We start from the raw sequence: 110530 nt of genomic DNA on the forward strand, positions 1-110530 counted from the left end.
AGAAATCACACCAGCCTGCTTTTTCCAGCTGATTCCACCTCTTCCTCGTACTGCTTACCAAAGCCAAAATCCTCTATGTCGGTTTACCATTAACAACAAAAAAACACCCCTTTAATTCTGATACCTTTGCAGAGTTACAAACTTAAAGTTGACTTTGCTCAAGTGCGCTGCTAGTTATCAGACTAACCGTATCTAGCTAATTAAGGGTAGTTACCCGGTCAGGCTGAAGAGCTAGCGCCCTGCTGTTAGCAGCTAGCTGTGTCTGCCTACCTCGGCTGAGATGCCATGGTGCGCCTCTCTTAACAACCAAAGTTGGTTGTCATGCGTTTCTGACAGTCTTCGCCAAGCTGTTCTTCTCACTTGGTCACATTTTTCTTGTTTTACCGCTGAAGAATTTGCTATTTTAAAGGGCTGTCAGGCGGCAGTATGTAATACAATAGAATACATTAAGGATATGTTCCTCTTGTGCTTGTTTCTATGTACCTAGATACTAGGGTATACTGTTATAGACCCCGGACCATTTATCAGTCCTTAAAGAATGTTTTAATGTATTTATTTTGTTAATTAATATTTTTGGGAATATTTGAATATTCATTTTTATACATGTCTTTATTTAATCACCTATAGTTTAAGTTGTATACCTATTAACAATATCATGGGTGAGTAAGATATACAGTATATCAGTCCAAATGTGTGTTCAAAGTAAAAAAACTTAAATATATTCAAAAGAAACATGACCTTGGTGATCTTTTGCACACACACATACACACAAACGATACTGCACAGTCACAAGTGTGCAGGACTGAAGTTTGAGACTTTTAGTAGTTTGAATGATAACCAGTAGGTGGTAGTAGTTTCCTGTAAATAGAATAGTTGTTCCAAACCTCTTTCCCCTTTCTACCATTGAGTTAAATGATGGCCCCTGATTGAGAAATACATTTTATGGATATTCCATATTTCATTTAATGCGTAGCAGAAAAACAATTGATAAACTGTACAATTAACCAAATATATCTGCAGGAAGATTGTGTAAAACAAGGGATTTAGATACATTTGGAACAGAAAGAGCTGCGATTTTTTTTTAAAAAAAACTATACATTTGTCTGAATGACGTCTACTGTATAAATATATGTTTAACATTTTAACTGATAAGGCATGCCGAATATGGTTATTTTATGACACATTTCGTTGCTTTCCTCCCTAATGCTTGGCGATTTTCCTAGGTTATTCTAACCGCATACCTTTCTAAAGCAGGACAGGGTGTTTGGCAGGGAAGGAGATATATTCAGTTCTTCACTCTGCCCTCAACCTGTTAGACTTACAAAGAAAGTGTATATCATAAATAATAATCCAAACTTAGAAACTAGAACAAAATAACCGACATTTGAATAAAAAGCTCTTTTTTTTTGGTAAATGGATGAACATTACATTACCAGAGCAGCACATTCTCACATAAAAGTACAACAATATAACACTAGTCCAATCTAATTTATTTTCATTTTTGTATACTTACTGATATTCTGTTTTGCAATTTAATGTAATGGTAATTGAGATTTCAAAAGTAGGTTCTTTTTTAGCAAAAATGTACATTTATATCATTGAATGAATCTCAACATTGAAACACAACATCAACTACAAAATAAAAATAAATTGTTTTTAATATTGCCATAAACACTTACAACCATTCACATCTTTTGCATCACTCTGGACCAATGATATCTTTTCAGATCTTCAAAAGTCTCTATTATTGCTTAACAAAGATGGATTCACACATTTAGAGTGATCTACATGCTCTTCTATGGTCAAATGCCATCAAATACCTTCACAACGAAACTAAAAGTTTAAAGTCACATAAATCAAGCTTTAACAATATCATACAAAACGTGTGGGGAGTTGCGTCAAGCGTTGTTTCAACTACAGTACTCAAGCACACAATTTAGATACTTGGACTGTTCATTTAATTATCCTTTTACTTCCACTCAACTACATTTCAGAGGGAAATATTGTACTTATTAGTCCTATAAAATTATTTGACACCTACTAGTTACTAGTTATTTTACAAATAAAGATGTTTGCATACAAAACATAATAAGATCTTATACAGTATATATATGACATCTAAAATATATCTAAAACAATTTACAACAGATTAATTGGAAACAACTTTGTTGGTTGTCTGTCATTTAACACACAAAAAAGCTTGCTTTGCTTTATGCCTTTGTCCAATAGTTGTGAGGTTTGGACTTGTAAAACCAAACGATCAATCAATGAACATAGAAAATAATCATGAGCTTAACCCTTGTGTTGTGTTCGAAAGCTGTTACCGTTCATGGTGTTTGCGGGTCAATTTTGACCCATGATTTACCTCAGAAAAACACTAAAAAATAATGACTATCATCCAATATTGTTTTAACTACATCATAACTAACTTATAATGCATTCATAACCGTACAATCCTGTTGTAATTTTATTTTATGGCCCCAAAACACACCACATATTGCACATGTGCATGTGTGTGTTCAGGTTCAAGTGTATTGTTACAGTGGATGAAGGGGGTGGGGTTGGGGTGTCTAAAGTCAAAGATTAATCTTGATTGGGCCAAATTTGCCCCAGAGTCACCCACAACAATTCTGCTGTCTTCCCAGACCTGAACACCAAATTATACAATTTTTTTTTTTAAGAGACCTTCAGACTTGGCTAAAATTGTCAAAATCTGTTTTGTAGTGTTTATATAGCTGTTGTGGAGGATATCATCTGCAGGTCTCCCTTGAAAAAGAGATCGATGATCTCAATGGGACCACCTTAAATAAAGGTTTGAAATCATGAAGCCTCGTTCCGATAAAAAAACTAGAGCGTAGTTATTATATAATTGTACCTTGATACGGGTCACCGGAGACCCAAACACAACATAAGGGTTCATCCATAATGAAAATAATCAACAGTTGCAGCCTTAAATAAAATTGCTCAAAATCAAAAAATTACTAAAGTGATGGTTACACATTAATGAATGAGATGATAACAATACAATGATATCAAATTGTAATACCGGAAGTACATTTTAGTTACTATACCTACGCACTTTTACTTAAGTAACATGCTCAATGCAGGGCTGATTTGTACAGTATGCATTAGTTATTTTACTTTAGTAAAAGATATGGGTATTTTATCCATCAACTCCTTGGTTGATCTGATTTGGTTTTCTCTCCCAGAAGGTGACCAGAAAAGGAGGACATTTGAGAAAATCAACCGGGGAAACAACCGGGGAATCAACCGGGGAAACAACCTGTATGCAGAAAGAGTTCCCCGTGTTCTCGGTACTGAATTGTGGCGCCACGTCGTATTGGAGGCCACAGTCGTCTGCGATTGTGGTGGGGCTGTTGTGTCTGAGCAGTGTGGTGGCAGAGGGGACAGTGGCTCTCACTTCCAGCATCTCATGTCCAGCTACAGATACATCCACAGGCAACACCACGTAGGCCTGCACAAAGCTTTCTCCAATGTTGCACTTGAGCTGCGTAGACCAACAGTATTCCCCGGGGTCTCCTAGGAAGAGAGACTCATTTATGAAGGGCTATACACATCGGATGTGCCACATAAAACAATCAGACAGCGATGGTCTGACATAAGAAGACCACCTGCACTACTGATATCTGTCTGCACATTTAGTCAAGGACAGTTGAAATTGTAACTGAGAGATGCCTTACCTTCTGTGCAATATGAGAGCCGTATGTTATGGTTGTCCTCAAGTTGAAGTTTCCTATGGTAGGTCATCTGAGTGCACTCGATCAAACAGTTTGATAAGGGTCTCTTGGGCAGCAGTTTCACCAACCCTTCCCTCTCTGAACAATGAGCTGCCCCTTCAGCCAGCAGAAAGGGAGACAGTATGCCAAAAAACACCCACAAAGTGAAATATGTTGACATTCTGTCCAGTATCAATAAAACATCCAATTGCTGGCAATGTTGAGCGATTGGTCCAGATCTTCTTGTCCTATTGTGGGATAGTTGTTGTCCTGGATCAATATATTGCTTGCACAACCTGACAACCATAGGATAAGATTCAACTTCAGCCAGGAAAAAACTTTGCATGCACAGCAGCTATAAACGTTCAAGACTTTCAGAACTGCGCAACATGCTGCTCTTACACTGAAATGAGGAGGGTTTCCTGGAGCGCAGTGCCTATCCTCCAGGTTATTTTCCTCCCTCTAGACTTGAAATGTGAAACACCTAAAGGCTGGACTAAGGAACTGCTTTACCAAAATAGTAATCAAGAGTTATAGTCCATAATAAATGTTTGCAGGAAAAACAGCTGAGAGCAAAACATTTTTGATTTGAATCATCTTTATTCAAAAGTTTGTAAGCAAAAAATCAGGAAATTGGTACAAATGATTAGCATGCTATAGCAGTTTCATTAGCAAAATACAATATTTTGTACGAGATCTAAATACAAGTTATGGTGCTATGTCAATATAATAAGTAATAGTTGAAAAATAAAATAAAGTACATGGTGAGGTAATTTTGTAAAGTCAGCAGTAGACAAAAGCTTAACAAAATGATAAACTGAGAACTATAGCAAGTTACAGGCATATGAGGGAAAACAAGACCTCTGCTGTAAAACATGTATATAAGAGGACATTTATTTAAATCAAACAACATTCTTTGGGTTCATTTATGAAAAAAAAAGGGAAAAACTGCTTTGGGTCAAAACTATGATCTAATGGCATATCTCAAAGAAGGTTATGTCAAGAAAAAATTGTTTGATTTTTTTTTTAATGTCATTTTTATACCTAATTATGATTCATTCCAAAAGTGAATGTTTTTTGGTGGTTGCAATGGGGCATTGTTGCTTTCTGCAAGTTGAAAGGGCTAAAAGAAAGCACCATACAGAAGATGTCCCTACTCAGGAAAAATGTATATGAAATGTGATTGTGAATTGTTGTCATATATATGTATATTATTATTATTTTTATATGCCTTTTGAATTAAATTGCCCAAGAAAGGAGTCGTTCACAGATGGGGGGAAACAACTGGTATGAGTAAGGATTTGGCTCTGTACAGTCTCACATTTTTGTTAGGAACACTCTGTAATAGTTAGCAGCTTTAAATAGTGCTCTTCACCCATGAGATGTATTTAAAGATTAGCTGGCAGTGTTTCGCCTCCAGCTCTCTGCAGCTCTTGGCGCAAGAGAAATAGTTGGGCTTATCTACAGAAATGCATTTTTGATGGGTCTGCAGTATCATTATTATCATCATCATAATAATCATTGGCAGTTAACCTCTAAAATAAAAAAATGATCAGATTTGTGCTGGCACATTCTTGTTTGAAAGGAGAAACAGGAATGCAAAACTGAGAGAGACTTTGCTTTGGTTCCCACACTCGGTGCTGAATACACACTGAAAGGATCTAAGATAAGTCTATAGAGAGAAGATAGGCCTGCATATAATGTATCACTAAGTTTTCTGTATTTTGTGTGTCTGTGTGCACCAGGTGGTTCACATACACAAGACTATAAAACAAACTTTACTTTGTGCCTGGCTGCTGGAGGTTACTAGGCCCACACCCGCAGCTGCTGGCCAGCTGCACGGAGGAGATGACGAGGGTGCTGAACTCATCCACATAGAGAACAGGCACCATTTGGAGGGAGGTGGGCTGACAACATGGCACCTGGAGAGAAAAAAAGAGAGGAGGAGTTAAAGAGGTTATGTTGGATAACACAGTTTGAACAAAAAAGGACGTTAAGAACGTGTGAATATTTATATTCTTGATAGAAATGCAAAAAAGTGGTGCATGCTATGGTGGACGTGTTACACATAAAGTACAGAAATAAAAAAGTGTAGAAAAATTAAATATAAAATAACAAATTACAAATTAGTTTCCAAACAGTTTCATTTAAAAGATGCAGTCTAGATCTTAGTTGTATTTTTTCTTTTGCAAAGTTATTTATAAGATCGCATAAAGATGGTACACAACGTTATGTTTCCTTAGCACGTACACTGCATTCATTTCTGATTGACCAAAGTTTTGGGAGTGTCTCAGCTTGAATTTGGTTCATTTGTATATTTGTGTTGGCAGAGTGAGAGAACAGGCTTATCTATTGGCAGCTGTTTTCCCTCCTGAGCAAACACAGGCAAACTATTTGGTGTTTGTAGCTCCAATGTAACTTAGGCAAAGAGGTGAAAAAAGACGTGTAGGACTGTAGAAGAGGAAGCAAGTACAATAAACAAAGCTATACATTTAACAGTAAAACATAAGGTAATTGGGGTTGGAGGACATTTATTTCACTGTTCTAATATAGAGAATTATACCTGAGTGGTTTGGGATGGTGGACATTGCACAGGGTGCCCTGCGGGGTTGCAGAGTGCACACTTGACGATGGTCAGGCTGGCAGGATGGATAATCCAGTTTTCCCAGCCCAGATCTGAAACACATAATAATGGACATTTTAGTACATGCATTTATATATTTTTGCATGTCAATTTGCATGCATACATGAACACATGCACACATTGGTGCATACCTTTCATGAAGATCTCAGAGGCCATGGAACAGCACTTCAGGTCTGTACTGTTTCCACCATCAGGGGACACGGAGTTGCCAGAGGCCACTGGAACTGTAAGGACAAAAAAACGTTCAATTCAGTTTGAATGTGAAAACCTCTTAAGATTAAATTAAAGCTGTACAAAATGTGGGCTCGACAAAGGTTTCTTCAAAGTGTTTGGGTGTTACATACCACCATTGTCCTTCACTCTGTGAGCAATGGAGCCGAAGGTGGTCCTCCATTTCTCTCCGATACCGTCCAGCCCACCAGCAGGCAGCTGTGGCTCAGCCTGCAAGTTGAGGCCCTCGAGGAGACTCTGTCTGATTGACTGCAATGACCCCCCCGAGCACCTAAACATCATATAAAAGGTTACATTTGCATTAAAAAGGATTACACAGAAAAATTGAAGAAATGCTCTACATGACAACAAATAAGTATTGTGTTAACAATCCAATCAAGACTAAACAAGTGTAGTTGTGAGCAGCTGCACATGCCAGACATGTACTCTCTCAATAACCTCAATAGCTCTGGGACTATTTTCTTAGGCATACACAAATTCCTCTGTGGAAGAGTAATTTATGACACTACTGAAGCTTATTGCAACAGCATGTTACAGCTCTGCAAATTCCTAGAAATAGATCAAAATGATGTATTTTCCCCTGAGAACTACTCAGCACGGACACATCATGGATATGTTATCTGTTAAGCAAGTCTGCAGCACTGAGGCTATTCAAAATATGTATTAACCTCTACGACCTGACAAGGTAAGGGGAGATATAGCAGGTCCACAGTATACGTCACAAGGAATTTGATACACAGATTTGATGCAAAATGAAACACATTCTAACATTTGAGACTGAAAAAATTACTTCAAAATAACACTTTAACACCCCAAGACCTTTTGGAACACTAGTAAGTGGACAACTGTGACTTGGTATCAAAAACGTTCTGCATGAATTCTGATTAGCGATTGGATGGGGAGCATGCTCAGAAGCCTACTTAATGTCTACATATCAATGAAAGCCATATATTCTATGAATGCCCAAGTGTTGTAGTTTGTAGTTGTAATGTTTCAAGAGGCTGTAGTTTCATAAAAAGCTGATTTTGTAAAGCAAGGTCAAGCTTAAAAAACTACAGTGAAATGAGGACTAACATCATAAAGAGTCTCAGATGTATTAAGTCATACCCATTTTATGCAATTCACCTTCATTGGGACCCCAGCATGCAGACATATTCAATTACACCATTTTTAGACTAATATAACACATTCATAATGCATATTTGAGGGTTTCTATAGAACCAACTTTCATTCAGATATCAGTGTATCAAATGAACCCCTCTGAATAGGGGCCTGCAATCTATAATAAAATGGATACACTACACAGCAAACAAAAGCGTAATATTATTTAAGTACCAAAACACTGTAAAAATGTGCTCCTGAAATAAAACATTTACCAATAGCGCTCTTATAAATCAAACATATTGCACTTTAGAGACAGGGAACAGATAGGTTGGTACTGACCTGTGCTGCGAGACAGGAGAGTTCGCAGGGGCAGCAGAAACTTCCTCGGATGGCAGCAAGACAAATGCAAACACCATTGAAGAGCCCAGGAGCATCGTCATGACAGTAAACGTAAAGGACATGGTGTATGGGCCGGATGGTCAATCTTTTGGATCAACTGCTCTCAAATTCGGACTTGCGGCCGACTACGGTTGACTCTGGTTGGAAGAGAAGATAGGAGTGACCAGACAGTGATGCTGCACGAGGTATTGTTTGTCAGGGCCTGGGAACATGGGTTTTTATCTTCCTGTACCAAAGCTTGGCCTTGAGATATTTCACATTGTTGTCTTGTCCCTGTGTGAAAGAGATCAGTTCAGTTATTTCTTCCAGACATGAAATACTGGATGTGATTTCTTAGGGAGGATTTGAAATCAAGAATATGGTTTTGCCTACACAAAGTAAAAGATGCAAAAACATCTTCAAATAGTCAGTGAATAAACGTTCACATATTCCCCAGTGAACATATTCTTTTTTTAAACTTCTTTCAACAAAAAAAGGTTAATTGGGCCTTCTGATGCCACTCATAGTGTATTGTACATGTTTAAACCATATTATTCCACACTACCAGTATCATACATGCTCAACTATCCATCTCTATGAGAGTAAAGAGCAAAACACGAGGCTGAGTTGAGAGGCAAGCAAGGAACGGTAGTTTAAAGTCGTTAAGGCCCCTTTAATCAGAGACTACTAACTCACTGTGGACTAAACTGGGTCACAGCAATATTTGCATGGTGCACCAAAGAACACGGTTTTACTGCTGGAGGGTACAACCAATCATAATAGGCAGTGCCACAGGAATTGTTGGTACAGGCTGATACAAGACATGGCAATACTCTTGCAGTCAGTGTGAAATAACAGGCATAATAACACAAGTATGCCATGTGTTCTTGCACAAGACCTCCTACAGGTCTAAACAACACTGTGAAGATTTGAGCTCTGAAATGATCATCAGGTCTCAACAATGGTGATAAATTGACAATATTTAAAAATAAAGTCTTAGAGGATAACTCCGGGGATATTTCATATATTTCTATATCTATATCAGCTGTTACATCAAATTATTTCTGATGGCCCATAAGGCAGCCATCTTTGTGTCTTGTATCAGAGAGTTTTTATAGGTTTTTAAGGTGTTTTACACAAAATCATTTTTCTTTTTACGTCAATTTAAATAATAAATAATTTGATCCATCTATCTTTCTAACTAGCTATAGATTGTCTAGAATATATATATATATATTATATTATACAGATAAATATATATTTATCGCAAATCTTCAATTTGTTTATGTTTTGTTGTGTAGCTGTTAAGCCTGCTCATAATGTGTTTTATCAAGAGGCAGCAGTTTGGTTTAGTTTTCACTGTGAAGTTGTTTTTTTATGGATTTATGTCATGTTTCTGTTAATACAAACCAAAAACAAATGTATTTTTTTTTTTCATGGGATTTTTTTTTCACTAACAAAAATGTGCAAAATTGTCGGTTGTTCTTATAATAACGCATTGGTCACCTTAGGTCACTGTGGAATATTGCAGTTTTCGACCACCTATACATGAGCGGAGTCCTTGAGTATCAGACGTCTCCCACAATGTCCTTGTTCTACTACAGCAGGGAGTCACACCACCGCAGCTGCTGCTGCTGGCTGTGATCACAGAGAGTCTTTATAAATAGGCCAAGGGCTGCGGAGGAAGCACCATGCAGATGTTCACAAGCACACAACACAGAGGACATTCTTGGGATGAATCTCAACAAAACATTATTAAAAATGTGGCAGGATTTGGTGTAGCGAGATAGAAAGCTACATTACAGGAGATTCATTCTGTGTGAAATATTGATATTAAGATTTAATTTGTGCCCGACAAGACTTGAACATAATGACTGTGGATAGACAGAACACCTGCTGCAACAATTCAATTCAATAGACTCATTGTACAGCACCCAAATGATTAGTTTATGGAATCTCATAATTGGAAGCGGTATTGTTTAATGTCTTGTCCAATAATGTTACATTTACAATCCTTCAACCTTGATTGGTGTGTTCTACTTGTTGTATGACTGCTTCACTTACATGCATAGTGAGGAAAGTAAAAGAAGGACTGTTTCTGTTTTTTATTTTATTTGATAATTTTGTGTCTATATTTGTACGAGTTGTATTGAATATAAAGGGTGCTATGACTAGTACTATGATATATTTAATGTTAAAGTCTATCTATCCAGGCTAGCCAAGGCCAATTAACCACTAATGGAGATACATTGATGTTATTATTCATTAGTCACAGGGAGGACACATGTCTTGCATCAAGGCCAAGATTTAAAAACAGATACTGCCCTTTATCAGAGCCATCATCCGTTTACTCAGCGTACATGACAGCCGTAGTAATGTTTAATCCTAATCCACTTGCATCTTGTTTTGTGTGATCACAGGGCACAGGACACTTGGCTTTGATATTTACAAGACTTGAGCCAATGTGTGTGTTGGTGGACGAGAGTGTGTATCTTCAAGAGGGGAAATCTAACTACAACATTACAGACAGTGGGACCTGTGTTGCTGGGCCTTGGAAATGAATGGAGTGATAACACATGCTACATATCTGCCTTTTCTCTTCTTTAAACAAATATAATTTGGCTGGCTGGTTTGGGGCATACAAAATGGAAAGTTTTATTTCAAGGTCCAGAAGAAGTGAGGGGGATATTGAAAGAAAGGTAACGTGAACAGGTAAGGGTTTTTCGGCCAGTCTGGTGCTTTTTCTTTTATTTCTACTGTTGATTGCTCTATTTAAAAAAGTTTGGGAAACATTACTTAAACTTGAAATGCTGAAGTGTGTATTCCATGCAAACATTTGCCATTATGTTTTAAAACATCAAGTATTTGTGTCTTTTTCCATTTGCTTTACTGTTAACTTGATTGTCCAATTGATTTATTACAAAAATCTGTAGTGAAACAGATGAAACAGGGAAATGTGTTTTGTTGTTTATAAAAGTTTATTATTTCATTATTTCGCAGCTTGCAAAACACAAGGTCAGACATTTCACACTCACACATGAAAGTATATTTTTCTTTGACAGTGAAAACAGCACAGGATCATGGGATGTGGTCTGGGAAAGTCTGAACCACTGCTGACAAAATGTCACAAAGGTGCTGCCTTTATTATTCCAGTGAAATTCCAGAGTCAAATGTACCTTTTTACGCAATAATTTAATGCTATTTTTCATTTTTAGAGTCCATCTCAGTTCCAGGTAAATATATGTTTACTCCATCACATATTTACACAAAAGTCTCAACAAACAATTTTAACTCACTTTTCTACTCAATTTGTATGCACTCTGTGAAGCTGCCACTGGTAAGTCTTGCAGAATGGATCAAACTTAGTATATGAATGTGTTCATAGTGGAAGAGGAAGGTTACCTCAGCATGGTTATGTCCGAGTGCTTCCGTCTTGTCTCCTAATCTGCAGCGATCAGTGCGGCTCTGTTAATCCAGCGCTGGTACCGTCAGCATGTTGCACGGCTGGAGATGAGACGCAGGTGCACGTGGAACATCTTCCAGTCTGTCGAATATGCAGGAGAGCAAGACCAGATCAAGGTGAGCACTGACAGAACTCGTCTTACCCACCAACATTTAGAAGCCTTGTGGATGGCAACATCAGGCTGTCGGTAAGAAATATACATTTTAAATATTGGATGTACTGCCATTACATTTTAAAACAGACATTCATGGACCCAAGAGGATAGTTCTTACCAATGTTGTGATCTCCAGACCTTCCAGCACCACCATGAGGCTGACATTTGTGGTTCAGAGTGAAAAATATATCAATTTGATTGAAAAATAATAATCATTAGAAGATGGATGGCTGAGATATTCCGCATCCATGGTCCATCTGGGATTTATTACAATAACCTTAGTGGCCCCAACATTTTTATCTAAAATGTCATTTTTTCCAGTACTTTGATTTGACAATTTCAAAATAAGACATTTAACAACATGTATTTTTTCTTCCTGCAGCTCTACAATTACTTTGGCTTCTTGATGGACCACTTCACCCCAGCCAGCAGTGAAAGTAAAACAGACCTCAACTCTTCACTGATGCAGAGTAGGTTTCATTAGATTACTGACAGTCAGATAATCTGAGTTTAACCAGTCTACTATCTGCTGAGAAACATAATGTGGGTTTGCCCTTACTTTTTCACTTCCTCTCTACACCTTTACCATAGGAAACCTTATATCCCACATATTTCGTAAGAATGAAATCTGTCTTGACACAGAGTGGGAGAGATATTTTTGCTACAAGAGCATTGAGGTGACAAAAAGCTACACAGGCCCCCATCTGACGTTCCCCGTGACGTTCTGTGGGGTGTCAAAGCTGGTGGAGGCCTTCAAGCACAAAGAAGTAAGTACATGAGTATATCCCCAAAGGTGTTCAATCCAAGGTTTGCTTTTTCTCCTCTGTGCTCGGTTTATACACACTTTCTTTGTTTTCTAGTAGCAGCTTCATGCTCGATATGTTCTGCAGCTTCTTGGAGAGACTTGGAGACTTCTGAGAACTTTCCCCAACATCAGTCACGTCATCGCCTGCCATACAAAGCCCATTACCATATGCGGTACTCAACAGCAGGCCTTTCCTGTATATATTGTTCTCAGATATTTTCTCCCACATTATTTTCTTAACGCTCTTGAGCATGCAGTTACACTGTAACAAATATGAATTAATTATTTATCTCTTTCCCAGGGGATCTACACGGGCACCTTGAAGACCTGTTGTTGATATTCTACAAGGTACTCATTACATTCAATTAATCAAATTGTCAGACAGAGATGTTCATTTCAACACCTTACTCTCTCTAATCATACTAATCCAAAGTGCCTTTAATTGCTCTTGTATAGACCATTCTCGTATAGCAGTGATTCTCAAATGGGGGTACGCGGACCCCTAAGGGTACGTTGGGGTACTGCAGGGGGTACGTGAGATTTAAAAAAAAAAAGTTAATTAAAAAAATACCATGCATGATTACAAAAATAATCTTAGTATAATAAGTTAAATAGAAAACACAATTTTATATAAAATATTCCTAGAACCACCAAGGGGGTCCTCATATAAACATGTCAAATTTGTGTATTGTATTTTATAGTTTTGCATAATATATCATTGTGTTCATTGGTTTGTTAAACAGATATTACTTCAGTTGAAAAACTCCTTTGAAAAATCAATTATGTCGTTATGTTCTTTTTTTTCATGCATAAAATGAAAATATCCTTAGTTTGTTGTAAAGGAGTTAATAAATCAGGGAACATCACTATATTGGAATTATTTGTATAGGCTTTTTTTTCGATCAAAAATGTTCGTGGTCGGTCAGGGGGTACTTGGCTGAGAAAATGTTTCAAAGGGGGTACATTACTGAAAAAAGTTTGAGAAGCAATGTCGTATAGTATAGTTTCTACTCTTGAACTAGTATTAACCTCCTATTTTGATTATTCTTGTTCATATTTTGGTTCTGTATTTCTCTGTACTTATTTCTGGTTTTCTGCTGCATCACCACACATTTTGTTATACTTAATAAAAGGTGTCATCTTATTGTACCCCTTTCAGAACGGTTTGCCGTCCTCTGATAAACCATATGTTTTTAATGGAGACTTTGTGGATCGTGGTAAAAACTCTTTAGAGATCCTTCTCACCCTATTCGGCTTCCTGCTGGTCTACCCCAATGACGTCCATCTGAACAGAGGGAACCATGAGGACCACATTGTTAATCTGAGGTTCGAGGCCAATCACAAAATGCTCACACTGTATATGGTTTCATTCTTATTATATTCAACCTACAGCTGGTGTGTATACTAACCTAGTTGTTTAATGTGTGTTTTCTTCAGATATGGCTTCACTAAAGAAGTTTTGGGAAAATACAGGGTAGGTTTTGTTTGATTTGCATTCAACTCAACGTATTGTCCTATTTTGTTGTACTAAGACTATTTAAAACCCTGGGGGACATGTTGCATCATCATGATGTAGTTTGACTCAGTTAGTCCAATGCCTGCTTGCGTATTAACTCACATAATACCAAATGTCTATTAATCCACAACTGGAAATAGTGAATACACTTTTACTCCTGTTTTAGTCTGCAACTGAATGTGCCCAAATGAATAAAATAATGAGTTCATATTAAGAACTCACTTTATGGCTCGCTTTGTTCTGCAGGTGCATGGCAAGAAGATCCTAAAGCTCCTCCAGATGATTTTCAGCTGGCTACCTTTGGCCACAGTGATTGATAACAAAGTGCTGATTGTTCACGGTGGGATCTCTGACACCACAGACCTTGACAAGATAGCTAGAGTGGACAGACAAAAAGTAAGATGGCTTCAGGGATAATAACATTTGTGTATGTGGGGCAATTTACAGGCAGCAAATGAAGAATTGTTATCATGATCATCATACCAAGGGTCTGTGTATTTTTGAATGTTTGCAGTATGCATCGGCTCTCAGGCCTCCTAAAATGAAAGTCCATGGCTGTATGACTAAGATGAACGAAAACAGGGAAAGAGAGGCCTGTGGTCAGGTGGAAGGCCGGCGTCGAGTGTGTTCTCTGACTTACCACAGCTCGGCCCCGGATCACAGGCACGACCTCCCACGCCGCTCGCTCAACAACACCCCTGTGTGCAGTAAGTTAGACTTGTCGGTGGATGAGAAGCTAAATAGCAGGTGCAGGCTGTCTGGGTTTGATCAGGCCAGATGTGAACTGAAGAAGTCTGACTCATACCTGGAGTCTAAAACAACAGAGACAGATTTGGATGAGTGGAAACAAGTAAGTGGTCTCAGTGGTTGTTAATGTTTTGGCAGATGTTCAACATGTAGTATTGCTCCATAATGCACACATTTTATTATTTCATTTGCTTTTTTACTGATTAATTTGGCTTCCCAGATAGTGGATGTATTGTGGAGTGACCCAATGCCTCAAAATGGATGCATTCCCAATGAGGTGCGAGGCGGAGGCTGCTACTGGGGGCCAGATGTCACTGAGGAGGTGCTGCGAAGAAACAACCTGCAGCTCCTCATCCGCTCCCACGAGTGCAAACAGGACGGATACGAGTTCTGCCACAACCGCAGGGTGAGCACGAAGACACACAAGAAAGAGTTTAAGTTGCAATACTGACGATGGGAACAGGTACTTTTGTATGGAAGCCCATAAAGGACTCTATTAAATGGTAAATGTTGATTTGAATTTATTTAAAACATTACAACTTTCCACGTGTTAAAACATAGTTTTTCCTTTTTCAAAGATGTAATTAGCATTTACTCAAAACACAAATATTTGTAATGTGGTAATTGAACACCAAAATGAGTACGGGGCAACATTTATGTTGAATTATTTACTGAAATACAACATAAATATACGGAAATTAGAGTGGAATTAGATTTTAAAATGATACTTTCATCAAATCCACTTTGTGCTTCCGTACTTTTAGGTTTTGAGTAGCTTTGTTGAGTATGACAGGAGATGAAAAACAGGAAATTAAGAAAAAAGTACAAAATGACGGTTGTGCGGTTGTTTTTCCATTTAATTAAACATTTAATCTGAAAGCAATTAGAAATTAGTGATTAACAAACAGCATATCTCTACACGTTTACTATTCATGTTAAGACTTACGGTATTGACTCTTATGTTGCATTTAGGTGATTACTATATTTTCAGCGTCTAATTACTACGAGGTGGGCAGCAACAGAGGCGCCTTCATCAGAATGGGACCTGACCTGGTCCCCCACTTCATTCAGTATCAGGCCAGCACCACATGCAGAGAGCTCACCCTGAGACAAAGGTACAAAGACAGGGCAGCACAGACATCAGAATGACAGAACTGCATTTTTAATACTTTCCGTCGAGTGATATTACAGCAGTTTCCTCCGGAGGTGGTTGTGATTGCCAAGAAGCCTTAGCAGTATCGCCCTGTACGCAGGGCTGGACTGGCCATCTGGCATACCGGGCATTTTCCCGGTGGGCCGACGTGCCTTTTGGGCCGACACGTCATTTTTTTTGAAGTTCCGGCCCATAAGACGGGTAGATTGGCTTTCTGTTTAAATGTTTTTAGTAATTGACACTGGGCAGGGGCGGATCTACGGGGGGGAAGCTGCCCCCCCCACTGTAGAGCCTTGCCCCCCCAGCTGCCCCCCTAACTTTTGTTTCCCTAAAACTGTACTAAAACAAACCTACACTATTTCCACAAGCTTCTCAAGCAACAAAACAAGCATTACATTAGTTAAAAGTGAATAATTTTAAATATAATTTTAGGCCCGTTAAAAACGCAGCTACGGCCCTGCATTAAACTGCGGAGCGGCGTTCACACAGACCGCGGCTCACACCGCTGCAGAGAGGGAGCGAGCTGTCCCAGCACCTATGGTTCAGCTTCCCCTGGGAGCATTTCCCTTTCCACTAGTTTTGTTTTTACTAAGGACGAGAGCTTGAAACTAAATATTAATAAAACGCTGCAGTTTGAATCGATAGCGTTTAACAGACGGGCGCTGTTTGGGGCGTTACGTTACAAAATACTACGCAGACAGCGTTAGCTGGGAGATCGATCACTTTGCTAAACTACGCGGTAGCCTATTAAATCCACGTAAACTACACATCACAGCAATGAGGCCAGATCAATGAAACCAGGATACATCCTTTACTGTAAAAACTGGATCCAAGCACAGCTGCCTGTGTGCGCTTGATCAATACTTTCTGATGTTATATGATATGCTACATATTAGCTAGGCTACATGGCCCTAACGCGTAAAGTTATACAAGCATTTGTACCAGTGCTTTTCACAAGTAGACTCTTGCAGGCCAGAGTATAGGAGTGATTCAACAACAACACAAAGACATATGAGAAGTGATCAGGACGAACAGAAAGAGGAAAAGGAAAAGAGAGTTCACTGAAGAGACCAGGAGGGTCAGAGCAGGAGGAAGAGGAGGAGATGAAGACACCAGGAGGGTCAGAGCAGGAGGAGGAGATGAAGACATTAGTGAAGAAGAAGAAATGTATGTGAGGAATAAAGATGAAGTGTCAGAAAGAGGGACAGAGGCAGTGATCAGGAGGCAGATGAAACTCCAGCTGGACCACATGGTATGTTCTTATTCTCCTTACATATTCCATCACAGCAGCACAATCTAGCAGCTCTTAGTATTGACAAATATTGATTGAAATGTGTTGCTGCACAGGTCACCTTCAGCTCTCTGAAGAGATGGGTGATGTAATTTGTGTACTTAATTATAAATTGAAATGTTGAGTTTGTCAATCTTAATCTGAAAATACAAAAACTGAAATATAGGTAAGAGAAGAAACTGACACTTTTGTGATGTAATTCCCTCAATGCAAATCACACATGGACTGATCCATTATTTTAATAGGAGGGTAAATGGTATGGTGTGACGGGGTTGAAACAAACTGAGGGACAATATTTTAATTTCATAGATAATTCAAGTATTCTTTCAGAATCTATTTTTGATCAGTTAAAGTTGACAAGCATATGATTATATTAGCAGCAACATTTTGGGATAATTGGCCATTTTGATTGGTTTGATATTAAATTAATATGTAATAATGCTTAGTGAGGACATGCAAATATGTCTGTCTAATACTAAGAAAACCAATTTTTTAAAAACAAAATATATATTTAATTTTACATTGTAATGCAAAAAAACCTGTTCCATTAATTCATTGCTTTAAAATACATTTTGTAGTTTCCTTTCATTTAAAATGGTTGAGGTAAGCTTGGGGGACTCAAAGGGCACCCGATTGTTTGTCTGAACACCTTGTTTCTCTTGTGCATTAAGAACACTTGTGTTAGGGCATGAATTAACAATAAATAGGTTATATACAGTATAAAATACCACGTACTGTCCGCCCTCCCATGCCACCCTGGCATGACCTCTTGCCCCCCCTTTGCCCCCCCATGTAAAATGTTCTAGAACCGCCACTGACACTGGGCCGGCTCAATCAAATCTTTAATCACCTCCCCCTTTGGCCGCTCGGTGTGCATAATTAAATCACGCCCCCAGGAGGTGAGCCGGTGTTGTGCCGTAGATTGAAGCCTTGCCGTAGATTGAAGCCCTGTTCGCGGGGACGCGCAAACGTGACGTCATCGCCTGTATTGATCCCTACATGTTTGTATTGTAATGCCACTCATATTTTTTTTTAATTGTATTTAGGTGACATTGAATGCTTTGAAAGGTGCCCTAAAATAAAGTGTATTATTGGTGTCAATAGGGAAGATCTGCACTGTTCTCTACATTACATGTTCAGAGCAGGTATTTCTCCTGCCGGATTTGGAACCCCCCCTATATCTTTCTCCAGGATATCATTCAAAAGAGAGAAAAAAGCTTTGAAAAGGGTGAAAAAACGGCGAACGCTCAATACAGGCGATGACGTCACCTTTGCGCGTAACAGGTGTCACTGGTGTTATGCCGTAGGTTGAAGCCTTGCCGTGGATTGAAGCCCTGTTCGCGGGGACGCGCAAAGGTGATGTCATCGCCTGTAGCGTTCGCCGTTTTCTAAGCTTTTTTCTCTCTTTTGAGTGATATATCAGATTAAACAGCAAACGGCTGAATAAATAATCTGCATACAATTGCGAGGAGGCTCGTTTTAAGGACACGTTTTTCAGATCTGTCACAATCTTCGTATTGGAATAAACTTACGTTTTTGAGTGTATAGTCCCACTCTGTTATATTCCTCCTTCCTACAGAACAGACAATGACAGGATAATATGTGATTTGTCAGTAGGCCTATAGTCCTATTTCTTAAAACCTTCTCTGTTGTTTAAGTGTCTGATAACCACGAATAGTAAGCAATGATATAACAGTAATTATATCACATATATGATCCTGTCAGACACTGTGTTATTTTCAATCAAGCCTAAAAGATCAATAATACACTTTATTTTAGGGCACCTTTCAAAGCATTCAATGTCACCTTAAAATACAAAAAAAAATTAAATATGAGTGGCATTACAATACAAACATGTGTTGAGTAGGAAACCACAGAGGAAAATTACAAAGGAGCAATTAAAGCGAGTGAAGCCAGTTTGAACACATTATCTTTTAGGCTTGCTTGAAAATACCACAGTGTCTGACATATGTTATATCATTACTGTCATATAATTGCTTACTATTCGTGGTTATCAGACACTTAAACAACAGAGAAGGTTTTAAGAAATAGGACTATACTGACAAATGACATATTATCCTGTCATTGTCTGTTCTGTAGGAAGGAGGAATATAGCAGAGTGGGACTGCACTCAAAAACGGAAGTTTGTTCCAATACGAAGATTGTGACTATCTGAAAAGTGTCCTTAAAACGAGCAAAACTAAAGAGGGGCTTCCAAATCCGGCAGCACCAACACCTGATCTGCCAGATTTTGAAGCCCCTCTTTAGTTTTTCACCTGCAGGGCCCAGAGTAAAATGCTTGTGTGAGCACAAACTAGAGGGGAACAGTAAGCACCAGTGTGATTTTGGTGAAGTTGTGACTATCCTGGTCAAAATTACAGGGGGCGCTTCAAAATCCGGCAGCTCTAACAACGGCACTGCCGGATATGGAAGCCCCTCTTTATTTTTGTACCTGCTGGGCCCAGAGTAAAATGCTTTGGTGAGCATAAACTAGAGGGGAACTTGCAACACCAGTGTGATTATGGTGAAGTTGTGACTGTCCTGGACAAAGTTGTAGGGGGGGGGTGCCATATCTGGCAGGAGAAATACCTGCTCTGCTGAACATGTTATAGAGAACAGTGCAGATCTAAAATAAGGAACATTAATAGTGTGATATAGGCACAGATATAAGATCAATAATACACTTTATTTTAGGGCACCTTTCAAAGCATTCAATGTCACCTTAAAATACAATAAAAAATAAAATATGAGTGGCATTACAATACAAACATGTGTTGAGTAGGAAACCACAGAGGAAAATTACAAAGGAGCAATTAAAGCGAGTGAAGCCAGTTTGAACACATTATCTTTTAGGCTTGCTTGAAAATACCACAGTGTCTGACATATGTTATATCATTACTGTCATATAATTGCTTACTATTCGTGGTTATCAGACACTTAAACAACAGAGAAGGTTTTAAGAAATAGGACTATACTGACAAATGACATATTATCCTGTCATTGTCTGTTCTGTAGGAAGGAGGAATATAGCAGAGTGGGACTGCACTCAAAAACGGAAGTTTGTTCCAATACGAAGATTGTGACTATCTGAAAAGTGTCCTTAAAACGAGCAAAACTAAAGAGGGGCTTCCAAATCCGGCAGCACCAACACCTGATCTGCCGGATTTTGAAGCCCCTCTTTAGTTTTTCACCTGCAGGGCCCAGAGTAAAATGCTTGTGTGAGCACAAACTAGAGGGGAACAGCAAGCACCAGTGTGATTTTGGTGAAGTTGTGACTATCCTGGTCAAAATTACAGGGGGCGCTTCAAAATCCGGCAGCTCTAACAACGGCACTGCCGGATATGGAAGCCCCTCTTTATTTTTGTACCTGCTGGGCCCAGAGTAAAATGCTTTGGTGAGCATAAACTAGAGGGGAACATGCAACACCAGTGTGATTATGGTGAAGTTGTGACTGTCCTGGACAAAGTTGTAGGGGGGGGGTGCCATATCTGGCAGGAGAAATACCTGCTCTGCTGAACATGTTATAGAGAACAGTGCAGATCTAAAATAAGGAACATTAATAGTGTGATATAGGCACAGATATAAGATCAATAATACACTTTATTTTAGGGCACCTTTCAAAGCATTCAATGTCACCTTAAAATACAATAAAAAATAAAATATGAGTGGCATTACAATACAAACATGTGTTGAGTAGGAAACCACAGAGGAAAATTACAAAGGAGCAATTAAAGCGAGTGAAGCCAGTTTGAACACATTATCTTTAAGGCTTGCTTGAAAATAACACAGTGTCTGACATATGTTATATCATTACTGTCATATAATTGCTTACTATTCGTGGTTATCAGACACTTAAACAACAGAGAAGGTTTTAAGAAATAGGACTATACTGACAAATGACATATTATCCTGTCATTGTCTGTTCTGTAGGAAGGAGGAACATAGCAGAGTGGGACTGCACTCAAAAACGGAAGTTTGTTCCAATACGAAGATTGTGACTATCTGAAAAGTGTCCTTAAAACGAGCCTCCTCGCAATTGTATGCAGATTATTTATTCAGCCGTTTGCTGTTTAATATATCATTCAAAAGAGAGAGACAAGCTTATTAAACTAGACGAACGCTCAATACAGGCGATGACGTCACGTTTGCGCGTCCCCGCGAACAGGGCTTCAATCCACGGCAAGGCTTCAATCTACGGCACAACACCGGCCGTTGAAGCCAAACTGCCTTTTTTTTCGAGAAAAAAAAAAGTTCGAGTTAGAAATGGCGAAGGCGAAGGCCAAGCGAAAAGGGGGAGCAGAAAAATTGCGGGCAAGAAAAAAGCAGGCCCTTCGTGCTGATGCTGCCGCTTGTGTCAAAATAACCGACATGTTTAGTACAGGTGCAGGTCCATCTTCTTCTAACCCGTGGCCGATATTGGTGGTGAGGAAGATGAGGGAGAGAGATCAGCGCGAGTGGGGAGAGCGTGGAGAACTCGCGGTATAGCAGAAGCTAAGACAATTAGGAAAAGATTATTATTAAGGTTATGATACTCTGTAGTTCTGGAACCAATTAATATCCCTTTGATGAAGCACTAATAAGACAAATATTATAAGAGAAACATTTGTTAGCCTACAAGCTAGTAAGCTGTCTTTTTTAGGTTTTCCCTGGCAAGTTAAAATATAGCTTAATGGGACTCTGATACGTTGTCTCATTGAAAGTTAACCAACATTCATGAACAATTACTGTCAGCTGGCAGCTTGTTTTGTTTAGTTTATTTACTTATTTGGTTATAAGGGCAACAGTGGTCTTTTGGGACCTGAAAAATGTTTGTATAGTCAGCTTTTTGTGGTAGTTTTGATTGACAATATATAGAATGAATCATATAGAAATAGATAAAAAATTGAGGCACACATGTAGTTTTGACCATTAACTGTGTGGTATTGTTATGTCAATGCCTATTTCTATGGACCTCTATCAGGGAATCCATTCATTCTGTATCATTGTGTTGAGCCAGGTAGCATCCCCAGAGGAGGAGAGTGTCAGCGAGAGTGAGGAGAGCAATGAGCAGGAGGACATAGATTACTTTGCCCGCCCCGAGCCGATCTATGTTACAGATGTTTTTAGAACAGCACCCACAACAACATACCAGAAATCCAGTTGTGCAGAAGGTAAAGATGGCACCAGCAGAAAGTGGCTTACATATTGCAAGGGACGTCATATGTTGTTTTGTTTTGTATGTCTGGCATTTGGGAAGAGGACTGACACTGGCACATTTATAACTGGAATGTCAGATTGGAGGCACGCACACCAGCGTACAGAGGAGCACGAAAAGAGCATTACACATTCAACCTGTGCTGAAGCTTTTTTCTTACGGTGCTCTAAAGCAGACATTGAAAGCATGTTTGCTGGCAGTCAGATGTCTGCTCATAAGGAACAAGTCTGAAAGAGACGTCAGGTTTTGGAGCGTGTGGTGGATGTGGTGAAAGTGCAGGCAGGTGGAGAATGAGGGAGCATATATGCTAGCTGACAACACCGTGGACCACGGTAACTTTTTGGAGCTCATCCTTTTATTAGGAAAGTATGATGTCTGCTTAAAAGAGCATCTGGATGATTGCGTAGAGAAGAGCAAGAAATTGCACCAATCCAGTGGAACAAAAGGTAGAGGGTCTCTCATCACCCTACTCTCCAAAACTACTGTTAACTCCATAATAGAAACTCTAATCAAAGAAAGTATCTTCAGTGATGTCCAGAAGGCCGGAATGTTTTCTGTTCAGCTGGACACAACACAAGACATAACTTCTCAGGATCAGTGTTCAGTAATCTTAAAATATGTCAATGAGACTGTGCAAGAGAGGCTTGTGGCTTTAGTGAAGTGCCATGCATCCACCGGACAATACTTTGTGAACTTTCTCTCAGAGGTCTTACAGCATCTGAAACTGGACAAGGGCATGTGTATAGGTAATGCAACAGATGGAGCATCCAATATGCAAGGCCGGTACAAAGGATTTTCTGCACTGATGACCTCCCAGTCACCCACTCATGTCCATGTGTGGTGCTATGCTCATGTTCTTAATCTTGTCCTGGCTGAAACTACCCAAACTGTCATCGAATGTGGAACACTTTTCAACCTAATCAATGACATATCAGTGTTTATCAGGGAGTCATATCAGAGGGTCAATCTGTGGGAGAAACAAGCCCAAGAAAAGATGCCGTCGACTCATCCTGTACACTGTAAAAAAAAAAAGTTTTTTCACAGAAATGTACTGTATTATTTTACAGACCTTTCTTGTTTTTCTATATTACGTGTAAATACCATAAAAATACAGTAAATTACTTTTATTTAAAATAAATAAAGGTTTTATTCTGTAAATTGGTTTGATGAGAAATTATCGTTTTTTTACACGATAATTCCATTGTTTAATTGTCTTGAATGTTAAATTACATTTAATTCTATGTAAAAACACATAAAATACACATAATTTTACTACATGTAAAATGAAGGCAACTTTCTTTTTTTTGTTGCAGTAAAACCTTAAATTTAATGTAACAAAATGTAAAAAAATCAAAAATAACTGTATTCTGTACTGTTGTAGAATAAAAATAAATCTTATTATAAAACATCTCTAAAATGTTAAATAAATGTATACATCTTCACAAAAAATTTCACATAATTTTACTACATGTAAAATGAAGGCAACTTTCTTTTTTTTGTTGCAGTAAAACCTTAAATTTAATGTAACAAAATGTAAAAAAATCAAAAATAACTGTATTCTGTACTGTTGTAGAATAAAAATAAATCTTATTATAAAACATCTCTAAAATGTTAAATAAATGTATACATCTTCACAAAAAATTTAATATATTGCAGAAATACCCAAAAATGATTTTGTGTAAATAAAGTAGTTTTCATAGTATACTAAAATAGTTAACTGTAAAAAAAAGTGTCAAATAAAAAAAACGTAAAATGTATGTAAAAAGCTACGGCACTTGAAATGGAATCCAGCCATACAACGGCAGACAAGATAAGCAGGATTGGAATGAGTCCACAACACTCCTGATTGGTTGATATAAACGTCATCGAAAAAACCTGCCAATGAGCACTGTCCGCGCCTTTCAATCCAATTTGAAACTTCCACGTCAGTTTGAGCGGCTCTCCTGCGGAGCTGCAGCTGTCTGTCTGCTCACGAGTTTATGGACTAATATCGGGATAGTTTTACATCTACACGTTAAATATGAGCATCGGGACGTCAACAGAGAACAGAAGACTTGAGATCTGGTGAGTCCTGCAACTGTAATGGAGTTAAACATGTATTTAGATAATCCTTAGTTTGTGAATGTTTAATTGTGTATTTAAGGTTACGTTTCTTCTTCTAGTTCAGTGAGTTTTGAGTGATGAGACATATATTTTAAGGGAATCTGTGGAATCTCAGCTTTCATATGATACGTTTGTGCAGATAGCATGAAGTAAAAAAGATCGCTTTTGCCAGTTATGTGCTAAAGTAGCGTTAGCCCCGTTAGCTGTTAGACTTGTGTTTCGTTTAGTTAAAAATGGTTAATATAGTCAGTTAGCTGAGTTTCTTCCCGTTAAGTAGGTAAGCATCATTAATAGGTTGTTACATTTTAAGAAGTCCTGAGATGCTGTTTCCTGCAAGATGTCCCACCGGCGGGACAATCGGGCTATACAGGTTAACAAGGTGGCTGCTAACGTTAGCTTACAGCTTATTGCAGTGCTGCCGCCATCCTCTCGTCTCCAACGCGGGACGATTACACATAAACGTAAAGCAGGGTGTCACAGTGTTGTCGCCAATCTTATTGTAAAGTTTCACAGCTTTTTTACTGCGGAATTCAGTTTGTTAATGTTCAGTAGCCAACAGCTATCATAGCATAAACTGCTAACCACTAACGTTTGGCTAACTTGCTAGTTAGCTCTATATATTACAAGCTAACATGACTAGCTAATGTCACACTGTGTGAACTAAAATAGTTGTTGTATTACTACATCATACATGTTTGGTCCAAATCTCTGCTAAAATTATTATTTTTAACAAAAATTATCATTAAAGTATCTTTATTTTTTTGCATTTGTATCACACTTGGCATAAACTATTTTAGTTAATCAATTAGAACTGGAGAATTAAAATAATGATTTGTGGTAATCAAAAACAATGTATTTAAAGAAACACTAGGAATAACATAGGAAATAATGTTTTACCCATGTTGTGCCTTAGAAGTGTAGTGATACAAACATGATTTTTATTTTAAAAAGTAAGAAAGTTCAAATGAAAATTTGAATTGGTGTTGATCAAAAACAGGTTAATTGAGGAATTCCTGGAGGTAATTTATTGCAAAGATATTTACAATTTAAACTAATTTGGGTCACTTTTGATGCATGTTGGTTGTATGTTGTGTAACAAAGGGTTAACATGACAGCTGTGATGTTCACTCTTTTGACAGAGCACCAGTGGACAGTGAAGACTATGGAACAGAACATGTGATGGCTTTGTGTGGAAAGCTGCTGAAGCCAGCCGGTGACTCCTCATCAGTCTCTCCTGGCAGCACCCAGCTATTCTTCCATCTTGTAGATGAAAAGACTTTGATATGTGAGTAATAACTAACTTGTCTCTAACATAATATTGAATGTGAGTGTTTCTCCTTCTCTGGCCGATTATCGGGGCCGATATTCCGCATTTGACCGATTATCGGTATCGGCCTTTTTTTTTAATCAAATTGCCGATAAAACTTTGGCTCTGATGCGGCCGTTTCTCTGGCTGCAGTCACCACTCTGTGTACACGAGCAATTTCCCGCCCACAGCGCTATCTGATAGGCTACTACTGAAGATTTTCCGGGCGGGAGACAGCCAGAGAGGCGGGACCTTCTCAGATTACAGGCAGGTGCGAAAGAACGCAGACACAGAGTGAAGCAAGCAGCAGCGCTGAGCGGCAGAGCCATACATGTGTTAAACCGAAGTTCAATAAACATCCCAATCCCCTATGCTGAAGTTGCAAAAACACCACGATCTTATGATCCAATTCTATCAGTTTCCCAGTTACAGTCAGTCAGAGTTGGGGGTGCGTGCAGCGTCTCGCAGCGGAGTAACTGTGGTGGGGGGGCGCTGCGAGTGGAGCCTTGCAGTTTTTCAGGTTGATATGTGAAGCTCATTAGCTAGCCAACATGTATCTAGCAAATGTTTAGCAAAATATTAGAAGTGAGGCTACTAGACTAACGTTAGGTCTACGGTCTAAGGTTTAGCATAGGATCAATGCTCTTGGGATGCTCTCAATAATTGTTTTACAATTTTGTGTGTGTGTGTTTTGTGTAACCCTGCTTCAAAGGTCCATCATACAAGATGTAGGGGATCTATTGGCAGCTGCTGATAATAACATCCATCATTATGGTTTACTAATAGTTATCACTTCACTTCCTCCTCCAGCACCTGGACACAGCAGGAACCTACGCCAGGATCCTGTTTGTGGTCTTTAGCTCCGCCTTCAACACCATCATCCCGGCTCTGCTGCAGGACAAGCTCTCCCAGCTGCACGTGCCCGTCTCCACCTGCAGGTGGATCACAGACTTCCTGTCTGACAGGAAGCAGCACGTGAGGCTGGGGAAACACCTCTCTGACTCCCGGACCATCAGCATCGGTTCCCCTCAAGGCTGCATTCTTTCCCCTCTGCTCTTCTCCCTGTACACCAACAGCTGCACCTCCAGTCACCAGTCTGTCAAGCTACTGAAGTTCAGACGACACCACCCTCATCGGACTCATCTCTGGTGGGGACGAGTCTGCCTACAGGTGGGAGATGGACCATCTGGTGACCTGGTGTGGGGAAAACCACCTGGAGCTCAACGCTCTCAAGGCAGTGGAGATGGTTGTGGACTTTAGGAAGAACGCAGCCCCACCCACCCCCATCACTCTGTGTGACTCCCCAGTAACTGCTGTGGAATCTTTCCGCTTCCTGGGCACCATCATCGCCCAGGACCTCAAACGGGAGCAGAATATCTGCTCCCTCACCAAAAAAGCACAGCCGAGGATACTCCATCACCATCTGGTACGCTGCAGCCACAGCCAAGGATAAGGGCAGGCTGCAGCGTGTCATCCGCTCTGCAGAGAAGGTGATCGGCTGTAATCTGCCATCCCTCCACGACCTGCATGCCTCCAGAACCCTGAGGCGGGAAGATAGTGGCCGACCCCTCCCACCCTGGACACAAACTGTTCACCCCCCTCCCCTCTGCGCTCCATCAGGACCAGAACCTTTCTCCATCAGGACCAACACCTCTCTCCATCAGGACCAGAACCTCTCTCCATCAGGACCAGAACCTCTCTCCATCAGGACCAACACCTCTCTCCATCAGGACCAAAACCTCTCTCCATCAGGACCAACACCTCTCTCCATCAGGACCAGAACCTCTCTCCATCAGGACCAAAACCTCTCTCCACCTCAACAAGGCCCGCTCCCCACCACTGACACTTTACCTCAGCCACAACGCAGACTCTATGCATTACATAATGGAGATCACAGGATGGTAAATAATGCAATGTTTAAATATTGCTTACTGCACATATTTTATATTCTATAATTTATTGCATTCTATTTCGATGTAAATTACTGCTTTATTTTATTGCTATCTTACTATATTTGTATTAGTGTTCTTAATATAGTTTGCTATCTGTGTACTTTTTTTTATTTGTATGTATGCACCACGACACCTAGTGAAATTCCTCATACGTGTGAACCTACCTGGCAATAAACCCGTTTCTGATTCTGATCTGTTTGTCCTCTAGGTTGCACTGCCACGTCTACAGTAGCGCAGAATGGACAGAGGAAACATGATTGGGCCTCATGTTTTTTGCAGCCAACATACATTATCCTACAAACTTGGGATAGGAGGGTGAGTGAACAAGTTATCCATTGGTTGGAACCTACATCCCCAATGTTAGACGTACTAAATCCTGCACACTGCTCCTTCAAATGGACAATGTGAACATATGTCGCCATTTTGTAAATCTTGTTATTTTCAGTTGAGAATGTTTCAAAGTAATCTTAAAAAAATTCTACTTACTTTTTGTTTCTACTGTTTATAAGTATGATGTTTAAATATGAAATGCTGTATTCATTAGTTGTACTATAATTCTACAAATAGTTTTATATATAAGTTTTCAGAGTAATTGTTTCCTATGGAACATTTTGTGATGTCATTTTGTTGAGCCTGTTTGATTGGAAAATGTTAGAAAAAAGCTGTAAAATAACAGTATTCTAGCTGTAGAACTTTAGGTTCTGTATTTATGTTGATGTAAGATCATACAAATCTAATAAAAAAAATATGTAAAAAACAGTTTTTCTCATCAGAACTTTATTTAAGGTATTTGAATGTAACATTTTAAGACAATGAATTTTGAAAAGAGAGGAAAGTGTTTTCCTGTAAAATCTTTAAGGACAATTCCTGTATATTAATTGTTTTTGCACTTTATTTCAGTTTTTTTACTTTAATGTTATGGTTTTTGTTTGGCAGCCTGCTGCTGCCAGTCATTTGACCGTTTCTTTACGGGTTTTTTGCCCGTAGAAGTTTTAGTGCTGTACTTTAATTAAAGGTTATTGACTGTAAAAAGAGCAGATACACCTGTAAAATAACAGTGTTTCACTGCTGAACTTTAAGTTCTGTCACTTTATTGAAGGTGTTTGACCGTAATAATTTAGGATAAAACTGTAAAATAACAGTATTTCACTGCTGAACTTTAAGTTCTGTCACTTTATTGAAGGTGTTTGACCGTAATAATTTAGGATAAAACTGTAAAATAATAGTATTTCACTGCTGAACTTTAAGTTCTGTCACTTTATTGAAGGTGTTTGACCGTAATAATTTAGGATAAAACTGTAAAATAACAGTTTTTACATGCTTAACTCTTAAAATTATGTCTGTAATAAACAAGGGAAGATACCTGTAAAATAACAGTGTTTCTCTGTAAAGGAAATTCATTATATTTACTGTGAATTTACGGTTTTTTCCCATTATTGTAATTAGGGTATTTCACTGTAATTTGACGGTAAGTTTTTGGAAGCCCCAGCTGCCAGATTTTTACCGTTTTTTTACAGTTTTTTTTTTTTTTACAGTGTAGACTCATCTGGTCCTATCTCTATTGTGTTGTCATAGAAAGGGAAGGCAGGGCACTATAGGGTCCCCCCCCCCTAAATTCACTAGAAGTCATCATTTAAGGGGTTATTTTTAAAACTTTTCTTCTGGGGGGGTATACCCCCCCAGACATTACATTGCATTTAGCTGAGGCTTTTATCCAAAGCGACTTACAATAAGTCCGTTCCACCAGGAAGACACAACCTTGAAGAAAACAGAATCATATAAGTACATCAGGTTTCATAGAGCCAAACATTTCAAGTGCTACTCAACTGGCTTTAGATAAGCCAGTCCTTTATTAGTATATAAGTGCTTTGTTAGTAATTATATCGCTCGAAGTGGAGTCGAAAGAGATGAGTTTTCAGTCTGGAAGATGTGTAGGCTTTCTGCTGTCCTGATTTCAATGGGGAGCTCATTCCACCATTTTGGAGCCAGGATAGCAAACCCACGTGTTTTTGCTGATGGGAACTTGGGTTGGCCTACCTGCCTGTCAGCCTTCCATCTGTGCACAAACTTATCTCGTGCCCTCATTGGTCATGTGCGCGTTCGTGTGTGTTGGAGGAGTGGCTCTGTAACGGCCCGTCCACACTACAGCGTCTGCAGCGCAGAGTCCTGCACGGGTCTGATTTTCAAGACCCGCACCCGCGACGTGCAATACCGAACCCGCCCCGCTACCCGCACATATTGCCAATTAGTTCCGCAACCCGACCCGACCCGTCGGCACAAGATCCGCAACCCGACCCGAACCCGCATAGCCTATGAGCAGTGAAAACGTGCAATTATTAACACACGCAGTTTCATATTTGTCTCAGAAAGCGTGGGATGTTGGTTATTTCCTCCATCAAAATGACACAAAAAGCCTCCCAGACGTTGGATTTCGCTCTTGAGGAAGTGTTATTGAAAATGCTGTATTCTCCGCTAGAGAGCTTCACCTCAGCCATTTCGAATGTGGCGCGCACAGCAGCAGATTGATGCGCTGCAGAGGTTATGATTATACGCGGTCCCGCGGGGGAGAGGTCTGAGGATTTTAAACATTAAACTAATTTATTATTATTTTAATATATTTATTATGCAATACCCGCGACCCGACCCGCATCATCTTTGTTTTACCCAGAACCGAACCCGGAAAAAAGCGTTTGAAAAAATACCACCCGCGAATCACCTTTTTTGCGGGTCACCCGTCGGGTACCCGCGGGTACCCGACCCGATGCAGGACTCTGCTGCAGCGTCGAGAGCTTCAATCTGCCCATTCACTTTGAATGGGGTGACGTCACGTTGCCGCTTTTTTTCGCCGAACTGAATTGTGGGTAGCAGAGTGGTCTGTCTCCGGCGTCTCAGGCGACAGAAGTTGAACAATGTTCAACTTCTGACACCGGAGACGCCGGAGTAGCCAGCGCCAGCCAATCAAATCCCGTTTCAGAAAATCTGACAGATCAAGCCGTAGCCAATCAAACCGCGTCTAAGCTGGGAGAGATATCCCGCCGTTCATTTCTATATTTCAAAAGAAGATGGAGGAGAAACTAATTATCGCCGTAGCGAATCACCCGGTTTTGTATGACCAGACCCTCTTCACCTACCCGGAAACAAACCGGAGGAACCAGGCATGGAGGGAGGTGGCAGAGACAGTGGGTGAAACTGGTAGGTTTTCGCCTGTTTGGGGAGTTTATATATATATATATATATATATATTGCTCCCATAAAATCCCCGGGGGTTTTTGCTTTGTATGTCGGGGGCGGGAGATTCATGTGATTGGTTGTTGGTCGTGTTGCTTGAATAACATCCCCAAGCTTCAGACACGCCCAGCTCCAAGCTTTTTTTGGAGCTGTAGTGTGGACGCTCCGTAAGGAAGTCTGAAGTTGGTGCATCATGGCATGTGGCTCATTAAAAAATAAGTACAGCTATTATCTCCCTCTTGTATAACTGGTCGGCCCCACCTGCAGCAGGTAAACCAGGGTTGCCAACTCTCACGCATCTAGCGTGTGACACACGCTTTCACTCTCAATCTCACGCTCTCACGCTGCCCAAACTATTCTCACGCCAAAAACAAGATGAACCGGTGATCGTTTTTGGTTGGTTATTTACAATGTTGAATTGACAGCTGCTCAAGCTGTTGATCCGCTCCCTCCCCGCCTCCACCACCATCAGACCCCCCTGCTCGGTCACTGTTCGCTTTGTGAGAGGGTTTGAAGGTCTAATTTCTAATGATTGATAGTTACACATACTTGTTGTATGTATTAGTTTAGTTTTTCCCTGGTACGTAAAAAGGATAATAATAGTGTTTTTTTAAATTATACTGAGTTATTCTTCTCGTCAGGAACCGCTACTATTCGTTTGTTTTATGGATTTGGGCCGGTCTGGGTCTAAATGCCAGGGCCGATTTGCTGTCCCAGTCCAGCCCTGCCTGTACGGGAACAACACAGAACTCCATCTTTCCCTGAAGTCTCTGTAGGACTTGACTCGAGCCATACAGGTAATAATATATAAGGACTCCAATGACCCCAAGGAGGCACAGGCAGGGGTGGAAGTAAAAAGTGGGAGGAAGTGGAGAGCCGACAAAGCTTTTTTGCAAGCAAAGTCTCAGATCCACCACAAAGCAATAGTGGGAACATTGATGCAGGGGAGAGCTGGACTGGGAACCTTCAGAACCCCCCAGTACAACGAGGCCAAGGGAGAAGAGAGGTGCAGGCTGGTACAGGAGGAAGTAAGGGCAGCAGTTGAGGAGGAGCGGACTAGCAGAGCGGTTGGCCTGAGGCAGCAAGGGGCCTGGACGAGGTGGGAGCAGGCCATGGACCGTAAAGTCACATTGACTGATCTTCGACGGGCAGTACCTCAACGAATCAAAGTCCTGGTCCAGGTAGTGTACCATATCTTGTCCAGCCATTCGAACCTCTTCACCTGGGGCAAAGTGGAATACCCGGCATGCCCAGGCAAGGGAATGTTGGAGCCCATCCTGAGCAGCTGCCCAGTGGCTCTTTGCCAGGGCCTTGCTCTATGATCAGGTTGTGAAACCCATCCCAGAGGCCATCGCCAGGGCAAGAGTGTATGATGTCGAAAGAACCGAAACACCCGATAACCCCTGGTTACATCACCGATGATGTGTTCAGGAGCATCAAAAGATGTATTTTTTATTAACATCGCAAAATATTGAGATCGTATGATCACATTATGATCAGTTTATTTCCCAGTGATTCCAAGATTTACTGAAAAAATAATTTTCCTTTTTTTGTCAGTGTTGGGTGGACAGAGAGATCCGCTCTGCAAGCTCTGAGGGAACAACTTTTCATACATAGGTCTGATCTCATCAGTGCCTTCCAGGAGTTTGATCCTAACAACAAAGGCACTGAGCAGCAGTGATAGATCGTTACACTTTTAGGGCAGTTTCTCTTACCACCACTTAAGTCTGATCCATCAAACTCAAAGCAGGAAAATAACCAAATTGCAGGATTATACGTTGGACAAAGGTTAACAACTGGTAAACCTGATTTGGTAGGACTGACATGGAATTTTTGCAGCAGTCTGATATGTACCTGACATAGGGGGGAAAGAGAACATATAAGAGGTTTCTCAATACTCAAATTTCCCCTCCTCGACTCCCCTCCTCGAGACTTGGTGCTGCCCACAGGAGATGCGAGCGGAGGACTGAGGAGGGGAACCGAGGAGAGAGGAGGGGAAGCAGCAGGCGGTTAGAGAAATGAGAACTCCTCTCCTCTGAGCGGTCATTTTAAAGAGACGTCCATTAATGATGACAGGAGGCACAGCAGCCCTCTGTCTGATGGACAGATGTGTTCATGACGACTTATATATTTACTTTTAATTCATTCACAGTGCGGTATAATGAGACAATAACAGGCTACAGATGCGGACATATACACACACATATATTTATATAAATATATACAATTTCAGAATCAAACAAGTATGAGAGCACTCTCATAATAACGTAACACAATCAGAGACTGGATATATCCCCCCCCCCCACCCCTCTCTCTGGTCGCTGAAATTGGGAATTGAAATTACGGGCCAAAAGTTGTACAAGTATTAAAAGTAAGCATAGGACACCAAACCAACTGAGACCCGTCTGTCCGCCACATCTACGCACTGTACAACACACACCTACACACTGTACCACACACACACCTACTGCTCCTAAAGCATAATCAGGCTACAGCCGTTGTGTATTTTATTATGTGAAGCACTAAATGGTCTTAGAAAAATATCGACTCTTTGTTTGTAGATATCTACTAAACTACAGCAAACAAATACAGAAAGTAATGTAGGCCTGTTATACTGAGTGATATATATTTTACACACTGCTCTGCTTTCTGCACGGACCTCACAGCTGTTCTCACTGTAAACATCGCGTTGCGATGAAAGCAGTTACTAATATAATATCCAAGGGATGCATGCAGAGCTGTCATTGGCTGAGATAAGTCCGGCCGTGCGTCACGCCTCCACCGTTCCCGGAAATGCATCCGTGGAGGAGCCGTGGAGGATGCATCAGTTTCTCCTCGGTTAGAGTTCCTCCAGAGAGCATCCTCGACGCTCGATGCTCGGTCCTCGAAGTGCATTTAGAGAAATGAGATGTCCTTCAACATGGCGCGCTGAAATTCATTTCCGGGTCACTACCGGAGGACCGAGGAGTCGAGGAGGGGAAATTTGAGTATTGAGAAACCTCTATAGTGTATGCTAAATAAAATCCCAAAAATAGTGATGATATAAAGACGATATATAATGTAGATTTTGTGAGCATAATAGATTACTACTGTCAAGTCAAAGTAAAGAAACTCATTAAGACTAGCCACATGGCCTATGGCTTGTAAAAAAAAATGCCCTAACACTCAAGAGGAAGCTTATTGTGTTAGTTATTCAAAATGAATTTAACTCTACTGTATATTTCTATCTGTGCCTAAGGGATGATCTCTGTGACACACTGGGCTAGCACCACAGAGAGAGTCCTGAATCTGGGTCTGCCCTGGAGGGTGCTGCGCCCTCAGCTTGTCAGCAGCACCCAGCATGGCATGATGGACTACCAGCAGTGGATAAAGGAGCTTTCAATCACTGAACCCAAATTAGAGGTCAGCCTTTAAAACTTGTATCCGATATATATCCTTCTTTCTCACCGTTTATGTAAGACTGACACACAGATTAGCAATATTCGTTTCTCCCATTTCAGATCTCAGATAACAGTATCCTGGATACGATGTACAAGAACCACTCCAATCTGGAAACCATTTTCCGGATCATAGACACAGATCATTCAGGTCAGTAAACAGCTTCACTTGGATCCCACTGAAAAGATCATTTTTGTTTTCTCTTGCAGCTTTGACTTCATGAAAGTCAAGGATTTGGTATCACTACTCTGGTCCAAACTGAAATATCTCAAGAACTATTGGATGTTCCCAAGAAGATAAAACCCTACTGATTTTGATTGACGCCTGGTTTTCCATCTTGTGTTATCAATCTAGTAGAATACATATATTAATAAATGAGTTTGCATAATCACATTAGCTTTAAGCTCAAATCACCACACCCTCACAGCGTCTTTGTCTTTCTGTCTAAAAGCTGGTCACATTTCACAAATGTCTACAACAGTGGGAAGATAAGTCTTCTGTTTCTAGACTGTAATAAAAGGTCTTTATATAAATCTTAAACACTCTCACTCTTTGTTCATTCTTCATTAAAACACCTTCCAACTTTAAGTTAATCATCAAAATGCAAGGCATGCAATCACACTAGATATCTATATATGCTACACAAGTTTTTCAACTACATCCTCCTTGTGTTTCCTTTCAGGTTTAATCTCTTTCAAGGAGTTTCATCAGACCTGGGAACTCCTGCGCTCTCATCTGAAGACAGAGATTAGTGCCAAGGCTATTGCAGACCTGGCCCAGAGCATCGACTTCAACAAGGACGGGAGCATCGACATCAATGAGTTCCTGGAGGCTTTCAGGCTGGTGGACATATCAGCACATAACTGAGTCTGGACCAGGAGCTGTACCTGCTGCATAGAAAACACCCAGAACCGATTTGGAAAACCTGTGGAAATTCAAATGTTGAGTACTATCTCATCCATTTGACCTCATGAGATCAACCTACATATGTTCTACATCTTAGATGTTATTTTGTGTACCCTTTTTATCTCACAAATTAGAGTATCCTTAGGATTTATGTTTTTAACTGATGGATCAAGCTGGTCAGAGAAAGTTATGAATGAAAGAAACCTACCGATGTTACACATTAAAGTCTGTTTACAGGAGTGATGGAGTGCTAATGCTTTTCTGAAATAGGTTGCATTAAAGACAAGTCTTTGCAATGTCTAATAAATGTCCTTAAGTGATGTCACTTGAGTCAGCGTGAGTTGGACCAGTGTCATTTCGAGGACTCTAATGCATGAGGGGATATCATCTTTGGGTAGCTGGTTAATCAGTTGGAATGTAGGACATTAATCCTATCCACTCAAGCAGGACTTAGATGAGATGTTGGAAAGGGCTCGTCTGCAAGTAAACACAGGTGATGAGATATGTCCCTTATGAGAAGCCAAACAACATTACTATATTTGTCACACAGAGCGATTACTAAAAAAAATAAGTTACCTTTTAGGGCTTTACCGAATAGTTTGAAGCCTCATTCATAATGATGACGTTTAAATTCTAAAACACAATTTTGGTGCATTATTTAATTTTAAACCCAATATTGCTGCACAGTTAAGAGATAAGATTAGGCTACATTAATATTATTCAAAACTATAATTTTTGGATAACATTTCAGTGGTGTCTGCTTAATCTTATGATCCCAACCTTAAAGGAAACAACCTCAAAATGTATTGAATATAGAATATTATAATTTCCAAAAATCAAAACAACTAGTAAATGAAATATTTTCGGTCAAAAACGGTCTGCTCTCCAGCTTGTCATACACAAAGGTTACCCTCAAGATCTTCATTAAAAGAAAGTTGATTTATTGAAAAGACTAACTCATTCAATTTTAGGAATATTTTAAGGGTTATAACGTCACAAAACCTTATGTAAGGCCATCAATGCTTCATTTAAAAAACCTTAACAGAAAATGTAAAAGTGATACAAAGGTGATGTTCGGTACAGCCCGACCTTTATATTAAGTTTGCAAGGAAAGGGATGTAGTGAAGAACTTGTTGACAATTTAACTGACATTTATTACATTCTAACCGCATAAAAAAAGAAATACAAAGTTGTATTTACAATGTATTCAATCACAACACACTCAATCCCACGATTTGTTCACAGGGCAGGCTCAAACTGTCTCATATGCATAATCTGATTAAACATTAGGTAGGCCAGATGTTGTTAGACGATGATGAGTCTTTCCACTCTTTATCAGTTCGGTATAAACCTTCCTTGTTTTGTTGGTACAGATAGTGGGGCCTGATCAAATGCTGATCAAGAGGGTAACTACTACTCCAAATTCAGATCTTCTGTCATGACCTTGTTGCTCCCATGACAAAAAGGATAATATGACTCGTCTTGATGAAAGGCAGGACAGCTTTTTATAGGATTTATTTTGAGTCAGGGCATGTGTATGAGTGTGTTGGCAGGGTAGACTCAGCTCAGGATGCTTCCTCTCATGTGTCCACTGTCACTCAGGCCGTGCTCTATGAGTTTAATGTCCTCCAAGTCATCTTTGATGACACTGATCAAATGACTCAACCCGTCCTGCTGCTGCTTTAAGTGCTGAGAGGGACAGACAAGAAAGAAATGTTACCATTTATGCCCAACAGGAAAAATAAAACACTTTTGCTTTACTTGGGAACTGTGCTTTCAGAGGTCTGGATTCCACAGTTACAGGGCAAAGACGTTAAAACAAGATGCATTTTGTAAACTGCCGACTCACTTGTTTGATTTCCCTGAGGAGGTCTGCATCAACACTGTATCGCTCTTCTGATCTCACAGCTCCAAAGTGATTCTGCATCCTGATCTGAGACATTAATTCATTCAACCGACCCTGGAAGAGAAAACAACACAAATACTGTAAAATCTCCACCAAAGACTTTGTCCCAAGCGTTGGATTGACAAGCCAAAAATACAACTTGATGAAGCTTAAAAGGCAACATGTGTTGTTTATCCCAAGGATGGCCAACAACTCATTACCGCTAATGGTGTCACATTATGCGTTGGCAAAGGCAGTAAAGAGTAATAATGCTCGCTAGCAAACATGGATCGTAAATAATTGGACAGCGTTCTGGGGAAAACCTGGTCTGATTAAGAGAGACGGCATTCATCCTACTTTGGAAGGTGCAAATCTCATTTCGGCAAACATTTCAGGGCTTTGTGGACTTAATCCATGACAAACTGGAGTTGAGACCAGGAGGCGGAGTCGCAGTCTTACACGCTTCTCTGCGCTCTCTCCTAGGCAGTCATCCATAGGAATCCCGAACCCAATAAAATACCCAATATTAGCGGTGTGTGTGTCTGCCCAAGGACAAGTTAAGGTAAAACCTAATAGAGGTGTCATACATAATAACCTAATAAAAGTAAATGTAACAACTACTACAGTGCAACAAAACAGGAAGATTAAATGTGGTCTCTTAAACATAAGATCTCTAGCATCTAAAGCAATATTGGTAAATGATTTAATATCAGATTATAATATTGATATATGATGTCTCACTGAAACTTGGTTGAGACATGAAGAATATGTCAGCATAAATGAGGCCACTCCATCCAGCCATATCGATACTCATATTGCCCGAGGCACGGGCCGAGGAGGTGGAGTTGCAGCAATCTTTGACTCAAGTTTACTTATCAATACTAAACCAAAATTAAATTATACCTCCTTTGAAAGTCTCGTTTTTAGTCTTACGCATCCGACCTGGAAAACTTTGCAGCCAATCTTATTTGTTACAGTGTACCGTGCACCAGGTCCTTATTCAGAATTCTTATCTGAATTCTCTGAGTTTTTATCAACTTTGGTACTTAAAACAGATAAAGTAATTATCGTAGGTGACTTTAATATTCATGTTGACGATGATAAAAATAGCCTTACTGTTGTATTTAACTCTATATTAGATTCTGTTGGTTTTTGTCAGAGTGTAAATAAACCAACCCACTGCTATAATCACACTCTCGACCTTGTTCTGACTTATGGTATTGAAATTGAGCAACTATTAGTCGAACCGCATAATCCTGCTTTATCCGACCATTTCTTAGTAACTTTTGAAGTACTGTTACGAGACTACAAAGCATTAGTCAAAAGCTCCTGCAGCAGAAACCTATCTGTTAGTGCTATAGCCACATTTAAGGAAGAGATTCCACCAATACTTAACTCGATAGCATGTCTGCATGTAAGGGAGGAAACTTATACAAAATGTACACCACCCCAAATTGATCATGTTGTTGATAGTGCTACAGATGCGCTGCGAATAAAATTAGACTCTGTTGCTCCTTTGAAAAAGAAGAAAATAAAAAAACATAGATTAGCTCCATGGCATAATGCCGAAACCCGCAAAATAAAGCAAAAGTCGAGACAACTTGAAAGGATATGGCGTTCCACTAAACTTGAAGAATCTCGTTTAATTTTGCATATTACTCTCAATGAATATAAGAAAGCACTGCGTAAAGCGAGAGCAGCCTACTACTCTTCATTAATAGATGAGAATAAGAATAATGCAAGATTTCTTTTCAGCACTGTAGCCAGGCTGACAGAAAGCCACAGCTCGATTGAGCCTTCTATTCCCATAGCACTCAGTAGTAATGATTTTATGTGCTTTTTTAGCGATAAAATTGTTACTCTTAGAAACAAATGTAATGACCTCTTGCCTTTGACCAGTATAGTGTTATCAACAGCTCCCGGAAACGTAAGTTTTAATATTACACTAGATAGTAAACTTGAATGCTTTTCAGCCATAAACCTTGAACAATTAAATTCAATGATTCTCTCTTCTAAACCATCAACGTGTATGTTAGACCCAATTCCAACTAAGCTGTTGAAGGAAGTTTTTCCATTAATTAGCACTTATTTATTAAATATTATGAATATGTCTTTATTATCAGAATATGTTCCACAATCATTCAAAGTAGCAGTGATAAAACCGCTTCTTAAAAAGCACAACCTCGATCCAGAGGTTTTAGCCAATTATAGACCTATTTCCAATCTTCCGTTCCTCTCAAAAATTCTTGCGGTCGCAAAACAGTTGTGTGATTACTTAAAAAACAATGATTTATTTGAAGCTTTTCAGTCTGGCTTTAGAACACATCATAGCACAGAGACAGCTCTGGTTAAAGTCACAAATGACATTCTAATAGCCTCTGACAAGGGACGTGTCTCTATTCTTGTTTTGCTCGATCTCAGTGCTGCATTTGATACCATCGACCATGATATCTTATTGCAAAGACTAGAGCACTTAGTTGGCATACAGGGAACTGCTTTAGACTGGTTTAGGTCCTATCTATCTGAACGCTCTCAGTTTGTACGTGTCAATGATGAATCTTCCACGCAAACCAAAGTTAGCCATGGGAGTGCCACAGGGCTCAGTGCTCGGACCTATTTTGTTCACATTATATATGCTTCCGTTAGGCAATATTATAAGGAATCATTCTGTACATTTTCATTGTTATGCGGATGATACTCAACTATATTTATCAATCAAGCCTGATGAAATTAATCATCTAAATAAAATTCAAGACTGCCGTAAGGACTTAAAAACGTGGATGACCTTAAACTTTTTGATGTTAAACACGACCAAAACTGAAGTTATTGTACTTGGCCCGAAGAATCTACGAAACAAATTATCTAAGGATATACTAACTATGGATGGCATTAATTTGGCCTCCAGTGAGACTGTAAGGAATCTTGGTGTTATATTTGATCAGGATTTATCCTTTAACGCCCACATAAAATCAATTTCAAGGACCGCCTACTTCCATCTACGTAACATTGCAAAATTAGGCATATCTTGCCTCAAAACGATGCAGAGAAACTAGTCCATGCATTTGTTACTTCAAGGCTGGATTATTGTAACTCTTTATTATCAGGGTGTACCAAGAAGTCAGTCAAGTCGCTTCAGCTGATTCAAAATGCTGCAGCTCGTGTACTAACCAGAGTTAGGAAAAGGGACCACATTACTCCTGTTCTTGCTGCCTTACACTGGCTCCCTATAGAACACAGGATAGAATTTAAAATTCTTCTTCTCGCCTACAAAGCCCTTAATGGGCAGGCGCCATCTTACCTTAAAGAACTCATTATACCCTACTGTCCTACTAGGGCATTGTGTTCCAAGAATGCAGGGTTGTTGGTTGTTCCTAGAGTCTCTAAAAGTACAATGGGAGCCAGAGCCTTTTCTTATCAAGCTCCACATTTGTGGAATCAGCTTCCAGTTTGTGTTCGGGTGGCAGACACCCTATCCGTTTTTAAGAGTGCGCTTAAGACCTTCCTTTTTGATAAAGCTTATAGTTAGGGCTGATTAGATTCAGCCCCTAGTTTTGCTGATATAGGCTTAGTTTGTCGGGGGACATCTTACTTCTTCCTTCTCTCTGTCTATACCTGTGTACTCTCATGTTCCGATTAACCCAGCTTCCCCAAATGTCTTTCTTTTTGGTGTCTATATACGCCGGGATCCGGAGTCATGGATGATCCTGCGCTCCTGTGTCCTGGATCGCGAGCCCTGGATCTTGAGTCGTGGCTGTGGTCCTGGATCATAGGTCCTGGATGGATATCCTCGTGGATTCATCTTCCTATTATACACACATGCATTTCCAAATATTTGGACTACCTATGTTGCAAATGTATTATCTTTTCAATTTACACACGGCATCTATTGCACGTCTGTCCGTCCTGGGAGAGGGATCCCTCCTCTGTTGCTCTCCCTGAGGTTTCTCCCATTTTCCCCTTTAAACTGTGGGTTTTCTTCGGAAGTTTTTCCTTGTACGATGTGAGGGTCTAAGGACAGAGGGTGTCGTATTGTCATACTGATATTTTGTACAAATTGTAAAGTCTACTGAGACAAATGTAACATTTGTGATATTGGGCTATATAAATAAACATTGATTGATTGATTGATTGATTGATTGATGGATGTTAACAATGCAGGTTTCAAACTTAAAACAAAAAAACCCTGCATTTTGGGGAGCAACATTGAATGTAACCACTTTAGTTCGTTGAAACCTTCACAGGACACCTTAAATAATAAATAAAAATAAATAATTGCAATGTAACCAGATAGCGAAAATAATACCAATAAAAACTGTTTTATTTCCTGAATAACTTATAAGTTATCTACCAACTTACAGGATATTGAATTAATTGTTGAAAACCAATTTGTTTTGGTAATATATCATTTTCAAACAGAGTAAACCCTTGTTATCCTGATTTACATTCTAATAAGAGCTCGATGGATGGAAAAATGTCCACGGTCAGCATGCATGTATAACTTGTTTGGTTTAGGCCAGGGGCGGTTCTAGGGGGGCGGGGGCAACAGGGGCCATTGCCCCCGTAACACCGACCAGGGACCCCCGTGGCACCGCTCCAAAAAAAAGGTTACAATATTACAATTTATTGGAACTAAATCAAATCAGAGACCCGGATGTACAATGGAGATTAAACTGTTCATTACCTCATATAAAATCAAATACTGTTTATGTTTTTTAATTAAATTGTCACTTAAAGTTACTAAAACAAATACTCTAAATGAAAAAAACCACTGAAACAAAGGACTGTAACTTAAATGTACTAAAACAAATACCTTTACAAAAACAAATACCAATTACTGTATTTTATGTTTATTTTACACAATAACTTTATACTGTCTTTGTAACCCGCTTTTATTGTGCCCCTCTCATGAAATAACTGGCCCCAGCCTGACCCCCCTAGTCAAATTGGTCTAGAAGCGGCACTGGTTTAGGCACCCTTACCTTGAACTGCGTGGGCGCATTCAGCTCAGACTGAATGGTATCCAGTTGAACTCTGAGATGCTCCTCGTCCACTTGGATAGCATAGCCACTTTTTCTCTGGATCTCCTGTTTGATCAGCACCTGGCAGGAAAACAGGGATGGGAGGGAGGAGTGATCAATATCAAAGAAAATATTGGACACACAGACAGTGCCTGGGCATTCAAACTCTAAGTGGGGACAAGTCTTTTATCACAGACCTTGTCAATAACCAACAAAATGTGGCTGAACAAAGAGAGCAGCTACCTGCAGCACCCTGTGAGAGAGATCCATCAGCTTCCTCTTGTACTGCGCAATCTTGGCCACTGTTGTCGCCTGGTTCTTCTGCAGTTCACTAATGTCACCGGAAATAATCTGTAGTCCATGTGTGGGTGTTTTTGTGGAGAGTATTTGTGTGGGAAAAAGGAAGGGAGGTAAATTATTAACATTTTTGACATTTCTCTACCGATAACATTTTTAATAGAAAACAATTTAGCTCAACAACAAACTATGTTCAGTTTTTCAACTCAGTCCTACACACAGTTTCCCTCAACAAATAGTGAGTGGCGAGTTCCCTTTGCCACTATAATATTAATGAAGCTTGTTAATAAAAGGTCCTTTCATGCAAGAAATGGAGGCCGAAGTTCTCTAAAATAGGGAAAAAGACACAAAAAGAGCTTCACATTGATACACAAAAGTAAACACTTGTGGCTGTATTTATAATATTTATTTTGGCTATAAACAACCTGTTGGCAGCATTTATTGGACATCTGTGTACTCTGTCCTTGACACCACAAACTCTGGTTCAAAATACCTTTGTTGATTATCAGAAGGCACTGTGCCCATGTCCAGCGAGTCTTTCTTTGACATTTGGAGAGCTAAAACAGACAGCAGTGTTTTCACTTACATCCACTCTGGTCTGGTGCTGTTTGGTCATCTGCTCCTGGAACTGCAGCCTGCGAAGGAGCTCCTTGAAACCCACCATGGGCACTGGTATTAGTCTGGACATATTTTTGTATTAAATTAAATGAAAACATGCATTTGTACATAATGTTACTTCATGTCTTTTTTTTAGCAGAAAAGCAACAGGCAGAAAAGCAACAGGCAGAAAAGCGGTGCATAATGGACAATGTTCAAGCATGTCAGAGCCATCCATTATTATTTTGTTGAAATAATGAGTGACATGTGGAAACACTTTTAAATCTCTTGAGAAAAAAGGGCTGTTTAATTGAACTTTGATTCAATATATATAGGAAGTCTAGGCAGCAGCTGCAAACACCCAAATCTGAAAAAATGTATAACACTAACCTCATAAAATATGAAGCTCTGATTTGGTTGTGTGAAGCTTCTTTTAAATGAAAATGTGCATCCAATTAGGATAAACGCGTAAAACGAGTAGCTCTTTATTGCATAGGTGGTGCAGGGAGTTAAGAAAATAATTGATTAAGAGCAGGAGAAAAAAGATTCAAACAGGACGCGCTGGAGAGGGGGCGGGGCTTATAACCATGTAAATACTGTGGTGGGAACCAACTACGACAAAATGAACCTATTTTATTGTGATTTAATTGTAATACACGCTTCAAAATGATTCCGAAGTAACTAAATACTGATAACGGTTAGTAAAAACCAAGCTGTCTAGTCAGGATTCACAGTATTGCACTTTATTTATTGTCTTGGTTGATTCTGTTGGCTTATATTTGATCAATAAAGGTATTTATATTGTTTTTCCCTTTTGAAACAGATGTTCAGTTATGCTAAAGTCTTTGATTGCACTTCAAGTCTAAAGCTTACGTTTTAATTGTTTGGCACTGACTTTTCCTCATTGATGTTTTACTTAGTTATGTTTTACTCTCCTTTTCATGTGTATTGATGTTACATCACTGCTAGTGCTACCTAAAACAGAAAGTGAATTTTTATACTGAGAAACTGTGCCTTGAATATTTTATTTTATTTAGCAAGAGAGTGCACTTTACTTGGCGAAGAAACCAGTGTTAACGTTTGTTGTAGGGTGTAGGCCTACCTACTTGAACACTGAGGAAGCCATATCAAAATTCCTGTTGAATTGTTCATTCAGGGATTCATTGCAGAATTAAAACCAGTTTGAAATGGTATTTTGGTCTGTTACTCCTTTTTATTTTAGTTTTTGTTACCTTGGTTGTACTGTTAAGTAACTTGAAAAATAACCATAATAACTGACATGAAAAAATATCGTGATAAATATCGTCTATCGTGATACTGCTTGAAAAATATCGTGATATTATATTTTTCAATATCGCCCACCGCTCAAGTTGGAATGGGGCTTGAGAGAATTATATACAATCTTAGCTCTGATTTAGCTAGCATTTAAGCAGTTGGTACAGTAAGTGTTAACCAGGAAGGTCAAATGCAAGTATGTTGGTTGAATTTAAGGCCCCGGCCACACGAGGACGATAACGGTCGTTTCCGTTACCGTTCTATGTCATATAGACCATTCGGCCACACTAGGACGACAGAATACGGCACTAAACGACTACGGTAACGATAACGGGTCCCAAGGTGGATAGACCGGCATACGCAACGCTCTGGGGGTCCAACGGCTCCGTGTGTACGCCCTATACCATCATTTTCTGATAATGATGAGGCAATAGCCCCGCCTCTCCCCACCTCTGCTGCGCACCCCCGCATCAAAGTAAACTGCACACTGAATTCAGATTATTTATCTTTCTCTCGACATGGACATAAACGCGAGTGAAGTCTAATCTGACAGGACGGAGACACGCAGCTCTGCTCACCTGCAGCTCCTCCCGCTGTGATGCAGCGGTGAACGGAGCAAAACACACACTTCAAGTCAGATCATCACCCTTAGCTATTTTAATTTCCTCTCAAACTACCTAAACTAGTTATAAATATGTTTATTTTTTACTGTCGGCCGGGTCACTGACTGGATCAGCTGCTGCATGAGACAGACACTGGCGCTGTCCGAAGAGAGGGAGGAAAAAGAGAGGCTCCGTGTATTTTATTATTACATTATATAGAGTCGTTATTCATTTGTTTTAAAGCTCAATAAATAACAAAGAAGACCTTTGACCGGCACTTTTATAATTTTGTCCGGAAGATTTCAACTTTAATACACGTTGACTGGCGAAAAACTCTGCCCGGTTTCCTCGGCCCTGTTAGAAATTAAAATCAATGTTTTGATAGCATAATGTACCTTAAACATACCGTCAGTTTAAATGCTGTTTTATACTGAAAAACCAGAAGTTCTTGTGCACAACCAGTTGTTAAGCTTTTATTCTGAAAATCCTTCATGACGACATCCGGGACTACCGCCCATTAGTATCATTAAAGTGGCTATTGACGCCGTTAACATGTATTACATATAAAGTTATGAAAGAGATAAGGAGGAGAAAAGGCATGTGGAAGTAAGCAATGAATGTAAAATGTCGAAATCCTCTGTTTAACGCGATATCGGACACAGACGAACGAGGGGGGAAGTCCCTTACGTCACTACAGCTCACAGAGAGGAGGAGCGAGCAAGCGGGAAGGACGAATGCTTGTAAGCTCTCTTCTGCACGGCCAGCACCTGGGAGAGGAAGCTGCAGACTTTCTCTCCTGTCGAACAATATCCTGTTTGTGACTTTACCGCGCCTTTTTTATTAATTAAAGTACCAATTTTGAACCTCCAGAGACTCCATTTAGTCTCCTTTTTAAGCTTCTCTTTCCTGGACGCTGAGAATAAGAACACAGTTAACAGCCCCCACCGCGGAGAATAAACAGAAGGGCAACAATTACAACTTTGCTGCTTTTGTGGAGGAAGTTACAGCGCCACGTACAGGCTCGGCATATGTACTGCAGCTTCTCCAGCGGTTGGAGCTAAACGGAGCTGTCTCGTGTGGACAGAAACTTTCCGGTGTCTATTGCGTGTGGACGGAAGCCTTTTTTGCAATTGCGATTGCGTATGCGTTTTACCGTTATCGTCCTCGTGTGGCCGGGGCCTAAAATTCAGTAACTAGAGAATATTGAGGATCTACTCCCCATCATCACATTGTTCATAAACCCCCTTTGTTCACTTACTTGTCTGGCTCAGGGTTGTCCACCTTAGCCTGCTCCCAAATGATGGGGTCCACTCCTAGTTAGAGGAGACAACATCCTCATAAGTAAATAACTTCTAATCACCAACAAACTAATTAAAATCATCAAGATGATGACACAACTATGCATTTACCTGCAGGTGCATTCTGCAGCAGCTGTTTGAGCTGAGCTGGAGACAGCTCTGTGCGCGTCCCAGACATGGCCACTCCGATCGATGCGAGCTGGGCCTTGATGTTGCCCTGCTCCAGATAACTGAAGAGTGTGGTGGCAGGGATCCGCTTGGAGGTGCCATTAGGAGAACGCTCCACCACGTAAATGATCACCTCAGTCCTAGGGCAAAGGACACACAAACATTTAAATTACATTTTTTACATTTATAGAATTTATTACACCTAAAATTCTTGCTTTGGTTTAGGACCAAAACACATTTCTGATCCTTTGCTACATTATGAACCATCCAGAACGGTCTGCTTTCTGTTCGCAGAGTCAAAACTAAACATGTACAATCAGCGTTTTTTTTTACACCCCATCTATTGGGAATAAAATACCAGAAAACTTCACGTCTGCTGCAACTCTCAATTCTTTAAATCAAGGCAGAAGACGTGTTTGTTTGCTAAAGTGTTGCTTATTTGTAAGCACTTTAAATCGCTTTGTCGTTGAAATGTTGAACATAAATACAATTACATTTCCTTGTCTTCCAAGTGTGTAATAGTACTGAATGACATATTATAGTTACTTACTGGTCATTGGGCAGGGCTTTGACACCATCCACATTGACAGTGAGAGACTGGTTGCTTCCCAGGACTTTGTGAAGAGTCTCCACCAGCTGCTGCTGCTGCGCTCGCACATCAGCTTCCTTTTTATTGAGAAGTAAGGCCACTAAACCGTCCTCATCCTTACTCACTGGGACACAGCTATAGCCCACCGCCTAGGAAACAAATCACAGAAATACCATTTGATGAAGTTCAAAAGAACCTAAAGTACACTTTTATGAACTATCGGTCATTACCTTGAACCTGCAGAATGGGTTCTCCTGCGTGAAGTCGACAGGTTGGTTGTTGTTGCTGTAGTAGCCCTTCCCAGTTCCCCAGTAAGCCTGTAACTGGTTCCATTTGGCTAAGATGGTGTCACGTTCGTCTCCTAACAAGGTGGGGGCTGACAGAGCAGTGACCTGCTGATACAGCTGGGTGGTCTGAGCCTGAGCCTGCTGCTGGGCCTGCTGCTGGGCCGGCTGACCGAACAAGCCTCCTGGTAGGGGGCAGGTGAGGTCAAATATCACGTCAGATTGTGTAGTCCTTTACATTTCCGGAAACATCTTTATGGTCTTATATTAACAGGGCAATACTACAAAAGTCCCCAAAAATGTCACAACTTAATAAACAGTATTTTCTGTGTGCTTCAACTGCACATTTGTATTGATGACGATAATAATGCTGATTTCTGTAAACATGTGATTGTTGTCGCCCTCTGCAGGGATAAGAGGTAAACCGTTTGTAGAGTTGTAATGGAAGTCTGTGTGTGTGACCCTGCTGAGAAAATAATTATAGGTTGGATTTTGAAATGGTTTGAATTCCCTGTTTCTTTTGCCGCTCAAACGTACTTCAATGTGATTATCGTCAGTGACGAGCCGACTATTAAATGTGCTTTTCATTTCATTTTCATGATAATACTGCCTAAGAAACTGATAATTAACTAACCGAGAAGCAATTTCAGATATAAGCTTGAATTTTCTGTATTGACAACGGCTGTCCTTGAGATCCAGGTCTTACCTGTCTGCTGCTGAGTGGGCTGGATATTAAAACCTCCAAACCCTCCCAGGGTTGTTGTTCCTAATCCAGTTCCAAATCCTGTTGCCCCAGCAGGAGCCGCGGTACCAAGCCCAGAGGAGAACCCAAAACCTTTGTTCTGTGTGTTACCAAACAGGCCTCCTAAAACAGAACAAAGTATCAACAGTGAGAACAAATATCCTATGTTTTTTGTTACTGGAAATTTGTTTTTTTAAACGCTGTATGCACGCAACTTGTATTTCCTTGACATAAACATACACAAAGAAAAGCAATAAGAGTTACACTGCTGACCTGTGGTGTTGGCAGGAGTACTAAAGCTAAAAGTGGATCCTGGTGCAGGTGCAGTTGCTGCAGCTGCCCCAAAGCCACCAAACGTACCTGAAATGTTAAGCAAATCATGCCAATTGAGATGGAGGAGGTGATACAAAAAGGGTTGAAAGATAGATAAATGGAGTAAATAAAAAAGAATGAAATAGCTGACTGACATATAGGGAGCTTAAAGTCATGACAGAGCTTTGAAGATTAACAGAAAGGGACACTGATTTTTTCCCCATTTAGCATTGCTTATCTTTTTTTACAGAGAAGGTGAAAATGTACTAGATTTGCAAAGAAATCAAAAGGTGAGTGCATGATACAACATTTTGTCTCCTCATGCAAATGGAAACTACGATGCATGACACTTTGAGACAAAGCCACAAGTGAGATGAAAAATCACTGCACCACACAGATGTGAAAATGGATGAAAATGTGTTTACAGACAGACTGTACTGATTCATTAAATCACAAAGGTCATCTACCTGTGCTAGCCAGGCTATTACCAAAATTGAAAACAGTGCCAGTGGTGGTTGCTGTACCAAAGCACCCCACATTAACGCTGACTGCTGCTGGGTTGGCATTTAAACCAAACCCCCCAAAACTAAACCCACCAGCCGTGGTGTTTCCAGCTCCCAGCCCCCCAAATCCTGCAGCCAGCGGAGGCAGGCAGCGAGAAAGAGAGAATGACATGAAGGAGTTAAAAGGACAAAAGGTCAGGCCTCGTATGGGACTACATATATTGTAAACACAGTCTTCAGGTATCTTAAAACCATGGCTTTGTTTATAACACCTGTATCTTACCAGTGTTGGTGGAGCCAAAACTGAATCCTGTGGCTGGTGCAGCAGCAGCGGTGGGGGCTGCCCCAAAACCAGGAGCTGTAAGAGCTAAAAGAAAAAAGCAGACACAAGAACGGCAGTGAGTTAAACTGGCAGACAGAGGTTTGGATATAACCAGGGCTGTGTGATAACTACCAATAGTTATCACAAGAAGAGATCATTTTCTCTGTTTTCATATCGATGTTGTTTGATCATAATGATTCCAAATCCACATGTTGCTAAACGACATGCCACGATTACGGAGTGATTTTTTATAGAAAGATGGAAAGGACTAAAAGGGAGTTTAAATTAAATAATGTTGAAAATGTACTGCATTTCATTTTGAGATACATAAATTGGATGCAATTAAATATTTCCTTATGTATTTTAGACTGGCAATGTGTACCTACCTATGTAAGGTGAACTTATAAATAACTAGTGGTGCACGATAATTATCGGTCCGATATTAGGAATTATGACGTCATCCCGATAAACCCGATAAAAGTATTAATAGCCCCGATAATATACAATATATTTTTTGGGTAAAAAAAAGTTAAAAATACTGCGGTGTGGGTGGATTGGGATGAGGGGCGCTTGTTTTTCACTCGGCTCCTCCCGTTTTGCCAGTACTGTGGTATTAGTGGTTTAGGAAGAGGGGAACTTTTCACAAATCCACAAACTCATGCCTGGCTGTGACGTAAATGGTGTGCGGCCGTGAAGCCAGGACAGTAAACAAACATGTCGCCGGTAGTATGGGACTATTTCAAAGTTTCAGAGTTAGATAGTTCGCTTGCTATTTGTATTAACAAATGCAATGCAGAAGTTCCATGAGGAGGGAAAAAGGCAACGAGCTATAATACTTCCAACCTGATTAGTCACCTGAAACATCGCCATCGCTACGATGGTGTGTTAAAAGCGTACGAAGACGCCTGCGCTGCTAAACTAGCGGCGAATCCAAAGCCAGCTGCAAAGGCACCGGGGCTTTTACCTATCGACGAGGCCTTTGAAAAAGGCAAGAAGTTTGCCAGAGACGACCCCAGGGCTAAAACGATCTCTAACTTCATTTTGCTCACTACTAGTCTTTTTTTACCACCAGGTGTGCAAAAACTACAGGTACATTTAATATATATATTATATTATTATCGGTTATCGGTATCGGTCTTGAGAAGCAGGAAGTTATCGGTATCGGTTTCAAAAAAACCAATATCGTGCATCCCTATAAATAACCCATATTTATTTTACATTTTGATATGCTTGTTATTTGCATTGGTTACTGTTTTTATTATATGTTATAATTTGTTTTCAATTATTATTTACTTTCATGTTTGAAGAATACAACTTTATATATTGTAACCCTTTGTAAAGGAAGCTGTTTCACTATATCAAATTACTTTTGGAAATAAAAGACAATGTGAGAAATAACTAATTAAAGAATATATTAAAAAGATAACAGTAATAATGTAATACTAATAACATCATTAAATCCAATACAAACTATGTTTATAATTGAGTTCTTAGTGGATATTTGTGTAATGCTGGAGTACATTATGTTGAGGTAATTCTACTATTCTGCCCCTCAGATGTAAATGCCATAGACAAAATATTAGTAATAAATACAAGTCTATCACCACTGCCTACTAATAGCTCAATCATAACAATGTTTTTAAAGTGATACCTCTCCTACAGTGTCAAAGTAAACTGAACATTATTATGCATGTAGAGGCAGCATTGTTGTATTGAATACGCATTAAATGTACCTAATGAAGTGGCAGGTGGGTGTATAAGTTGCTGTTCCTACGAATCTGGATGAGACAGACCTAGTCGATCTCTTCAATACAACTGCCCAACAACACAGCCGAGTAGCTTTGATTATTGGGGCTCAGATGAGGAGAGGTACCCTCTTTAGTGACCATCGGATCTATGGACTTACTGCCAAATCCGAATGAGGCGGCGGCGGCGGCTGCTGAGCCAAAGCCAAATGTTGCAGTTGATGCTGTAGTTTTGGCACCAAATGAAAACCCGGACGTGCCTTCACATGAACATAGAGAGTGCTATGAGTGTTGAGTGTCGTGACAGTTACATTAGCGTACAGCTACAACGGATTTCAATAGCTAATAGAGGTGGGAGAAGTGATCAGATATTGTACTTAAGTAAAAGTAGAAATACTAGAGTGTAGGAATACTCTGTTACAAGTAAAAGTCCAGGGTTTCAGTCGAATAGTCCATTTAGCTTAGGAACCTTCCTAACGGAGTGAAATGACCCGGAAGTCCCTCAGTGGCAGCCATGATAAGTGCCGTTCGAATTCTCTAGATAGATGATAGGAAAGGAGGTTTCAAACTTCCTTTATAACCTCCTTTAGCTTAGGAACTACTGGACCTCCCTAACCGAAAGGAGAGGAGAAAATGCTGCCCCACGATGCCTTGCGGCCGCAGCATTTGCCGTCACACAACAGTCGGCCGTTCACGGAAACAACCGATTATGACCGAGAAATTATATCATGAAAGTTACGGTGCTTATTAAGCATTTTTAAACGTATGTGGTAAGTTGCCAAAGTGCTTTGTTTTGAACGTTCATCAGTATTATAATCAAAAAGAGAAATATGAACGTTAGTTTTTACTGAAATGATCAAATAAAGTCAACATCTCACAGTCTTTACTGAGCTGTGTGGGGTTTGTTCAACTTTTAAAAGATGTTTGAATGGTGATATACACAGTGATAGATGTTAAGGACTAACGTTTATAATAAATACATTTGTATTGATTTTAAGATATTTTCATACAATCATACGTATTGGGATCATTTGTATTAATGTGGACCGGAGGGAGAGGGCGACGAGCATAAGTTTCACTTTCCTTTTTTATTTAAATTCCAACTTTGGTCATGAAGAATATGTTTCTCTGTTGTTCATAAAGCAACAGCATCAAAGCACGGTGCAGTCTCTAGATGAGTTTACAGTAGTCCCTCGTTCTTATTAAACATCCATGTTGTAGTCCGCTGTATAGAAAACTGTAGTTTCCCCACAGCAGCAGACGCACATTTATGACGTCCGCTGGCGCATCATAAACACGTCGGATAGTGAAAGTGCAGTTGGATTCTCTAAAGTACCGCAGTCTCTTCTCCTAAAATTTGCATCATTTGTATAATGGGGTAGCTTGTGAATTTACTCCAGGTGTAAATAAAGTTTTGTTTTGTGTTGTGTTGATTACATTTCACATCATTAATCCAAATCTGGTAACACTGCACTACGCTCTGCATCAGCCAAACGACTCGCTGCGCCCTCGCTGCGAGGGGGACCCAAGTTCCCATCGGCGAAAACACGTGGGTTTGCTGTCCTGGCTCCAAGATGGTGGAATGAGCTCCCCATTGACATCAGGACGGCAGATAGCTTGCACATCTTCCGGCGCAAACTGAAAACTCATCTCTTTCGACTCCACTTCGAGCGTTAGAACGATTAACGAAGCACTTTTATACTAATAAAGGACTGGCTTACCTAAAGCCAGTTGAGTAGCACTTGAAATGTTTGGCTCTATGAAACCTGATGTACTTATATGATTCTGTTTTCTTCAAGGTTGTGTCTTCCTGGTCGAATGTACTTATTGTAAGTCGCTTTGGATAAAAGCGTCAGCTAAATGCAATGTAATGTAACTACGGTAACTAAAAGGTATTAACCTTAAAAATGTATTTGTTCCTAAGGCCATAAAATGCTACCTTCACAAAAACTGCTATAAAAATATGATATATTAATATTTATTTCCACTTTCAAAGAGTCAGTCTTTTAAAACTAATCCAGCCTGACATACACATATGAAAAAATGAATTATATTTTGGGGATTTTAACCCTTTAAATGCCAGTTTGTTGAAAAAAACTCCAGTTTTTTTATTGAAAAAAAACTAAAAAAAATTTCAAAAAATACATTTCAAGGAATATTTGATTATTGTTATTATTAGGTCCCTAGATTGGTCAATGATAGGCAGCAAAATTAATTTGAATGCATTGTTATTTGTTTTGCAGCGTCAGATTTAAACAAAAACTCACACTCGTGTTCCTAAAGCCAGAAAATGCCACCTTCACAAAAGTTGCTATAAAAATATGATATATTCATATTTGTTCCCACTTTCAAAGAGTCAGTCTTTTAAAACTACTCCAGCCTGACTAAAATGAATAATACAAGATCATTTTGAACCAGAAAAACATTTATTTTACAAAGATGAACATTGAATGAACACTGTGAGAGTCCAGCTCAGGTGGAGCAGGGGCTGCAAATGGACAGACTGTGGTCCTTGCATATGAATTTCACACATTTGCAGCAGGTGCTGCAAACTCTTCTGTCCATGCAAAAGTGGCACTGCCTCCCGCTCTTCCGTTCACTGATGAGAGAGGGGCCTGCAGCAGCACCCTGCAGATCTGACACCATTGTTGCAGCGGCTGATGAGCGGGGAAGGCGCCCTCTCTTCTTGATGTGTGGGGTCACCAGCATTTCTCCCACCTCTTCAATGAAGAGCCTCCTCCTGTATGGTTTTTGCTGCTGCCAGGATGGCTCGATTGATGTCCACAGGACGTAGGCATTGTAATGGGAAATGTCAACCAGGTTGTGGAAGAGGGCAAGTGGCCAGCGATTTGTTCTCCTCCTGCAGGAGTAGGTGGCAACAACCTAACAAAAACAATTTGAATAAATGATTCCAAGCATTTTCTCTCATGATGCAAATATTAATTATTTTATAGGAAAATGCTCATTTGAAAGAAACTTACATATATTTCAGACAAGAATATAAGAGTAAGAATACATGTGCCTACCTTATCAAGGTTGTCGACACCTCCTTTGCATCGGTTGTAGTCTTTGATTATGACTGGCTTTCTCTTCATTTCGTCGCTTACGTCTGGACTGCGGTGTTTCGTGCTTAGAAGCAGCACATTCCTGCCACGTCGAGGGATGTAAGAGACCAGTGTGTGGGTCTTCGTAAAGGCAAAGGTGGAGGAGAGGATCGCCTAGGGGAAGCTCAGGCTTGTTTCAGCGAATTGTGCAAACCAGGGCCAGTTTTCTCCTGAGCAGCTCCTCAGCCAGTGTGAAGGACGTGAACAAATTGTCACAGGTAATGATGTGTCCCTGGAGCCCCTCTGTCATCTCCAGGACCACCCTCATCCCCTGGTTGATTTCAGAAGGACTGCCAGCTGCTTTGCCTGTATACACCTGCAGTCTCCAGGCGTATGAGGATTTTACATCACAGTTTGCCCAAATCTTTATACCGTATTTGGCCGGCTTTTTTGGCATATACTGCTTGAAGCTGCACCTGCCTCTGAATGGGATGAGCTGTTCATCCACGCAGACGTCGCTGAATGGGCTGAACAGCATCGGCAGGCGGTGCGTCCACATATCCCAGACTTTGCGGAAAGCAGCCAGCTTGTCATCATGGCGCCGCAATCGGGATAGCTTGTCGTCGAACCGCAGTGTTCGGCTGATTTGGTGAAACCTCCTGTGGGACATCGTGGCTCGGAAAATGCTCCGTCCCGATTTCTCACTCCAGAGGCTGAGGGTCGATTCATTTTTTGACCTGTAAACACCGGCCAAAATGAGCAGCCCCACGTAAGCCTGCAGTTCCTCTGTGTCCATATCTCGCCACTCTGCAATTGACCGTCTCCCATGCAGGTTTGTCATGGACACAATATGCTGCAGGATGTCATCTGTCATCAGCAGTGCAAAGCTGGATGCCGGGTCACTGATTCGGGGGACAGCATAGTGTTGGTCCCGGGGTCAAACTTCTGGCTGCTGGGACGTAGCGGAGCGTCTCAGTGTTTGTGGGAGACCAAAACACTTTACCATTTTTTGAAGTCCATCCCGCAGCTGCTTCCTCCATCTCCCCTCCGCTCTCAGTTTCAGATGAGTCTGAGTTGGACTCTAGCTGGTCTGTTCCCACCTCTGAGGCGTCCGCCATGGACTCTGAGGCCTCTTCTGTGTCAGCCTCAGAGTCCACGGAGGAGGATGAGGAGCCATCCTCGCAATGAGAGTGCATGATGATGTCCAGAGCTTCCTGTGTGCTGTAATGCCTTGCCATCTCCAAAAAGACTACTCCTGCACTGATAGTAATACTTATAACCATGGCTGCAGTGCACCTGTATAAACAACCTGAGCGAGAACCAAAACTTTGTTTTGCGAGAACCAAAACAAAGTTTTGGTTCTCGCAACTCATTGTTTTTATTATTGAATTAGATTATTATGCAGTGTGGCCTTCTAAGAGAAAAGTATTTTGAAGTTGGACACGCACACACACGCACACACACACCATTATACAACATCAAAAGTGACACACACATAATTTCAGTAGCAAGTGACCCTTGCAGAAAACAGTAACAAGTGTGACATTTTGCTGCAGGCTTCAAAGGGTTAAAATTATCGCCATCTTGTAGACAAATGTAAAAATTGAAAATTGAAAGCTAGAAGTTCAAAATGAAATCTTAACATAAAGGAAATCAAGAGTTTATGATAAGATAAATGTGGGGTCAAAAAAAGCATTTTCAATGGTTTTCAATGGGGCATTTTTTGCCGCTAGGAACTAATGTGTCGGTTTTTGTGTAGCTTAGCCATTTTAGGCTAATTTAAAAAACTGATACGACAATTCAATATACAACTAAAAAAGAATATCCTCTGGCAAGTTTGAGCAATATTCATTCAACACAGCCAAAATGGCATGAACATGAAAACCTGAATGGCTGAAAAATGGCCCCAGGGACTCTTAATGGTTAAATAAACGTAGTGGAGTAATAGTACACTATTTACCTCTGAATTGTAGTGGGGTAGAAGTACAAAGTAGCAAAACATTGAAGCACTGAAGTACACGTTTCTCAAAATTGCATTTAAAGTACTTGAGTAAATGTACTTAGTTACTTTACACCACTGCAAACTAGAAGCTCATATTTTAACGTTGACATGAGTAAACTTGAGGATTGTTCATTAGCCAAAACAGCTAACGTTAGCTAAGGGCTAGCTACAACATAACGGGACACATGCAGTGAGGTTGGGTAGCAAAAGAGAGCCGTTTACTTGAAAGAGTTAAACTATTCCCAAATCTGGTTAAAAAGACATATGCAGGTCTCAGATAGAGAAAGCATATCGCATTATTTATTTTGTCGGCCGGTAAAATATCCAACTCTCATGACTGTTGACAGAAACTTGCGCTGTCAGTTGACCGTTTATTAGTGTAATTGATCGTGAATGTACACCAAAATAACACTATTTAGACACTATGTAAGTAGCATCTTTCTTTGCAGCATTATTAAACTACTCCCACGTTTATTAAACTTACTTGCTGCAGGGTTAGCCGCTGCGCCGCCAAAACTGAACGCCATGTTGTCTTCTTCTTCGTCTTCGCAGTTCTTCTTCTGCTTCTTTAGCGGCGGTTGACATCCGGTCTAGAGGCGCTTTAGCGCCATCGTCTGATAAGGCGTGTTACGACCTACATGTTGTTTTCCATGCTTGTTTTACAATCGACTCCTATTATAAATCTCATTTTCCAGATCAGCTACCATAGCACCGTATCATATATATTAAAACATTGTATTAACATTGTATTAACCATGGCCTATCAGTAATCATATTAATGTCAATTCAGGTATCCACAATTCCCACGGATTATTCCTAATAATTTCTCTCTGCATCCCATGGGGGCATATGCCTATGCCCCTATTACTGTATTACACATAACTAAGTGCTCCACTGACTCCTATTGCAGGCATCACTGACTCAAGCATGTCTGGTGTAATCATTTTCAGTGCCCCAACCATAACCTTGTTCCCCTCTATCTCGAACCCATGACCTACCTACCTGCTAACTTTGACACTCTTTTGAATTTGATGTGTTTTCCTCCTTTCTCCCTCTCTCCTATACCTTTATTGTCACATTAAACCTCCAAAGCCCTCTTGGCCAATGTATCGACCCTTCCATTTACAGTACCCTCAATCACAAACATTTTATTTTCTCCTGGATTTGCTAGTCTTGTGACTCAGATAAAAATTGTGAGAACATCTTTTATGAAAAAACATTATCAAAGTTATACTGTAAAATAAGCTACAATGGTGGGTCATGTAGGGGTATATTCTCGATTGATATATTTGTCAAAAGTAAAATAAGGGTGGTGTTTCTGTGTTTTCCCTTTTTTGATGTATCCTGTTATGTGATTTATACTATGACAGCTCACAAACACCAGCAGGATATTACCTTTACTCCATACTGTACCAAGACAATAGAGCCTTATCCTAGAATAGAACCTAACAACACACACCCAACACTTCAAACTTGTAAAGAAAAACAATGTGGGCCTATGACAACACTGGAAACATCTGTTTTTGTATTTAAACATTAAGAGTAAATACATTTCTAGCTACAAACGTCTCTGAGATGACAATCAAACAGTCAAAAGGGCTTTAATAAAGAGAAGACACCTTTACTGAAACACTTTTATTTTGTGTACACAGTAAAAACAGAATTAACAGTCAGCGTTTCAAAACAACCTGACAATTATAATTCTTAGTGGTTATAGCATTAACTATAATTACAGAAAATAAAATCTGTTATAAAAGCATGGCAAAAAGTAGCCCAGTTAACAATCCATATGGTGCTTTCTAGGTTTTGGTTTGGTTTACCAATGCAACAAAAATCATTTATCTTATTCACCACAACACTAATACTGTGTAATACTGTACTTTTTGCAAAAATATAGTTTCATCCATTTATTCCCCCCCCTCTCATACATGTTTGATAGTACATTTGACAAAAGAAAGTATTTTCTTTTCTTTGTTGTTTTCTATTGTACATAACTGATCAAAGTATACACCACCACAAAAAGTAAAATCAAAGCTTGAATTAAACTTGTTACATCTTCTTTGCTAATCTCTGATTTATGTATTGCTTTTTTATTACAGTGCATGTAAGAGGAGACAGTATGAAGTAACTCATTTATGCCTACAATTATATAACTAACAATGAAAGCAGTAATAAAGGTTGGGCTCAACAGAGTTTAAATGTAGTAATTCTGCAGTATTTCTATACTGCATTTAATGGCACATACAATCTGTTGACCAGTGATTAAGTACAGAGTGACCCTGCCGGCAAAAAAAGACAATAAATGCAACATTTCTCAGTTTCGTGAGATTTGATGGTGTGACATGGCGTTCTTTTGACAATATATGTAAAAACTATAAAAGGGCGAAATAAATCCAGTTACAAATCTTGAAAGGCAGAACTGCATTGTTCCTTCATATATTGAACCTTCATGAGGGTTTAGTAGAAATAGCTAGACCCTGCCCTGACATGAAGTCTTTCACAAACATTATGAAGAAAATCTTGTTGGGTGTTATATTGAGCACCAACAATGCTATTAAGGCGTTCAGCAAAAGCATAATAAAACCCATTTTGAACTAATAATAAGCTGAATCATATTTTGATATGGCGGTGAGTTAATGTAAGCAGTCAAACAGGGCAATAGATACGTTAACACACACATTCAGTACATTATGAATTATTGTTTTTACAATAAAAACTTGTCATATTCAGGGATTTACATGGCTGATAAAAGTGTTGCTCATTATGGCACTAGAAGATAACTGTGAAGCTCTTACTTCATTGAGACATTTCTACATTAACATTTACAAAAAGAGAACTTCATATTTCACAAAAGCTAAAACATCCAAAATATACAGTGTTTTGTCTGATATTCCCCATTATACACTGAGAGGAATGTGAACAGTTCAACACACCTTACACTGTATATATAAAAGAACATACTCTGAGGGTTTCTCAGGTGTGGTGCTAATGATGTTCACAGATCCCCCTCAGTGCATAACTGACAATAATGAGCCATGAACATGCTTTGTAACATCTAGTTAGGATCAAATGCAAATTAACAATAGTTTCACTGAATTTATTCAAATTGAGATGATGTATTGCTTCTCAACCCTTCTTTATGATAGCATTTTTTGATAGTATCTGAGCAGAGGCCCACTGAGAGTGGCATATAATATCTATTCAAAAAGAAAAAAATCACAGTTTACAGATTTAATTACCCTGGTCCCAAATCCTCATGTGTGCCGTATTACACAGTTGTCAGTCACCTAAATCTGATATAGGCCAGTGTTCTCAACCTTTTCAAGTCACAATTATCAGGTTGGTCTTTACGTTATTTAAATGTTTTGCTCAACAACCATCTCAAAACCCAGAAAGGATCCTGCGACACCCAGGTTGAGAACCACTGATCCAGGCAAACAGAATAAGTTCAGTCATTAAAATTAAATTCATCCCACCTCTGAGGTATAAAGGGGTGTGTTTTCTTTTGTTTAGGACCACCACAAAAAGCTCTCTCTAACTCTACTTATATAAGAACTGCAGCTTTCAGCAAACTGATTCAAACTGCAAAATTTGGCTCCTGACTCACAGTGTTTGTGTGTGAATGTCAAGCTTTTTCTGGAAATACCGTGACCTGGACATTACAATTATGTACATATAGTACAATATGGTTGAGACTAAAGCATGTTCCCCTCCTCTACACCCTTTAAATATTTCCAATCATAGAGGAGATATTGACAGTTTTCTCTCTCTCCTGAAAACTCAAATCCCTATTTGTGATTCTGAGGGTTGTCCATGTACAAAACCACCTTTCCCTCTCTTCTTACTCTTGTGGTTCGCTTTTAGCCGTCAAACCGATATATGTTCCATTTTGAGGATCCTCTTTTTCCTTATCACTCACTGCAGAGTAAGAAGTGTCCTCTTCATTGGATGTCTGAAGAGGGAGATTGAGGATACAATGTGTTAAAAAGTGATCTAATCCTACTTTTTAGACCTATACCTGTATCAAAAAGGTTGTTGTACTTGAACGTTTCATCTTACATTACCACACACATTTTTAAATACTTAAATAGAGATGTATTTTTACTAAGTGATGTTATTGTGTTAAAACCAGACATTAGGTTTACTGTACAGCATCACAACACATTTTTATATAGCAAGTGATCTTACTATATGAAAAGAAAGTGAATACAAAATGCATATCGACAATTAAGACTAAACAAAGCAGCAAAATAACCAAAAAGACTTACAGCATAGAGCGGCTTGGTAAACACAGTGCGCTTTACTTCATTCTGCACGGGGACACATGAACACATGCACAGTGCAATTAGTGGGTGGTTAAGCAACTGACTGAATTACACAACAATTAACACAAATTACTTTTTGGCACACAGCAAGTAAGTGTTAAGCTTGTTAGAAGGAAATCAGGTCAGAGGTGTTGTCATACCTTCTGTTTGTGGGCTCTGTACAGGAGGATGATGAAAATTGCGAGCATGATGGCCCCCAGTCCCACGATGAGGAGCGGGAAGTTGGACACCAGAGTGACGATCAGCAGCAGCTTGTGTACTCGGGCCGCAGACGCATCATCAATCACCACAGTCTGCGAATTAAAGACAAAGCAAACATATATTATGTAGAGGAAACTAAGATGTGATTAGTGACTGGTTTAGCGTCTTGAAAATTAAATGTGTTTATTTTTTAATTGATTGATTTACAAAGTGATTCATTATTTTCTGTTTTCTTTTTTTCTTGCCTTTTATTATTTGCTAATTTTGTCGATACATGTTCTTAATTCAAAACACAAACATATTTTTTCACACAGCACAAATATAATATCCAACACATATGGCACACGTCATATAGGCCTCATATCCCAAATCAGTTGGAAAAAGGCGTGGAAACAAACAAAAACAAATAATAATAATAATAATATATGCTTTCTTTTTTATGTTTAAAATAAAGCATTCATTATTTTTAAGTTTTTCTCTATATTTGCCATGGTTGTTTAAATGTTATTGTGTATTTAAATTGTGTTTTATGTCTTTGCCCTCCAAAAAAATTATGTATAATGCTGCAAGAACTTCAAGATGATGAACTGATTAACTCATGTGTTCAAATCTAGTGTGAGCATGTCTTTACAGTTTCTTACCTCATTGATGAACATGACGGGAAAGATTGTGTCATTCAGGTTTCTAGTGTTTCTGTTGTGAACACAATAAAAAGAGTGTAAAAGAAATAATGTACAGTGCAGACAATCAGACACTGGTTCAACATCGAATAGCCATGTTTAAATGAAGATACTCACGAGAATCCAGAGATTTTGCTCAGCAGGATGTTAATCTGCGCCCTCTTGTTTGCACGTACAATCACTCCAGTGGTCTGTAAGCCAAGTTGTCATATGATTCTTTCTTTATACAATTATTGAAACTTTATTTTAATACACAACCCACTAAACCATTCTGTAGAGAATTCCACAGTTTGACGCCAATACCTATGACTTTGTTAAACGTTTGTTGGCATGTTCTCTTTCATCCACATTATTATACAATTCCTATTGCTATTATCTGTAATAATAATTTCTAGCAATAACCTTTGCTCATGTACATTTTGCCATATGTAATATTGTAAAGTGAAGCATTATATCACCAGAACAGACAACAAAATGTCTTAGGAAGACAATGTTGATGTTTAATATATTCTTCTGTACTTCTATATATATGCCACTAGGGGGGGTAGCAGTGATAAAATGATTTGCTAATACATATTTTCATAGTGGATTGAGATGTGTACTGTGAAAGAACATGAGCCACAGCATTACTGTTATAATTATACCTGCAATTAAAAAGTGCATTTGAAGCAACTGAACTGCGGCCTGGTGGCTTACCGGGTTGAGGTCTAGGTACGTTTGGTGATGCTCTCTTTTAGGAGACATTCCTTCGATGGCAGCCACGTATTTCTCCTCTCCCAGGTAAAAATGAGGAAAGGATGCGACTACTGGGGCGCCTTTGAGAGGAGAGGGGAGGGTTGGACAATAATAAGCAGAGCAAAGCAACAACTGATGATGTAAAGCCTATTTCTCTACTGAAAAATGATGAAATCAACAAAACAACAACAGTTCGCCTTTATGACAAATGTTGGGCTATATTTTTTGTGACAACGTTTTCTCATGTCCAATACAAGTTTAATAAATGTTTATTTATATGTTATATGCAAAATGTCTCCATAAGGTTCAACTCGTTATGTTGCCCATTCACAATCATTAATTAAAGTATTTTCTTTGTCAACACAGATATCATCACGTAATGGGCAACAATAGGATAACCTAACAGTGTTTCTTAAGGTTTTACTTTAAGGAGAATAACAGTCTTATCTAAAATAAATGCTAACGTTTGCAGTAAGGACATCTAAGGTCAGACCAGAAAATGCCCTCAAGCACGTAGTTTCTATAATGTACGTTTGTTGTTACAAAATAATGCATCTGTTTACGACACTGCCACATAAAAGCCAATTTATCAAAGCAGCGACATAAAACATTCTCATCTAATGTCAGATATCCTGTTGTTTGAAGATCTTATCAGAATATTGGGAACAGCACAACATTTGGAAAGAGTCCTCAAGAGAAAGTGAGGAGATATAATCTGACTTTTCATTTCACGACATGCAGTAAGTTATTTAGGGGCAATCTTCTAAAGAAAATAAACAATAGGTCTGCAAATGGATCACCTCCCCGGTTGTAGAACGAATTAAGGGCTGTATATTATATCCAGATAAAGAATCGTGTTACTCTAGCTAATTTCCTTCCTCATATAAACAGGATAAACCTCGTTCCTACAATATGACCTCTTTCACAGATAAGGAAATGTGTAGTCAAGTGAGGCGTTCTTGCGTATGTGTTGAACGGAGTCATGCTGTCTGCGTGAGGCAGTCACAGGGAGTGGGGCAGAGGTGACAGTTTTCCTGCCCCCTGCATTTGGCAACACACACTCCACAAAAACATTGGACACTCGCGGTCACCTGAGAGGCTGTTCCCGTGACTACCCACAAGGTCATTCAAGCGCAACACACACACACACACACACACACACACACACACACACACACACACACACACACACACACACACACACATATTTGTGTTGATATACTGAGGTGTGCCACACTTAATCACTGTGTTCATTCCTTAAGAGGTGACCCTAAATCTGACCTCTGCACTTTCTTATAAATCCCCCTTATCTGAGTAGAATGACATTTCTGTTGCTGGCTTTACAAGCTTTGCACCATTTTTATGTCTATTTTTTTATGTTTTCATTGTATTTTTCTTATTTCTTGTTGTGTGTTGCATTGCAGGACGAGCCTAGGAGATTAGCATTACCCAAACTACTCTGAAGCTATTGTAGCATATGACAACAAAGCCTTTCAATCTTTGAATCATGAAAAATGTGTACCATGATGTTGGAGAAAATACTGTTGTCTCCTCTTTGGGTTTGTTTTAATGCACTGATATCATGTGTGATTCTGAACTTGCAGCTGCCTCTTTATAATAATAATAATAAATTGTATTTCTATAGCGCTTTTCTTGAACCCAAAGACGCTTATTTATGATAGGAGGAGGCAGGGCATTTCACGTTGTTGATCTTTATGAGGAGACAGACATATACTTGTTGTCTCCTACATATCTAATGTACAGTATATGAGGCGTGAAGGAAGTCCAGAAGACGTCACAGATGACGCTTTTCCGACACACGCGGCTGATATTAGCGCCACCTTGATTTACGACTTTGTTGTTATCTCCTGTATTTTGGACTATAGCCTATAAGCCTGATGTTTTTTCCTACTCCGTTGAGCAACATACCCCATGTGTGTGAGTTAAACCATATCCTTTGTATGTGATTTAACTCTGCTCCTTCTTGCAAGAATAAATTAGTGCCTGATTATTGATTCTCAACCTGGTGTCGAGTGATATTTTCCTAACACATGACCTACAAATTCTTGGTTTGATTGGGCTGTGTGCCTAATATTTATGTTGACGGTTGATGTCGTACACTATGAATATCATCTTACAAAAACTATTAATTGAGCAAGCAACATCATGTCTGTTTGTCTTTGATAACAATATTAATATAGTTTTGCAATAAGAAGTATGCATGTATTGCATTAAATCTATCCGCTTTCTTGCAACATAATGTAACTTTGACACAAAAAAGAAGACATGATGTTCACTTGTGTTAGAATAACTATTTGAAACAAGTATCTGATTTAAAAGTAATAATGGAAAAACCTGGGATATTATTTATAGCAAAACACTGGCATTTGGTGTAGATCAAATGAATGATATTTCAGAAACAAAATAGAGTTTTTGTCAGTGCACACAGGCACTAGGGCAGAGCCTGTTCATATTCAAGGCCAGAATCAGGTGACAGGGCTTACCCGCCCTCAACAACTTGGCCAGTCATGATCAGATGGCAGCAGAGGTGTAGAGAGGGCTGGAGAGCTGTGTCACATGGCATGGCTCTTTAAAAGCTTATTAGTACTGGTGAGTGAAAAAGGAAAATAAAGGAAGTATCTGAGATAAGTTTTTTTTTTTAAAACTGGGCTGGGGAGAGATCAGAAAGAACAGGGCAACAGAAATAAAGATCTTAGCTTTCAAAGTTAAGGTTTGTTTTCACTAGGAAGGCCCAGGTCAAGCTCAGGGTCTTTGTGTAGGATGTACAGCTACTAAAAACACAGGAGAGAATAGGATAGTGGGCGCAGAACATAGAAATGTGAAAGGAGAGGCATGGGAAAGTGCAAAGCGTGGGTGAGAAAATATGCTGCATAAGCTGACATTTACCTTTCCGACAGGGACTGACTTTAAGGAGGCCGGTTCCCAGGCACTCCTGTGGGGTGACGCAGAAACCCTCGTTGGCGGGGTTCTCCTCTTTGCTGGCCAAAACAGAGCGTGGTGGAGTGAAGCGGTACGCCGGGATTCCTTTCACCTCCACATCTTTCTCAAACTCCATGTAGATCGACCTGCAGAGTAAAGCGACAACATGGCCGGACATGATGAAATAAAATCAGCTTTCTTATCATTCTCACTTAGGACTGTAGAAATACTGAATTAATTGTAATTTTCTTTCCTATGCTCGATATGCATAAGATAGGAATACAAAGCCAATTTTACAATGGTTACACAGGGGCTGATGGAGGGGCAAGAGTGATACAACTCTATTAAATTACCAAAAAACTACTTTCAAATATCTATTCCGTAATTATTAAATTGTTTCCAGGTATGCAAAAAAACACACTAAAACGTGCCTGTGTACGTCTGAAGTAAAATAGAAAATGCCGCTCTTCGGTTGAATGTCATTATTTTTCCTGCTTTTTCCTAGCGAATCCTGATCACTCTCAGTGAGAACAAAGGAGTCCATACAGCGTCTGCCAACTGGCCGAGAGGATGCGGCTCTTCACTACTCAGACCACCAAGAGTGCAACAACACTGTACAGCCCTTTCCCTTGACCTTTGGGAGAGAAGCTAAGTAAAAAGCTGTATGCATTTCTAGAACAGGACTGTGAAAGCCTGAGCCTTGTACTGCTGGGCATGAGAAACCTTTACAGCAAGAATAATGTCAGATAAGCTAAAATATGGTTATTTTGTATTGAAATTCCCTAAATATGTGGGGGCCAACATTTGTGCTGATTACGTGAGATTGTACTACAGGCGTAGCAATGGTAAAGAGAATGGAGGAAAGATGGGGGAATAAAGTTATTTTAAAATAACTTGTATAATTAGTTATATGTACAATAATTCAATCTTCATGTGCTGACTTTATAATAAGTTAAATGTTAGGTTATATTAGTTACCTCCAAGCTTATTTTTTCAGCACAGTTTGTTTCTTATTTGTTGGATCTGATACGAATAATAATCGTACCTCGTATCACCGAGTTTGTCACTAACATGAAATGGAAATAAAGAAAAGCAGTCCGGCGAGAGACATGCTCTTCACAATTACCACTTCAAGACAAAACAGAGCTTTATAGCGTTAATGTGGGGTTGTTCGGATTTTAGCAGATTTTGCCTCATTGATTTCTCATATAACTTCTTCTCAGTTTAGTACAATTTTATTTATTTATTTAGTTTTGGAAGCCTTTGCCATCTCCCAGCTGCAGTACTGCTTTAAACCTCAAATATTACCTATCTACCATTGGAGGCGCTGTTTCACCACAACACTGGGTGGTCTGACCTTGGTTGGTGTCTGAGTTCCATTCTACTTTTAAGTTTTTAAAACCTAAACATAGAAACTTTGTTTTTAATTTGTTTTGTTTTGTGGATACCTTTTAATGACAGAATATTTTTTAAATAAAATCATGTCTTTTAAATTAAAGATCATAACTGGGGGAAAAATGTACGTTTAGCAAAATGCAAGGTGGTATTTGAATAATGACACCTGTGTACACTTCGTCAAAATGTTGACGTTTATGGGGCTAAGCTGTCAGTTACAGGACCAGAGGTCAAGACAGATGGGAATTCCAGCTGATTTTCTATTCTTCAGATCAGTGGCAGATGTTTTTTACCAAACATAAGTTTAAGACTAAGTGGCGAGCTTCTCTTAGTAGAGCTTCAGGATGAAAACACTTAAGCCAAGCTCTCTGTGTGAAAGGTTAACACATGTGCCTTAATTGAACATTTCCTCTTATAATCAAGGTTAAAAGGCACAGGAAACAGGGAGGTAGCCTTCCCTTGAGTCACAATAGCACAGACAGCCATGATGAAGCCACCAGGCAATGAATAAGTAGGTGAAAGAGTAAACATTTAGGACAGGGGTTTTTGACACGCATCCAATCAGAGTCAAAGGGACAACCATGCCGCTAGAACAGATTATTTCCATACTCAACTAAAAGGGGAGGGGGGGGACGTCTGCAGAAACATTTTGTTTACGTCACCGTTTTCTAAATTAGAAGCTTTAGCTATTAGCAAGGGCAAGGCAGTCATCAAACAGCTAGCCTTAAGGCGTAGCAGTTGTTAAATAAATACAAATAATCCACTCATTAGTATTTGACTGTGTAAGAGGACATTTTTTAACATTCTAGGCTAAAGTCCTCCAGAAATCTGAAAGCCATTACGAGCATAAGTAGTGAACATGTCTGGCAGACATTTCCAATATAACACAACAAAATGCACAATTAATTATCGTTCCAGCTGGTCAAGAACTGAAACAATGATTTTTCTCTCGTTTTTCATTCTCAGTCCTGCAAATGTCCTTGCCCTTCGTCACTCAATCATCTTTCACTCCCATTACACTCCCGACTAACATTCCTCTTCATGAAGCCTTTTCATGAAGGGCTTCCTGGAAACTGCCATGTTAGTATTACAAAAGGATTCACAGTATAGGCAGTAAAGCATTGTTGAGAAAACAGACGTCACCTGTTGTGCTGTTTGTAAGTGATCAGGATGATATTATAATTATGGGATCCAAGGCCTGTGAACTTTATGTCCATACAAGATACGAAAGCATGTGTCCTGCTGTGATGTGAGCTGTGTGCAACATGTTCAGGCCAGGTCATGTATCAGAAATAGACATCACCCCTCCATTCGAAGAAACAACAATCATATGTGGGACACTAGGTAACAGTACGTCAAATGGGACAAAGCAAATTCCTGTTGCAGTCAGATGACTTGACTGATACATTAGAACTAATAAAAGCCTATTTTTGTTCTTGAGTCTGTTGAATGCTGCGCTCATAAAGGCATCACGTTTCATTTATCTTCTGTTTTTATCCAAAGCAACTTACAACAAGTGCAATAAGTGCCCTGAAGATTCAAACTCAGAACAGAACAATAACATGCAGTGCTTCAATAGGCCAAAGCTATTGGTGCATTAGCTTCCAATGGGCTAAACCTTTTAAATACAATACTATTAAAAACAAAAAATGTAATGGCCATGGTGCAGGCAAAACAGTCTGGGTCTTCAGTCTGCAAAAAAGATGTCTAGACTTTCTGCAGTCCTGATATCAATAGGGATACAAATGGCTTTCTTGGAGCTAGGATAGCAAACAAGTGTGTTTTTGTAGAGAGGTACCCTGTTCACCACTTGCATTTAGGGAGTAGCGAGCCAATTGACCGATGCAAAGCGCAGTGTACGTGCTGGAGTGTCGTGTTTAACCATGTCCTGAACCCATTCACAGCACTGTACCCGTGTCTTGAAGAGGATTTGGGCAATTACTGATAAGACTAACAGTCTATAGCCATGCTAGTGTGGATCTGTGATGCTGTACTTAATCTGCCACTATGCTTCTTTATAGAGGTTTATTAGATGGTTGAGAAATGTTGTCATAAACAAAGTGCTGGATAAAACGAGCAAAGTTTGAAATGCTGGTGGCACTAGAGGAAAAGTATCAGGATCAACAATGACATAAGAAATCATGCAATGGACACCATGTGAATCTGTACTACTGAAAATGATTCCTTGTGTTAGCTATTTCAGTTCTGACCAAAGCAATAAGTAGTACAGACAGACATTGCCAAACATAGAGGCATGTCCTAGCACAGCACAAAACAGATTAACATAACTATTTATGTAATATCTATTTACACTCACTCGTCAAGAGAAAATATTAAAGCAAAAGTGATTTATATATCTCAAAATTATGCCACATGAAAGCAGTAGAACAAAGAAAAGGCTCTGTGCTACTAAACTGTACCTGCAGAGGTCTGGGGTGAAGATGTAAATGCGTTCATTTTTATCCAGAAAGGGGTGGAAAGCACTTCCATCGGATCCATTGATGCTGTTGCTTTGGTTAGACGTCCAGAAGTCCAGCTGTCTGCAAATCAAAATATTGTCAGAAACATTAGTCTTTAATATATATTTTTTAAGTACAATTTTCATCTAGATCCCTCTCGTTGACCAATAATTGAATGTAATAACTAATGTTACGTGCTGGGTATGTTTCATGTCAACAGTATTATCAGTTTAATCTTAACAGTGCCAAATCCCATGAAGTGTGTTGATAAGAGTGGTTTCCCAGGAGTAAGACGCTTAATTAAAGACTACAGTACGTACTCAGGCAATGCAATGGGTTAAAAAAGGTCAACAAAAAGCCATTAATACATTCAGGGTTACAGGACGTTTTATCCTGTGCTCTGAACTGTGGGCAGCAGCCCAGACCAATAGGCAAACAGACATCCTTATTATTGGCAAATATGCAGTGCATTTGAGAAACTGTTTGAATCCAAAGGTTACCCACTGAAATGTCATTACAGTGTATGAAGACAGAGAGGCGGTGTGTGATTGTGTGAGACTGCAACAAGGCTACCTTTGGCCTTTCCATGTTTCAACGTGGCCATAATCCATGTAGTTCTGCTCCCCAGTGTGGTATACAAATTCCCCGCTGTGACTTCCATTTTTCTAAATAGACCAAAAGTTATTACATTGATTAAAAGAAAACACTCAAATGTGTTACCATGGAAAATTCTTGCTCTGTAAACTACACAATAGATTACAAAATCCAAAATGAATGAATGAATAGATATTTGAAGAGCTGTACGTGCCTTGTACATGAGGCCAAAGACCTTGTCCATAGGTTTGATGGAAGCGATGCGGGCCAGCAAGGGATCATCATAACCCCACAGCAATTCATCTACAGTGCGAGTGGTGAACAGACCACTCCCCATAGAGTTCATCCAGACGGACACCATCGATGCCTTCCAGAAACTCCCTTTCAACTCGTTCATCACAGCCTAGAGAAGGGAAGTGAGAGTGAGGTAGAGTTGAGAAGAGTTGGAAAGCAGGATGAGGCGGTCAGCATTGAGGGAACACGAAACAAAGTGCAGAATAAACCCACAAGCACTCACTTGGTTTTAAACTTTCCTCTACTTTAATTTCCACTTTTCTCTATTTGTGTAAGACCTTTAGTTCATGGCTCACCCAAGCAGGGATGTTGACAGTGGTGATGTTATCCACAGCTGGGTCGCCCACAGACTTCTCCCTCAAGAACACAAAGCTCTTGGTGTTGTATGCGGACACCTTCTCACCATTTTCCACCATGCTGACGTTGTCCTTAGTCCTGTACTCCCTGGGCAAACACAATAAAACAGATAAATATATATTTTATTATCATTATATTTCGAGAGTTGTTCCTGTCACACTTCCTTTATTCAAAATCTGTTTGCAGAAGCAAATTAAATAAAACCTAATAGAGGAAGCAGCAGATACATTTCAACAGAAATTCAAGAAGAGGTCTAATTTTCTACTTTGCAAAACCTTATTTTTTGTACTGTAGTTTTCCTGGGGCAGTCTAAATAGATACATGAACCCCAAAACTCAATAAATATAGACTGCAACACAGTCTGGTTTATATAGATTTTACACGTTTGGTATCACGCTTAAAACAAATGTAACAAACTACCAATTTAATGTTTTTTTTCTTTAACGCTTTGTTGTTGCTGTTCAGTCAACACAGAGTAAGTTAATATCTGGTGGTGGACCTATGTAAAGTCTGCAAACAGAGAACACCTCCTACACACATTCAAGGACATCAAATATTTGACAATATGTCAGAATAAGGAAGATTTATTGACACATCGGTTTCTTTCTGGCAGCATTTCTGTGTGCATTGATGTGCTCTTGCATCCTACCTGTATGTGTAGGGTCCAATCTGCTTGACCACTGGCTTGGCCCCCCTTTCAAGGAACTCGTTCACATTGGTCACATTGAAGAAAAAGTACTCCATGTAGACAGGTGGAGGAGGGGATTTCCATGACTCAAACACACGGCTTCCCTCTACCAAAACAATCTCCTGTTGAGACATAAAGGAACAATCTCAGTAAATGTAATATCAATCAATCAAAATGTGGTTATAGACCATTTGTTCATACACAAAAGGCCCTCCTATCCATTGACAGAGGAACACAAAGCTTTAAGCACAACATTTCGTACCAACAAAAATATAAAACACTTTAATTTTAAATTAAAAAAGTTGGTCTTGAGTTAGCATCCACTCTCTGTACATGTTGGCACATAAACAATCAAAGCAATGCATACAAAACATGATATACTAAATAAAAACATGCTACTGGTCTGGAGTATGTTGTTTCTGTAAGGAGGAGTGTTTTTTTATTTAAGTGGCTTTCAAATTATGATGCATTTGTTACAAGAAATGTAAAAACCTTTGCAACCAAGGTTTGAATTTAAAGTTTCTATTCATAGTAAAAAAACAACCCAGAGGATAAAAACATCCTTGGGGGGCCGCGGAGGGCAGCTGCTGTCTGAGCGTCAGACAACAGCATCGGCGGCACACATGAATGGTATTAGGGGGAGACCCTTGCACAGCCCCATTGTCAGCGGTTGCCAATGACAACGGCCTCTCGGGGAGAGCGACTGACATGTCATGTGATGGAGAGAGCTGGATGCCCGCTTGAAGCGCAGCACTGCGACCTTAATGATCTGAGCTGCATTCCTCAGGTCTGAGCCTTATGAAGTGCAGTGCAGGACATGAAAAACCTTCACTATCCTGTTTCAAAATACACAGTATGGAAGAAAAATGTCTCACAGCAGATGCCATTGCCTCTGAAAAAAATAGAATCTTTTGAGGAATTGGAAAACACACCGAAGGATAGGAAGGAGGAAAGGGTTGAGAGTGTATCTTTGGACAACACATCAAGAGGAACTCTCACTTTAGCTTAATTGTATCAAAGTTGAAGCCAGTATTTTAATGATGAAGAAAGCACACCAAACAAGTCCCATTGTTTCAGGGGAGCACTAGCCCCCTCATCCTTTGGGGTCCCCTCTACTAAAGTTTAGCCGAGTTGCCAAGGACAATAAAGCTGTCAACTTAGATCGAGGAAGGGAGCGCATTTTCTTTCTATGTCATGCTTTCATGCTTCAAACAATCAATATAGTATACCTCCCAGCATGCTTCGTGATACCGCATGAAAAACAACAACAGAGAAACCCTCTTATCTCAGTACTTACCCCAGCTACCCTTACACCACTCCCTATTTGAAAACACATGTAGCAGGTGAATACATACACATTCTGCTAGTTCTTTGAAGTAGCGGCAGGCAAATACATAGACGGGAATAATACTGGGCGCAGCGAGAGGCTGTGGTGGTGTACACGCTTTGCATGGTCTAAATGGGTTTGTCTCAGTATACCTAGCAAAGCTCTACCAGGTCAGTCAAGCCTGTTGATATGGAAACTGTTTTACATTGACCTTAACTTCCAATGGCCACCAACTGGAAATACCAAGTTGCTGTAGTGGCAGGTCGCTGGTTGGCACTGAGACAATCAGAGATGTTAAAGAGGTTCATTTTGATTGAATAACTTCCTTTATTGGTTGAACCAGTTGATGAAAAGTAGCTGCTATACTGGTAAAAGACACACTCATGGAAAGTTAGATGTGATCAGCTGACTTTTCCTCTTGTGCCATCAGCTGGTTGAAACGTTTTTTGTGAAATGTCTTGGCAGCCATTGAAATTGAATGTTGTAATGTTTGGCAAAGACATCCATGTTGCCAAGAGAGAAATCTAATGACCTTGGTAATCCAGTCTATTATAGGGCAACATTCCAGTTTAGAAGAGATTATCATAGACTAGTTGTCGAGAAATATCCCGAGGTTTAGGGCACAACATTCCTCCATTATAAAGACCAAAAAAGACATAGCCTGGCGAGCCACATATATGGAAATTGGCTCTACAGGTGAGAAATTAATAATGGCGTCCGAACATGATTTTAAGCTAATTCATTGGCAAAAAAGTTATTTCAAACTTTGATTTTAGTGAAAGTAGTGTAAAATGGATTGAAGATTTTACTTGAGTAAAAGTACAAAAGTGTGTGTAGCTCTATTGTCTGGGCTAACACCTCTTTTCCCATAATAACGGACTAAAGCTGACTTTTGGGTTCGCTGGCTAGCCTATATGTTTAGTCTAGTTTTTGTAAAATTACTAAATTCCTGATCAGACGCAACTCATTTTTCACCATCATCCCATGAGAAGGCTGTTGATCCCGCTTGACTCACATGGAAGCTGAGGGGCTGCCAACCCTTTCTCAATAAACCTCACAGTGTGAAAGAGGCTTAGCACACACAGTTAGTCTACTGCTGGGAGGGTATCTGAGGAATGGGATCTTTCACACTGGTGCAACTGGGGTAAGGGGGAACTTGATACGGCTGAAATCAATCATACTGCTGACAGGCTAGTAGATAACCATGTGGCTGCAACGCATGTGTCACACCCACACATATATTTTTACTGAGTACGATTATTTAACATGTCCACCTGTTAGTGTAGTTAACGCTCTCGAGGGGATGGAAACTACTTAGCATAATTAATGCTTATGTAATGCATCCTGTTGCTCTGTCTCTGCATGTATTAAACTATAAAAGAATGAATAAGACATAAGAACATTTGTTAACACGAGAAGCAGAACTCATCGTTCACGGTCCAGAACTGTTTAGTCTGCAAATTACTTAAAATGCTCGTTGCCTTAAACGGGAAAAAAAAGTTTTAGAAATAAGTTTGGAGAAATGGAACATCTGACTGTATGATTTGTTTACTGCCACTTTGTTCTGTCCATCTGGGCTAATAATAACTTGGCAAATAGTACACTACATGCAAACTCAAAATTATATTTATCATTGGCACAAAACCAGATCAAAACTGCTTAAATCTGGCGCAGCTTTCCACAGAAATCCCTTAAATCTCAGTACATTTTTGTCCGGATTCGACCCGAAACACTTGGGCTTTTCTGACAGGTCAATAAAAGTATCTTCATAAACCATCACTTAGCCTAAACTCTTGGAAGTGCCGCACCAGATGCCCTAAGGCCAATGACTTTAAGCAAACAGTATATTTTATCGCAGTAATTCTAAAAGTCTCAAAGTAAATACTAACAGGGATGTTCAACAGGACTTTACAGCGGTTGATGACTTTATTAATAACTCCAACAAATAGTAAGCTATTTATGTTGTTGTTGAAGGAAATGAGTTCACATGTTAACGACAATTATCGTATGATATCAAAGCATCCAACTTTCAATTGTGAACTCATCTGTGATCAAAATAAACTAAACATCATCCATGCACCACGTGAACCAATGATGATCTTCCTGATATGTTGAGATATGTTCACTTTCTGCAGCAAAATGAATTAGAAACATCTATATATTAGTACATTCAATTGTAATTGTATTTAAATGTAAATATGTTAGTAATAGGAGCAAATCCTGGCACTAGAAAGCATTGTAAATACATCCCATGACCTCTAAAGTCAAAGCCTCTCTGATAAGCCATCTGATACGTGTTATGGAGAGGCATGTTTGATATGAAAATAGGGATGAAGGTGTGTCACAAGATAATACTGAACATTACTTTCATGTGTGCACTGTTATCAGAGTAAGTGAACCTTCTGAGAATGCTTTGAACATCACTTACATCTGAAATATTGGAAATCCAGGAAATATCTGAGCCTTAACTAACAATTACTTAATGTATGGAGCACATTTCTGGTAATGTACAACAACAACAAAGCAGGAGGTCTGAAGTATGATTACTGGTGCTGAGCAAATGCTTTCACTGATGCACCCAAACTGAACTACAAAAGATGTTTGTATTAAATTCTTGATAACACGAGTGTTTGTATTTGGTCGACTGACTTCTCCACCTTTGGGATTATCGAGGAAACATCAAATAACTCTTTAAACTGCAGAATTAAGCTGAATGAGAGGAAAGTGTAATATGTATGATAATATTGATGTTCATTTTAGGTTAAATATCCATTTCCCATCAGCTTTAAACGTCACGATAAAGTCGCATCCCACGCCCTTCCTCCTACAGGCCAAACTAATGTGATGCACAACCCTGGAGGCAACTGCAACATCACATACAGTATGTTTGATAACTGGAAAACTTCACTTCAATGTCTTTGTACCCTTCTTTTCCGCTTTCCTAAGCATCTGTAAACAATCTCTACTGTACAAAAGAACTGAACACCTTTCATCATCAACCACAGATGTTCCTCGCACTGTCTGGAGCTCAAGAGATTACAACTTCTGAAAACAAAATAAAATTGGAAAATAACATCTTCACAATTTTGATGTGTAGTGTTATTTACGAACGCTGAAATAATGAGTTGATTAATTGGCTAACCGATCAACTGAAGAGAACAAAACATTTAATAATCAAAGTATTGGTCAGATTTGGTGGCATCTAGCCTTGTGGTTGCAGATTGCAACAAGCTGAATGTTCCTCAGCTCACCCTTCCTTTTACAAGACTGCAATAACAATCTGCAGGGTGCAAAACTGTGGTAACACCATGCTATCTTAAAGGATCCTTATCCTGCTAAGAGAACATCCTTATTTAAGACTACTTCAGAAGCATGGAATTCAGGCAGCAGCTGATGTTCCTACAGTTTTTTTCCGCAGCAGGTTGGGGAACTACAGTGTAGACACATGGCAGTGCAACATGGCGTAAACACAATCCTAATTTTTGGGTGATTAATTCACTAATAAACCATAGTTCTGAAACTATTTTCAATTGTTGCTGATCCTTCTAAATACTACACACTGGCCTTTTCATTTTTTTCCAAGCGTTGGTTGTATAATACAAATGTCACTTAAATTGTGATGAGCATTTCTGCCTAATTTCTGACATTTCATGGATCACATGATTCATAGAAAAAATAAGTATGCAGATTCATTGATAGTAGGAGAAATTGAGAGTGTAGTCTCTAAAATAAATGACTAATCCATTTTCAACAAACAAGGACTTATGAGGTTAATTGATTGACATCAAATAAAGTAAACTTATGAGTTAATTGAAGGAACGTAGTTGCAGCGGCTCTATTTTCAATTTTCCTTTTTAACTGATATCCTAAGATATCAACAATGACAAGAACTTCAGTTCAGCTCATGCTGTGCTTCTCATCTCTATTAATCATATTCAAACATGGATCTTAGGAATCTCTTGCAAGGAGGCATTGTAAATCAAGCCACTGTAGTGAGCAATGTGTGACTGGATGAAATCTTAATGTAATGTGGTTTACAGACTCAGCTTTTCTTTGTGACGCATTGAAAATCCAACCAATACCAAAAACAAGCCGACCCAGCCCTTGCTCCTCCACCTCAAGGAGTTCAAGTTGTTTATTAAAGCCACTCCTTCTGGGATGTAACCCATCACTCTACAATACAACACATGTAAGTCATACTAACAGACACAACTCCAATGATGAGAAACCATATCTTATAGGCTAAAACATGATAATAAAACAAAAAACAGCAGCAAAAAAACATAGCAGTGCAACATGGCGAAAACACAACAATTCAAATGTGTAGGTGATTAATTCACTAATAAAAACATAGTTAATAATATAATATTCAATTTCTGCGAATAGATCTCCTAAATACTTAACATCTCATAGGCTAATACAAGATAACAAATCAAACACAGCAGCAAAGTGTTTTGTCCTGCAAAAATGTTATTCAAAGTTTAAAGCAGATTAATAACAATGCAGTTCAATTGTTGGGCCAGTTTCTGGCATCTTAACATCCTAATGGACTGTTATAATGATAAGGAGTAAATTGCAAAACGTAGTCATGCACTTTAATCTTCTGGTGTAGCAAAAAGCAGGGATTTGTATAGCAATTTGAAAACTAGTACAATCCCAACAGTCTCACAGTGCTTTCTATCATATTCAACAGACTCTAAAGACAAACACAACAAATGCAATCATGAAACAATCACGTGCGTTAAGAGGATGAAAGTGTGTGTTTACCTTTTTGAGGCGGTTGTGCATGAAGGTGCGGAAAACTTGGCTCACTACTAAACCAATCCCGACCAACAGCAGGGTGCCGCATATCACCCCGACCGCATAAAGCGTGCAGGAGCGTCTGGTCATGTTCAGGTGCTCCCAAACACAGAGAGACTCTTGAGGATGAATGGAGACCTTAATGTCCGTTATAAAGCTGTCCTATGTTTCCCTGCAACACTCATAGAAAGTTGCTTTAAGCGCATACAACTCTGCTTTCCTCAAGACACGGGGTTGCCTCTTCTATGCAACTGAGTGTAACGGTTTGAGATGTTTGCTGTACGAGTGTACAAGTTACAGAGGAGCGAAAAAAGTCTGTTTACACTCGGTTAATAATGAAGCGGTTCACTTTAAACCCCACGAGGTGCCCTGAATCAGCCTGAAGTGGAGACCCAAAGGCGCATTCAATAGAAAAAAGTGCCGCGGGGTTTATGTAGCGCGCTGTGAAGTCTCTTCATACTCTGCACTCCCTCCCAGCCAGGGCCACGTTGATTGGTCGAGAGGGTGTGTGCCCCCCCAGAAAAGAGACTTGTTGAGATGAGTGTGCGCGTCAGTAAATGCGCCGTAAACGCGCCACTGCCTGCAGCAGCCATGGTGCCGCTTCAAGGACAAACTGTTGAATCGTGCAGAGCTAAATCTGTCACTTGGAGGGTTTACCGAAAGTCACTTATTGTGCAGTGTTTTGTTATAATAGAAAATGAAGTTCTTGTTTCGACCAATAACGTCTATATTTGACGATACACAGCGTGTGGGTTGTTTATTAACCCAGCTAAAAACAAAAACTGATGGAGATGGATGAATACCGGTTCAAAGCAGTATGTTTAGTTCAGATTAGCTAAGGCCTGAGTAAGCAATAAACATGACAGTCATATGCCCACAGGCCCGGTTCTACGGGGGTGCATTGCACCCTCAGTTGAGTCGTTATGAGGCCGCTGTGTCCTTGGGCAAGACACTTTACCCGCATTTGCTCCTGTGGGTAATGTCCGCAGTAATGACTCTTACATGTCTAATATGTGTAATGTGTACTTGTAAAGTGCTGTGAGCACCTGTAAAAGCGCTCTAATAATAAACAAATGTAATGCATTATTATTATTATTATTATTATTATTATTGTTATGCACCCTCATTTGAAAAATTAAAAGTGAAAAAAAATATTACATATATAATATAATAATAATAAGAAGAAGAAGAAGAAGAAGAAGAAGAAGAAGAAGAAAGAAGAAGAAGAAGAAGAAGAAGAAGAAGAAGAAGAAGAAGAAGAAGAAGAAGAAGAAGAAGAAGAAGAAGAAGAAAGTTGAAATAAAATAAATTGTGGTTAAATAACATTGTTTGCTGCATTTATTTGGTCAATTTAAACGGTAAGTAACGTTATTATGTCAGGCGCGTGTGACCTGTGCCGCTGTACGTTCGTCATCTGCAAGGTGCTTACACAGCAGTCAATGATGGACATCAGAAAATGGTTAAAACAACCAGCCCTTATCGCTAGCAGTAACACTGCATCGACTGCAGGTAATAACAGTTCAGATCATGGCATAAATGGCAATTTGTAATAATTGTTCCTGTCCTCCTCTAGTCCTTTTCATCTCTCAAGAAACCCAGAAATATTGAAAGCGAAAAAATATAGTTTTAATTGTTTTCTCTAACATTACCACAGGCCTCGGTTTTGGTTAGTTGCTCAATATCGAAAGAGCAATTTTCATAACTGAAAAAAAAAAGGTCAACAAAGAGGCAACATCGGTCATTCCTCTATAACAGTAACTGCATAACTGTCACAATAACGGATTCATCTGTACAGTTTTAGACTTCTGCATTTTTAAAGGAATAAAGTTGAGAGGACATGACGTATCAGACATGACGGTGCCATCAACCCTGACACACTGGGATCTGCCCACATAATCCTAAAAGTATTGTTTCTCTTTATATATACATACATATATGCAATAATGCAATGCAAAGAGGGATTTTTATATGAGAACTGAAACTTTTGGAAACACAGTATTGAGACAAGTGATGCTTCCTGTTATCTTCAACTGAGTCTCTTTTGACACTATTTTCTTCACTTGCAATTGCTTTGTGAAATATCTTTTAATCAGCTGAATGTTCCACTATTTTCACCAGTTTGTCACATACTCTGCCTGTTTGTGCTGACCAGTGAGCCAACGGTGGGGTTTAAGTTGTATTTTTGGCTTCCTGCTGCACCCAAAAGTTACGCTATAGGAGGATAGTTACCTTTACAGAAAGGTTGTGGTTTAAACTTTAGACCGTTAAACAATGATATGAAACTAACTTTGAGACTTCATACAGGGAATGCACTTTCGGAAGAAGAAAGTGGTTTCAATGTGCGAGTATTGAGAGCCTGTGTTGAAACAGCCTCGAAAATAGTCATAGGGTTGTTGGTTGTAGTGTATCTATCTACGGCATTTACTGTATATCATTCATTCTTTGTTACTTTATGTCTTTTGGTTTGTTTTTTGGTTTCTCATTCACTAAAAACTAAATTAATACAATTAGTAATTAATTATTGATTTTGTAAACATCTGCCATTATTGTTAATTATGACACCTAATATCAGTTTCTGTGCTTGTGGGAATCATAAATACACAAAAACATTGTTGTATTGCCTTTCTTACTTTTGTGGCATATAATGAATAACTGAAAAAGTAGAGACCATGTTGCAGTGGAGGTGAACTCCACACAGAGGCAATGTTTGATGTGGCCTCTATTGATCCGGGAGAAACATTTACTGAGCACACTCTCACAGCCCTGTCCCACATTCACACAGACACACACCTGAGAGCTGCTAACACACTTTGTTTAACCACTAAGCAGGGGAAAGGGGAAAGGGTCCAATTGAGGCCACCTTAAAGCATTTACTCATTCACTTTATACAGCCTTGAAGGTTACATGCCTCTGTGACTCACCATTGTTAGTGTATTACTTCCCTGTGTTACACCATGCGCTGCTCTGTCTTATCACAACAGTAGCTCAGAGGATGCAAATAACGCAGCAGGTATAAAGAGAGAATGCAAAACCTGGAAATAAATATACTGTCACTTCAAATAACAACCCTACTGTTGAAAAAAATAATAATAGTCATTTTCATCTGCTGTCCTCATTTTCATAAATAGGCTGGAGGAAATATGTCTATTGTGTCATGTTTACCTTGATAGTGTGCATTGTATAGGCTACGGTAATCCAGAAGTCCAAGAAGCATCTATCTATAAACATCAAACTCATGTTAAGTATAATAGGAAGAATAAATCAGTGGTGCACTCAGTTTCAACAGGATGCTGCTGCTTTGAACATCCATTGTTTTGAGGAAACAACTGCAGAGATCTTAGGACATATACAGGTCAACCCCAGAGGAATGACAGTCTGAAGTTGATAGACATGTGTTGCTGTTTTAAATTGCTTGATTTAAGGCGTCTGATTACAGTGAGACAACATGTTTCCCGGTCATAAACTATAAAACATAATCATTAACTTTTAAATGATGCAAACTAACAGTATGCCTTTCATTAATTTGTTCTTACTGAAACCCTTTTCATGCCTTTCAATAACTATTGATTTGGATCGATACAGTACTAACTCGCTGGGTTAAGTTTAACAATCTGCAAAACATCAAGCCGATTACTGATTAGGCACAGTCCGCCATCTGTTTGTCATGTTTGTGCTGAAGCATGGATATGGAAATAAAATAAATAATTAATGATATTCAGCAATAAAACAAATTGACTGAAAGGTAAACACCCAACTAGTTGTTAAGTGGTTCTGCTAGATATTCATTGTTTTAACTGTGAATATTTATGCTTGTAAAGATTTCTGACTATACTGACCTCACTTCATTGGCTCTCAGGCTAGGATTTGATCATAATGATTTATGGTTGAAGGCACAATGGGTTGACATCTTCTAATATCCCTGAACTCCTCTGCCCTTGTTTTCCACGTTGGATCACTCAGGTCCGCTGACCAGATGGTTTCGGTTGTTGCACGATGCACACCTTCAGGAGCAAAGCGAGAAGAAAAATCATGTTGTTGTTGCTCCATGAAGTTTGGAGTCATTTACTTCTATACATTATCATTAGCTCTCTATTGACACCAATCATCAAACATTTTCTGCTCAACTAGTTAGAACAAGTGTTTTGACATGTTCATAATCCTGGTTTGATATTATTGTCTTTGACCTTTGACCCAGATTATTAACCTAACCCTTTTTTTTATGTCTACAAGGAATATGTGTGCCGGATTCTTATTAAGAAAGTGGTATTTATTTGTAGTATCATTTTCTGAATGATTATCACTGAGCTGAACCTCTCAGACAGAGTATGGTCTGTTTTTCACATTCACATTTGGTAAACAATGTCCCGATGGAATCATCCCACCTGAGAGATCACTACAACAGGAGAGCTGCACTAGACCTGGACCTTTATTCCATATCAGAAAATGTGATTAATGCTAGAAATATTTTTTTTCCAGTTTTACATAACCCAAATCACAGCATTTTGTCAAGATCATTATTGGTGTTCTCTGGCTTGTTATCAGTTATTGCATCTCTTTGTGTAAACACAGGCATTTGGCACGGTTCACAGGTGCTGAAGCTTAATTTAAGCCCAAAGGACAGATGAGCAATATGGCGCCACCACCGAGGAGAGTTTATTCCCGGGGAAAGCTTTAGGGAAAATATGTTTATAACAGGCTTTGCTGCTACAATGCCCTGTATACAGATACGATTAATTTAGGAGTGCACTCAGCAGCATGTCTTTAATCATCACAGCTGAACATTATGATGCATCAGTTTCATGTTACCCATCAGCTGTGGACTCAAAGGGGAGAATAAAATAAAAAGAGCAGCAGCCAAATACGGTGGGGTACTTGTACGTAGAATATTTTTTCGCATGTGCACTGGTTTATTTGTATTTATTAGTTTCATTCAGTTGAGAATATTGATGATGAAGTGGCAGGAGATATATGGTGTCCTCTTTTAATTATTTTTTCCTCCATGCATTTGTTATTTTCCAATGTTCTTGTAGTTATAGTTATATTTGCATAATTTGGGTCATGTCCTCTGATCTTTGTCTCTTGCCTGAAGACAAATAAGGACAGATAGGAGTTTAAGGAAGGAAATAAAATAAAAACCTTTTTAAAAAACACATAATCTACACCCATGTGAAGGAAAGGCTTATGCACAGCAGTGCTTTGAGCTTCAGGATGCTAACATGCACATAATTAAATGCTGATGTTTCGCAGGTGTTAGGTTTACTTTGTTCACCATCTTAGTTTAGTGAGTTAGCAAGTCACTTGTTAGCACACAACAAAAAGTAAACCTGAGGCTCATGGTAATGTAAGTGGTTTTGGTTAGTCATAAACTAAAATAAGGGTCAAATTGAAAGATTGACATGATCATGGTGCTATATGAAAAACAAGAGGACAGTCAAAGTTATAACTCATTCAGAAGCAACAGGAATGTCTGTATCACATTTCATGGAAATCCACCCAACAGGTGTTTGAAATTATGACTAAAAACTCAGCAGGATACAAAGGATATCTGTACGAAATATTGAACAAATCCATCTTTGGTAAAGGTTTGACCTGTTACAGGATACATTCTCAATAATCCTCTTGGTGCTTAATTTTTGTTTTAGTTGTTGAGATATTTCCCCTGAAGGTATTCATCTCTACTCTGTTGAAGGCCTTTTCTCCCTTTCACACTTCATCACAATCTCTTCTTCTTGTGATTAGACCGTGGAAGAACATCTGCAGCGCGACAGTCAAAACATCTTAAATCAGTTTTATCGACCTTCGAAAAAGGAATAGGCTCTCTCACTCCTTTGTCAGTGATTTAGGGACACATCCATCCAACTGCTGTCATTATCAGCGCAAATCTGTGCAGGGAAACACATTTCCCAAGGAATTGTTGTTGAATGTATTGCCTTGACTTCTTAGAAGTTATTTCAACAGAGTTTATCTTTGTTACACAAACTACTTGAGTTTAATTTCCAAAGTACTGTCCAAGAAACTGTCAAGCAGATTGACCACGCAACCATCAAAACGTTTTTAGAAGCATTGATCTTATGTGCAAAATAATCCCAACAATACATCAGAGTCTCACCACAACACAGCAGCTGGGCTTCATATCTGGAGACAAAATATTTGATATCTGGTCAATATTTCTTACATCACCTCAGGTCAAATTGGGACCACTGATTGTCCACTGTACAGGATGTATCATGTCCTTGGCCATAGCATGTATGTTTATCTCACTTCTCAATGTTTTTCCACACAGTTTGAGGATACAGGATAGGAAACATTGGAAGGGAGGACAGAACACCCCACCCACCACAAACAAAGGAGACAGTAGATAGTGACCCTAGTGCCTACTACAGTACGTGACCCTTTGCTGAAAATGATGTTGCTTTTACTCAAATTGGGGGAAATGTAACTGTATTTATATGTTACCTTTGTGTTTATGTTGGCAATGACATCTTTTTGTGGCCCTTATATCACCATTTTGATTGACTGAATGGTATTTTCTCTGAATAACCTTTGCCTCAACTTGGCCCGAGATGATTTTGGAAACAGCTGGACGCATTGTTAAACCCTGCCTGTATTTCCAATTAAGACATGTGCCAAGGACCTGTTCTTTTTTTATGTATTACCAATTGTTTTCTGTTTTCTCCAAACAATCACTTGTGTATATCAAAGTTCTTATCTGCGGATGTAATATTATTACTAAAAATAACAATAACAGCAACAACAACAAATCATTATAGTGTTCTGTGTACCGCCCAGCTCCGTCACACATTTTGTTGTGGACACATATTGTCATTTCAAGGAATATATGACCATTTGTAAATATATTACTCACACTGTGTTATCTAGAATTCTTTTTTTCTCACATGCCTAACAGAGTGAACAAATAATAAAAAGTAAATGGGGGAAGCATTTAACAACAATGATTTACTTCAATTCAACAAGATTTTTTTAAATGTTATTCTCAATCATTTGTTTGGTCAAGTATTTATTTAACCATGATGTAAAATACAGTATTAATGCAAATGCAGATTAAGACATCAGTGCTGCTAACCTATAGAGTTTAAAAAAGGTAAGCCAAAAAAGAGAAATTAAGTTGTGTTGTAAGTTGATGCATACAAGTTACAAAAATGTAAAGTAAGTAACATTTTTAGACTCCTTCGCTTCTTTGTTTCCAACTGTCTTTTTTGTCACTTTTTTCGATCGTCTTTTTTGTCACTTTTTTCGACGGTTCCGGACTTGCCATGTTTTGAACTTTTTTTAGATTGTCTTTTTTGTCCCTTTTTTGTAACTTTCTTACTTAGGTCTCACATTTTCGTTCTTCCGCAACAATTCCATTCAAATTCTCTGAATACATCTGCAAAAATGTTCCACGGTCTAAGGAAACTGGACAACAATGTTTTAGGGTAGTGTTTTTCTCCCAAGCATAGGGAAGATTTACGTAGCCCACCATATGAGAGGAGACTAGAGGGAGTTTGAGAGTAGCTCCTTGCCAAGGTGGATCTTCTTTGAGAACAACATGAAACAGCAGATAGCAGGGAGTCACAGTATTCAATACTTTAGTGAACTTCTGCATGTAATAATTTCTAAAAAGTTGCATTGTTTCTGTTGACAGTATGTCAAAATATAACGTCCCTTTTTTCTTTAATTTCAAATAATACAGCTTAGGTTTTATTATTGTGATATAAAAGGTTGAAGGTTTTTTAACAACTGATAAGATCACATATAAAGTTTGAATAGTTACATTCCGTTTTTGATTATGACTATCATGACAATGAGCAGAGAAAGCAGTTATTGTTGAATCCAGTTATGAATGTTGATGCCTTGAAGGGACAGAGGTGCCTTTAGGTGAGTGAGGTAAAGATGTGAACATAGTCCTGCATGTTGTAATAATTAAAAAAGTCCTACTCAAAACAAATATTAGACACATTATTTAAATGTTGTCTATTTTAGTTTCTAAAATATGAATAACACATAGGCAAATAAAGGTAAATATAACACAGTTTTCTTTCTACAGGTTGTGATGTTGGCAAACTAAAGTTTATTACAAACTTACTTACTAACTAAAGCATTATAACCTCAGATACTAAATTAATCTGTATGTGTCTTTTATTGTTTGGACAGATGCCTCTGCAGTATCATTGTAGTTTTTTGGGCAGATCACTGTGGCTGCAGGATGGTAGGGTTCATCCTCCATAAATGTGCTCTTCGTGGCAAAACACTAATGAGATAGTTATTTCTTACCAACACTTGTGGTTAACGGCTTACGATCACACAAGGTCAGGTGTTACTTTAACCTTTCCTTTGGGAGCCATAACACATTTCCTCTCAATCAACGTGTTGAAGTGTCTCGCTCAGGGCAAAGATAACTCATAAAGTAAATGGGTGCCATTGTTCTGCTTAAACACATGTTTATTTTTGGCTCATCCAGTCTGACGTAATGTATGGCTAACGTCTGCATGTCAGGAAAGAGTTGTTCCCTTTACAAAGCAGGTATTTTTCCAAAGAATGAAAAGCATGGCCTTGTTTGAGGGGATGGGGTTTGTGGGATACAAACCCCATCCCCCACTTTGATTTGATCAGTTATATGTAAGTGTTTGAAAGCCAAAAGATGAAGTCTTGATAAATCATTATTAATATAACTAACAGAAACCATGGGATGACTGACTACAATCCTTATTGAAATTACAAAATAATTAACAAGTGGGTATTTTTTAATTAAAGGTATTTTTGTAAACCCAGTTAATGATTCATTCAAAGTACATATGTAGGCTAGGTATAACATTTATCTATAAATGCACACCAGCATGCACTACATGTAATAACTGGGTGTTGGTTTTTATAATCATTATTCCCTGCCCAAAGTCCACATGAGGCGCTTTCACACCAAGTACTTTGCCATACTTAGTTCCCAGTACTTAGTTCCCAGTACTTAGTTCCGGAAACTAAAGAGCAGATTGCGTTCACACCAGAATAAGACCCCATTTACACGCAAACACAAACGCATACGAAACGCAAACGAACCGAATACGATATCAAAAAAGTCTTCCGTTCACACGAGACCGCTCGAAAGTGCTGGAGACGCTGTACTGTATAGTACATATGCCGGGCCTGTAAGTGCTGCTGTTCTTATGCACGAGACTGCTCGAAAGCGCTGGAGATGCTGTAGTTGTACATATGCCAGGCCTGTAAGTGGCGCTGTACTTCTGCCACAAAATACAACAAAAGCAGCAAAGAAGACCCCCGAGCATGGTTGCCCTTCTGTTTATGCCCGCGGTGGATTTAATAGCAACATGTAGTTCATGTAATTCTCCATGTCCACTTGTTGCTGATGGTTGTGGTAGAGGAGCTGTAGATTTTGCACTAAGATCTGTAGCATGGTCGAGTTGTAGATTTCGCACTAACATCTGTAGCATGGTCAGTAGCAGTAGCAGTAGCTACTGACAGTAGCTAGCTACAGCAGTGAGCAGCAGAGGTGGGGAGAGGTGGGGCCATGGCTTCATTGTTATCAGGAAATGATCGTATAGGGCGTAGACCAGTGTTCAAATTATCCATTTGCTTTCGGGGGAGCCTTATTTTATTTATTTTTGGCAATCATATAGGCAGACCTGAAAGATGTATATGTTTTCTGCATTAGATCAACATTGATTGCCAAACCTTGTTTGGTAGGACATCTTTTTTTCTCATCTCCGAAATCTCGATCGCTTTTTCGTTTGCCTGGCTCTTATGTTGCTTATAAATCTTTTTCCGCAGGTTATTCTGTTGATCATTGCTGACTTTTCCCTGAATCCATTCTTGTGAAAGGTGCACTCCGGTGGATTTGTCTGCAAGCGGCAGGGAGATCAATATACTTTTTGCCTCTTTGCAAATCTCACATCCACATTTTTTCTGTGTCCAGTTAAAAGGCAGGTGCATCGTCAGGTTCGCTAGCGCAGGTGGCACCGGCGGCTGTGGCCGTTGTTGAAGCCTCTTCAGGCTACGCATCGGCAGGCCTCTCCCTCGGTGTGGAGCTGTCAAACTCGACCCTAACGCCGCTTACATTCGGCCAACTAAAAGTTGTTCCGTTCACGTTGTCATTTTCAGACAAAGCTTCTTTGCTTGTGAATCCAAAAGCTGCGAGGCTTGGCTGTTTTCGTTTCGCCATATTTTTTATTACAAATCAATATGAACATTTCGAATACCGCGCCGGCATCGCCACCGTAACCATAGCAACGTAAGCGTAAAGAATGCAGCGCTGCCACATACAGATGGCAATAGAGAGGCGAAGTCACGCCCATCTACTTCCGGTCCATGGGACCCCGGAAGCGAAAAATTATACATTGAATTCAATGGAGAGAGAAAACGTATCTTTTGATCCCGTTTGAATTGTGCCACAAACTACACATATGATGTTTGTCAATCTTAAACAATCATTTCCATGTCAAAAAAGTCACATTTTGTCGTAAAACTGTTGAAATATAAGACTATGAAAAATACGCAACTAGAAAGACTACAAATCCCATTCTGGGTCGCGTAAGTGATGTCACAGGCGATAATGCTCCAAGTGGTTGGTTCACTTTTACAAGATGCCTGTGTGCTTTGTACCAGGTTGTAATCACAAAAGCGATCATACCACTTGCTCGTTCTATCGCTTCCCGTCTGATGAAAGGACCAGGAGTCGCTGGATCAGACATATCAGGTAATATCATAGGTAATATACATGTTGTGCATGGAACATAGTCAAGTTAGCTACCTAGCTAGTAGCGACGAGTAGCGAGCACGTTAGTTAGCATTAACGTTACACATTGCACTCATATTACTCACCGAAACCTTGTAAAGCCGGTCCCGCTGCTCTTACAGAACCGACTAACTCCCCTTTCGTGTATGTACAGCTCTCAACATGCCCAGACTTGTAGTGATGTTCACCTCGTTTTATACTTTTCGCCTCATTCTGAAAGAAACAGGTGAAATTTGCTAACGTGACGGCCGTCTTTGTGATGGTGACGCGTTTTGTGCGAGACCAGAGACCTGTAGTTCACTGAGCGGTTTCACACAAAAAAAATTGTAACTTCACAGTTTTACGACACATTTTTATTTTTTTGACTTGTAAAATGTTCTTTTAAATTGACAAACATCATATGTGTCATTCGTGGCACAATTCAAACAGGATCAAAGGCACGAGGTCGAGGATCTCATTATTTGACCTTAAGGGATATAGGCCTACACTGTGGCCCTAAAGCAACTGCTCCATTATCTGTATCAAATGCAGACATTGAATAAAAATAGAAAGTACTACAACTAAACTGGAATTCATTTACATCTTAAATTATGAATATATATACACAAAAAAAGGTTTACAAATATCCAACCTTCAAATTGCTTTTTTAAATCAACACTGCTCTGCACACTTGCTAAAGAACATTTGTGTGGAAATCTCAATTCATTTGTAGGGCTGCGTGAGTATGGCCAAAAGTATGGGAGTAAATCTCACTGTAAACTATTTAATCATCACCAAATTCTGTGTTATTATGACCGATCATAACTCAGCTTTATGCAGACATATTTAGCATGGTGTACAGGGCCGCTTCTTGGCATAGGCGACATAGGCGGTCGCCTAGGGCGCCAGATCTGGGGGGGGGCGCTGCACTGGCAGCTCTGGGAGGGAAAAAAACATTTTGACTGTTTGCGCTCATCCTAATTTTCGGCCTTGATGTAACAGCATTCATAATTAAGTCAAGGTAACACCCTTTTCACCCCGGTTACACTTTTCATATGCCCTGTACGATGGGCACTGTAAGTGATGAAAGTGGGGGGTGTTGGCTTATCAGGCGTCCGCAGCTCACAGACAAAGTGGGTGTGGGATCGAGCGAGAGAGATAAATGCAATTTATGTAAACAAATATTTCCAAGGCACTCTTTTATAATTATTGGGGTAAACAGGTTTGAAATCATTTCAATGTATACTATAGGACAGAAAACCAAAAATATCGTTTAAAACTTGAGAGATACAAAAATATGCATAAATAAACGTTAACTAGGTAAAATAAGATAAGAATGAACAACAAAAATAAAATAAGTTGCATTTATTTGCTATTGGCTATGGTAGGTTATTGGTTATGTTCACATACTTATTTGATTATTAAAATGTAAACCAATCTTTTTCATATGGGTGTTTAGAGTTGTACCCCCTAGGTCAGGTCTCTAGTAATGTGTGCTCAAAGTGCACCCGATTGAAGCATTTTACTTTAAATGTTCAAACATTTCTTCCCGGGGGGGGCATACCCCCAGTCCCCCCTAGAGGATGTGACGTCCACACCCCAATTCAAACATGTTCATACAATACCGAATACATTTGAAGCCTTTTTGATGTATATTACCAACATGTCAATACGTTTCTGTTTTTGTAGTATATTGGTCTTTTGTAGAGATTTTTCATTTATTCTTTATATATTCTATTGTGTATTCCTTGGGTACTTTTATCTTTTCTATTGTACGATTGAAGTAAATGTGGGAAGCGTTTAACAACAGCCATTTACTTCAAAGATTGTTCGCAATGTTATTCTTATTTTTGTTAATCCTGGAAGAATGCCAGAAAAAAAGACATTCTCTTCAAGAATTAAAAAAAAACATGACATTAGTAATTGTGAAAATAAATTAAATAAGTTGTTAGGTTAAGTCAGGGCCGTTTTTTGGCATAGGCGACATAGGCGGTCGCCTAGGGCGCCAGATCTGGGGGGGGCGCTGCACTGGCAGCTCTGGGAGGGAAAAAAACATTTTGACTGTTTGCGCTCATCCTAATTTTCGGCCTTGATGTAACAGCATTCATAATTAAGTCAAGGTAACACCCTTTTCACCCCGGTTACACTTTTCATTTGCCCTGTACGATGGGCGCTGTAAGTGATGAAAGTGGGGGGTGTTGGCTTATCAGGCGTCCGCAGCTCACAGCCAAAGTGGGTGTGGGATCGAGCGAGAGAGATAAATACAATTTATGTAAACAAATATTTCCAAGGCACTCTTTTATAATTATTGGGATAAACAGGTTTGAAATCATTTCAATGTATACTATAGGACAGTAAACCAAAAATATCGTTTAAAACTTGAGAGATACAAAAATATGCATAAATAAACGTTAACTAGGTAAAATAAGATATGAATGAACAACAAAAATAAAATAAGTTGCATTTATTTGCTATTGGCTATGGTAGGTTATTGGTTATGTTCACATACTTATTTGATTATTAAAATGTAAACCAATCTTTTTCATATGGGTATTTAGAGTTGTACCCCCTAGGTCAGGTCTTTAGTAATGTGTGCTCAAAGTGCACCCGATTGAAGCATTTTACTTTAAATGTTCAAACATTTCTTCCTGGGGGGGCATACCCCCGGACCCCCCTAGAGGATGTGACGTCCACACCCCAATTCAAACATGTTCATATAATACCGAATACATTTGAAGCCTTTTTGATGTATATTACCAACATGTCAATACGTTTCTGTTTTTGTAGTATATTGGTCTTTTGTAGAGATTTTTCATTTATTCTTTATATATTCTATTGTGTATTCCTTGGGTACTTTTATCTTTTCTATTGTACGATTGAAGTAAATGTGGGAAGCGTTTAACAACAGCCATTTACTTCAAAGATTGTTCGCAATGTTATTCTTATTTTTGTTAATCCTGGAAGAATGCCAGAAAAAAAGACATTCTCTTCAAGAATTAAAAAAAACATGACATTAGTAATTGTGAAAACAAATTAAATAAGTTGTTAGGTTAAGTCAGGGCCGGTTTTTGGCATAGGCGACATAGGTGGTCGCCTAGGGCGCCAGATCTGGAGGGGGGGCGCTGCGCTGGCAGCTCTGGGAGGGAAAAAAACATTTTGACTGTTTGCGCTCATCCTAATTTTCGGCCTTGATGTAACAGCATTCATAATTAAGTCAAGGTAACACCCTTTTCACCCCGGGTTACAATTCAATTAAATTCAATTCAAAACCTTTATTTATCCAGGTAAAATCCCATTGAGATCAATGATCTCTTTTTCAAGGGAGACCTGCAGCAGTAGGTTCCACAAGAAGACATAAAAACATAAACAACAGAACAACAAAAGGACATCATACAGCAAAATGTACAGGGATTACAATTTACATATTTAACCACATGTACAGGTACCAACAGCATCTGATTTTGTAGCATCCAACCGAGCTTTAAAAACATGTAGTGGTACTAGCTTGGTAATTTTCCATTCTTTTTGCAGACTGTTCCATGTTAGTGGAGTTGCACATCTAAAAACTTTCTTCCCTAAGACAGTCCTAGCACTTGGCACATTTAATAAAACCACAGCATGCGATCTCAGGCAATAAGTACTTTCAATTCGCAGAGAGATCAGGGAGCAGATATAAGATGGTAGTTTATCCAACATGGCTTTGTAAATGAAAAAGTACCAGTGACTGAGCCTCCGTACAGTAAGTGATGGCATAACCGCCTTGGTATACAGGGTACAGTGATGCGTAAGTGCTTACACTTTTCATTTGCCCCGTACGATGGGCGCTGTAAGTGATGAAAGTGGGGGGTGTTGGCTTATCAGGCGTCCGCAGCTCACAGACAAAGTGGGTGTGGGATCGAGCGAGAGAGATAAATGCAATGCAATTTGCAAATGAAATTTATGTAAACAAATATTTACAAGGCACTCTTTTATAATTATTGGGGTAAACAGGTTTGAAATCATTTCAATGTATACTATAGGACAGTAAACCAAAAATATTGTTTAAAACTTGAGAGATACAAAAATATGCATAAATAAATGTTAACTAGGTAAAATAAGATATGAATGAACAACAAAAATAAAATAAGTTGCATTTATTTGCTATTGGCTATGGTAGGTTATTGGTTATGTTCACATACTTATTTGATTATTAAAATGTAAACCAATCTTTTTCATATGGGTGTTTTACGGCCCGTCCACACAGCAGCGTGCGTTGAAAGCTTCACCATTCACTTTGAATGGGGTGAAGTAACTTTGCTGGCGTGGCTCGCTGCAAAAGTTGAGCAATGTTCAAGTTTTGAAGCCACGGCAGAAGCGTCAGCCAATCGAATCATATGCCAGTACAAGTTCTAGCCAATCAAACCGCTGCTTGTATGTCAGGGGCGGGAGATTCATGTGATTGGTTGGTCGAGTTTCAGACACGCCCGCCGGCAAGCTTCAACGCACGCCGCTGTGTGGACGGGCCATTAGAGTTGTACCCCCTAGATCAGGTCTCTAGTAATGTGTGCTCTAAGTGCACCAGATTGAAGCATTTTACTTTAAATGTTCAAACATTTCTTCCCGGGGGGGGCATACCCCCGGACCCCCCTAGAGGATGTGATGTCCTCACCCCAATTAAAACATGTTCATATAATAATGAATATATTTGAAGCCTTTTTGATGTATATGACCTATGTCAATACGTTTCTGTTTTTGTAGTGCATTGGTCTTTTGTAGAGATTTTTCATTTATTTTTTATATATTCTATTGTGTATTCCTTGGATACTTTTATTTGTTCTACTGAACGATTTTCTGGCAGGGGGGGGCGCCAGCTAAAATCTCACCTAGGGTAGCAAATTGGTTAGAACCGGCCCTGATGGTGTAGGAAACGGGCTCCGTGTTACAAGACGGGTCGGGGGTTTGGCGGTACCACTGCAGACTCTCTGCACACACACACACACCGCCGCAGACTCTCTGCACGAAGGAGCCACGGTGCTGCAGCTCCTGATCGGAGCAGAGACACACATTCACTAAGCGGAAAAACGATATCCTGTCACAGAGATCTGCTATTTTAAATTTTAAAGTCAACACATATCGACCCTAAATAAAGTCTATATTAAGAACGAGAGATGTTTTGACATTATGGCTTAAACAAATGACAAATGAGCGAGGGCGATGACGTCAGATCATCGTCCTATGTGCCGGGGCTGAGCCCCGGACAGCCCCGGCCCAATGTAACCCCTGGTTAGAGGCCCTATTTTATCAGTATGTCTGGACTGCACAGCAGTTACAATGGTCGAACTACATTAGAACAGAATTGTCCCCATTTTGTCTTTAATAGTTACTAACATTAGATATTTTAATGAGATATGGACCGCAAAACTAAAAATGTCCCTGATTTTCATTTTTGAAATTAAGTCACCGAATGCAAGTCGTCGCCTTAGCTTATTTTGTTATGAGATGTGAATTACTGTTCAATTTAGTTAATGTAATAATCATTTGGTTTATTTTACATTAAAAAAAGGTCTTATGTTTTTTTTCGGGGGGAGGCCCTTTTTCCAGTTTAGAGCAATAGCCCCTCCAAATGTCTGTGCACGTCCCTGGGTGGCATAGTTGCCACTGCTTTACGTGTCGACAGCATGTTTGAACGTATTTGCAGCAATACATGTGGCTGTTTGGTCACTGACGTTGCCATAACAACACCTGAATTTAAATGTTCAACCTCTTTTTGTGACAGATTTTTGCATGAATGATATTCCTATTGACAGCTAGTTTATATGTGAACATTATGAGACGGACAGCCAGAGAGAATAAATGAAAAACAGTTATGAAATACTATGACAGTAAAACAAGAATACAGTTCAAAAGGTGAGTGATTTGTAAAATATAAGAAAAATAAAATCTGTTTACGGTTCTATTTCATATGGGTGTTGAGAGATGTATCCATAGATCTCTTCATTTTGCTCTCGAAGTGCACCAGATTGATGCTTTTAACTTCAATAGTTAAAACAAAATCTTCCCGGGGGAGCATGCCCGCGGGCCCCCTAGAGGTGAAGTCCGCCCCCCACTTATAAAAAATAGCACTTTACCCCTGCTTACACCTATATGCCGTGAGCTGATTATCGAGCCTTCATTGTAAGAGTCCCGGGTGTAGCCTACTGTGTATGTGCGTGTGGGGAGTGTTGCAGTAGAAAATTCCACTGTAGCGCCGCGGCCGCCGCCACTGAGACACTAAGCCCCGAATGTTTCCAGGTCCAGGCGACGCCCCTGCTGAAGCCTTCCCGAGTAAATCGCCAGAACACTGACACCTTCTCATCACCAGTAGCGTGGCGTGGGAAAAAAATTAGGGGAAGCCAATAATACGTCCTTTCTTTTGGGTCGGGGGTGTGGTGGTCAATCAATCAATCAATCAATGTTTATTTATATAGCCCAATATCACAAATGTTACATTTGTCTCAGTGGACTTTACAGTTTGTACAAAATATCAGTATGACAATACGACACCCTCTGTCCTTAGACCCTCACATCGTACAAGGAAAAACTTCCGAAGAAAACCCACAGTTTAAAGGGAAAAATGGGAGAAACCTCAGGGAGAGCAACAGAGGAGGGATCCCTCTCCCAGGACGGACAGACGTGCAATAGATGCCGTGTGTAAATTGAAAAGATAATACATTTGCAACATAGGTAGTCCAAATGTTTGGAAATGCATGTGTGTATAATAGGAAGATGAATCCACAAGGATATCCATCCAGGACCTATGATCCAGGACCACAGCCACGACTCAAGATCCAGGACAGAGGAGCGCAGGATCATCCATGACTCCGGATCCCGGCGTATACAGACACCAAAAAGAAAGACATTTGGGGAAGCTGGGTTAATCGGAACATGAGAGTACACAGGTATAGACAGAGAGAAGGAAGAAGTAAGATGTCCCCCGACAAACTAAGCCTATATCAGCAAAACTAGGGGCTGAATCTAATCAGCCCTAACTATAAGCTTTATCAAAAAGGAAGGTCTTAAGCGCACTCTTAAAAACGGATAGGGTGTCTGCCGCCCGAACACAAACTGGAAGCTGATTCCACAAATGTGGAGCTTGATAAGAAAAGGCTCTGGCTCCCATTGTACTTTTAGAGACTCTAGGAACAACCAACAACCCTGCATTCTTGGAACGCAATGCCCTAGTAGGACAGTAGGGTATAATGAGTTATTTAAGGTAAGATGGCGCCTGCCCATTAAGGGCTTTGTAGGCGAGAAGAAGAATTTTAAATTCTATCCTGTGTTCTATAGGGAGCCAGTGTAAGGCAGCCAGAACAGGAGTAATGTGGTCCCTTTTCCTAACTCTGGTTAGTACACGAGCTGCAGCATTTTGAATCAGCTGAAGCGACTTGACTGACTTCTTGGTACACCCTGATAATAAAGAGTTACAATAATCCGGCCTTGAAGTAACAAATGCATGGACTAGTTTCTCTGCATCGTTTTGAGGCAAGATATGCCTGATTTTTGCAATGTTACGTAGATGGAAGTAGGCGGTCCTTGAAATTGATTTTATGTGGGCGTTAAAGGATAAATCCTGATCAAATATAACACCAAGATTCCTTACAGTCTCACTGGAGGCCAAATTAATGCCATCCATGGTTAATATATCCTTAGATAATTTGTTTCGTAGATTCTTCGGGCCAAGTACAATAACTTCAGTTTTGGTCGTGTTTAACATCAAAAAGTTTAAGGTCATCCACGTTTTTAAGTCCTTAAGGCAGTCTTGAATTTTATTTAGATGATTAATTTCATCAGGCTTGATTGATAAATATAGTTGAGTATCATCCGCATAACAATGAAAATGTACAGAATGATTCCTTATAATATTGCCTAACAGAAGCATATATAATGTGAACAAAATAGGTCCGAGCACTGAGCCCTGTGGCACTCCATGGCTAACTTTGGTTTGCGTGGAAGATTCATCGTTGACACGTACAAACTGAGAGCGTTCAGATAGATAGGACCTAAACCAGTCTAAAGCAGTTCCCTGTATGCCAACTAAGTGCTCTAGTCTTTGCAATAAGATATCATGGTCGATAGTATCAAATGCAGCACTGAGATCGAGCAAAACAAGAATAGAGACACGTCCCTTGTCAGAGGCTATTAGAATGTCATTTGTGACTTTAACCAGAGCTGTCTCTGTGCTATGATGTGTTCTAAAGCCAGACTGAAAATCTTCAAATAAATCATTGTTTTTTAAGTAATCACACAACTGTTTTGCGACCGCTTTCTCAAGAATTTTTGAGAGGAACGGAAGATTGGAAATAGGTCTATAATTGGCTAAAACCTCTGGATCGAGGTTGTGCTTTTTAAGAAGCGGTTTTATCACTGCTACTTTGAATGATTGTGGAACATAGCCTGATAATAAAGACACATTCATAATATTTAATAAATAAGTGCTAATTAATGGAAATGTAATAACGTAACCAGATGAGTGATTACAGCACCCGGTATCATTTTACACACATTTGTATCAGATGCAGGACTTACACACGCCTGTTATCTAACCGACAGGTCCGCACGCACTCTCCAGCCGAAACTCTAATAAGCATTCATTCAAAAACTAAATCAGGAGACCTTTAACGTTTTACTTCCGATTCGCTCCTTTTTTCCTCGCTGTACACAGCTCTAGTTTGGGCATTGGCCTGTCATCAGATTGTATTTGTTGTTGCTGCTGTAGCGGAAGTTTAGTACAATTATTTTTGATGAAATACTCCAAATCTCCACCCTCCATAATTGCACTTGCTTCAGTTGCTTGCTACTTTCTAACGGCGGTGAGAGTGATGCAGTGACGCTATCTATCTTCTATCGATTAGATTTATGATTTGAAAATTATAAAAGTAGGGTAGACATGTGGATATTATCCGGCTGAACACAACGTGCATTTATCTAACAGGTTCGTTTTCCACTGAACTTATTTCGAGCTATTCCAAAATCCTATGGAGAAATCCCATTGCTTTTTTGTCGAGGGAAACCGAGCGCAGCTTACTTCCGGATTTTAGGATGCGTCACTGCAACACTAAGTTGATGCGATTTGATTGGATTGTGAGGCAAGGGAAGCCAGCCGCCTCTGGCTTCCCTTGGCATGGCCCTGACTAATCACAGGTTGGCAGGGGCATCACGTGAGCCTCATCTGATTGGTCAATCCCTCAATTGTTTTTCACCAAGGGAAGCCAGATTCGGCTGGCCTCCTCTCGCAACAGTGAGTGCAATCTACTGTTTCACCATAACATCTAGAGGGGCGCTGTTTGTTTCACTCTTTGTAAAATACTCAATGAGAATGGGGGAGAGACGGGCCGGCAGCAACACACAGCAAAGGAGAATTATCGAAACAAAACAAAGTGTTTTTATTTATTTATTTAAATTATAACTACAATCCGAAAAAACAGGGGAAGCCTGGCTTCCCTTGGCCTCCGGGAGAAAACGCCACTGCTCATCACTCCACCGCTCCCATGTTTTCTTTTGTGTTGCCATAAGTTAGTCTCTCTCCGTTGGTGCGCGGGGCTAATGTTAATGTTAATAATGCTAATACCAGCAAATACAATGGCGGCTTCACAACACTTTTCTGAGTTTTACGGAGCGTGGTTTGCAATCCGCCCAGCCAATCCGAGATGGGAACCTTTTTCTCCCTTGAAAGTACCTGCTCTCTAGGGACTAAAAAGGGGTTAAAAAGGTTCTCATGAACTAAGTTCTAGTTCCGGATTTTTTTGGTGTGAACGCAACATTTCAAGAACTATCGGAACTATACTGGGAAAAGTACTGAAAAGGTGTGAAAGTGCCTATTGGCGTTAGCAACCAGAAAATGACGCCAGTAATGACAAACAGATGAGAATGCTGCGTGGGGTCTGGGTGCCGTGTTGGCGGGACGTTGCGAGGCTCGCTGCTGCGAGGAGAGGACAGTGTGAGCTGGCTTAATGGTGTGGTTTCCTGGTTGCTGCGTGGGGTCGGCGAGATAAAAGTATCCAAGGAATACACAATAGAATATATAAAAAATAAATGAAAAATCTCTACAAAAGACCAATACACTACAAAAACAGAAACGTATTGACATAGGTAATATGCGTATCCTAGCCATAGAACATATTGCGAAACACAATAGCCAGCATGTGTAGTTCTGGGGGGGGCGTTCGAGTCCAGTTTTGGATAGTCTGTCGTGGTTTCGTTCCATTTCAAAGAGCTTTGACGCTCGGCGTAACCTTGGCGCACTGCCACTCCAACATCCAATCCCAGAGCTTGAAGATTAATCACGGGGTTTGTCAACGGGACTGTACGATAGCTGGGGATTATGGGTAGTGTAGTGTCTTCGGCCATCCTAAACTCTGAATTTTTTTTCGGCTATCATATCGCATTAACACCATATCCCAATGTGCATTGCGGCTAAAACATCCAATCAACGAGCTTCAAGCTGAGGATCTTGGTTAATCAGTTCAGTGGGTTTGTGTATCGCAATGATGCTCGAAATGTCCCTTATAGGCCTACGTCTGTTTGAAACTTTGAATCTATCGTGCTGACTCACTGACTGCACCGATTTGATTGGCTGAGTAGCGTCGCCTCCTTAAAACATTAAACAATAACTTTTTAAAACCTTTTTATCTTTATGTTTTAAACATATTGTATACAACTCCCCCACTACTTGGACTATTCCTTGCACCCCTCTAGAATGGTCTCAACCATATTGCATCAGTAACGTGCACTTGTTGTTATAACAAGATCGCAAGGACAGTGGTAGCGATTGGTTTCAACCATATTGCATCAGTAACGTGCACTTGTTGTTATAACAAGATCGCAAGGACAGTGCAGCGTTCAGTTTGTGTGTACAACACACAAACTGAACAACACTCCATTTTCAACGGAAATATGCACGAAAATATACCACACACACCCAATCACAATTGCATGTTCAATTCACTACCCTGGAAGTTAATAAAGTTGGAATAGCCTGTGGACAGCCATTCTTCCTTGCATGTCAGTCGCTGACACCTTCTTACAGAGGACAGGCAAATCTAGCTGCAGCACGACCAGTATATTTTCGCACGCCGTGTTCTCAACACATATTTTTTAAACATTTTCAACATCGTGGATACATCCTTATGCTCCCGGCAACACACTGAACGTCAACTTTGCCTCCTCATTACACTCACCCCTACTTTAGTGGGAACAATGAGTCTGCGTCTTTGATGCACACAGGAATAAACGCAGATCATCCTCTGGCTGCAGCCTTGACCGGCTACAAATGACACGACTTCACACATTGGAAATGCGTGCAATAGATACGCAGAAGTCCGATTTTGCGTGCATATGATACACCCAACCCGGTATCACGGCAAGACGTGAACATGTGACGATTTACCATGCTGGGAGACATGAAGATGTCACGATTTCGTCCCTTCAAACGTGAAATTTGGAGCAACCTCAGTTAGCCATTCTTTCAACACACAAGATATGAATAGATTTCACGTGATTCCCAGCTTATCTGAATTCCCAATATCACTATTCTAATCAATGACAATCAGCATAACAATCAACTGACTTCTCCCCACTCCTTTTTGGATGTGTAATTAGGTAGATCATTTGTTTGTATAGGCTATCATTTGTAAGTCAATAATATTTTAGTTTTTTCAATTTGATACTGCTTAAAGGTGGGGTAGGTAAGTTTGAGAAACCGGCTCGAGATACACTTTTTGTTATATTCCATGGAATGCTCTTAACATCCCGATAGCAATGAATACCTTAAAGGTGACCTATCATGCAAAATGCACTTTTGTACGTCTTGTATACATGAATATGTGTCCCCGGTGTTCCAGGGAACTCACCAAGTGTCAGAAAACACAACCCTCTCTATTTCCCTCCATACCCAAATCTCTTAAAAAGGGGCTGCAACGGATCTGATACAGACTGATCCAGATTTGAACACTTCTATGACGTCACAGAAGTGGTGCTACGGCTATTGGGCCAACTCCACCAATCAGGAGGAGACAGCCACGGACATTGCCGTTCGAAACATAGATATATATAGTTCGAAAGCGCTGGAGACGCTGTAGTACATATGCCAGGCATGTAGATGGTGCTGTTCTCACAGAATCAGCCCATGAAAAGACAGTGTTAAATTGAGCGAAATGAGGAATGGCTAAAATGCATGATCTGTTTGGTATTTTGAAAAATAAAAAGTATAAATATGCCTTACATATGGTCCTACACTATATTATTAAAATATAGCATGATAGGTCCACTTTAAGTGCTTTGACAAAAAATCCATTAAAAAAAGTCATCTGTGGAAGCCGTAATACTGTAAAAAGCACGACCAATCATTTTGGCCGGCCCGGCTAAAATAACTGGATGGCCTACCTGCCTGTCAGCCTTCCATCTGTGCACAAACTTATCTCGTGCCCTCATTGGTCATGTTCGCGTTCGTGTGTGGAGGAGGGGCTCTGTAAGGAAGTGGCAGATTTGTTCCGGCTGTGTATTTTCTAATTCTAGCGCACTCGAGCTGGTTTCTCCAAAATTACCTACCCCACCTATTTTTTGTATTGTTGTTTTACCTGTTCGAAATAAATCAAATCAAAAATCAAGCAGTACACTTCAATTAAATAATTGAGAATAACAACACACATAAAGGGGACGGGTACATATGTAAAGTGGCTTACCTTTTCATTTTCCAGCTTTTGGATAAATTCCTCAGAAATGTTCCGCTTAATTAAGAAACCCCTCAGCTTAGCATCCATTGTTTCAACTGTCTGCTCTGGAAAGAGGATTAAACAAAGTATAAATTGCAAACATTCACAATGTTTACGATTGCAAAGAACTGTAGATTTGTAAAGTATGTTATGGTGACATTGTAAATCCATTAAAAACACTTGATGTAATCAGTGGCGTTTTTATATGTACAAAAGTGGTGGGGCACAAAAAACTTAGATGTCTATATATAAGCTTCTGCAGTGAGGTTCATGGCTGGTGAGGCTCTGACTCTTCAGGTTTACAAATATTATATTTTGACCTAAATCAAAATATAATATTATTTTCAAAAGCTTTTTTTGTCTGATGCTTCAATTAATTTTAAACAGACAGTTCAACAAAAGGATACCCAAAAAATGTAATTGTATCATTTAAATATTGAATTGTTCTCTCTTAGTAAGATCCCATTTTCAATCAAATTGCAGTCTTACCTTGACTTGAAGATGAAGTCCATTTGCCTATCCTTCTGGACAAAAATCTCTATTACTTTTTTGTAAAAGTCCTCCTTATGTTCTTGTAGTTTCAAAAGTCTATCATAAATCTGATCTAATCAATAGATTTATGATTCGAAAATTATAAAAGTAGGGTAGACATGTGGATATTATCCGGCTGAACAAAACGTGCATTTATCTAACAGGTTTGTTTCCCACAGATCTTATTTTGAGCTATTTTCTAAAATCCTATGGAGAAATATCATTGCTTTTTTGTGGAGGGAAGCCATGCGCAGTTTATTTCCGGGTTTTAGGACGCCTCACTGCAGCTCTCTCTCCTCCTCTTCACACACCACACTTTTCGCGGCACACGTACTTACAGCCAATCAGCTCTGAATTATGTGAGATGACGTATGGTGGGGATGGCAGCACTATGCCCCTATGGTCATTATTTTTTTGCCACACACATTAAATAGGACAATACTCTGAGCATGCGCAGTGTAGTTTTTACAGTCACCATTGATTAAACAGGGAGAGGGAGGGGCAGGATCGGGTTTTGTCCCACATGGCTCAAAACAGCTCAATAGGCACACACTGTAGACACTAATTAGAAGAACACAGACTAAAACAGCAATGTACAGACGAATCAGATGAATAAACATGATCTTAAAATATATTTTATATATTTTTTAATTTATCTTTTGCATTTTTTTGTAATCATTACTTTTAATACTTTCTGCTGACACTAGGTGGGGCTGTGCCCCACCTGCCCCTAATGACCAGTCGCCACTGGATGTAATGATAGATGTGTATGCATAGATGCAATGCATATATGTTACTTACCACTAGGTGGCAGTATAACATCTATTGACATAGAAGTGAGTAGAACAAGATGTGAGTACTGGGGCCCTTTTCACTTCTCTTATTTTTCATTTCCTCGCTCCTCGGTCTCACCGGAAGTTGATTTGTCTGCGCCATCTTGAGTAGCGTCCCAATGGCCTTATTTTTGCCGGAGGACCGAGGAGCGATAATGGAGGAGCTATAACCGAGGAACCACCAGACCAGAGCCATATAATAGAAGAGTTACGACAACGGAAGTCCAAAAAACGGTTATCGTCACGTGGTTCATGTAGAAGAGGATCGTTCCCCGGAAGTTCATGGCGGGCAATGTGAATGCATTGATAACAGGAGATAGAACTACGATTTTTGGTAATTATTAGTGAATAAAGGTTTTGATTTGCAATATTTATACAACAAATCGATATGTGTATGTATTTACATCAATATGTTTTAAAAAATAAAATAGAATTTGCTAATATTAAGTGATAATATTAGGATTAGTGTGAACAACTAGTTTACATGTTAGGCTAACAGTGCCTTGGTTAAAGAGCCTGTTGCTGTTTATTTATAGCTTTGAATTCTTTAAAACCAATATTATCTTCTTAAACTTGTATGGTAGTCAGGAGCATCACTTTCTAATGTTTATTGATATATTTAGAGGGAGGGGATCTAAAGTAATGCTTTAAAATTCAGATTAGATTAATGTCTACCATTTTCTTAAATTCATGGTAGTTTCAGTAATCCTATGGTAATTGAGGACACAAGTTATCTAAATGACTAATGTCATCTTTATGGCTTTCAGAAAGGACAGGAGATCGACAGGTGACTATCAAAGGACTAGCAGCAGCAGCATGATGATGATGATGTTAAATGTGTTGTTTTAGGAACATCCATTGCAAATACATGGAATTCAATAAACATTGAATAGCATATCATGCAGTTTGTCTGTGCCTTTTCCTCCGTGTTGTCCTGGTTTGCTGTGCTGCCTCCTAGTCGCCACCATGGTTTGCTGTGCTGCCTGGGGATGCTCCAATCGCTCAGAGAAAGGAGTACGAATGTACAGCTTCCCCACTGACACAGAGCGGAGGAAGCAGGAGCAATTTCACGACCAACAGCAAAAAAATATGTGATTTATATACAAACACTGCATTTGCACTTTTTCACAAAACGAAAACCACACCATTGGGAAAGCTTAATGTTTTGTTTAATACAAAAAACAGGGAAAGGCTTGAAAAACACTGAGAGTTGAGACTCAGGGTGCAGGGTGAGGGTCTCAGTGCAGGTATTCAGGCTCCATTGAATCCCCCTCTGGTTCTTGTGCTGAAAGAGGGATAAACAGACAGGAGAAAGGGTTATACACACCTATATAGCACACCTATTGGATGGGAAATTGCCTTGGGGAGATAAGGTGTGGTCTTTGTTCCCAACTGAAGTTATGGAACTTTATTATTTGTGAGTTTAACAAAGTATGACAAATGGCATCAGTAACATATGTGATATGAATTTCTATAAAGTTGTCCCACATTCTTGGTCATATTGTATATACAGTATGTAATGAGTATAACATGTCCAGTAAGTATAAAGTGTTTCCTAATACTGTGTATTCAACCACTATGGAATATGTATGTGGCAGACAAGATTCAGGCACAGTTGTTCTGTGTGTGAAGTAACCTCAAGTCACTCCGCAGGCACATTTTGATGCAGACCAGTTTGTCAAGACAAAAAAGGGCAAGACTAGGCTGAGAGCAGAGGCTATACCCACCATCTTCGTGCATCGCCCTGTGGTCAAAAAGAGAAGGGCCCCTGCACCACGATTCACCCCGGGACCTGTATCTACAAAGCCCATAGCTCATGATCACAGCGATAGTGTGAAAGGTGACACAGGTATAATAAGTATGAACTCTTAGTAACAAAAGTAATATTTCTTATTTTTAAGTGGTATAATATTTTTAAATGTTCAAACATTTACAGTGCCATGTCTTCTACTTACATTAGTCTCAAAGATTGAGGGAAGAAGGGAAGGGATCACTGCCCTCCACCTGCCAGAGGAGCGCAAACAACAAAAACAAGCAAGGTGTCCCGTCATGTACCTGGAAGTTTGGGTTGGCAAAATGGAGTAAGAGAGGGACTTGAAAAACCTTAGTGGCTGTCTACTCATGTTGTTACAGTTGTCTTGGTTACAGCTCTCAAGTTTTTTTTTGTGCCATTTCCACATCTTTAGAAAATGTGAAAAAATTGAAGTGAAATCAACCTCTTCTCTGTAGAACAAACTTCGATTTCTCTGTCTTGTGAGTTTGCAGTCTTGCAGTTTTGCTCCTCCACCTGTAACATCACTGCCCCTCCACCTGCCATACAGTAGGTTACTAACAAGATTACTTATATAATACATGTTTAGTATGCTTACTTATATAAAACAGTAGTATTAAACTTACCTTGTGTGTTCACTCTCACTTAAGTTCCTCTCCCTTTGCCATCAATCCAAAATCAGCTGAGCTGCAACATTATACACACAGGTAATAATCAACATAATCACAAGGACACAATATGGCTCTGCTAAAAACACTCACTCTTACACGCACCAGTTATATTTATCTAATATTTAACTCCCTCCACCCCCACATACAATCCCGTTTAGAAGCCCCTCTTCTCTAATTCAACAACGTTGGACCAAATAGACATTAAGAGAACGGAATTTACAATTCAAAGGCTGTTCAACGTGTGTTGCTAACTTGCTTCGGTATCCTAGCTTGATCTGTTATCTGTAAACGTTCCCTAAATCTACTAATTTAGGAATAATCCACTGACATCCTTTAATACACATGTTCAATTGAATCAGATGTACTGATAATATCCGCAATATAAATCTTTAAACTTCTTCTTACCTTTAAAAGTCCGTCACGAACGGTCTATTATGCTGCAACTCCACAGCTCTGCTAGCCTTGGCGCTAACTTCCGGGGAACGATTGAGAGGCTCCACGATCCGCCATTGCTGTAAAAAAGTGGTCCATTGGAGTGAACGGAAATATCATAACTCTTCTATTATATGGCTTTGCACCAGACCATCCTTCGATGAAATCCTCAGACACTCGCCCCGCCCCCTTACTGTGTATCGCTCACTGATTGGACGAGGCAGTAGTGTTAATTTCGTCAGCTATTTTTTTATTTAGTTTTAGTCTTAGTCCTTTGTTAAATTTCCTTTTTAGTTTTAGTCATATTTAGTCACCTTCATCCTGTTTTTATTTAGTCAAGTTTTAGTCGACTAAAAGTCTGAGCATTTTAGTCTTATTTTAGTCGACTAAAACAGTAACTATTTTAGTCAAGATTTAGTCGACTAAAAGTCTGAGCATTTTAGTCTTATTTTAGTCAAAGAAAACTAATTATTTTTAGTCTACTTTTTGTCAATGAAAACTGTTGAGTCTTTTTTAGTCATCAGGTTATATAGAACATTTCAGTCAAACTAGTCTAGCCAAAACCAATAATTTGTCATTTTAGCAAATATAAATAAATAAGATTATATATTGTCCTTATTTGATGAAAACCACAGGTTGAATGATTAAGAAGCTTTGCAGAGAGTATCTGGTCAGGTTTGTGTTTTTTTTACCTGTGTTATGGCCACATTGCTTCCCTTCTGATGAAACAATGCATTCACGTTTTTTCTCCGCCTCATTGTAGCGAAAATGGGCCCAAATATCACGTTGTTTCTTTCTCCCAAGCAGTGGTGGCATAAGACTTTTTCGTTGTCAGTCATTTTGACGGACAGGATCGTAACATTTCCGTCATAATCCATTATTACCCGTCAAGTACACCATTTATCACTCACTCGCGCTGACGGGGGGGGGTATTTGGTTAACGCGAGTGCGACCACTGCTCCCAAGCCCTGTTGTTGCCATTTTATTTTATGTTGAATAAGGTTAGTTAGAGACCATGAGTTAGACCCGAGTCTTCCTGACAGTTCATATTGTGCCGCTGCCCGGTGTAATTCAAATGTACCGCCGTGCGCAGCACAGACACACAGCTGCTGCCCTGCCGCAGCACCGGAAATGGAACTGCTGGGAGAAAAACTGACTATCAGAGATGTAACGTTATCTTTGATAATATTTCGTCTCCTCATTTTTCGTCAACGAAAGTAAAGAGAGATTTTGGCATAGTTTTTATTTAGTAAACTACATTTTCGTCTAGTCACTTTTCGTCAACGATATTACATGATGATTTCGTTACAGTTATTGTTTACTGCCGTCGGTGCCGTCTCGTCATCGTCTCGTTTTCGTCATGGAAAAAAAGGTCGTTGACGAACATATTTCGTCATTGTTTTAGTCAACGAAATTAACACTACGAGGCAGTGCATGCACTGATCTGATGCTTCTTGACCCAAGCGGCAAACTCTGGGCCACTTCCGGGATGCGAATCAGGAAGTGCCTAAAACTGCAGTTCATCTAGTGGCCAGTAGGAGCAGTCTGCAGAAGGGAGCAATTTCCATAGACCCCAATGTTAAAATGCCCAACTTTACAGCAGAAATAAACATGTTTACATCGTAGTTTCAAAACATTTTATTCTCAGTATAGTTAGATTCCCCCTTCCTGTCTATGGATCCTGGAGTGAATTTTTTCTCAACTCATCTGTTTAATTAATATTCAGTCTTAAAGTTATGCATAAATTAGGGCGTGGTCACTTTGAGTGACAGGTACGAGCCTCACTGTCGGCTAACAGCAATTTGTCAGCTCTGTAGGCTCATAGGCTAGGCTTTGCTAGTTGAATATACCGAACTTGACCCAACGGACGTGTCCGTGGATTTCGTGTCTTTTGTTAAGTATAAGACAATTCAAATGTCTTGTTGTGCGGTTGATTGTACTAACCGACATTCCAAGAAGTCTCTTTTGCACTTTTTTCGGTGAGTATAATTGTAATATTTTATATATATAATATATATAAATATGTCCAACCCGTTAGCATTGATTAGCAGGTGTATTTGTCTAGCTTAGCTCGTTAAACAGCGAATTAGCCACGGTTGGTAGAGCTATGGCTCCGGCAGTCGGTAGAGCTATGGCTCCGGCAGTCGGTAGAGCTATGGCTCCGGCGGCCGTTATAGCTCCGGTCGGTCGGTCTACCGACTGCCGGAGCCATAGCTCTACCAACCGCGGCTAATTCGCTGTTTAACGAGCTAAGCTAAAACATACACCTGCTAATCATGCTAACGGGTTGGACAGAGCTCCGGTGTTCCGGATTAACTGGTTCCCCGATCAACTGGTTGACAGATGTGGAGGCGTGGCCTTCGACTGAAATACACATTTCGATCGCTTCTTCTGTCGTTTACATACATCTTTTGGTATATTTGGCTGGATAGGAACACTTTGATGCACATTCAGTACCAGTGTGTGAGGTTGTGGTTACGATGGCGATATCCGGACGCGAACAGCGAGGACTACAAAAAGAAAAACGAGTTGACTGGGGATGTCTGTTCAAAACATTGCGAGCTCCAATAAATCCTTAAAACCAGCTATTGTTGCCCGACTTATCACTGAATATCGTTCCTAATGTGATACCAAGTCCATCTAAGACCTGTGTACACCTTCAGACAGCCTCCCAGTGAAGCGTACGTTGTTTACTCAGAGTTTGAAAGCAGCGTGGAGAAGTTTTCAGCTGTGTTAAACTGTGATCCTCTCAGGTAAACTGTGATTCGCCCAGGGTCAACTGGGATCCACCCATGGGAAAATGGGATCCGCCCAGGTTAAACTGTGTTACGACTTATGTGGCTATCTACCAGCGATCATCCATCCATCCATCCATCTTCTCCCGCTTATCCGTGGTCGGGTCGCGGGGGTAGCAGTTCCAGCAGAGAGCCCCAAACTTTCTTTTCCCTGGCGACATCAACCAGCTCTGACTGGGGGATCCCAAGGCGCTCCCAGGCCAGCGAAGAGATATAATCCCTCCACCTGGTCCTAGGTCTACCCCTTGGTCTCTTCCCAGCTGGACGTGCCTGGAACACCTCCCTAGGGAGGCGCCCAGGTGGCATCCTAACTAGGTGCCCGAACCACCTCAACTGGCTCCTTTCGACGCGAAGGAGGAGCGGCTCAACTCCGAGTCCCTCCCTGATGACCGAACTTCTCACCTTATCCCTAAGGGAGACACCAGCCACCCTGCGGAGAAAACCCATCTCGGCCGCTTGTATCCGCGATCTCGTTCTTTCGGTCATGACCCATCCTTCATGACCATAGGTGAGGGTAGGAACGAAAATGGCCCAGCGATCATGTTTAATATTAAAGACACACATATATACATCCCTTATAAAAACGGCATTCTGCAGCACTCATCCAGATAACATGTGACTGTTAACTCGTTTTGCAAAGATAGCAGCAGAAATGTCATTGCTGCATGTGCAGGGATATTAGACTTTAAAATGCTGATGGGTCATTAATGTTGGTGTCGGCAAACAATATTAGGAATCGTCTATTCAAACTACATAATATTCAGTGTCCATCGACATGAAAATAACAAAAAAGTTCATGCTGGACTCAAACCCGAGTCCCAACAGCAAAAGTCACTCCAGCCCTGCACGTTATGAGTGCGCCACGGATCAACACGACGTATCAAACCACCACACTATAATATTTTAGATTAACCTTGTTAAAAAGTTCTAGAAAAATGCAACCTGACCATCATTTATAATGTGAGCGAATGTATGTACACTTTAAGCCATATAATATACATATTATAATATAGTATACTGACTGAGGTCTGTATCAAGCCTCATTCATACCTCATTCACACCAACGCAACTCCGGTTCAAGCTCCGTGCTAGAGCTTTTCAGGTTCAGAACCAGTTCTTCGGTTTAGCTCTGGCTCTCTTCACACCGCCCGCCGCATAGTCCGACTGGTAATGCGTCGTTGCGTCATCGTTTGCGTCATGACGTATCCGTTTGCATGCCTGCTTCATAAAGCCAAACCGTGCGGATGAAATCAGTTGCATTCATTTCTTATGGCTCTATCTGCAGCTTTTCCGGAGTCATTTCTGTGGTTTAGTTATATTCTTATAAAAAAGTGTACTCGTGCCAATAAAGGTTTTTTTAAAACACAACTGCTTCCGAGGTCGGTCTTATTTCTTAAGGTGGACTGAACCATGAGTGTGGAGTAACGTTGTATCTTTCATGAACTGTAACCTTCACCCAGGTATGTAACAGCTGTTCTCAAATGAACACGTGAAGTAAAGTTTAATATTTATAGTTTTATAGATTTATAATGAGAGGTGATCAACGTGAATGCTCAGGTTCCACCTTAACACGCAGACATGTTGCTTCACCATGAGCAGAAACCTTTATATATACAATCTATGGCAAAAACACTGAAACTCTTGTTAAGTTTCTCCATCGTTGTGTACAAACTGGATAAAACGCGGGCTTTTTGTTGTTGTTCAGGAGTTGATCTGTCTCTGCCATGGATGTATAATAAGAACTGGATACAGCGTGGGAGGCGCTCTCTGCCCCTGCCATGGATGTATAATAAGAACTTGTGATGTGTCGGTCTTTTAAGTGAACGACGGGAGCCGGCTCTCGCCCGCGAACGAGCCATTTTTGCGGAGGGATCTAGATCGGCATGAAGGCACATTATGCAATGTGCACATTATCCCGCTTATTACATGGCCACATTCTCAACAAAGTAGCGACATGACTCCCAATATTAATGGAAATGCTTTTATGGATTTGGAAAATGATTTTATTGATTTAAAAAATAGTTGTATTGATTTAAATTGACATGCATCCGCTAAGAAAAGTAGTCCGTTGTTACTGTTTGAACTAACGTAGCAACGGCAGGAACTGCTTCGATAGTGTTTTTGAGGAGCTTTTTGATTACAGATTTGAAAACATCGTTGCTTGCTTTAAAAAGTAGCACAATTCATTATGTCAAACCTTGGAAAGTATCTAGATATCCCTGCCCTAATGCCAAAGTAACTGGCAACTGAATATGTGTCGCCGTTTGATGTCTATGTCTGGACCGCTGCGTAAAAAGGAGGGTTTCTGCCCCATTACTTATCTTCTTACTTCTATAAGAATAAAACATGGAGGACGGAGATCTCTTTTTCTCCCCCTCTTCTGACAGCCCAGCAGCTGATCTCAAAGCACGCTCCCCTCTCCTGCAGGGGGGCGTGGTCAGCTGCAGCTCACAGAATCAGCCCCCTGCAAAAACAGCGCTGGAAAGAGCAAATAGAGCGAAATGAGGCATGGCTAAAATGCAGGATCTTTTTGGTATTTTGAAAAAAAAACTATATTTATATACTTTATATAGGTCGATACAGTAGCCCCCTTTTTTTTTTTAAAATAGTTTTTATAGGTGTTGCTATCTGTTTTGTGTAGCGTGGTTCTACAAGCAAGTCAATGCATTCATTGGGTGGTATCAGAGAGTTGCACGGGTCTGTAAATGCAATGAAAACAATTGGCCACAGCAAATCATTTATATTAAACATGTAATTTTTACTTTTGAATACTTCAGTACAATGGATGTATTGAATAATTTAAGTGATATATGTGTACACATATAAATCATTAGTCAAAACAGGGCTACATTTGATTTAATTAAAAGGTATAATAAGTAGGGCCGGGACTTTAACGCGTTAATTAAGATTAATTAATTACACAAAAATTAACGCGTTAAAAAAATTAACGCATTTTAATCGCACTTTAATCGCACTTGTTTTTGCACAGCGGAACGTTTCTCACTGGATGAGTTTCAGGCGTACCGATTATACTGGAGCACCAACTAACGTTCATGACTTCAGCATGGGACTTCAAACAACAACAAACCACGGTGAACAATAGTCAAACATGAACGAACAAGCTGATGAGACCGCTTTGGTCGGCCCCGTGGATGGGAAATTTTGTTTTAAAAAACGGACGGATGGAAGCGTCGATAAGAGCACGGTTGTGTGCA

The 110530-nt window shown here is 39.7% G+C and overlaps 5 protein-coding genes across 7 annotated transcripts; 1 reads left to right on the forward strand and 4 right to left on the reverse strand.

The window, feature by feature from the left end:
* The first annotated feature begins 3287 nt into the window (after positions 1-3287).
* Positions 3288-35586, forward strand: LOC117551288 (serine/threonine-protein phosphatase with EF-hands 2-like). Its single transcript, XM_034224098.1, has 17 exons — positions 3288-3324; positions 5090-5101; positions 11546-11673; positions 12094-12148; positions 12303-12478; positions 12575-12689; positions 12818-12864; positions 13676-13842; positions 13954-13990; positions 14279-14428; positions 14547-14882; positions 15000-15185; positions 15752-15894; positions 32564-32670; positions 34245-34408; positions 34507-34594; positions 35127-35586. Exons 1-17 carry the CDS (start codon positions 3288-3290, stop codon positions 35309-35311), a joined length of 2133 nt encoding a protein of 710 aa, XP_034079989.1. The 3' UTR covers positions 35312-35586.
* Positions 4370-8179, reverse strand: LOC117551259 (growth/differentiation factor 5-like). Its single transcript, XM_034224060.1, has 5 exons — positions 8056-8179; positions 6726-6883; positions 6513-6605; positions 6301-6413; positions 4370-5659 (listed from the first exon to the last, which is right to left on the reverse strand). Exons 1-5 carry the CDS (start codon positions 8175-8177, stop codon positions 5516-5518), a joined length of 630 nt encoding a protein of 209 aa, XP_034079951.1. The 5' UTR covers positions 8178-8179; the 3' UTR covers positions 4370-5515.
* Positions 35587-36483: 897 nt separating the features above from the next.
* On the reverse strand, positions 36484-56640 carry LOC117551257 (nucleoporin p54-like). Of its 2 annotated transcripts, XM_034224057.1 has the most exons (14): positions 56518-56640; positions 49204-49287; positions 49014-49049; positions 48379-48465; positions 48070-48228; positions 47310-47548; positions 47041-47228; positions 46434-46630; positions 46283-46337; positions 43137-43230; positions 42497-42604; positions 42215-42334; positions 37200-37310; positions 36484-37039 (listed from the first exon to the last, which is right to left on the reverse strand). In XM_034224057.1, exons 1-14 carry the CDS (start codon positions 56558-56560, stop codon positions 36911-36913), a joined length of 1650 nt encoding a protein of 549 aa, XP_034079948.1. In that variant the 5' UTR covers positions 56561-56640; the 3' UTR covers positions 36484-36910. The 2 variants fall into 2 exon arrangements, with proteins under 2 accessions (XP_034079948.1, XP_034079949.1); XM_034224058.1 differs by lacking the exon at positions 49014-49049 and having other exon boundaries at positions 36833-37039.
* LOC117551258 (piggyBac transposable element-derived protein 4-like) lies at positions 53395-56511 on the reverse strand. The gene is made up of 2 exons (XM_034224059.1): positions 54014-56511; positions 53395-53870 (listed from the first exon to the last, which is right to left on the reverse strand). The coding sequence occupies exon 1, from the start codon at positions 54903-54905 to the stop codon at positions 54228-54230; it is 678 nt and encodes a 225-aa protein (XP_034079950.1). The 5' UTR covers positions 54906-56511; the 3' UTR covers positions 53395-53870; positions 54014-54227.
* Positions 56641-57653: 1013 nt separating the features above from the next.
* On the reverse strand, positions 57654-77311 carry LOC117551294 (lysosome membrane protein 2-like). Of its 2 annotated transcripts, XM_034224114.1 has the most exons (13): positions 76796-77310; positions 70663-70823; positions 69953-70100; positions 69577-69765; positions 69342-69433; positions 68730-68849; positions 64882-65060; positions 61936-62054; positions 61357-61430; positions 61201-61252; positions 60499-60651; positions 60302-60343; positions 57654-59985 (listed from the first exon to the last, which is right to left on the reverse strand). In XM_034224114.1, the coding sequence occupies exons 1-13, from the start codon at positions 76916-76918 to the stop codon at positions 59875-59877; spliced, it is 1563 nt and encodes a 520-aa protein (XP_034080005.1). In that variant the 5' UTR covers positions 76919-77310; the 3' UTR covers positions 57654-59874. The 2 variants fall into 2 exon arrangements, with proteins under 2 accessions (XP_034080005.1, XP_034080006.1); XM_034224115.1 differs by lacking the exon at positions 60302-60343 and having other exon boundaries at positions 76796-77311.
* Between the last annotated feature and the right edge of the window lie 33219 nt (positions 77312-110530).

This window comes from Gymnodraco acuticeps, unplaced genomic scaffold (genome assembly GCF_902827175.1).
Source record: "Gymnodraco acuticeps unplaced genomic scaffold, fGymAcu1.1, whole genome shotgun sequence".
In the NCBI taxonomy this organism is placed as follows: Eukaryota; Metazoa; Chordata; class Actinopteri; order Perciformes; family Bathydraconidae; genus Gymnodraco; species Gymnodraco acuticeps.

Coding starts and splice junctions, on each gene's coding strand:
- LOC117551259 (XM_034224060.1), bottom strand. CDS start 8,177: ATGTCCTTTACGTTTACTGTCATGACGATGCTCCTGGGCTCTTCAATG. Junction 6,884..8,055: donor TCTCCTGTCTCGCAGCACAG/GTCAGTACCAAC, acceptor TATGATGTTTAG/GTGCTCGGGGGGGTCATTGC. Junction 5,660..6,300: donor CACCATCCCAAACCACTCAG/GTATAATTCTCT, acceptor TTTTCTCTCCAG/GTGCCATGTTGTCAGCCCAC.
- LOC117551294 (XM_034224114.1), bottom strand. CDS start 76,918: ATGACCAGACGCTCCTGCACGCTTTATGCGGTCGGGGTGATATGCGGC. Junction 68,850..69,341: donor GAAACATGGAAAGGCCAAAG/GTAGCCTTGTTG, acceptor TTTGATTTGCAG/ACAGCTGGACTTCTGGACGT. Junction 59,986..60,301: donor TTACCAAGCCGCTCTATGCT/GTAAGTCTTTTT, acceptor CTCCCTCTTCAG/ACATCCAATGAAGAGGACAC.
- LOC117551257 (XM_034224057.1), bottom strand. CDS start 56,560: ATGGCGTTCAGTTTTGGCGGCGCAGCGGCTAACCCTGCAGCAA. Junction 48,229..48,378: donor TACTCCTGCCAACACCACAG/GTCAGCAGTGTA, acceptor GTTCTGTTTTAG/GAGGCCTGTTTGGTAACACA. Junction 47,549..48,069: donor GCCCACTCAGCAGCAGACAG/GTAAGACCTGGA, acceptor GCCCCCTACCAG/GAGGCTTGTTCGGTCAGCCG.
- LOC117551258 (XM_034224059.1), bottom strand. CDS start 54,905: ATGACAGATGACATCCTGCAGCATATTGTGTCCATGACAAACCTGCAT.
- LOC117551288 (XM_034224098.1), top strand. CDS start 3,288: ATGCAGAAAGAGTTCCCCGTGTTCTCGGTACTGAATT. Junction 12,865..13,675: donor TGTTGTTGATATTCTACAAG/GTACTCATTACA, acceptor TACCCCTTTCAG/AACGGTTTGCCGTCCTCTGA. Junction 32,671..34,244: donor GTTTGATCCTAACAACAAAG/GCACTGAGCAGC, acceptor TCTGTGCCTAAG/GGATGATCTCTGTGACACAC.